The 109,626-nt window shown below is 54.8% G+C and overlaps 9 protein-coding genes, 1 long non-coding RNA gene, 2 other non-coding genes and 1 pseudogene across 19 annotated transcripts; 7 read left to right on the top strand and 6 right to left on the bottom strand.

The window, feature by feature from the left end:
- Window positions 1–31,177: 31,177 nt before the first annotated feature.
- TGFA (transforming growth factor alpha) lies at window positions 31,178–39,427 on the top strand. Its single transcript, XM_088537780.1, has 6 exons — window positions 31,178–31,231; window positions 35,965–36,018; window positions 37,931–38,048; window positions 38,396–38,545; window positions 39,152–39,261; window positions 39,343–39,427. The coding sequence occupies exons 1-6, from the start codon at window positions 31,198–31,200 to the stop codon at window positions 39,348–39,350; spliced, it is 474 nt and encodes a 157-aa protein (XP_088393906.1). The 5' UTR covers window positions 31,178–31,197; the 3' UTR covers window positions 39,351–39,427.
- Window positions 39,428–43,455: 4,028 nt separating this feature from the next.
- Window positions 43,456–44,625, top strand: TIMCC (TIM double twin CX3C motif chaperone). The gene is made up of 3 exons (XM_088537781.1): window positions 43,456–43,564; window positions 44,168–44,308; window positions 44,383–44,625. The coding sequence occupies exons 1-3, from the start codon at window positions 43,478–43,480 to the stop codon at window positions 44,569–44,571; spliced, it is 417 nt and encodes a 138-aa protein (XP_088393907.1). The 5' UTR covers window positions 43,456–43,477; the 3' UTR covers window positions 44,572–44,625.
- A 1,124-nt stretch (window positions 44,626–45,749) lies between these two features.
- On the top strand, window positions 45,750–47,074 carry SNRPG (small nuclear ribonucleoprotein polypeptide G). The gene is made up of 4 exons (XM_088537773.1): window positions 45,750–45,866; window positions 46,048–46,070; window positions 46,363–46,487; window positions 46,842–47,074. Exons 1-4 carry the CDS (start codon window positions 45,835–45,837, stop codon window positions 46,890–46,892), a joined length of 231 nt encoding a protein of 76 aa, XP_088393899.1. The 5' UTR covers window positions 45,750–45,834; the 3' UTR covers window positions 46,893–47,074.
- Window positions 47,075–48,959: 1,885 nt separating this feature from the next.
- Window positions 48,960–52,101, bottom strand: LOC104571457 (prenylcysteine oxidase 1 pseudogene; annotated as a pseudogene). Its single transcript, XR_015914092.1, has 3 exons — window positions 52,005–52,101; window positions 51,718–51,924; window positions 48,960–49,176 (listed from the first exon to the last, which is right to left on the bottom strand). The product of XR_015914092.1 is annotated as a prenylcysteine oxidase 1 pseudogene (transcript).
- Window positions 52,102–52,204: 103 nt separating this feature from the next.
- TRNAG-CCC (transfer RNA glycine (anticodon CCC)) lies at window positions 52,205–52,275 on the top strand. Its single transcript has one exon. It is a non-coding gene; the product is annotated as a tRNA-Gly (tRNA).
- Window positions 52,276–53,678: 1,403 nt separating this feature from the next.
- On the bottom strand, window positions 53,679–57,731 carry PCYOX1 (prenylcysteine oxidase 1). The gene is made up of 6 exons (XM_088537779.1): window positions 57,629–57,731; window positions 57,342–57,548; window positions 56,706–56,880; window positions 55,321–55,532; window positions 54,813–54,965; window positions 53,679–54,452 (listed from the first exon to the last, which is right to left on the bottom strand). The coding sequence occupies exons 1-6, from the start codon at window positions 57,729–57,731 to the stop codon at window positions 53,794–53,796; spliced, it is 1,509 nt and encodes a 502-aa protein (XP_088393905.1). The 3' UTR covers window positions 53,679–53,793.
- A 120-nt stretch (window positions 57,732–57,851) lies between these two features.
- On the top strand, window positions 57,852–57,922 carry TRNAG-CCC (transfer RNA glycine (anticodon CCC)). Its single transcript has one exon. It is a non-coding gene; the product is annotated as a tRNA-Gly (tRNA).
- A 362-nt stretch (window positions 57,923–58,284) lies between these two features.
- On the top strand, window positions 58,285–71,783 carry TIA1 (TIA1 cytotoxic granule associated RNA binding protein). Of its 7 annotated transcripts, XM_088537786.1 has the most exons (13): window positions 58,285–58,433; window positions 61,327–61,423; window positions 61,945–62,043; window positions 62,589–62,643; window positions 62,815–62,847; window positions 64,125–64,212; window positions 67,781–67,856; window positions 68,021–68,129; window positions 69,004–69,099; window positions 69,191–69,275; window positions 69,398–69,521; window positions 69,874–70,013; window positions 70,704–71,783. In XM_088537786.1, the coding sequence occupies exons 1-13, from the start codon at window positions 58,408–58,410 to the stop codon at window positions 70,825–70,827; spliced, it is 1,152 nt and encodes a 383-aa protein (XP_088393912.1). In that variant the 5' UTR covers window positions 58,285–58,407; the 3' UTR covers window positions 70,828–71,783. The 7 variants fall into 7 exon arrangements, with proteins under 7 accessions (XP_088393912.1, XP_088393913.1, XP_088393918.1 ...); XM_088537787.1 differs by lacking the exon at window positions 62,815–62,847; XM_088537788.1 differs by lacking the exons at window positions 58,285–58,433; window positions 61,327–61,423; window positions 61,945–62,043; window positions 62,589–62,643; window positions 62,815–62,847 and adding an exon at window positions 63,203–63,604.
- On the bottom strand, window positions 66,483–66,867 carry LOC148591296 (uncharacterized). The gene is made up of 2 exons (XR_015914091.1): window positions 66,744–66,867; window positions 66,483–66,708 (listed from the first exon to the last, which is right to left on the bottom strand). It is a non-coding gene; the product is annotated as an uncharacterized LOC148591296 (long non-coding RNA).
- Window positions 71,784–72,480: 697 nt separating the features above from the next.
- CUNH2orf42 (chromosome unknown C2orf42 homolog) lies at window positions 72,481–80,917 on the top strand. Its single transcript, XM_088537785.1, has 9 exons — window positions 72,481–72,572; window positions 73,111–73,954; window positions 75,113–75,223; window positions 75,715–75,819; window positions 77,309–77,413; window positions 78,783–78,890; window positions 79,726–79,826; window positions 79,980–80,142; window positions 80,703–80,917. Exons 2-9 carry the CDS (start codon window positions 73,123–73,125, stop codon window positions 80,915–80,917), a joined length of 1,740 nt encoding a protein of 579 aa, XP_088393911.1. The 5' UTR covers window positions 72,481–72,572; window positions 73,111–73,122.
- A 5,188-nt stretch (window positions 80,918–86,105) lies between these two features.
- On the bottom strand, window positions 86,106–94,712 carry MXD1 (MAX dimerization protein 1). The gene is made up of 6 exons (XM_088537814.1): window positions 94,636–94,712; window positions 94,452–94,551; window positions 90,575–90,604; window positions 87,466–87,580; window positions 86,457–86,616; window positions 86,106–86,379 (listed from the first exon to the last, which is right to left on the bottom strand). The coding sequence occupies exons 1-6, from the start codon at window positions 94,709–94,711 to the stop codon at window positions 86,192–86,194; spliced, it is 669 nt and encodes a 222-aa protein (XP_088393940.1). The 5' UTR covers window position 94,712; the 3' UTR covers window positions 86,106–86,191.
- Window positions 94,713–97,432: 2,720 nt separating this feature from the next.
- Window positions 97,433–99,528, bottom strand: SNRNP27 (small nuclear ribonucleoprotein U4/U6.U5 subunit 27). The gene is made up of 6 exons (XM_088537772.1): window positions 99,446–99,528; window positions 98,471–98,585; window positions 98,284–98,396; window positions 98,099–98,178; window positions 97,921–97,985; window positions 97,433–97,491 (listed from the first exon to the last, which is right to left on the bottom strand). The coding sequence occupies exons 1-6, from the start codon at window positions 99,483–99,485 to the stop codon at window positions 97,437–97,439; spliced, it is 468 nt and encodes a 155-aa protein (XP_088393898.1). The 5' UTR covers window positions 99,486–99,528; the 3' UTR covers window positions 97,433–97,436.
- Window positions 99,529–99,834: 306 nt separating this feature from the next.
- On the bottom strand, window positions 99,835–108,226 carry ADD2 (adducin 2). The gene is made up of 17 exons (XM_088537816.1): window positions 108,032–108,226; window positions 107,811–107,949; window positions 107,568–107,722; window positions 106,088–106,168; window positions 105,868–106,017; window positions 105,654–105,797; window positions 105,274–105,372; window positions 104,156–104,332; window positions 103,815–104,063; window positions 103,612–103,734; window positions 103,436–103,525; window positions 101,648–101,789; window positions 101,474–101,578; window positions 101,008–101,335; window positions 100,332–100,483; window positions 100,083–100,180; window positions 99,835–100,028 (listed from the first exon to the last, which is right to left on the bottom strand). The coding sequence occupies exons 1-17, from the start codon at window positions 108,206–108,208 to the stop codon at window positions 99,861–99,863; spliced, it is 2,577 nt and encodes an 858-aa protein (XP_088393942.1). The 5' UTR covers window positions 108,209–108,226; the 3' UTR covers window positions 99,835–99,860.
- Window positions 108,227–109,626: the final 1,400 nt, after the last annotated feature.

Here is a 109,626-nt window from a genome sequence, read left to right on the forward strand (position 1 = left end):
AAAGCTGGACACCGCCAGCCTTGCAGACAGCCTTCCTAGAAGCCTTTTCAGGCTGCCTCCATGCTCCATGCATCCCTTTCTAGAGCATCCTGCTGCTCCCTGGGGACTTCCCCTCCCACTCTTGCACAGGCCCAGGTTTGGAAAAGTGCCATCAACTCTTATGGCACCTTCTCTGCCAGCCTTCTTCACAGAGCCGCCTTCTCTTTCCTTCTTCACCTGGGAAGACTCCTTGGATTTACAGGCAGCCCCTTACATGGCTCTAGCCACGTCTTCCTCATCTGCGAACCTGCAAATAACAAGGGCACACCAACAAAACCTCAGGTGGAGGCTCACTGAAACCTGCCACACACACTTCCCTCCCACTAGGAAGACTTAAGCCCAGCCAGGACACGACAGGAACTTCCCACCATTACTAGAAATGAGTCCAACAGCAACAGCTCCATCCTGTAACTTCCCCAGAACCAACAAGCCAACAGCCAACAAGCTCTTTCCTAAAAAGAGCTCAGGGCAAGGCAGCACAGCACGAGGCTTTGTGTTTGATGGCCTTTCTGCTGGCATGGCTTACTGGAAGATGGGACAGGTGGAGGGGAAAGGATCAGCAAAACTTCTTTCCCCGGAGGAAGGACTTTGACAGCTGCAGTTCCAGCCATTGAACCTGTCATTTTAAGGGCTAGAGTTGTAGGGACAGAGAAAGTAAGGGGGAAAGTCACAAGGACTGTGGAGAATGCAGCCAGAGCAATGCAGCAGCAGGCAGAGGTGCTCTTTATTTGCCATTGATAGGAGGCCTTTCACATTTGGAAGGACCCCCATGCCCTTTATAACAGCTCCACGGTGACAAAGCGGGTGGCACCGACAGCACCAGTAGCATCTCAGCATCTGCTTTTTGTTTCCCTCATGTTGGTGTCTTGTCTTTTGCACAGCCCAGGTTCTTTGTAGAGTCCCCCGTGGTGCTGTTGTAGCATCTTCTGCGAGGGCTACGGAGTTGAACAGAAAGACGGAAAATTGCAAGAAGAGGGGGAAGGTAGAGAAGTGGTGCAGGCCTAACACGAGGCAAATATTATGGCATGTGCTTCCATTAAGTTGCAAAGATTTTGGTGTTGAGAAAGAGGCTCCTTGTGCCCAAGCATCCAGGGATCCTTTTGTCCTCAGGCCACACTTTGATGACCCATCTTGAACAGCTCTGGGGGTGCCCAACAGCCCCTTGCATTTCAGGGACATCCTGCTCAAGGTCAGAGTCAAGAACCTGCTCCTGCATCCAAAGGGCTGCCAGAGGAAGGGCCCCTTTGCCCGGCTGCTGCAGGAGGAAGCTCCCTTCCTCTTTGCACGTATTTACCAGGGCTGCTGCTTCTGCTCCTCTTGCTGCTGCCTGTTCCTCTCCACAATATATTTGAGTATTTCTCGCTGGGCTCTAAAGGGCTCCAGGCTTCTCAATATCTGGGCAGCTCGAGAGGAAAGGAGGCTGCGAAAAGAGGGCAAGAATCTCTCAGGGGTGGCCTGGGCCCTGCTTACCCCTGCACCCACCCTGTCCCCGTGCACCCACAGCCCTTTTCAGCCCAGGAGAGTTTGGGGCTGAGCTGTGGGCTGCAGAAAGTGCCCAGGAGGAGGGAGCCGTAGCCCAGGTCCTTGCTGTGTCCCCGGGGTGCCCAGCGTGGGGCACACTTACTGGGGCTGGATGCTCTCCAGCTTGACTCCAGCTTTCTTCTGTGCTGGAGCCTTCACAGGTCTTTGACCCCTCTCCTTGTGCTCCTTTCCCTTGGGCTGCGCTGGAGGATGGGGCACCCGGGTCTGTTCACATCCAGGCTCCTGGCAAGGAGGAGGAAACCAAAAACTCCTCAATTTTGCATACAGGCAGGAGGACAGAGACTCCTATAGACATCTCTCACAGCCCAGGAGCCTGCAGCGCTCCATCCCTCAGGCTGTCAGGCCCAGACAGCTTTTCCACTTGCCATTCCGCCAAGTGAGGAACAAGCCACAGAAGGGAAATGCCCCTTGAGCCTGGAGACATTTACCAAGAGAACTGCTGCAGGTCTCTTCTCCCTGGTCTGCTGGTCTCCAGACTCCCCCATTCCTCAAAGCAGGTTTCTGAGGACTGCGGCCCTTGCAGATCCCGGTTTGCTTGTCTTGGCAGGACTCTGTTGGAGCAGGCACAAATTCCCCCTCACAGCCGGGCTCTGTCCTGGCCTGCCCCTGCCCTCCCCAGCCTCTGCACACAGGCTCCCCTGGCAGCTCCTGCTCCCTTCAACACCACAGCAACCTCAGGCACTCGCGGAGGGCTGCCTAGAGACACCAGCATCAGGGGCTGTCCCAGGGCCTCCTCGAGGTACCGAGAAAGCAGAAGGTGCCACGTCCTCCTCAGGGCTAAGCCAGTGGGATCCTTGACCCTGCACAGCCATCCCTGCTGCTTGTCTCCCCTAAACCCTTGGGACGGCTCCCACACACTTACATTTGCCGAGACGTTTCCCGCCTCGGGATCGCTTTCTTCTCCTCCACGATTTTGGGAAGGCAGAGAGACACCACGCTGAGCCATAGTGGGTGGCCTCGAGGCTTCTTTCTCTCTGCTTCAAGCCTTTCCTCGTGAGAGCCACCATAGATTTGGGGCTTCAGGGCTTCTGCTTTAGGTCGTGTCTAGGCAAAAAGAGAGGAGGCGTAAGGGTGTGAGAACAGAGACAACAGAACGGGACAGTCGCCTTTTTGACAGTACCTAAATTCCTGTCACCTACTCCCTCTCTCATCTGCCTGTCCACAACAGGGAGTCTGGCCTCAGCAGCCTTCCTGTCCATGCTGCCTCCTTTCTGCACACTGCTCCTCCTTACTGGTGGCAGCGCGCTGCAGATAGAGCACACGCGTAGCTCACATGAGCGCGTTCTCCAGCCTGTGCTCACACACCAAGAGCATGGCAGCCCCCAGAACCTTTCTCCAAGAGCCTCACCTCACTGAAGGCAGTGATCCTTTCGTACTCTGCGCATCACTGGTGCGCATGGGGGAAAGACGTGGCCAGGAGAGCAGGCGCTTGCTAGCGAGGTCTCCTGGAAGCACACAACAGGGAAGCTCTCCACAACTGCATCTCTGGCACAGGGGCCACCAGAACAACAACTCAGCAATGCATGAAGTGCATTGGAGAGGGCCCAGACTCCTTCTGGCCCTTTCAAACTCCCTTTATTGCCCAACCCTCTCTTTCCAGAACATTCCCTTCCTCCCTTGCACTCTTCTGCTTTCTTTGGTCCACGTTCTGAGATGCAGCCTTCACCGTTGCATTACCTCTTACAGGCCGCTGCTCTCCACAGCTGCCCTTTCTTGCCTGCTTTTGCAGGGGAAGCTCTCCAAATGCCGGCACAGCTTGGCCCAGGCACTGCTTATCTGCACCCCTGGGAACCAGGAGCACACACAAATGAAACCTCACACAGGACACCCAACACAAACTGCTACCCATTTCCCACCCAGACAGAAGTCCTAGAAGCCATGGGGCACGGGATTATAACCTCCAAGCACTACTACGGGCAAAAGGGAAAAGCTCCTTCATGCGTATCCAGGAGCACAGCATTAACAAAAGGTAGTTCTACCATGGTCTCACCTCACTCCATGAGCTCTAGCCTGGGCCTTGCTCTTCTCCTTTTCCAGCCCCTTCACAGCACACGTGTGCTTTGAAGTCACACGTCCTCGCAAGGGGACGCGCTCAGCAGCAAGAACCCCTACAATTACAAAGCACCTCTTCGCAGCTGCCTCTCTGGCACACTTGCCACAAGAATGCCCTTGCATGGGCTACTGTGCTGCAAAGCTGGACACCGCCAGCCTTGCAGACAGCCCTCCACGCATCCCTTTCTAGAGCATCCTGCTGCTCCCTGGGGGCTTCCCCTCCCACTCTTGCACAGGCCCAGGTTTGGAAAAGTGCCATCAACTCTTATGGCACCTTCTCTGCCAGCCTTCTTCACAGAGCCGCCTTCTCTTTCCTTCTTCACCTGGGAAGACTCCTTGGATTTACAGGCAGCCCCTTGCATGGCTCTAGCCACGTCTTTCTCATCTGCGAACCTGCAAATCATAAGGGCACACCAACAAAACCTCAGGTGGAGGCTCACTGAAACCTGCCACACACACTTCCCTCCCACTAGGAAGACTTAAGCCCACCCAGGACACGACAGGAACTTCCCACCATTACTAGAAATGAGTCCAACAGTGACAGCTCCGTCCTGTAACTTCCCCAGAACCAACAAGCCAACAGCCAACAAGCTCTTTCCTAAAAAGAGCTCAGGGCAAGGCAGCACAGCACGAGGCTTTGCGTTTGATGGCCTTTCTGCCGGCATGGCTTACTGGAAGATGAGACAGGTGGAGGGGAAAGGATCAGCAAAACTCTGCCCTGTGCTTCATCTTCTTCCCCAAACCCTTCCCAACAGGCATGGGTTACTGTTCTGCATCCTTCCTCTGACCCAAGACAGCTGCTCTGAAAGACTTCTGTGTTGGCAAGTCTGTTTGGAAGGTGAGACAAGCTCTCTGCAGCGAGCTCCTGGGATGGCACATCAAGTCTACCCAAGGCACTCTACAGCCAGAGAGAACTAGGGGGCCTCATTTCTAAAGCAGCAGTGCAAGCACTCAACACTTCCCAGACTCACCCGGAGGAAAGACTTTGACAGCTTCCCTGTCTCATCAACTTCATTGATAAACTCTTCAAAAAACCTCATTATAACTCTCCTTTCTTGGCACACAAGAATGCCGATTCTTGAAAACAAAGTCAAAATCCTCCCCTTTGGACAAGGCCCACACCAGCAATGTCTGAGTTGCCCTTAGACAAACGGACACCTTCTGCAGGGAAAGGTGGGTCCTCATAACGATGGTGGTGGCCTTCACTTGAGCAACTTCCAAATGCCCTGCAAGAAAAGGCAGCAGACAACAGGTCACTCAGGAGCCCTTGAGCACACTCAACTCACCCGGCAGCTCAACACCCTCCCTCCCCATCCACTCCCCTTTCAGCAGCAAACCTCTTGCTTGGGGGGTACAGACCCGTCCCCAAACCCCTTGTGCTCTTCCTACCAAACTGGAGATGGTCTCACGGGAAGGCAGGAATCACTCCAAACACAGCCCCACTCCTTCCTGCCCTACAAGAACCATGCAGGGCCTCCTCGAACTGGTATGAGGCCCTGCGGAAAACTCCTCCCACCTCTGCTTCACTGCTCCCTGCAGCTCTCTTAGACCACGACTAACTCCAAGGTGCCGGGCAGAGCCCTGCCACAACACGACGGAAAGACCAGCTTTGTGTCATGGTTCTAACCAGGCCACAGGGTGTTCCCATCCTGAGATGATTGTTCTCCTGCAGGAACACATTGTCCAGCTGTAAGACAGGTCTCTGAACACGGAAACTCTTGTTCCTAACAGAACACAAGTAGTTGTCCATGATGTACATGTTCCCCACGCCTGCTACCTGGACAGTCTGAAAAGAAGAGAGCAGGAAAGGAACAGGAGGAGGGTTTTCACATGCCCAGAAAGTAAGGGATACCTTCTCAGGGCACTCAGATGGTGCGTGAGGGCCCCAGAGGAGAAAGCCCACATTCTGCTTCTCCAGCTGCACTTTGCTTTGGCTCTCCATGGCCAGAGAGCTGGCTCTGGGGCAGAACTGCCACTCGCAGGCTCCTGGGGGCACATTGCTTCTGCTTTCAGAGGGGCAGCAATAGGGCTGCTCAAAGGCAGCATGGAAATGGGGACATCGGCGCTCATCGGGGTCTGAGGGAGAAGGAGCAGAGAAGCCCACCTGGTTGTGCAGCAGCGCCTGGCGGTAGCACTCGCACGCGCTGTCCCAGACTTTAGCGATATCTGGGCAGGAAGAGAAAGGTGGGCTGTGCTTGAGGTCCACAAGCTCACCTCCATGCCAACTGTGCCAAACCAAGCAGACGCAGCATCACCCACCACCACCATCACAATCCGACAAAGGAGCCTTGCAGAGGAGGGCAGCAGAGCTGACATTCCAACAGCCTTCCAACTACAAGCCCTCCCCTGCCAAGGAAAGCATGGAGCTCTTAAGAGAAACAGTTCCCAGTGCCTCTCCAGAGCCCTGCGGGAGCACCAGGTCACCTCAGCCTTCTGCAAACAGCACTGCTGCCCTTTCACATGCTCCTTGCAAAGCTTGACCCTCTCCCTGGCAAAACCCGCCAATCCATTCCCACCCTACCTAGAGGACGCTCCTCTGCCCACCACCAGCTTGGAGACCCAGGGACCTCTAGGACTTACTTTCCTTATGGAAACGCACGAGCCGCTGCGAGAGTAACTGGAGGAAGTCTGAGCAAAATGACTCCATGGCTCGAGCCGTTGGCCACCAGCTCCTCCACGCCAGCACACCAGAGACCCAGAGCTATTGCAGTGCCTCTCTTGCCCTCTCCTCCTCACTGCAGAGCAGCTGCCACGAGCAGCGGGGAGCCGAGAGCAGCCGAGTGCCAGGGCTCAGGGTGGCCTCGCACGGCAGTGTGTCACATAAGGCTGTAGGGCCCGGCCACCCCCACCGGCGGGCACTTCCCTATATTGCACCCCACAAGGACAAGGGGGCAGCACTTGGCTTTTTGGGGGATGTCCCCCACCTCCTCTGCCCACTGCCCCATGATCTGCGTGCCGTAGCAACAACCATCCCCACCTCAGCGCTGGGGAGGACATTCAGGTCAAAAGGAAGGATAAGCAGAGAAATGAGGAAAGGCTGGTTCATCTAAGGAGCCGCAGCCTGGCACAAAACAGAGAACTCTTCTTATTCCTACCCAAAATAGAGGAAGCCCCCCAGGTGCATAAGACTGCTAACCAGCAGCTGCTCTGTCAGGAAGGATTCTCCTAGGAACACCTTCCCTTGGGGAGCTTCTTACCTTGCTAAGGGGAGATTTCAAAGCCCTTTGGCAGCTAGAGATCACCCAGGAAGACAAACCTCCCAAAGATGGCACTGAGCAGCTTTGTGTTGGGAACAGTGCACGTCACCCCAAAGGGACACAAGGGCCCTGCGCAACCACAGACATCCTCAGAGCACAACTACACACTGCTGCACCCCATGGCAGAGCACAGAAGACCCTCATGGCTTCTTGTTTTACAACAAATCGGAATTCACCTCACCAGCCCCAAGGCTGTGAGTGTAATAAGAGAAATGTGCAGAAGCCGAAAAGGGAGCTTTGCCCGACCAGTCCTGAAGAGGAATTCTAAAAGCCATTTCAGCATTCCCAGAGCTGCAATGTTTAAATACATTTGTAAAGTAAAAGCAAAGGAAAAAAAAAGCTTTTCTGTTGTGTTTTTTTTTTTAATTAGTTGCACACATACAAATTGCTGTGAAGCACGTACACTGCTGACCAGAGTGCATGATATGATGTGTTTTTCCCAAGGGAACAGTCCCAGGAGCCACCAGATGAGCTTGGCAAGGTGTGTGGGGTGGTGGGAGGGTGCCAGCAGCCCCTCTGAGACACGTTGTGGGTCACTGAGGGACATGGTGCCTCACACGTGCCCCAGGATGTCCCCACACTGCCCAGAGCTCCCTGTCTGCGCAGGAGGAGCAGGAGAGCGCACAGTGAGCACGAGCTTTTGGAGCTGGAACTCCTGGCATGACGGTGCCTTTCCCATTTGTGAAGCTGCCAGTGCTCACCGTGCTCAGCCGCAATGGCCTTGAGGGACTGTTCCACGAGGGCAAGGCTTTAGGTCACAAACTCCCCCAAAGGGAACAGCGGGGAGGCCGGGTGGCTGGGAAGTGCACGGTGACCTTTCCGCAGGCCAAGGGTGCACCTTGGAGACCTGCATCGGAAGGGATCGGGCCGGGCGCTCCTGTCTGTCCAAGGCCGAGGTGTTGTGCCCCGCTGTCAGGGCTCCAGAGACTTCCTGAAATGCCTGTGTTGGAAATAGATGACCTCTAGATGTCCCTAGATCTTTAGATGACCTCTAGAAGTCCCTTCCAACCTTAAGCATTCTATGATTCTATGAAATGTAGGGCTCCCCTTTCCATGAGCCCAGCTGGGCATCTCTTTTGGGAGTTTAGCCTCTTCCTGTGGCTTTTCCCCACTGGCTCCTCTGGTCTTTCCCACAGGCCGTTGAGGAACCTGCTCTCCAGGACGTGCGGGGCCATCTCTGCCCTCTCTGCTGGGCTCTGCCGTCTCCCCGGTGCTGATGTCGGAGCCCCCAGGTGACACGAGCGGAGCTCACAGTGGAGCTGCCACCTCACAGGGGTCTCCTGTGCGGGGCGGCCGCCCTGCCCTCACTTCCCTGCGAGGCCTGGGCGCTGCTGGGCACTGCTCACGTGCTCCCGCCGCTGTCCTTGGGGCTGTCCAAAGGAAGAAGCGGCCAAGGGAGGCAGCAGGGCCGTGCTAGGGCCCCTGGCCGACGGGCTGAGGAGCAGGGCTGCTTTGGAGAGCGGCTTTCCTCAGCAAGCAGAGAAGAACGAGCGAGGCGAAGAGCAGCAGCGCCATGGAGGGCTGCTGGACGGAGCGCCTGAGCCCGCAGCGCGCTCTGCTCTTCCCCATGCTGCTGCGGCTCCTCGCCAAGGGTGAGGCCTTTAGCAGCCGCCCGGCCCGGTGTCCCAGAGCCCCCAAAGGGCCCAGAGGACGGTGGCTCGCGGGCGGTGGGGGTGACGGGGCAGGGCCCTGTCTGAGGGAACCGCCGGCCTCGGGGCACAACGTGGCAGCCAGGACTGCTGGGGGCTGGCGCTGCCCTGAGCCCCTGGGCCACGTCTTTGGCGTGAAGGCGTCAGGCGAGAAGGTGCCACGTCTTCCTCAGGGTCAGGTCCTTCCCAGGACCTTCGCTCCACTTGGGACTTGTCCTGTCCTAAGAGCAAGGCCAACCGTGGCACCTGGGGCACAGCCCCGCTCGGCAGCCTCCATGGTGGCTTCCTGCAGGCTTCATGTGCACCTTCTTGGGTCCCTCCGTGCTGTAGGGGCTTGCTGAGAGGTTGGGAGCCATTTGGCCTGGGGTGTGACACCCCCTTCCCTTTCTTTGCAGAGATCGTTGCCATTTGGGACGCCACCTCGGCGTATATCGTGGAGCAGCTACTACGGGACAAGGTGGGCTGGCAGCCAGTGCCCCACATGCCCCCCAGGGACCCGCTCTTGTCCTGTTGTGGCTCCCGTGTGGCTCAGGCACAGAGCAGAGGCCCCACGTTCCACCAAGACTCACTTCTTCCATCACCAGGGGCTGATTCAGGGGCCTTTTTCCCTTTGCTTTGTGCAGGCCGTCGTGGTAGAAGGACTCGGGACCTTCTTCACCCGCCAGGAGCAGTTCCGCCTGCGCAATGGCAAGGTGCTGGCGGTCCAAAGACCCGTCTTCCAGCTGAGCACGGCTGTGGACTGGCTGCTTGGCATTAAGCAGCGCAGAGTGACTGTCCCTGGTGAGAAGGTTCCTCCTAAGGCCTGCGGGACCCCTTCAGTTTCCCAAAAATCATCTTCAGCCAAAAGATCCCTTTTCCAATACAACCTTTTGAGGAATATGGTTTAAGAAATAGCGCATGAAGTGGAGATCTCTCAGAGCCACCCAAACAACTGGCTCTGCTTTCTGCCCACCTTTCCACTGTCCCAGCAACAGCACAGTGCCCTGCTGTGGTGGTGACGTTATTGCCTTGCCTTGCAGACAACGTGAAGATCAAACGGCCGAATTATCGGCGCATCGCGTGGGACACCGGCTTCCCTGTGCACGTGGTGGAGAGCTGCCTGCAGGAAACGGTCCTGCTCTTCTGCTCCCATCTGCTGAACAAGGAGCACCTGACGTTTGTCTTTAAGGATCTTGGTGTTCTGGCTGGCAGAGGGGATCACCTTGCCATGCAGTTTTCCCCCTACCTCGTTCACAGAATGGAGAGCCAGGGAGGCTTTCTTGCTGCACTGCACAGCGTAAGTTCCCAGGCTTTGCTGGGCTGCTTGGCTGCCTTTGGCAGTACACTGAGACACGCAGCAATCTCATCTCTGGGAAGGTGATGGGTTAATCCAGTGCTTTTCCCAGGACGTGTCTCCATTGCCTCTTGCACAAGGAAGGACAGCCCCTCTGGGGTTTGCTTGTTCCTTGCCCCTAAAGAAAAGCCTGGTGACATTACTACAGCTGCCTTGTAAACCCGCCATGGGGTGCGTGTTGCATTGCAGAAACCATTACGAATGGATCCAGGGCGGGATGCTAATGGAGAGGAAACCGTCTCCGCCGGGATCCAGTCTCAGCCTCACCGCGTGTTCCCCAGGTCAGCAATGTTCCTCTGCAGCCCGAGGCTCACACAGCAGCAGGTCTCCCAGCTCCTGCACACTGCAGGGGCTCGAGGCAGAGCATGGAAAGGGGGAAAAACCCCCTTTCACAGTGACGGAAACCTTCCCGAGTGACTGGGAATGGGGATTCAATCCCCCTAGCCAGCCTGCTGTTGCTGCCTTCAGAGACCCAGCACCCCCAGAGAGGAACGGCAGGAGGGTTTTGTGTTTTTGGGGTAGAACGCCCCAAACCCCTGTGCCTGCTCACCCAGGGGAAGGCGTGCGAGGTCCCCATGACAGGAGGGTTGGTGCAAGGGGCGCTGGGGGCCTTTCCTGACAGCGCTGTGCTCATCTGGTTGGCAGGTTTCAGCTCAGCGTGGAGGGCCAAGGAAAGGGCAGGGCCAGATGGTGCCCCTGGGAGGTCCCGGACCGACTTGAGCTGCAGAGAACCAGGAGGAGCAAAGGTAGAGAAACAGCTCCCTGCTGAGCAGGCTGTGCCCAGGCACTGCCCGTCCTTGGGGCTGGTGCCTTCGGGCAGCTCCAAAGGCAGTTCCCGAGGGGCTGCTCTGCAGGGCACCCTCCTTTCCTCCTTGCAGACGGGCACCCCGCACAGCCCCTGCGGAGCCGGCAGCAGCTCCCTGTGCCCGTGCTGCAAGGCTGGCAGGCAGCAGGCGGGCAGCAGGACCCGCCGGAGGAGCCTGCAGCCAGGTGAGAGGGGTGGGCACAGCTCCAAGGGGAACCCTTGCAAGGCTGCACGAGGGAGGCCCCTTTGGCCTCGCCAGCGAGAGGCAGCAAAGGCTGCGCTGTGCTCACAAGCCCCTGGAGGGGCATTTGCTGATGTGCCCAGAGGGCAGCAGGGAGGGCACGACAGGCAGGAGGCATCAGCACAACCTTCAGGGCTGTTGTGCAGTCCTCACTCTTGCTTCTGCCGCCTGTTTAGCGCACAGTGCACAGCAGAAGCTCTTCAAAGCTCCAGGGCCTGCAGAGAGGCCACCACCACAGGGAGCAGCCCCATCTTCCCTGCTTCCGTAACCCCTGGAAGGTGGCACCAGAGAAGAGAGGCCCTCAGCCTCCCGCTGAGGCTCCTGGTGTCTCTCTGCAGTCCTCTCCCGCCGTGTCCAGGCAGCTCTTCCAGGGACGAGGAGGTCAGCAGGCAGCAGTCGTCCACTTCAGCCTGCTCCACAGCCACCGTGGCCACCATCCCTGAACAATGCCGAAGACTGTTGCAGGTACCTGCCATGGCTTGCTGTAAACGCTTTGTGGTTGGAAATGGTGTGAATGCCCCCTTTTACACGGAGAATTCCTGCCAAGATCCCTGGAGAGTCTTCGTTTGACCAATTCCCTTCATCCTCCCTTCAGATCCTCTTCGAGGTGTCACTCCTTCCTGCCCTTGCACGAACCACACGTGGACACGTCCCTGGGCATTGGTGGCTCTAGCAGCAGGGCCTGGGGCATTCCGAGCAGGGGCCAAAGACACAGGGCTTTTCCAGCCCCGGGATAGTTGGGATCATTGGTGCAGGAATGAGGGTAGGAGCTGCAGAAAGCTCCCTGCTTGCGGCAGCCGAGCCTCATGGTGTGTGCCGTGGCACTTCTGTGGTCTTCCAGGAAAGCAGTGAGCTGCGTGCGCAGTGGGAACGCAGGCAGGACCTGGGCTCCGTCTACAGAGAGCGGCACGAACAAGTAGAGGCCCAAGGGGCTGCGTGGGAAGCCTGGTCTGCGGGACAGGGCCCGGAGCCGCTCCAGGTACTGGGACCATTGCTCACACTTTAGGACAACAGCTGTCCTCCCTGCCACGGAGCCAGGGGTGACAGGGACCCAGGCTACGGGGACAGCACTGATGCACAGCAGATAGGACACTGGGCAGGTGCAACACAAGTAATCCCCATTTGTGGTCTTATGACTGCCATCCTGGTAGAACTGAAGCACATCTGCCTTGCCTGCCCAACACTTAGGAGTCAGGGTGAAAGTCCTTCAAGTCCCACAGTGCCTGCAAGGCTTTCAAGCAGGGCCTGGTGGACCAGCTCAGCTCGTAGGAGCATTAGGGGAATGAAAGCAGGAGTTTGCACCCTGCTCCTGCCGTTGTGACTCCTGCCTGGGGTTCCTTCATGAGCGCTGTAGCAGACAAAGCACAAGCAGCAGAGGGGGGTCCTCCTGAGGAAAGGTACCTGTGCTGGAGAGTGTCTCCGTGCCCAGCCCCTGCTGCAGGCTCCTTGCCACAGGGCCTCTGGGACCGGCTCCTCTCTTTGCCCTCTGTGTTGCCAACAGTCTCTCCTCCTTGCCAGGAGCCTGGACGTGAACGGACCCGGGTGCCCCATCCTCCAGCGCAGCCCAAGGGAAAGGAGCACAAGGAGAGGGGGCAAAGACCTGTGAAGGCTCCAGCACAGAAGAAAGCTGGAGTCAAGCTGGAGAGCATCCAGCCCCAGTAAGTGTGCACCATGCTGAGCACCCCGGGGACACAGCAAGGACCTGGGCTACGGCTCCCTCCTCCTGGGCACTTTCTGCAGCCCACAGCTCAGCCCCAAACTCTCCTGGGCTGAAAAGGGCTGTGGGTGCACGGGGACAGGGTGGGTGCAGGGGTAAGCAGGGCCCAGGCCACCCCTGAGAGATTCTTGCCCTCTTTTCGCAGCCTCCTTTCCCCTCGAGCTGCCCAGATATTGAGAAGCCTGGAGCCCTTTAGAGCCCAGCGAGAAATACTCAAATATATTGTGGAGAGGAACAGGCAGCAGCAAGAGGAGCAGAAGCAGCAGCCCTGGTAAATACGTGCAAAGAGGAAGGGAGCTTCCTCCTGCAGCAGCCGGGCAAAGGGGCCCTTCCTTTGGCAGCCCTTTGGATGCAGGAGCAGGTTCTTGACTCTGACCTTGAGCAGGATGTCCCTGAAATGCAAGGGGCTGTTGGGCACCCCCAGAGCTGTTCAAGATGGGTCATCAAAGTGTGGCCTGAGGACAAAAGGATCCCTGGATGCTTGGGCACAAGGGGCCTCTTTCTCAACACCAAAATCTTTGCAACTTAATGGAAGCACATGCCATAATATTTGCCTCGTGTTAGGCCTGCACCACTTCTCTACCTTCCCCCTCTTCTTGCAATTTGCCGTCTTTCTGTTCAACTCCGTAGCCCTCGCAGAAGATGCTACAACAGCACCACAGGGGACTCCACAAAGAACCTGGGCTGTGCGAAAGACAAGACACCAACATGAGGGAAACAAAAAGCAGATGCTCGGACGCTGCTGGTGCTGTCGGTGCCACCCGCTTTGTCACCGTGGAGCTGTTATAAAGGGCATGGGGGTCCTTCCAAATGTGAAAGGCCTCCTATCAATGGCAAATAAAGAGCACCTCTGCCTGCTGCTGCATTGCTCTGGCTGCATTCTCCACAGTCCTTGTGACTTTCCCCCTTACTTTCTCTGTCCCTACAACTCTAGCCCTTAAAATGACAGATTCAATGGCTGGAACTGCAGCCGTCAAAGTCTTTTCTCCGGGGAAAGAAGTTTTGCTGATCCTTTCCCCTCCACCCGTTCCATCTTCCAGTAAGCCATGCCAGCAGAAAGGCCATCAAACGCAAAGCCTCGTGCTGTGCTGCCTTGCCCTGAGCTCTTTTTAGGAAAGAGCTTGTTGGCTGTTGGCTTGTTGGTTCTGGGGAAGTTACAGGATGGAGTAGGTGACAGGAATTTAGGTACTGTCAAAAAGGCGACTGTCCCGTTCTGTTGTCCCTGTTCTCACACTTTGCCTAGACACGACCTAAAGCAGAAGCCCTGAAGCCCCAAATCTATGGTGGCTCTCACGAGGGAAGGCTTGAAGCAGAGAGAAAGAAGCCTCGAGGCCACTATGGCTCAGCGTGGTATCTCTCTGCCTTCCCAAAATCGTGGAGGAGAAGAAAGCAGTCCCGAGGCGGGAAACGTCTCGGCAAATGTAAGTGTGTGGGAGCTGTCCCAAGGGTTTAGGGGAGACGAGCAGCAAGGATGGCTGTGCAGGGTCAAGGATCCCACTGGCTTAGCCCTGAGGAGGATGTGGCACCTTCTGCTTTCTCGGTACCTCGACGAGGCCCTGGGACAGCGCCTGATGCTGGTGTCTCTAGGCAGCTCCCCGCGAGTGCCTGAGGTTGCTGCGGTGTTGAAGGGAGCAGGAGCTGCCAGGGGAGCCTGTGTGCAGAGGCTGGGGAGGGCAGGGGCAGGCCAGGACGGAGCCCAGCTGTGAGGGGGACTTTGTGCCTGCTCCAACAGAGTCCTGCCAAGACAAGCAAGCCGGGATCTGCAAGGCCGCAGTCCTCAGAAACCTGCCTTGAGGAATGGGGGAGTCTGGAGACCAGCAGACCAGGGAGAAGCAGTTCTCTTGGTAAATGTCTCCAGGTTCAAGGGGCATTTCCCTTCTGTGGCTTGTTCCTCACTTGGCGGAATGGCAAGTGGAAAAGCTGTCTTGGCCTGACAGCCTGAGGGATGGAGCGCTGCAGGCTCCTGGGCTGTGAGAGATGTCTATAGGAGTCTCTGTCCTCCTGCCTGTATGCAAAATTGAGGAGTTTTTGGTTTCCCCTTCAGTGTTGGGAGGAAGATGGAACTGCAAGACCACCGTGAAAAGCATGAGTCGTTTGTGGCGGCCCAGCAGACATGGGAGCAGTACGGCCGTGTAGAACCACGCAGACCTGCGAAACGGTCCTGAAGGTCCTGAAGCCTGAGGGGACCAAGAGAAACAACAGGACTGGCAGTGGTGGCTTCTGCAGCAGAAGAGCCCTTGGTAGAGCAGGGCCTTTGCAAGTGCTCTTGAGGCCGGGGAAGTGCCCAATAAAGACAGTGTGGTTTTCCCAGCTGTTGTAGCCCAGCTGTGCCTGGCAGTGCGTCCCTGTGGAGGCATTTGGAAGGGGAGAAGGCTTCAAGCTCCTGTGTGCTGCCTGATCCTATGGCAGAAGCAAAGCAGTGCAGGAGAGCTGAGGCCTTGGCAGTGGAAATGGGGTTGTGAGCGTGGCAAGAGAGGAGATCTGATAGTGGGCGATGGAAGGGATCTGAACGTGTCTGGTGGCAACTAGGGCATTCCCTAGCACCTATTGGGGAGGTGTGGAAGAGATACCAAATGAGAAAGGGGGAAGAAGGGATGTTGAGTGTGCAAGGAGAGGAAGTGAGGAGACGAAAACACTGCTGGATGGTGGCTGAAGAGCATGTGAGCACGAAGCAAGGAGAAAGGAGAGTCAGAGCAGATGTGGGGGGTAGTGGGAAGAGATGTGACTGGAGGGCATTTAAATGCTCATGAAGGGACTGGAGGGCACAGGAGTGCTCTGGGAGGGGAGAAAACACAACATGCCTTTGCAAAAAGGGCAAGGCAAAGGCTGCAGGTGCTTGTCAAAGGGGGCAGACACTCAAGGAGGGTGAAGGGAGGGGATTCAGGCACTCCTGGAAGGGAAGCAAGAGTTTGGAGCATCTCCTGAGGGGGCTGGATGGAGCCTGAGAGAAGGTGGGACCACGCTGTCTGTTGGTGTCTGCCATGAGCCACCCGCAGCAGCTGTGGGCGAGGGGGAAGGCGGCGCAGGGCACCAAGAGGAAGGTGGGGGCTGCCATGTTGGCACCATGACGCTGCCCCGGAGCCCATGGAGCTGCAGCCCGTGGAGGGAGAGCCTGCCCTGTGCACCATGGACCTGCCCCAGGGGCCCCAAAGGAGGAGGATGTGCTAACCTGGCAGGAGATCCATTCCTGCCAGCCAGGGCATGGCCCCCAGTAGGATCAGGCTGGTGCCAGACCCCAGCCAGGGCCCATGGAGACCAAAGAGACCAAGACAGAACTGCATGACCACTTAATCTCCCTAGCTGGCCTGAACACCAGGCTTCTTCAAGAGGAATGACACGTCAGAGGCCAGCGGTGGCAGGGGCACCGGGGACAGGCTGATGAGAGAGGGTAGGTGACAGCAATTTATGTAGTGTCTAAAAGCCCAGCTGCATGGCCATGAGGGGGATATGGCTTTTGAGTTTGCAAAGGCCTCCATGTTTCTCACTTGGTTCTTCCTAATTGTGTGGCCATGAGTATGAGGGATTGTGAGAGGGAACATGGTGTGCTGGGCTTTCTGTTCTTTCTGTTCAACTCCGTAGCCCTCGCAGAAGATGCTACAACAGCACCACAGGGGACTCCACAAAGAACCTGGGCTGTGCAAAAGACAAGACACCAACATGAGGAAAACAAAAAGCAGATGCTCGGACGCTGCTGGTGCTGTCGGTGCCACCCGCTTTGTCACCATGGGGCTGTTACAAAGGGCATGGGGGTCCTTCCAAACGTGAAAGGCCTCCTATCAATGGCAAATAAAGAGCACCTCTGCCTGCTGCTGCATTGCTCTGGCTGCATTCTCCACAGTCCTTGTGACTTTCCCCCTTGCTTTCTCTGTCCCTACAACTCTAGCCCTTAAAGTGACAGATTCAATGGCTGGAACTGCAAAAGCAGCTCTCTGCAGCACTCTAGTGGTTATTAACTAGGTTCAGAAATGAGCTTGCAACAGCTAGGGGAGGGAATGGGATAGCTCAGGCTCACTGTGCTTTAATCATGCTAGCTTGGAACTGATTCAGCTTACTAGTACCTTTTCCTAAATAACTATTTGCAATAAGGTCACACTACATTATCTCCGTGACAAAAATGCATGTGGAGCAGAGATAGGAAATTCTTTACTGAATCCATTTTGCATCAAAACCAGTATTTCTCAAGTTGTCATTAATAAAAAAAACCCAACTTCCTGTCAAACAGATACAAAAAAGTAAATGAAATACAATTGCTTTCCAGGCTCTTCCTGATAAAATCCTGAAAAACTTCTTCACAACTGAATTTCATTCAATCTCCCTTTCGACAGCTCCAGAGAAAACAGATGTACTGATATCAGCTGCATTATGCCTTATAGCTACAGGATGAAGTTCTTCTATGTCTTTATATTGGGGTCCAAATGCTCCTTGGAAATGAGTTACATATTGAGATGATCTGAAAAGCCAAGTTTTATTCCTAGTAAGCTTGAAAAGCTCAGCCATGTAGGACCTTCATCCATCAGTGATGGGTCAGGAGCCAGGATGCTGCTCCAGTCACGACCTGTATGTCAGTGGACCTAGCAAAAAAGGTCCATGAAACACCAGCATCATCCCTCACTTTCCCTCCTTTAGGGAACAGTGTTATATGGCTTTGCAAGGGCCAAGTCTTTGCAACTCAGAACTTAAAGACAGAAGAAAAATCTGAGGTAAGAAGCAACTAGTGAGTGTATGCCCAGGAAAACATGGAATTTGGTATGTGAAGTGCTTTGATTTGAACAGATGTTGTATAAACCCACCTTGTTATAAGAGGGGTCTTACTTGTGCTCCTTACTTTCCACCTATCCAGATTAACACTATCTTTAAAGAAAGAACCTGAACAACCTTCTCATTTCAATTTTGTTTCCTTGCATGCTACCCCATGCATCCAAGGCAATTATCTCTCCCCAGTAGGTCCAGGTCCTACAAGTGTTCCATAAACAGCATCCTCTCCAAGTAATCCTTGCATCCCAGCCAGCCCACCAATACTTGAGCTTATTTCACAAGGTCTTAAGTTTTCACAACAGGCAACATGTTGCTTGTCTCTAGATCACCTCCTAATAACCATTAAGTCATAGCAGCCACCAGCCTTCATCCACCTGCAGCACAAGCCCATACAGAATTTGCAACTCTCAATCAAATATAAGTCAAGAAGAGGTCTCTAGGAAGAGGCTGAGTCCTGAAAAGAGCCTCACATTCATAAATGAGCATCTCAAAGTCAATTTAAGATTCAGACATTCATAAACAAGGTTTGACAGAAACGAAGAGGTTCAAGCCACCTAATGGAAGAGCACTGGCTGCCTAGGCACAATTTACACTGTTTTATCCTAGCCAACCCTTTCCCAAACCTCCTGCAGTCATCAGTGGCATTTCTCTTTGGTTGAAAACAGGAGGGGGCCTTGCTTTGAACACTTCACTTACATAAAAATGAACTTCTTGATTCCTGCTGACATTTGCAGGTTTTGTATTGGTTTTGCTCTCGCTTTGGCTGCAGACTATTGCTCACCAGCGCTTGCAGTGCTGGTGTTTACCATTCCTTACCCCATTCATGGCCTAGGGTCATATGTAGAGATCTAATACAGGGGAAAAAGCTTTCATTGTGCAGATATGAATAGAACTAAAGCTCCGTACCCTTTGAAAGGGTGAAGACTCTGAGTTAACCCTGACCAGGCACAATAAAACAATCTCCCCTAACACACAGAAGGGTTGTGCTTGTTCACATCTCACTCCCTGGAAGTGCAGGGATCTTTAGGACTGCATCTCATGCCCACATGCAAACACACGTGTGATTCAACACAGTGCAGAAGTCCCTAGGCTGGATCCCATCCCATTTCTGTCCTGCAGTGCTAGGACAGGTTGCATTGGTCTCAACAGAGCGTCGCTGGCAATGGACTTGGCCCTTTGGCTGGAGGAATGCATGCAGCTAAGCTCTATTTTAGCGAGTAAATATTGTTTCTTGGGGATCCTATGAGCCATTTTGTAAAAGTGTTGTCCTGGAAGGAGGGAGAGCTTGAGTGGCTATGCATTGCTGTGCTTGCAAGGGCACTTTGCTTGGTTGGGAGCAGAAGAGCTCGGTTTGCTGCTAGTCCCATGCTATCGTTAGCCTGACTTTTCATGTGCTCTCACATAGTTTTTGCCCTTTATCTCTTTAGCAGAAATGCCAAAGCCACTAGTATGTGAGTGTCAGAGGGACATGGAAACTGCTATGGTCAAGCAGTCATGGATCAATGAAACAGAAGAATTAACTAAGAAGCAGGAAAACTGCATGCATGAATGGTATGAAGTATGAAAAAGTCTTTCTTGATGATATAGGCATGTTACAAATATGTCAGTGTGTATTAGAACTGATTAACAAAAATGCTTGTTATATCTGAATCTTCTGGGCTTTTTAAACCCTGCATGTGGAGGATAATTCATTAGAATGGCAAAAAGCAATTAATGAAGAGAAGCTGAGATGGCTCTCAGGAAACTTGCTCACAGGTGAGAACTAATCTCTTCAAACCTGTTAACAGAAACACTTCAGGGAGCATTTGAGCTAGATAAAGGGGAAGAGACAGAGCTCCATAATTTGCTGTGGATATTTTCTACCTCTACCAGCATTGCACCTGCAACTGAATGAAGTAGCTTTCCCTTTTTGCCCTGCATGTCTGATGAAGACAATTTCACCCATTCTCCCTAAAAAGACTACATACTCCATAAGGTAAGCTAACGTATCAGTAATTTGCAGCAGAGATCAAAAGCTGCATTTAAAAATACAGAAAAAAGGCTTCTTGTGGTGAGAAGTCTCATTTATGGTTGTCCTGCTGCAGACAACAAAGTCGAGGTGGGATCCTGATTCCAGCTGCTGAGCTAGTTGGGATCCCTGGAGTGAATGAGAACCTTTGATGCAATCAGTGATGCCTGTGAGCACTCCAGAAATTAATCTAGGGAAAGAAATTGCTTAATGCTAGCCATGCTACATAGGCAATTTTCTAAATCTAATCTACATAGGAAATACTGGAGCCTTATGCATTCTTAAGAGCTCTTCAGAACTTGAAAACAAGTTTTATGAGGAAAGCAAAAAAAAATATCATTTTTCGTTCATGAAAACAATTCCTTACAAGAGCTCTCTAGGGGACTAGCCTACCTCCAAGGTCTTTTGTATATTTGGCAATTTATAGGCTTTGTGAAAGTATGAAGGGGACCGATCCTTATGATGTTTTAAATGAATGTGGAGATTTGGCTCAGTACGGTTCAGAATAATCAGAAGTAATTATTTTGTTTCCACCAAATGTATGCTCTTTGGAAAAAGCACCAAAATTGTTAGCAAAGCTGGATTTAATTGAACAAATAGTCTTGGCCAAAGCGGGGAAATGCTTGTAAATGTCAAAGCATTCCAGATTGACAATTAAAAATATGCACTTTGGAAATATTCCCATTTTGGGGGCCGACACAGAGGAGCGGAGCATTTTTATTGTTTCAAAACAGTTTTTCACTTGGAAACAGCCCTGAAGCAAAACTGGGGAAAAGAAACCGTGGAGGGAAGCTGGACGTGACCTTCAGTTGCAGTATAATCTCTTCAGGCTGACCTGCAGCTCTGTGTGCTTGCGGGGGTTTTCCATTTCCCTGAAAACAGAGGTCTGTTTTGTTTCAGATGGAACTAAAAAGCTTGAAATCTGTGATTTTTTTTTTCCCTTAGCTTTTCTGCGATTTTGGTATTGAACCGTAAATCCCACCGTTTCACCGTGTGCCTCTGTGAAGTTGTGCTTAACGAAGACTAGATTTCTAGCAAATTTGGGGAGGGAATGCGTATCTAAATGTGTGAAGACAGGCTCGTTCCCACTGCTTTGTGGCCTTCTTCAAGCATCAGTGGGTCCAAAAGAGGGTCACCTCCCCTTGGCTTTCACCAAGGGCGCAGACCCCGTTAGCCCTCCCCGGCCGTGCTGCCTCACTGCAATTCCCTCTCTTTGTTTCTGCCACAATATCCCTGTTTCAACCCACTCGACCTCGATGTTCAGCTGGCCCGAACTGACTCACAAAAGGGCGTTGGAGGAGGCGGGATGGCTTCGGAGAGGTGGGAGAGACGAAATGCCGGCGCCGCGTGTTTGTCACCAGGCTCTGCAGAGGCAGACGCGGTGACAGGTCCCTTGGGAGGGGACACCCCAAATTCCTTGGCCAGGCAGGCACGCACAGACCCTCCGGGTCACTGCTCTGGTCCTTTGCAGCCGCTCTGTGATGCCGGGAGATGGCACCATTCTCCCAGGATCGCTCTCCACGCCGGCTCCTGGAGTCCAGCGTTTTGGGTTATTCCCTTCCCTTGCATCGTGGGAGCCCACAGGGGCTTGCACAGGTCTTGGCTGCTCACACTATATTGCTGGAGTCATTGGTGTCTGGGATTCCTGCAGAAAACCCTCCCAATTCCAAGGACTGCAAATCTCCAAGCCTTGAGAGGAAGAAGGGGCTCTGGTTTGAAACTCCTGGTCCCTTGTGCTTGGTCCTTGCCTGCTCCTGTGCCATCGCTGTTGGCCATGGGCTGCACCCACGTGTGTCCCATCACAAGGCAGCAAGTCCTGGTTCGGGGAGGCTGCACAGGCAGTTTTCAGGGCAAAAGTGGGAGAACTGAAGCCAGTGGGGGAATCGGTGGCCATGCAAGGTTTGGCCAGGCCCACATGCCCTCCCGAACAACCACTTCATCCCCGATTGTCCTCTCAGGCCCTGGGTTCCCTTCCCAGGAGCAAAGAGTTGGGCTAAGTGAGGTTGGTGAATTCATCCCAGCACTGAGCCTTGGGGAGAGCAGGTTACCATTAGCCACATCAAGGCCCCTCTCTGGCCACGCTCAGTTCCCCTTTCAGTAAAACCAGAATTTTAAGGCTCTGAGAAGCATTGCTTTACTTTCTTCCATCTGCTGCAGATGAGTAAAAGATTTTTATTTCTGCTTTCTGATGATCATTGCTCATCAAGCTAACTTGAGCTAACTAAATTTGAGTTAGCTAGGCAGCATGCCAGCTCTTCTTTTACCCATTAATTTCTATCCTTTTAATTCCATATGGTATTTAGGGGAGCAAATATGCGGGGGGAAAAAGAGAGAATTGTAAAAACTGAGTTTTATGGCAAGTAATCTTTGCTCAAACAGCCAAAAGGCCGGGTGTCTCTGAGAAGGAGTTGGATGTTCTTTGCCCTTCCCTGTCCAGCTACGTCTGGCTTTTTGCTGTCATCTGAATGTTGGCAACATGAAATCATGCAGACTCTGTACCTGGGGACCCCAGCAGGCAGAAGCCCCTTTTTTGAGAGTTTTTGTGCTTTACAGAGTTGAGATTGAATGCATATTATACCATCCTTCCCTTTTAAATGCGCCTTTGGTATCTTGCTTGGAATGAGCTGCGTTTTTACTAGAATGCTGTTTACACACACAAGTGGTTAGATGGGTGCCAGTAGTGCTGAGATGTGGTGTTCAGTGCAGGACAAGCCTGTAGAAGACCCTGGTCGGAGGAGTGTATGATCTAAGCATTTTCCCTGTCCCATTTTCATCTTCTCCAGGGTTTTCTTGTTGAAAACCCTGCTCACCTCGTGTGGGCTCAGGCACACCAGGCTGCAGTCCCATTTGCGGCGTGCTCGGTGCCAGATTGCATTTACATGTGTTGACCTTACAGCCTTCCCGATCGGAGGCAGAAATCAACCTGGGCATGGGCATCTCACCACTAGCACCTGGGAACGGGGTGTGAAGTCAACAGGGAGCCCTTAAATGAAAAGCAGGAGAGTTTTGCCAGCCCTTTTGGGACTCGGACTTTTCCTTTCCTCTGGAAAGGGAAATGGGACCTTGGAGCTGCCCCCCAAGGTTGACGGCGGCATTAGGATGTTTTCTGAACTTCCCGATTGAGCGTGCAGATAGATTTTTCCGCTGGGCTTCTGCAAACTCTCCCTGGCAGCCTGCCGAATAGTTTACATAACTATTCAAAGGCTTTTCTTGTTCTGTGCCCTGGCTCCTGGAGAGCCCCGAAGAAGGGCTCCTTTCACAACCGTGCATTTCCTAGACAGAAATTGTCATTTTTCAAACACAGCTTCCCTTCTGTTGGCCTGGAGCCTTTTGCCTCCCAGCATCCTGACGTCAGGCCTCCTTTGTGATGCTCTGGGCAGCGTTTTGTGCTTCGCTTTCTTTTCAGCGGTTTTAAATGACTGCCTCTGATGAAGGCCGAGGGGTGGCCGGCGGTGTTAGGCCTGTAACCACCCAACGTTTGCAAAAGAGCGCGTTGGATTTGTGCCTTCAGCCTAGCAGGGCTCTCGGCCTCAGATGACTATCAAAGAGCCCTGAGAGAGGCAGCAAATGGCTTGCTGTTGAGCCAGATACCAGGGGAGAAGAAAGTATTTTCTTTCTCCTCTTTTGCTCATGATACTGTCTGCTTTTGAGACCCCCTCGATGAATTTTGTAGCAGGTTCATGTGAACTATAGGGCATAGTCAGAGGAACTGCGGCTCTGTGTTCCAGAAAGGATTCCAGTCGTGATTGGAGAACTGGAATCACTCAGGTCTGCTCCTAGGCTTGCCTGTCAGTCAACCACCCTCAAGAAGATGAATGGCCTCCATTACCATTTCTATGGTAGGAAAACCCAAACAAAACCCTAATCATGGCATTTCACACAGGCTGCTGTAAGGGGAAGCTGGAGCAAAGAGCAAAAAAGGGTGGTTACGCGGAGCAGATCCGGTTGTGCAACAGCCACCCTGGTAGAAATGTCGTCATCCAGCAGAGGTGCAAGGCCACCACACGCGAATGCTTGACATATTCACCCCGAAATAGAAGCTATGCCGAAAACTGATTCCCTTCTCCTTGCCTGAATTCCCCTTCTTGCATCAGCGGAAGGCTCTGCGGTTCCCCAAGAAGGACCCTCAGTTGCTGAGCTGGGATTCTGTGTAATGTGAAGACGTCGGAGTTCAGCCCGGAGTGACTGGCCCTGACTCATGTCCATGGGAGCATGTGCTGTCCTTCGCGCCGTGGCTATGGGGCCAGTTGCACCATTTGTGCAGATTTCGACGCACCTTTGGGCACACATACGCAGACAGATGCTCACACACACACCAACCATATCAGTTACTCTCAACTTTGTCAAATCCGTTCCTTGTGGTTGAAATTTTCCAGGCTTGGAGCAAGCCCAGCAGTGAGTTTTGTTTTGCAACTGAGCAAAATCAGCTCAGTGTTGTCAAGCTCTATGTACATGCGAGCAAAGTACAGGTCTCCCTGGCTTTTCCAAACGAAATGTTTGCGTTTCAGCGTACTTCTTGCTGCTCCCTTGGCTCTAAGCCATCAGGTCTGTGCCACAGAGAGGATCTGCCCAAGAAGCAAGTATTTTACAGGGTCTGTATCACTTGGCAGAATCTCTTCATTTATCCAGGGCTGGATGGCTCCATCCCCTTGCAAACAACGTGGGCTTGGTCCCGTTTGCTGGGCAGTGATTAATGAAGCTCAGTACCAGGTTCCACAAACAAAACGTCCAGGCTGCGAGTCACTGCCGCTGAAGCAGCCCACCCTGCTCAGTCTCCTACCCTGGTTGTCAGCGGATCTCTGGTCCTAGAGATCTTTGCTGAGGCATGATGTGCCCTGCAGGGGTGATGGTTATTCCTTAAAATGTGCCTTGGTTTCCTCTGTAAGGGCGCATCACCGTTTGTGTTCTGCTGGTGGCCCGGTCCTCCCGCTGTCCCCAGCAGCCCCCAGCCCAGACAGCTGCTGTCTGTGGACCAGGAGGGATAGAAATTAGGGCCAATGTGGCCAGCAAAGCTGCCCCGTCCAGGTGGTGTTGGATGAGGAGACGCTGACACAGAGGACTGCTGTCCTTTCCATTCCTCCTCATCCTCATCTTTAGATCTCCAGTCTCATTGCCACTTCTTTAGGAGCCGGATCCAGAGCCCTCGAGCCTGCTACAGGCAGGCACAAAGCTGCAGGGCCTAAAGGCGGGGTAGAAATCTGCACTTTGCCTGCCTGTGGTTTAGTGCATATCTCAGTCTTCCCCCTCCCGGGGCTTGTCTCCCTTGAGAAAGAGATCTCCAAGGATCTCCAAAGGCTTGGGAGCATCTGATCCCCTCCAGGGTCTCTCATTCTGCTCCTTCATCCCAAAGGAGTTACGGCAGCAGAGAACAATTGGACCTGTTATACCTGTGTGTGATTTCCCAGAGCAGGTACAGCTGGCAGAACGAATTCCTGCCATTCCTGCCGGGCTTAGTCACGCGTGTCTCCTCCTGGCTCCCGGACCATCGCAAAAGCTCCCAGGCTCCGCAATCATTCTCCTTCATTTTCTCTTCCAAAGGTGGCGGGTGAGTCATCCCTGTGGGAGGTGGGGTCACGTATCGCGTTAGGGAGTCTAACCCCGGGGAAACTTGTTGGAGGGAGACGGATTTGCTTTCCCACGTTCCTGGGCGCAGGGTGGCTCATTTCCTCCCCAGATGGCCCCGTGTTTTCTTTGCACGCTCCGGTGCCGCGGGGCGGCCGCGGGGGCTCTGGAGGAGCGGAGGGTCCCTCTGATGGTGCTGATGACATCCGAATGCTCCGGGGCTCTGGCTCTGCCCCAGACGCGGCTCTTGCTGGATGCCCAGGAGGTCGCTGCGTGGGGCCGGGACTGCGCGAGCTGACTCAGCTCCTCGGGGAGCGTGTCCGCGGTGCCGGCCGGGAGCGGGGCAGCGCGCCTGCCAGGCAGGCACAATGCAAATGATAGATAAACAAGCAGAACAAGGGCAAATACATCAAGCTCAGGCATGTGCCATGCATTGTGACCTGCTGCAGGGCCTTTTGTGACCGCCCCATCAGCGGCCCGGGGACTGAAGGCCTCTGTTCAGGCACAGGCTGCTCTAGGGCCTGGCTCCAGTGGTTCATTTTATTTCATTTTATTTCATTTTATTTCATTTTATTTCATTTTATTTCATTTTATTTCATTTTATTTCATTTTATTTCATTTCATTTCATTTCATTTCATTTCATTTTATTTTTATGTTTTTTCTGAGGAACACTGAAGTCCCTTTCGCCTGGTGGCCTGGGGAGAAAGAAAGGACATGGGAAGGCGTTCCTAGCCTGTATTTCATAGCTGAAAGTCTTGGATACCTGGTCTGTTTTCTGTTTGGTCCCACTTGCATCATGAGGATATTCCAGACCTCCTAGCACCATCCCAGGGCGCTCTGAATCCACCTGGGGTGTTGCTGCAGCGGCAGAGCTGGTTTAAATCTCCACTGCTCTTCCCATTCCTCTTGTTCTTATCCTATGCCCCTCTGCTGTGGGTTCCCCCTGCGAATCCCCCCTAAGAAATAACCCCCAGACTAGCCCAGACGCCCCATTGGGGACAGCAAGAGTTGGGGCAGTTGGGGACAGCAACGTCGCGGCCTCAGGAGCTTTGAGGGCACGGCCAGACGTGCGGCCGGCAGCGCTGCTCAAGTGCTGGGCACGTCCCTTGTCGGCAGGGCTGAATGGCCCCTGTGTCGCGCGACCATCTGCGGCGTAAGGGAACGTGGCTCCTCGCGACCGCAGCGGGTTACGGAGCGCCTGGAAATTCGGCGGCAGCCAAAACACCTGGCAGAGGGACCTGACGGACGGAACCTCCTGGCTCCAGAGCAGGGAGACTCTGTGTGCAGAGGGGCAGAACGAGCCCTCCTGCTCTGCCCGCCTGCTCGGGAGGAGAATCTTTGCTAGCTCTGAATGAGAATTTTTGCTAGCTCTGAATCACGCTGGGCAGCTCTTATTCCACCCACACTATTGCTGGATAAAGATAAATATATACAACATAATCTTCTGCTAACCAGTTCATTCCACTATTGACATTAGCCCAGGAGGTGCCAGCCTGAAGCCAGCTTCATTAATCCAGCCAACAAAGCTCTTTTTAGTGGGGATGACATGGGCCAAGCTTGAGCTGGAGAGCCTATAGGTGAAGAAATCCTCTATTTATGTAGGCCTTCTGCAAGGAAGGGCCATAAAAATAATTTGGGGAGCAAAGGAAAATGTCTGGCAGGACACAAGACCCCAGTAAGTTGATTTAAAGAAAAAATAATAATAAATAAAAAATAAAAACCCTTGAATAAAATGTACCTTCACAGTGAAAAATACTGGGAATGAAAGAGCCTTTTAAGCTGACAGAAAAAGTAAAACTGGTGGCTGAAAGATAAAGCCAGGAAAAAGTCAAATAAGGCCCCCATTTTTACCAGGCGAACAGAGTCAGAGGAGAGGTGGGAGCAACGTGATTCCACCCAGCAGTGGGTTTGTCCAGCCCTGTATATATAAATACATATATATACATATACATACACGCATATATATATATATATGGGCAACCTGGATGATGTAGTGGGCAAAGGCAATGGGCTCTGTGCGGTGCCGGAGCAGTACGGATGTTCCGCAGACCTGCGGAGATCCCGCGCTCCGGTGAAGGTTTGCAGGACGCAAATGCCAGCTGGACAGCAACAGTTAGGGGCTGATCTTTGGCAAAATATTTAGCTTATCCCAAAGCCATACATTAAGAAAATAAACAGGGCGATGGCTTACGGCTCCACTGGCTGCTGCAGCCTGATTGATTTTTGTTCAAAGCAGAGGCCAAAAACATCTCGTCGGCTACAATTTGTTTTTGTGGGAGAAATTGGGGAGGGGGGGGAAAGGGCAGATCTTCGTGTTTTTGCTTTTCCTGATTTTCACATTCCTCATCCAAAATAAACACGCGGCCGGAGTCTTTTATGCCGGACACAAACACACAAATCCCTTGTTAAATGCTGCTGCAGGATGGTATAGAGATGAGCTTTCTTTGCCTTTTGGCCACCAGATCACAATATTTTAACTAGACATTAAAGGAATCTCTTGTCACAGAAATCAAGGTGCCATTCGTCCCTGTTGAGGGATCACTCCAAACGGTGAAATTTGCATTTGAGTAACGAACCAGGTCCATATTCCACTTGCATTGTAGGGCTTTGAGTGAGTCTTAGGTACTGCTTGCTTCAGGCAAGGCAGAATCGGCCTCCCAGTTTAAATTACCTTTTGGGGTTAAAATTAAAATTAATTAAAAATACTCTGAAAAAAACTGAAAAAAAAACTCTGAACAAGCACAAAGAGCTATTTGATTAAAAAAAAAAAAAGGTCTTACCTTCTAGCACTAGTTGTACACTCCCAATAACAGGAAGAAACTATTAAATAATTGTTTTAGTAGTTTTATAACAGTGGGAATGCTATGAAAGTTTTGACTCCATATTCAAGCTTGGAGCAGACAATGGGCAACGTGGTAAGATGCCACCAACATGTCATCATCTCCTGGGTGCAGCAAATGTTAAAAACCCTTTTGAAAGGTATTTGAGGGAACTGTTTGAAAACAGGCCAGGGGATTAACCTTTTTTTCCCCTCCTTTTTAACCAAAACAGACTGCAATCATCCAGTTCTGTCACAAGACCAAGAAGCTGGAGCGGGGGTAGCCCTGCTACGATGCTGTTTTTCTCTTGCAGAGCATCTCAAGGGGTGTGGATGAAAGGTCCTGCCTTTTGCATGACTTACATGGACGGCTTTCTAGGACTCCAGACCGGCTCCAAATTCCACCCAAATTACTGGCCCTGCTTTACCTGGCTGCTCTTCCTTCATCGAGTCTTCCTCCTTGGCCCCCACCCTTGGCCAACTTGGTTCAGCTGCCCTGATTCACTCCGAATTGCTACAATTCCCGTTTTCGTGGAGGCAGCGGCTGCTTCCACGAGTGATTCACGGCAGGAGTGGGAGGATTATTACAAATGAGGAAGCATCTATTTACAAATAAATATCCCAGCTCTCAGCAGGTGGGAGGGGAGAGCAGCGATGCAGAAGGGGAATGACAACACAGTTTGTGCTGGGCTCCATGCTGAAGCCAGGGTCACCTTGCTGGTTTTCCTCTGGTTCCTTCCCTACATGAGCAAGCGAATCCGTTACTGCTGGAAAAGGGCTTCCCTTGTGGGAATGCACTAGCTCCCATGGGAATATTTGCCGTTGGATTAATGGGTGCTCTTGGGAGCAGGCGGGACCGTGGCGTACCCGGTGCTGATGGCTTTTCCCACCTGGAAGTGCCCAGCCTTGCTGCCTTGGGGAAGCGCATTCACAGGAGGGCCATGCAGACCAGGGGGTCCTGCAGATTTGGGGGCTGGTTGTGTCACTTCTCGCAGGGGCTTCCAATCCCCCATAAATCCATGAACTGGGAGTCTCCTGCAGCAGCCAACGCTGGCTCAGCCCAAGGGATCAAGCATGAAGCAGGCGGTGAAGGTGGCTCCCGGCCGGCCACGGTGCCGGGGGCAGCACTGCGGGTCCTCCGCGTGCCGCCCTGCTCGCTTTGACCCTGCTCACCCCAGCACAGAGCTGGGACGGGGAGGCAAATGCCAAGGAGTGGGAGGGCAGCATCTCGCAGCCAGAAATGAGGAACTGGCAGCGTCCGGAGGCTGAGGCTGGACCTACAATGGGGTCTGCAAATGTTGCAGGAGATGCTCTTAGCAGTGATTCACCGCTCGCTTTTTCCACAGAGTTATTCTGAATCAACGGGGGAATAACACAGAAATGTCCTGCCTTGCACAGGCTTCCCAAGCAGGTCGCTGTTATGTTCGTAGAAGATTCCCCCACACTAAAGGAAATCTGCTCTCAGCCCTACCCCGAGCTTCCAGGTGGCCTCCGCGGCAGCTCGGTCCTATTGATTTCGCGATGACAAAGGCTTGGATCACCCAGGTGAGATCTGCATCGGCGAGGAAGGGGCGTAGGCGCCTGGCCAGCAGCAGATGAAAGAATGCACTTGTGGTTAGTGAAGCAATCCGGGAGTTGGAGCTCTGTGATGCATGCAGATACACGGAGGGAAGGGCTGCTCCCTGCCTTCCTCCCGGCCCTTCACCTCCTACAAACAAACCACAGCCCGGATGGAAAAGCAAGAACTTGCAAGGCACGCTATTGTGTGGGGCTTTGCCGAGGAATCCGAGCTGGAAGCCCCGCGAGCGGAGAGCAACGATAGCATTAAGTTAAGGCTGGTTTCCTAGACCCAGGCTGGCACCGTGCTCAGTGTGGGTACGCGGTGGGTCGCTGTGCGGAGCGGTGATTCATGGAGCAGGTATTGCCCTTCCTTGCAGCACAAGTGATGTCTTATTCTGCTATATCACAACTCGAAGGCAGCATTTCAGGAACAGCCTGTTCGGGGGTCCCAGGAGCCAGCCCTGGCGCTACCTGTTGCCCTGATGCCTGTCACCCTGATGGTATCTATCACCCTGATGCCCTGACGGTATCTGTCACCTATTGCCCTGACCTCAGCCACTGCGACTGTCCCCATTCCCACAGTGACACGGGGTGACCGAGCACGCGGCTCGCCCCGGTGAACTGTTAGCAGGAGGCCACGCGGCTCTGCTGCCCATGCTGCTTGTCTAGGTGCACATACCCCACGCTAAAACCCTCTGCAAAGTCCCCACGGCCACGGGGCATTAAGGCCAGGCGTGAAGGAAGCTCCATTGGAAGAGGGCAGACCCCAAACACAAGTGGGTGCAGAGGTGGGAAATGGTGTGGGGCAGAAGGGGGTAAAACTGGGAATAAAACGGGGGCCACGACTGGGAGCAGAAGGCACAAGCAGAGGGATGCAAGAGGATTCATGGGGGTTCAATGGAGGAAACAATTGGGGGCTGTGGGAATGCAGTGGGGACACAAGTGGGGCCTTGCAGGGATGCAACAGGGACACGAGGGGGACTCCTGGGGATGCAGTGGGGACACAAGTGGGGGCTCACAGGGATGCAATGGGGACATGAGTGAGGCTTCACACGGATGCACTGGGGACACGACAGGGGACTCCCAGGGATGCAACGAGAACATGAAAGGGAATCCTGGGGATGTAGCGGGGACACGAGTGGGAACTGCCGGGGATGCAGTGGGGACACGAGTGGGGCTTATGGGGATGTATTGGAGCGTATGAGTGGGGACTCGTGGGGATGCAAAGGGGACACAAGAGCGGACTTGCGGGGATGCAGTGGGGACACGAGTGGGGACTCCCGGGGATGCAGCGGGGACACAAGTGGGGCTTATGGGGATGTGTTGGAGGATACGAGCGGGGACTCGTACGGATGCAAAGGGGACACAAGAGCGGACTTGAAGGGATGCAGTGGGGACACGAGTGGGGCTTGTGGGGATGTATTGGAGGATGTGAGTGGGGACTCGTGGGGACTCAAAGGGGACACAAGAGCGGACTTGTGGGGATACAGTGGGGACAGGAGTGAGGACTCCCGGGGATGCCACGAGGGACACGAGCGGGGACTCCCGGGGACGCCACGGGGGACAGGAGTGGGGACTCCCGGGGATGCAATGGGGGACCGAGCGGGGACTCTTGGGGATGCAATGGAGGACACGAGCGGGGACTCCCGGGGACGCCACGGGGGACACGAGCGGGCGCTCGCGCACGGGCGCGCAGCGGCGCCGCGGGCTCCGCGCTCCGCGCTCGGGGCTCCGCGCCGCGGGCTCCGCCCCGGGGCCGCAGTGGCTGGCGGAGAGTCCGCGCCCATTTCCGCCGCGGCGGAGCCCGGCCCCTCGCGCCGCTGCTGGGCGCTGGGGCTCCGCCAGCCGCAGCTCCACCATGCCGGGCGAGGCGGCGGCCGTGCTGGCCCTGGGTACGTACCGGGAGCGGGGCCGGGCGGGCGGAGCCGCGCCGGGCTCTGCGGGCGCTCGCTGCGGCTCCCCGGGGGCTCCCGGTTCTCCGGGTCCCGCTGTCGCGGCGGGGACACGTCGGGACCCCCCCCCCCTAGAGCCGCTGCAGCCCCCGGAGCCCGAGCCGAGCACGGGCGCGACCAGCGACCTTGTGGCTGCCGCGTTGCTCAACAGCGCCCGGTGGATCCCGCTCTGCAACGCTGAAACGCTCGTAAATATTTTCGTTTGGGAGCCTAGTGCTTTCCGCGGGAGACCCTTAATGCCCGGGCGAGCAGCCGCAGCTTCTGCTCTGCTAGTTTTATGAATCAGTCGAGTCTCTCGCTTCTGAAACCCTGCAGACGTTTGGCTTTGGTCCCTGCCGTAGCTCTTTGCTTCACCACCTCTTGCTCGTGGGAATGCTCTTTGGCCGTGACTTGCGAAGCAGGGCTGGTGGTGGGATGAGCCCTTCAGTGTCTTAATTTCTTCTGGGATAGACTTAATTAGCGGGAGGATATTGCCTGATTTGCAATTAAAAGGCTCTTCAGTTCATAGGCTCACAAGCAGTTCATAGGCTGCTCTAGGCGGGAGATGGGGGAGACGCAGAGGAACTGGGAACAAAAAGACCTAAAAACAGTGCCTTAAGGCTGGACCCAGCTCAGATGATGTGGAAGGTGGGATTGGATCTCTGTATGTCTTTAGGGTCTTGAGGGCTCGGAGAAGCTGAGTAGACTTTGAAGAGAAGAAGAGGCTTTGATAGCTGCTGCTGCTCAGGTGTGTGGTGCAGGTGCTTGGTGCTGGAGCACAAGGAATGTTTCTGGCTGGGGCAGTGCGGGTGCAGGTCGGGCAGGGGAGGAGAGGTCCAGCCTGGGCTCGTCACCAGCACAAGGACTTTGGTGACCGCCTCTGCCCGGCCGTGTGTGCGAGGCTGGTGTTATTTGACACAGGACTAGCGTAAAGAGCTCTGAACTGCACCTTGTTTTGCGTTTGGGGCTGTTTCCAAGAAGAAGGAGCATGAGTTTTTCTGTCTGTTTTACCCAGAGGCCCAACCTAGGGAGGGGAAGGTTGTGTGTGTGCATGGACGTGCGCGCCTGGCCCTGAGGACCCAGCATTTGTTACCGCTTTCCTCTTAAACCTCATCGACTCTGTGGTCGACTTGGGGTCAGGGAAATGCAGTGCAAACCAAGCGGTGGCTCAAATAAGTGAGGCCCTTCAGAGCACTTGGTTCAGGAAAGCAACTGCTCTTGGCCCCGTTCCACCCTGCTGTGCCGGGAGCCTTCGCAGGCCGGGACGCTTGCTGGGCTTGCAGTCCCCGTCTCTGGGTGCTGAGCCATGGGCTTGCACCTCTGAAAACCACTGGTTGGACCCAGCAGAGGGACCAGTCAGGACTTTTGCATCTGAAGCTCTTGGTCACCTTGGCCTCCCTTCCTGGTGCAGCACCCAGCTCTGCCTTGGTTATACATGAGGGACTGTCTGGTTTCTGTCGGCCTCGAGCCCGGGTTTTGTTTAGGTCTCTGCAACATCTCAGATGCTGCATCTTGAGATGAGCACTTTTGCAAACTGTCTCCAAACAATAGTTTGGAGTGTTGGCCTAAAATAACAAGGGAAGCTGGAGCCTCCTCCCACTCGCCCTTCTCCCGTGCTATATATATGCACCTGGTGGCTGCGAAGGGCTAATCTCCAGAGCCGAGGGGAAAATATGAGCCGAGCTGATTAGGAGGGAAAACTTCAGGCAGGAAACAAACCCCAGTGATAGCCAGGAGCTCCTCAAGAAGAGCCTTATTAGTCATCGGAGAAGCTACGTTGTCCCTTGGTCCGGGTGCGGATGCAGGATGTGCAGGGAGATGGCACCAAGTGATATGGCAGCAGCGTGAGTGATGGGACTACGGGCTGGGAAGCCCATCCGGGAAGCTGGGCAGGCTGTGGAAGGGAGAAACCCGGGGCTGGCAACACAGAGGGAAACGGGAGGTTGAGATGTGCTGGGAGCAAGAGAGGTTCCCACAGCGTTGGAGCCTGTTCTGGTACGGGCATCACCACGGGCAGTGGAGGAGAAGTGGGGTCTGCAGTGGATGCGTCCCCAGTGTGTTTGAGACAAAGCAGTGATGCCAAGGGCACTTTTACCCTCTTGCCATTCAGGGGAGCTCAAGCCAGGGTGGTATTAGTAACTGCATAAAGCGCTTGACTCTCCTGGATGTGTCAGGGATGCCCCCAGTGAACAACACGCGGGGAGTCCGTGCTGGCCGTGCAGGGGAAATCCCTAGGGGTGAGAGGGGTGTTTCTTGCACGGGTGCAGCCCTAAACCCACGTCATCGATGCAAAATCGTTGCCAACTGGAAAGCCAGAGGTGACGCAGAGGTAGGTGGAGTAGTCGCGAAGGCCAAGGTGATCTCATGGGGTGAGCTCGACTGCTTTCTTAGCTGGCCGCGCTCAAACAAGTGTCTTGAAGGCGACCGAGCGGCACGGTTGGCAGAAGGGCTGTCACTGCAGCGGCATCTGGGAAGCAGCAGCATCCAAGCCCTCTCTGTGCCCGTTATAACAGCCGGGAGCTGAGCAGGAGCCGTGGCACGAGCGGCATGGGGTTGAGCTGGGGCAGCCCGGCTTGGCAACACAAAAAGGCAGCCAAGAAGGAGTGGGTTTGCCTCCGAGTAACTTTCCCTAAGGAGAAGCTACAGGGAGCAGGCAGGATATGTGGTGTAGAGGGTTGTAGCCTATAGCTGCGAGAATTCCCATGCTTTTTGCCTGGTGCGATTAAGTGAGCAAACAAGCCCGCCGGCCGCTCTGCGTCCCCGCTGCTGTTGTCTTCAGCTCAAGGCTGTTCGCGCGGCCGCATCAAAGCGCTGCCAGTAACTGGGTCAAACACGTGCCTGTGGCCACGGCCAGGGGAGATCTGCTGGCCCCATCTGCCTTCCCGCGCTGGGATCGATGTGTCCGGCGCAATCCTGCGGGATGCGTGGGTTTCCCTGCCGCGTGCGTGGGTTTCCCCCCCGTAGGATTTATCGGTCGCTGTTGCGCTGGGGCTCGTTCTCAGGGGGAAGGCGACCGCTCGATGCTGCCGGGTGGTTCTTCCCGCGGGATGTATCCAGCACAGCTGGGCACGTTGCTGCTCCTCTCTGAAGTCACTCTCGGAGATCAAGCGGCGCGGAGCCAGACGTAAGCCAGAAGCCATGACTTCAGCTCCTGGCCGGCAGCCCAAGCGCGCTCCCTGTTCCTGCAGTGAAACTCGCCTGCATCCGGGGGGACCCGGGTGTTTCCATGTGCGCTTTGGAGTCCGCCTTTGCTGCCAGCTAGGACTTTCCATGCTCACTCCTTTGATTCATGCTTGCCTGTTGCATGCGTGACTTCCTCTGGCCCAGGTGATTCTGTTAGGGGTCTGATAGCCCCCTCAAAAACATGTTTTAACATATTCCCTGTTCTTGAAATCCAGCCCCTTCGTGTGACTAGAGGATCGATGTGGAACTCTCCACATTGGAAGCTGTGGGACATGGGGACTGCAGGGGTGGTGGGTCTGGAGCCTGATGAGGAGGAAGGAGCTATTATAAGACAGTGGCAGGTTTTCAATTCTGATAGCTCATTGCATCCAAGTGGGGTTTAGATGCCTCAGTTTGCCCCCAAAAAAGAAAAAAAAAGAAACACCTGCTGGGTTAAACTAGTCAATGCAGAAATCTCCAGCATCAGAGCCTGGGTCAGCCCTACTGAATCGGTGGTCAGGCGGAGCCCGTTGTGGACTGTGGATTTTCCTCTGCCTGCTGCATGAGGTATTACTTCTTTATTTATTACAAATAATCTTGGTGCTGTCAATTTGTCAGAGGCCACATATGGATAGGGCAGAGCTCCGGCCGGGAAACATCTGCGCTGGTGTAATGGAAAGGGCATCGCCTCCCCCGCCGGCTCCGTGCTGCCCTGGGCGCAGCGTTGGAAGGTGGCTCCGCGTTGGAGGCTGCCAAATGCGTGTGCAATTCCCACAAAACCGTGTGGGAAAAGCCACGTGCTCCGGTAAGGTGAGGTGACTCTGGGTTTAACGTGGCTGGACTCTGGGACAGCCAACTGCTTGGTGCTCCTCACGTTTACTGGTGAGGTTTGGGATGGGAAGCGTGGAGAGGAGCAGCATCCTTGGACTAAGGAGGACACAGTCGTGCCAAAGGATGGTGGCTTTGGGATAAGCAAACTCGTGGCACGTACTGTCCTGCACAGGCATGGGAGCCAACAGAAAACCAGAGTTGGGATGGCCTGGGATTTGTGGGAATTGTGTGCAATTATGTGGCTGGGCTATTAACTGCAAAGAGCATGAAGGTGATGTCCCAAACATTGCCGTGTGACAGCGTGGCCCGCGAGACGTCCATTTGCTGCTTAACTCAGGGTGTTGCCTTGTGAGAGCTTTTTAGGGTCTTGAGTACTTTCTTTGGATGAATGTTGCTGGGGACCTTGAAAACCATGTTTACGGTCTTATTTATTGTGCACAGTGATTAGAGGAAATCCTTTTTTGCCTGTTTATGTGGACATGCACTACAGTCTGCTGTTGCGAAGCACACCGACTTGCATATTTTACATGCAAACTGGAGATTGTTTTTCGTCTCCATCCCAGTTATAAACGCTAGGACATTCAATGGGACTCTTACCCTTTTATAAACCTTTTATAAGCTCTCATTTCTCCCAGTTTTGAGCGTTCAGCGTGGGTCCTTCTGTGCTCTTCCTCTGATTCGTGTCTCAAATCTCTCCGCAGGCGTCTTCGTAGCCGTGTGCCATGCCCTGGAGAACACAACGGCAGCCCTGAGCGGTGAGTTGCCCGTTGCAACCTGCAGCCATCCCGGCCTGCAAACCTGTCCCCTTCGCTTGTTGATCTAAAAACCACCCGGTATCGACCGGCCCCGCGCTGGCGGAGCGTGAAATGCCAGCGGCGGGCGGGAAGCTGCTTGATTCCTTGTTGTTCCCGGTGTGGAAAATGAGAAAACCGCCCGGGGCAGGCGGTGTGAGAGCCGCAGCCCGGTGCTTCCATCGGCGTTTGCCGCCCGTGCACCGGGACGCCGCAGGGAGCGGGCACCCGTGAGCACGTGGTGCATCGGCCGCTGGGGCTCTTAGTTTTCCCTTTAATGCATTGCTGGGCTTCAAATCAAAGCGGGTTTGTGAGTGGCCGATTCATCCGTCCCCGCTTGCTTCCCCAGCGCCGGCTTGGAGGCTCGGGAGGCTGCGGGAGGTGCCGGCGGGGCAGCCTGGCCGCGGGCTTCCCCTCTCAAACGGCCCGTTTGTTCACCGGCTCCTTGGCCGCGGCGGGAGCTTGGCAGCAGGATAGGAGAGTTTTCATGGGCAGAGCGGGACGCGGCGGCTCGGGGGTGGCAGGATGCCCGGGAGGAAGCCAGGAACGTGAGGAAAGGTCGGAAAGACGAGCTGGAGCGGGGAGCCGGGGCGGCTGATGGCCCTGCTGGCACAGAGCTGGGGCCAGCGTGGCTCCTCGCACACGGGGAGGTCCCTTTTGCATGCAGGAAAGGTCCCTTTTGCATGAGGAGGGGATCGGGGAGGTCTCCCCTTGGTGCATCGCTGCAGCGGGAGCTGCACAAAGCGCAGTGCAAGCGGAGCAGCCGCTGTCTTGCGGCGTGCAGGATTTTGCTCGGGAGCCGGGAAAGGAGCCGGCGTTTTGCTGGGAGCTCCCGGCGCATCGGCGGCCACTGGGAGCGGAAGGAGCTGCGGCCGCAGGGCCGGCCCAGCATGCGGGGCGGCCGGCGAGTGCCGCAATGTGGCCCGCAGCTGCGCGCCGAGCCCCCGGCACCGCTTAACGCGAGCCAGGAGAGCGCCGGCTCGCGTGCCGGGGCCGGCTCCCGGAGCTGGCGTTGCTCCAGGGGCATCTTGTGTTTCTCTGGACCACGGCACCCAATGCTCTCCCCGGGCCGCCGTCGAGCACGTGTCGGGGAGGATTTTTTTGGCTCCGGAAGCCGGTTGAGAAAGCGGCTGCGGACGGTGACCCCAGCGCTGGTGCAACACGTGCCGATGCCGGGCCAGGAGATGGGGAGTCCGTGGGAGGATGCGGAAAGCCCACCCAGGCTGCAACTGGAATAGGGGGTTGTGTCCTGCCCGGAGCAAGGTTCAACCAAAAACACCCCTTGTGCCCCCAGCTTATCCCACTGGGCTTTTCCTCTTCCGGCATCGGCACCGCTGGAAACAAACCCCGTCTCCCTGCGATGCCACGCGGGCATTTGCACGAGCTGCTCTTGCATCGCCCAGCTGAGACCCGGAAGCATTAACAAAACGTGGCTTTAATTACCCCAGGCTGCCATAAATTCCGGGAGGCAGGAACTTGAGGTGGCTTTGAAACGACAGGGATCGGATGCGCTTTATGCGAGGGCTTAATCCGAAAGCAGGATATTTGTTTTCCATGTCTGCCGGGGGAGGATAATTCGAAACAGCGCGGGCTGTAATGCAAACCAGCGGCGAGCGGAGCCGGGTGCTCGCCGCGCTGGGAGCCGCTCGGCCGGCGAGCTCGCCCGGACGGGCTCTGCGTGCACCAGATGCTGGTTAACTCTCTCCTCCCCCAGGAAGGATTTCCAGCTTTAAGCTCTTTAGCAAATTCCTCCGGGGCTGGCCCAGCTTTGCTCGCGAGCGGGTTCCCATATGCCCCGCGCCCGCTCTGCTAAGTGCTCCCAGCTGCTCGGATCGGGTGGGAGATGCATCCGTCTGTGTTTCTGTCCCTGCTGCAGGTCCCCCGGTGGCAGCAGCCGTGCGATCCCATTTTAATGACTGCCCGGACTCTCACAGCCAGTTCTGCTTCCACGGCACCTGCAGGTTTTTGATTCAGGAGGACAAGCCAGCATGCATGTGAGTGGGGATTAGAGCCTTGGCCGAAGGGTTAGGATCCAGAGGGGCTTTTTAAGGGTGGTTGGTGTTTCCTGCATCCTGCGGGCATCCCGCAGGAGTTTCCATCAAAAGAGGAATCGCAGAGAAGGAGACTCCAGGCTGCCCAGAGAGGTTGTGGAGTCTCCTTCTCTGGAGATCTTCCAAACCCGCTTGGACGCAGCCCTGTGCCACGTGCTCTGGGTGACCCTGCGTGTGCAGAGTGGGACTAGGTGACCTCTAGAGGTCCCCTCCAACCTTAAGCATTCCATGATTCTATGATCCCGCTCCCTTTGCGGCTCTGGATCACTCCCTTCTCGCTCCGCTTGCAGATGCCACTCCGGCTACGTGGGGACGCGCTGCGAGCACGCCGACCTCCTCGCCGTGGTGGCCGCCAACCAGAAGAAGCAGACCATAACGGCCTTGGTGGTGGTGTCGGTGGTGGCCTCGGCCGTGCTCATTGCGGTGTGTGTGCTCATACAGTAAGTACGGGCGGCAGCTCGCCGAGCAGGTCCCCCCACGCAGCCCTCGCGCCCGCCCACGCGGTGCCGGGATTTCCTCCGGGAGATGCCTCCGGCCCCCGCGGAGCCCTTATTTGGGGCTGCAAAGGGCTGGGCGGGGTGCGCGTCTCGCCCAGGCATCGCATCCCGCGCGTTATCTCGGCAGATGAGCGGATACGCTTCCCCGGGAAGCTTTCTTCTCGAGGAAAAGCCTGCTCGCCTTGACGGCTATCTCGGTTGGGCACAAGCCAAAGGCGACTCGAGGGGCCGGTTCCCAGCTCCTTCCCCAAGCGTGGGCTGAGCCCCGAGATGTCCCGTTCCCAGGAAAGGCAGCCCCCCATCTGGCAAAGGCGGAGAAGGGAGGTGACGGCCCCAGGTCGCATCTTGCTTGTGGGATGACTAGCACATGCAATGCCTCCTGCATCCCGGTTACTTTTTGGGAACCTCATTGCAATGGGATCAAATGACCCTCCGCGGGCCAGTCCAGCCGCTGCCACGGCTCTTCCCGTAGCCATCACTTTTCCAAGGGCATCAGTGTGGCATCGGAGCAGGACGCATCCCCTGATGCCCCTTCTCCTTGCCCTGCAGCTGCTGTCGGGTCCGAAAGCCGTGTGAGTGGTGCCGCGCGGCCGTGTGCCGGCACGAGAAGCCCGGCGGCCTCCTGAAAGGCGGCGCGTCCTGCTGTCACGCCGAGACAGGTAGGAGGAGCGGGGCCACCACGCGCGTCCCCAGCGCCGGATCCCGATGGAATAACCCTTCTCCCTTGTGCTTCTCCACAGTGGTCTGATGGGAGTCAGCTCTGCCAATGGCCACAACAGTTTTGCTCTCACGTTGAGCCGAGACCAGCACAACTACTATTTTTTTTTCTTCTTTTGGCCTTTTTTTCTTTTTTTGCCTTTCTTTCCCTTGCGTCGCTGCGGGATGCTCCAGTTCCCGTCTCCTCCAGCGCTCCGCTCCCTTTCCTGAGCGCCGGCTGGGGGGAAGCGCCGCCGTCTTGGAATGGGGATGCCAGCTTGGAGCCTTCCCAGTTAATGCTCAGGTGCTAGGGATGAGGGAGCAGGTACCAGGCACTGCAGCAGCTCGCGAGCATCGTCCAGCTCCCACCTTTGCCACCCGCTCATCCCCGGGCATCGAAATTCCGGCTTTTATTTCATATCCCACCACCTCGAGCAAGGCGCTGGAATCACCCAGGATTGCTGCCGTTCGCTCTTGCATCCCTCCCCATGGCACCTACCTGGATCTGCAGAACAACAGCATCGCTCTGCTGTGGGGTTTCCCTCCAATGCTTGGATTTCTTCCTTGTTAACCAAAAAAAAAAGCACGAGGAGAAGCCAGGCCCAGCAGGACACGCATTTACGTGGCAGAGACTCGGCCATCCCAGTGTCCCACATGGCAGAGCGAAGCCCGGGGCACCGCAGGGACCACGCAAGCGCTGGGGACAAACACGATCTATTATTAATGACAAAATGAACCTTTAATCCTAGGAAGCCTCCTCGAGCTGGTGCTCTAACCTTCCGTTGACTTGTTAATCCTTTCATAGTCTTCATCATAACCAACCTGAAACTTTTTTTCTTATTTTGTTCTTTTTCTTTTTTTTCTTTTTTTTTTAAGTCATGGTTATTCTAATGTCTTCTGTATATGTTGCACTGAAAGTTAATATTTAATGTTTTAATTTATTTTGTGTGGTTAAATTAATTTTGATTTCTATGTTATTGTGATTGGCTGTTCTTTTTTTTTTTCTTTTTTTTTTTTCCCTAATACCTGGATTATAGTTATTTAAGTGATATAAAGGACACTTTTACAGAAGGGTGGTTTTGTCGGCGTTTTGCTTGGGGAGAAGGGAAGGTGTGGAGGGGCAGATGGGGCCATTGGCTGGACTGCAGCCCCCATGGGCAAAACTTCAAGGGGAGAACAGGGCCAAGGGGTCCCTGCACTGCTGCATGCCTGTGTGCACAGCTGGATCCTCGCTGGGCACAGCTGGATTATCCCTGGACACAAGTGCATGGCCTGGACACAGCTGGATCATCCCTATGCACAGCTGCATGGTCTGCACAGCTGGATCCTTGGTGGGGACAGCAGGATACCTGCGTTTTGCATCCCGGTGAGCACTCATGGAGTGTCACCTTTGCATTACTTGGGCCAAATTTTGCAGAAATAACTCATGCAAAGTGTCGCGTGTGCACAGTGTCACCAGGCTGGGCCGTGCCCCTGCGTGAGGGCAACCAGGGCCACAAACTGCTCCCGTCTCTGCCCTGCACCGCGTCCCGTGCCGCCCGTGTGATAAAGCCCAGGTGTACCCAGCTCGTCACAGCAATAAAGATAACACGCAAGGAATGCAGCCTTGCTTAAAAATAGGCAGTGGGGAGAGCAAACAGGCTGCTGGTGGCATTGCCAGGGCAGGGAGCCCTGCTGGAGGCAGAAAGGGAATAGGGGGCTGCTCTGCTTGGCGCTGCAGAGCCAAAGGCTGCAACGTGTCCCCGTGTCTGGGTGCACGAGCCTTCCCTCTGCAACCCCTCCCCACTGCTGCGGCGGTGCAAGGCGGGGGGAGGTTGGGTTTTATTTTTCTCTTAAAAAAGCAAACCGTCCTCAAGGGAGGAGTAAAAATAGACAAAAAAATTCCCTGGGGTGAGCGCGTTGTCTGAGGCGGCCCTGGAAATAGCGGCTCGCGCGGCCGTCCCCACGGCGGGCGGCGTTTCGCGCCGGGACGCATTCCCCGCGCGTCTGCCCGGTGCCGTCACCGCGGGGCGGCCGGGCCTCGCGCCGCCTGGTGTCGGCTGCGCGAACCGGAGCCCCCGGCTGCTTCCCGAGGGATGCGGACACGGGGGTCGCAGTGTGGGGTGGGCACCGTGGTGCCCGTGGGCAGCGCAGTGCAGGCATTGCGTTGTGCGTGGGCACTGCAGCCTGGCGTGAGCAATGCAGTGTGGTATGGGCAGTGCATGGCAGCACGGGCATTGCAGCGGGTATTGCAGCGTGGCCTGGGCACTGCATGGCAGCACGGGCATTGCAGCAGGGTGTGGGTATTGCAACATGGCCTGGGCACTGCATGGCAGCACCAGGCAGCCTGCACCACCGCAGCACGGGTGTTGCATCCTGGCACAGCCACTTCCTTGCAGAGTGGGCATCACATCATCCACAGGCATGGCATCTTGGTGTGGGCATCATGCCATGGATATCACATTGCACGTGGACATTGCATCGTGGCAGAGCATCACACTGCACATGGGCATTGCGTCGTGGCATGGGCATTGCATCACAGTATGAGTGTTGCATTGTGGCATGGGCGCTGCATTGCAGCATGGGCATTGCAGCATGGGCATCACATCGTTCACAGTCATGGCATCTTGGTGTGGGCATTGCATTGCACATGAGTGTTTCATCACAGCATGGGCATTGCGTCGTGGCACGGGCATCCCATGGCACGGGACAGCACACTGCACACGGGCATCAATTGTGCATAGGCACTGCAGTGCAGCAGCAGCATTGCATCGTGGTGTGGACATTGCATTGTGGCACAGCTATCACACTGCACACGGGCATTGCCTCGTGGCATGGGCATCACATTCTGCATGGGCATTGCAGCGTGGGCATTACATGGTTCACGGGCATGGCATCTTGGTGTGCGCATTGCATTGTGCCACAGATATAGCATTGCATGTGGGCATTTCATGGGGGTGTGGGCACCCTACTGTGGCATGGCCATTGCATTGTGCGTGGGTATTGCATCACGGTGTGGACAACGCACCGTGGCACGGACACTGCATTGAGCACGGGCACTGCATTGTACGTGGGCATTGCATCATGGCATGGGCATCACACAGCGCATGGGCACCGCAGCACAGCCGCGCTTGGGCAGCCCTGCAAGCCCCACAGTGCAAGGGGGTGAATTTGCGGGGTGCAATTGCAGGGCACAGCACGTGCCCGGCTGCAGACCTTCCTCCCCGCCGGCACTGGGGACGCGCTGCAGGGCACGGAGCAAAGGGCGGCAGTGCCAGGGCTGGCGGGGACCCAGCACCGCTCATTCCCCACGGCCCCGCCGTGTTTTCGAGCGGCAGCAATGCAAACAAGGGCGCGGGCGAGCGGCACGTCGCAGCGACCGCGGCCGCAGGGCCGTTGCTATTTGTAGGTGTTTGGGGTGGTTTCATAGATCCCGTGGGAGCGGTGGTGGCGGCGGCTGGCACGTGTCACTGTGGGTCCCGCTCCTGCTGCTGCGGCTCTGCCCAGGGACAGGGCTGAGTTTCTCCCCCCAGGAGCTCAATCCATGTGGGAAACAGCGGCTAAATCTGCTCGTGCCTTGCAGGGTGCCAGAGATGGGGCTGGGAAGGGGCTCGGGAAGGTGCCGCTTGTGAATATCCTGCCTGAACCAGGAGCAATGCAAAAGGTCCCACTGGATCCCAGCTGCAAGATCCCAGTGGATTGGGATGCCATATCCCAGCCACCAGGGCAGCGAGAACCCAGTGGGTCCAGGATGCAAGATCCCCCAGAGCTGGGGCACAAGATCACAGCCAAAGAGTGTGCAGGACCCCAGCCAACTTGGGAAGCAGCATCTGGGCTGCCAGGCTGCGAGATCCCAACAGATCCAGGGTGTGAGATCCATGCGGATCCCGGGTATGAGATCTCGCCAGCTCCAGGATGGGAGATGCCAGCAGATCCGGGGAGCTGCATCCCAGTGGATCTGGAGCGCGTGATCCGAGCCAGGCTGGGAGAGGCTGCCAGGCTGCAAGCTCCCGATGGATCAGACGTGCAAAATCCCGGCGGGAGATCCCGGCGGGACCGGGGAGGGCTGTGAATCTCCCTCCATGCCCCATCCCCGGTCGCCGCGGGCGGCGCTGGGCGGCCCGGGCGGGCGGCGCTGCGGGCGGGCCGGGCCGGGCCGGGGGCGGTGCTGACCCGGGAAGCGGATGGGCCGGGCCGGGCATGGCGGAGGCGGCGCAGAGCCGGGTGCAGGAGGCCGTGGAGAGCATGGTGCAGGGGCTGGAGCGGGAGCGCATCCGCGGCATGCAGGTACGGGCGGCCCCCTGAGCCCTGCGGCCCCCGTGCGCGCTCCGGGAGCCCTGTGCACGCTCGGCACGAGCTGCATGCACCCTTGTGCAAGCCCTGTGCGCCCTTGTGCGAGCGCCGGCACTCCTGTGCAAGCACCGTGCAAGCTCCGTGCAAACTTGTGCAAGCACCGTGCAAGCTGCATGCACGCTCTGTGCAAGCTGCGTGCACCCTTGTACATGCTTTGTGCACACACTCTGCAAGCTCCATGCACGCCTGTGCATACTCCGTGCACCGCTGTGTCAGCTCCTCTGGGCACTCTTGTGCACGCCCTATACATTCATGTCCAAACTCCAGGCAGTCCTGTGCAAACGCTGTGCCAGCGCCATGCACCCTTGTGCCAGCCCTATGCATCCTGGTGCAAGCTGCACGCACGCCTGTGCAAACCCTGTGTCAGCACCGCTTGCACACCCAACACGTGTGTGCAAGCAACCTCTGCAAGCAGCCTGCATGCTCCATACATCCCTGTGCCCCCCCGTGCCAGCTCCTTGTGCCCCCACACACCTCTGCAAAGGGGGGCACGCTCGCCATGGGGGCATCCTGGCACTGACGGCCCCGTGTCCGCAGGGCGCCATGTTCCGGTGCAGCGCGCAGTGCTGCGAGAACAGCTCGGCCTCCATGCAGCAGGTGCAGCAGTGCATCGAGCGCTGCCACGCGCCCCTGGCACAAGCACAGGCCATCGTCACCGGCGAGCTGGAGCACCTCCAGGTGAGGCTGGGCCGGGCAGCGGCGTGCGGGGGCACCACGGGCTCCTCACCACCCTGTCCCCTGTCCCCACGCAGGACCGGCTGAGCCGCTGCACGCTCCACTGCAATGACAAGGCCCGCGACGCGCTGGAGGCCGGCAGCGGCAAGGAGCGGGTGCGGGCGCAGCTCGACGCCTGCGTGGCCGCCTGCGGCGACGAGCACCTGCGCCTGCTGCCCGCGCTGGCCCGCAAGATGAAGGAGAGCCTGGCCGCCCTGCAGCAGTAGCGGCTGGGCGCCGCGTTATTAAAGGCAAGGTGCAGAGCTGAGCCCTGGCGGTGCTGTGACACGGGCAGCATGGGGCTTGGGTGCTGCTGGGGGGTCCTGGGGTGCCAGCAGGCGCGGGGGTGCACAGGGTGACACGTGTGCGAGGGGCACGGGGTGACGCTTGCGCATGGGTGACGTGCAAGGGGGGATCCCCGGGTGTGTGTGAGGTGCAGGTGACCCCAGCACGGGCAGGGTGCTCCCTGCACCATCCCTGCGTGTGCACAGGGTGCAGCAGGGGGGTCCCTGGGAGAGTGCGAGGTCAGGGGGAGTCTATAGGGGTGCAGGGTGTGGGGGGAGCCCTGCGCGTGTGCACAGCATGGTGTGACCCGGGCATGTGGGCAGGGTGGCATGTGCAGGGTACGGGATGGCCCCGGTACTGGTGCAGGATGTCCCCAGTGCTGTTTGACCCCAGTACTGGTGTGGGCTGGCCCCGGCGCAGGGTGAGCTGGCGCGGGGTGGCCCTGGTACTGGCACGAGGTGGCCTCGGTACCGGTGCGGGGTGGCCCCGGCGCGGGGTGGCCCCGGCGCGGGGTGGCCCCGGTACCGGTGCGGGGTGGCCGCGGCGCGGGGTGGCCCCGGCGCGGGGTGGCACCGGTACCGGCGCGGCGTGGCCCCGGTACCGGTGCAGGGTGGCCCCGATGCTGGCTGGCCCCGGTACCGGTGCGGGGTGGCCCCGGTGCGGGGTGGCCCCGGTACCGATGCGGGATGGCCCCGGTGCGGGGTGACCTCGGTACCGATGCGGGGTGACCCCGGTGCGGGGTGACCTCGGTACCGGTGCGGGGTGGCCCCGGCACGGGTCGCTCCCTGCACGTGCGCGGGGCGCTCGTGCCGCCGCGGGCAGCAGCGCGCGCGGCCGCACGTGGCGCGCCCTCGCCGGGCCGTATTGTCCCGCGTATCCGCGCACGCCTCATCCCCAAACCGGTGCCGCCGCCTCCGGGCCCCGGCGGCCATCGGGGTGCTCCGGGCGGCCGCCCCTTCCCCTGCCCTTCCGCCCCTTCCCCTGCCCTTCCGCGGGCCGCCGCGGGTCCTCCCGCGGCGTTTCGCTGCACGGCATGCGCCTCCTTTCGGAGGAATGCGGTAAGGGAGGCGCGGCCGCCATTGGTTGGCGCCGCGGCCGGGGGCGGGAAGGAGGCAGCGCGGTGACGTCAGACGCCGGCGCGGTGACGTACGACGGAGGCGGCGGGAGCGGCGGAGGGGACGGCGGCGCCGCGCTGAGGAGACGCCATGAGCAAAGCGCACCCGCCCGAGCTCAAGAAGTGGGTGGCGGCCGCGGGGCGCTGCGGGGTGCGGAGGGGTCCGGAGGGGTTGGGGGGACCAGCCTGTCCGGGCGACCGTTATTCCCCAACGGGTTCTTTCCCGGCGTGCCGTGCGGGCGGGGGGTGTCATGGCGGCGGGCTGAGGCCGCCGCGCTGACCCGCTCCCCCGGTGTCGTTGCAGGTTCATGGACAAGAAGCTGTCACGTGAGTCCGGGGAGCGAGGGGGGGATACACTAACGAGACCGAGCTGTGCCTGTGTGTTACTTCGGTGTCACTTTTTATACCAAAATCGCCACTTTTAAAGAATTTTAAATGTTTTCTGCACTATTTTCATTGTCGTGTTCCTCATTATACAGACTGTTAAGGCGCTATGCTCTCTATGCTTGTGACTATTGTGGCAGTATGCGCTTTCGAAGCTATTCCCATTAAAAAAAAAAATCACATCAAATGCCACGGTCAGTGGTCCCGTTCTTCACATTTACTGAATTTCTCGCAGTGAAGCTAAATGGTGGCCGGCACGTCCAGGGGATACTGCGAGGATTCGATCCCTTCATGAACCTCGTCATAGATGAGTGCGTGGAGATGGCGTCGGGAGGCCAGCAGAACAACATAGGGATGGTGGTAGGTGCTCGTTTGGACCAGCTGGGCTGAAGCAAATGGCTTAAGGGCACCGTGGCTTTCACCACTAATATGTGCGTTGAAAGGAGCTGAGTTTTAAGAGGTTGATGTGTTGCTGTAATGTAAGCAAAATGTAAACTTATTGTAATGTGATCTGATGTATTTGCTCACCTCAGTCCGTTATGGTTCCGGTTATTGCAGTTCATGTTCCCTGTTGTAGAATTAATTTCATGTTGTGGGGAGCATCGTGTACTGGGCAGACTTCTAGGAAGACAAATTTGAGTAAGGGCAGGGGGAACCTGTGGTGCTGCAGAGCTCATGTTCTTTGTCATGACTGCTGTGAACTTTTCTTTTTAGGTAATACGAGGAAACAGCATCATTATGTTAGAAGCCTTGGAACGAGTATAGAAAGTGGTGAAACCCACTCGGGGACAGTGTGTGTGATGTGACCCCTGTGCGTGTGCAGCATGTCGGGCTGCAAACGGATCTAAATATGCTCCTGGGTGCTCGCTTGGATCTTCTACCAAGCATACATCATGGTCATGTAAACTTATTTTTTGTTAAATAAATTTTTGTAGTGGTTTAAATAATTCAACTGAGTTGTGTCTACCTTTTTGTATAACAGCACAGCTGGAACGTTATAGATGCTAGCACAGTGGATGTGGTATTATTTATGAGCCTTAAAACACTTCCTTTTTTTAAAAAAAGGGTCTGCTTCCTTCCAGAAGGTGGAAGATGGAAGCAGAGGTGTACAGTATCTATGAGATGGTGATGAATCAAAAAGATTGAGCTTGCTTTTCAGAGTTCGCTGACTGCAAATGAGGAGTGCCCTGGAAGCCTGAAGCCTTGGAGCATTCCGAAAGGAGGTGAGCTGCTTATAAAAGTCCTAAACTGAGTTCACTTACCTCATACACCGGCCCAGAAAATTGCAAGAACTTTGTGCAGCAGCGATGCCTGTGACTGAACTGCAGGAGCGTAAGCCAGCCTCCAGCTACCCAAAGACAAGACTCAGCCCATGTTTTTGTTCTGCAGTTTAGCATGAACAAGCAGCGTTAATATTTCCCAGTGGAAGGAGCACTCAAAGCTCCCAGGGACTTGTTCCCAATTCTGCCACCAAGGCAGCTGGGTGGAGAGGGAAGGTGGTCGCTCTGAGCAGGCGTAACCTTGCCCTGCAGCCAGCGAAGAAAGGGACCACGACCCTGGCACAAAGGGCATTTTAGAGCATTTTGTCTGCTGAAGTTGGCATAGAAGCATTAACAGCACTTGTACTTACATCCCATTAAGTCTTCTTTAGTTTTGTTAGTGTAGTATTAGTCAGAGGATGTTAAGAACGCTGCTGGACAAGGCTGGAGTGGGCACAGGAGTCGGACAACTGAGTTGGATGGTTGAGCACCCACCAACAGCTCTGTGGGACCAGGCACCACGAGGAACAGACTTCAGGTAGTTCAAGGCAACAGACTTTCAGGAATTCCATTTATTTGTAAAAAAAACTACAGTGCTTGCTGCATCTCCAGATAAGGTACTCCAAGCTAGTACAGCAATATTAGACAGTCAGTGCATGTGCAATATTCCCAAGGAAGTTTATCTAAAACCTCTTGTGCCCTCCAAGAGTTTCAGATCTAACCATAGGTTTTGATGCTTGAGCAAGTGAAGAGCATCTCACAGTTTTGCTTACTTACCACCCGTTTGGGCAATTCTCACACTTCTTGGACAGAGGGAAGGCAGCCACCACCCCACAGTTACAGTATTTGCTCTGGAAGGAAGCTAAGGATGCATCCATGACTGGCGCTGCCCAAGTTCCACACCAAGAACAAGTTGTTTGATACATTCTGAAGAATGGTACTTAAATTTTATTTTAAAAAAAATCTTACATAGGGATAGATGAAAGAATCTATCATGAGGCAGTTGGGTACCAGCTGACTAGATTAATAAGGGAAAGCTTCCTCTCCAGGGTATCTTGAGGTGATTAGGTGTTTCTTCATCAGTGGAAGAGTTGCTCTTGATCAGATTTAGCTGTGGTTGCTACAGCAGGTGATCTGTATTTCTGGATGGAGCAGCCTGGATGCCCTGGCAAGCCAGAGGAATGTTCCAAGGAGCTCAGAGCTCTGTCTTCAGTTTCTCATGCAAGTCTTCCTGGTCGATCTTGTCCGTGTTCCCATACCACTGGTGGTAAGCAAGCAGCGCTGCGTTTTTGGCTGCTATGGCACTCATCTCCATGGCACTGGCAGCGCACTCGATGCCGTTGAGGTAGTATATCACACCCCCAAATCTAGTTTAAAGCCTCCTCAGTGAGCCCTGCTAGCTCATGACCAGGGACCCTCTTTTCCGCTTGGGGAAAGACGAATCCCACCTGATGCCATTATTTCCTCTAACTTTTTCTAGCAAAAGAAATACTTTGTATCCAGTCACAATTTTAATCCTACTTAAGGAACAAAGTGCCCAGTTGATGGACCATCCCATATCAAACATTCTCCAGAGACCTTGTTGGCCTCCAGTCAAGAAACCTGCCTCTCTTACCGCATAAACTTGTCCAAGATGTCCTCAACCCACATGTTCATGCGCAGGGGGTTGAGGCCGTAGTGCCAAAGAAGTTTGAGGATGTTGATTATATACCAGCTGCTCTCCTCAAACACAAACTCCTCTCCATTATAAATACCCAACAGGCTGTTGTAGCCTGGAGCAACGTCGAGGCCTAGAGGCAGGAAAAAAATTAGAAGGTAGATCTTTGCCGTAGAAGGTAAATCTTTTTCAGCAAATCTATTGTCCTTTGATTTAATCTAGGCTGTGCCAGGGGGGTTTGATAAGGGCAGTAATTCTGAATGAAGGGATGAGAGCTTGTCCCTGAGATAAGGGGGAAGGGGGTTTTGAAGCAGAGACAAGGAATGATTTGGAGTGACTTCTGATCCTTCTGAACAGGGTTACCTGGATGCCAGTCTATAACTTGCCAATAGCAACAGGAGCTTGTGGGAATATATAGGATAAAAGGTTAAAAAGGTCACCTGTTGAAGATTACAAAACTAGGAATGAGGAACTGCTGGTGAAGCAGAGGGGATTCACTTAATCCAGGATTGGTCACTGGGTTGCTGGCGCTCCAGGATTGGTGGGTTAAGACATGCGAATGTTGTATAAATGCCCTCCCAACCCCGGGCTTAATAAATGCCTTTGGCTGAAGACCCCTGGCCTATGCTCTGTCAATTACCCTACAAATGGTGCCTGAACGGGGACCTGAAGGATGACTGTGAGGAAGTTGCAACCGTGGGGTAAGATGGATGGGATGCAACATCTAAGTGTGATTGCATGAGGGTGTAGAAGCTCTGGGGAGAGCCATGTCGTCAGTAACCACAGGAGGAACCATGTCTGTGGAGCTGGTTAGGCATAATATGTGACCTGGGGGTTTGGGATGGAGTTGGAGTTGTGATATGGGACCGGGGACTCAATGGCAGGATTGCTGCTAAAGCAGATGTATGAAGCACTAAGATGATGCACCAGAACTGGGTTCTCTGACCCCTCACCAGCTTGCCCATCGCCACCTAAGGACATGACACCAACTCCCCTACAACCAGATGACTGTTTCCCACAGGTATCGGGGAATTCTTCACCCCCTCCATCAGCCCTGCCTGATTATGAATTGCAAGAGGTGGTAGTCAGCAAACCCCCAACCAGGCAAGATCCCCCACGGGAAGGGGCTAAGGAGGGAGATGAAGGCTGGCGAGCCATGAGACGTGAAGCCCTTCAACAGGGAGACCGGGAGATGGGGTCGACCTTGGGCGCTACGGGATGCGCGGCTTTTCCGGTCGAGTTTGACGGGAAAGGGGGTGCAAAACACAGACCCCCGGATTGTAATGTGGTAAAAGAGCTGCGTAAAGCGGTCTCGGATTACGGGCCCAAAGCTCCCTACACATTGGCCTTATGATGAGGCTGTTGCAAAGAACGTCGGTGAGTACCCCCAGGACTACAAGCGGCTGATGAGATTGTTGTACGCACCAGTGCAACAGGCGGTCACGGCCCAGGAAGTGCGGGATGTGGCTAATCTCCAGACTCTGGATAATGCACGTGACCCACAAATGCAAGGAGTGGGTGTAGAAATGTTGCTAGGGGAAGGGCAATACGGGACAGTGAATGTCCAGGCCAGATGCCCATCAGCAGTGCAGATACAGGAGCAGGAGATATTTCTTGAAGCTGCAGGATGTGCCTGCAGGGGAACAGGAGGCTACACAACCTTTTTCTAAGGTACAGCAGGAGAAAGGGGAACCATATATTAAATTCTCGGACCATTGAAGGGCAGCCCCCAATAGTGAGGCACTTGGGAGGACCGGCAGAGACAGCACAAGTGCCCGTGGATATTAGTGATTCCGGAATGGGGAAATGGGTAGGCCCAGCACCATGGCTAACGTGGGGGCGAGGGTATGCTTGTGTTCAGATCCAGATCAACTGATGTGGGAACTGGCAAGATGGGTCTGACCGGTGCTCTCATCATCCCTGGCCATCTGCATCGGAAGAAGAGTCGCAGGGGCCGGCCCCACAAGAGGAGGAGGATCCCTCAGACAGCCCCATCGCAACGTTTGGTGCTAAAGAAGGACAGAATTGGCTGGGATGCTGGAGGTGATGCTGAAGAATCCTCCCTGCCTACCAAGCACAGGATGAAGACCAGAATTACCAGCCACTATTGATGGAGATTGATCACGGAGAATACAGTAAGATAATCCTTGAGTGAACTTGGCAACGTTTGCTATCATCCTGGAATGGGCAGAAAACAAAAAAAAGGGGGGGATGTGGGAATACATAGGATAAAAGGTTACTAAAGGTCATGTGTTCAAGATTGCGAAACTAGGAATGAGGAAGTGCTGGTGAAGCAGAGATCACTTAAATCCAGGATTGGTCACTGGGTGGGTGGCACTCCACGATTGGTGGGGTAAGATGTGCGAAGATTGTATAAATGCCCAAACCCTGGACTTAATAAATGCCTTTGGCTGAAGACCACCGGCCCCTGCTCTGCCAGTTACCCTACAGGAGCTCCCCCTTGTCCTGCAGCAGTCAGGAGGGTGCAGGGTTTGTGCTGCGGGAGCCAGCATCAGCAAGGGGCAACACTCAGCAAGAATTTCTGCTTTTTAACATGCACCAGAGAGAAAAGGAGATCGCCTGAACCAGCAAAAGTGTGCACAGGATGGGGGCAGATTGCACCATTTTAGGGGTGGAAAAAGGAGAAATTGGCCAAGCATTGCAGGGCACGCACCGAGCTCCTTGACGAAGTGCTTCATGTGCAGGTTGAGCGGGTGGATGACGGAGCCGCCGGCCTCGTAGTGTTGTCCCTCCACGCTGACCGTGGCCAGGCGGCCGCCCACGTCCCCGCGCTCGAAGACGTCGATGGGGACGGAGCGTCCGAAGCGCTGCCGCAGGAAATAGGCCGCGGCCGTGCCGCCGATGCCGCCGCCGAGCACGGCTGCGGGCAGAGCGGAGCGCTGAGCGGCGGGCGCGCGGGGGGAGCCCACGCGCGGCTCCCGCGGGCCACGCACAACCTACCGATCCTGCTCGGGGCCGGGCGCTGCTCCTGGCGGCGGCCCGCGGCCCACGGGCACAGCGCGGCCAGGAGGAGGAGGAGGAGAGGCTCGGGCCGCATGGCTGCGCTCCGGGTCGCACTGGGCCGGGCCGAGCCGAGCCGGGCCGGGGGCGGAGCCCGCGTTACCGCCGCTCATGGGCTTGCGGCGGGCGGGGTTTGCCGCGCGCCGCTGGTGTAGTGGTATCATGCAAGATTCCCATTCTTGCGACCCGGGTTCGATTCCCGGGCGGCGCACCTCGCTTTTTGTTTCTCCTTTTGCTCTCTCAAGCCGCTCTTTTCATTCATTCCTGTACATATCTATATGTTTTACACTCTTTTTTTTTTTTTCAGGACCCGCACGTTTATGCCCAAGGGGGGCGGGTGGCAAGCGACACTCTTGGTACTGCACAGCACAAGCCTAAGAGGGGCGACTTAATGGCACCGCTCAAGCTGGGGAAGGGGCCTCATTCGCATGCACATTATTACCAAAACCCGGCTGCCTTCGTGATCCACAGGGCTGCCCACGAGCAATGCACCCAACCTGGGGTGTTTCTTCCCAGAAGCCCTAAAATGACGTTTTTGTGCCACATAGAGCCTTGTCACAAGCTGAACTTCAGCAATCTCATTTCTCGTGAGGGGCTTGGGTGGATGGAATCGCACCTAAACGTAACTTGTTTCCAACCTAGGTCTGAAATGTGGGTTAAAGGCCTGAAAGGTGCAGGGTTCTGCAGAAATCCCCTCTGCGCAGGGGACACGTTCCTCTGCTTGGTGGCGTTGTGTTGCGAACGCTGCTGGACAAGGCTGGAGTGGGCACAGGAGTCGGACAGCCGAGTTGGATGGTTGAGCACCCACCAACAGCTCTGTGGGACCAGGCACCACGAGTAACAGACTTCAGGTAGTTCAAGACAACAGACTTTCAGGAAGTGCATTTATTTGTAAAAAACTACAGTGCTTGCTGCATCTCCAGACAAGGTATTTCAAGGTACTACAGCAATATTAGACAGTCAGTGCATGTGCAATATTCTCAAGGAAGTTTATCTAAAACCTCTTGTGCCCTCCAAGAGTTTCAGATCTAAACGTAGGTTTTGATGCTTGAGAAAGTGAAGAGCATCTCACAGTTTTACTTACTTACCACCAGTTTTGGCAATTCTTGCACTTCTTGGACAGAAGGAAGGCAGCCACCACCCCACAGTTACAGTATTTGCTCTGGAAGGAAGCTAAGGATGCATCCATGACTGGCGCTGCCCAAGTTCCATACCAAGGACAAGTTGTTTGATACATTCTGAAGAAAATACTGGAGGGAAAGACATTTACCCCTTTCCCTGACTGAAACATAAAGACAATCCTTTTCCTGACTGAAACAAAATCAGAGAGGAAAAGCTGCAGGCAGGTTCTAGAAGGGTAGGGCTCAGTTCATCACAGTGACACAGATCCTGACTTTGGCAGTCATTTTATTATGAAGGGCACTTGGGATCAATGATGGTGCTTAAAATTCATTTTTAAAAAAATCTTACATAGGGATAGATGAAAGAATTTTCATGAGGCAGGACCAGCTCAGTTGGGTACCAGCTGACTAGATTAATAAGGGAAAGCTTCCTCTCCAGTGTATCTTGAGGTGATTAGGTGTTTCTTCATCAGTGGAAGAGTTGCTCTTGATCAGATTTAGCTGAGGTTAGACTGCTACAGCAGGTGATCTGTATTTCTGGATGGAGTTGTGGTGCACAGCAGAGCAGCCCAGATGCCCTGGCAAGCCAGGGGAATGTTCCAAGGAGCTCAGAGCTCTGTCTTCAGCTTCTCATGCAAGTCTTCCTGGTCGATCTTGTCCGTGTTCCCATACCACTGGTGGTAAGCAAGCAGCGCTGCGTTTTTGGCTGCTATGGCACTCATCTCCATCTCACTGGCAGCGCACTCGATGCCGTTGAGGTAGTATATCCTGTCGTGGAGGATCACGGGTGGGCATTTCTCAGGGGGGCTGTAGTGGGGGTAGGCCAGCCACTTCTTCTCTTTAACAGAGTCATAGGAAGAGAAAAGCAAGTTAAGCTGCTCCTTGGTGAGTGGTTCCTTTGAAAACACCCTCCAGACAGCTGATTGCAAGGGCAGCTTTTCTTCGCTGGGTCTGCCTTCAACAGGAGATACCACCCCCATGCCGTTGAAGAACAGTTTGGGGTTCTCTGTAGTGAAGATGGCACTCAAATGAAAGGCAGAGGGGTCGTGGTAGCCAAAGAAGGAAGCATTTAAGCGCCCATGCACGAATGTCACTATACTCTTGAGGTAAGGGTTTGAGAACTCTGGGATAGGAGGGTTGAAGTTCCTAAAGGTGATGTTGGACATTTTGTGGTTTAGTGGGGTTGCAATGACAACAATATCATACATTTCTGCTGACTGTCCCGATGTAGAGTTGTAAGTGACGTAGTACAGATTCCGTGTGCCCCCTAGGGAGAAAAAACAAGAGGGGAGAGAGCTCAGACCAGTCTTCTGCTGCACGAATTCCTGTTCATCCTAACACTGTTTTTTTTCTTGTTGTTTGTTTCTTTGTTTCTAATTCCATTCCATTCAGGCTACTTGAAAATGCTTGAGCTCACAAGAACGTACAAATAATACAAGTTTAGCTGACTAAGCATCTAAGACCTTGAACGGAGCCCAGCTTTCAATTTAAGAGACTAAATAAAACAACCCTGGGCTAGGGATGGACTCAGGGAGCTGTCACTGCTTTGCTCTAGCTCCCAACTGACTAAAGTATCCCAAGAGCTGACCACTCTTCCCCACCCCATCAGAAAGTGAAGACAACTCACCTGCAGGATCAGGTCTTTGTTTTGGCTCTATGGACAGAACTGTGCCAGAAATAAGCTGTGCTTTGGCAGCATAGATAAGGCCATTGCAGACAAGTTTATTTCCTCCCTTGACGCCCCAAACGCCAGGTGCCACCCCTGTCAGCGAAATAAAACCTACGAGGAAAGCAAGACCATTAAACGTGCTTGTGCAGTGCCATTCTGTAGGGGAGCACTTGGAACAGGAATGGGAAGTTAGGGGGAAATACTCCACTGGGATATGCAGCTTGCTTGAGCACAGGGCTCACCAGGCCACAGCGGCCACCAGTTGTTGGTCAGAGTAACCCAGCAAGGGAGGGCCCTGCTGAGCAGCAGCAGGAGAGACTTTGGCCAAAGGGAGCAACCAGGCTGCTGCCAAGGTCTGCCCAAGCTCTGGGAGCAAGAACCCCAGCAAACACATGTGCCACAGGGTCCCTAGGACAGATGCCTACATGTTTCACCATGCAAGGGGGAGACACTCTTCAACACTCACCTACAAAAGCATTCGTGTTGACTCCTTGCCCATAATTGACTCTCATGACTGGACAAATCACTTCATTTATGAACTTATGGGAGAAGCCGGCTTTCTGCATGGATTCATCAAGGGTTTGGTTCACCATCTGGGCAAAGTCATTCCCTCCAAGGGCATGAAGTAAGCGCTCGTTACTGCTGAAGGTATAGTCGTGCGTCTGGTAGCGATAGATTCTTGGGCCAGAAACAAGGAAACACATTCAGGGCAGTTGCAGAACAACACATGCACTAGGCAAGCCCCTCAACTTGATAAGATTATAAGTTTCAAATGCTAGTTGATTATCTTTGTTCCTGTCACTGGCTGCCAGCAAGAAGAGTTTGGCCCCATCCTCTTTACATTCGCTCCTCGGGCACTTGTATATATTGATAGGATCCCCTCTATCTTATTTTCTCCAGGCTAAACAGGCCCTGCTCACTTAGCCTTTCCTCATAACATAGATGCTCCAGTCCCTTGATCATCTTTGTTGCTCTATGCTGGATGGACCGTCTCGAGAAGCTCCACGTCCCTCTTGTCCTGGGGAGCCCAGAACTGCACCCAAAACTCCAGGTGCGGCCTCACCAGAGTTGAGTAGAGGGGAAGGATCCCCTCCGTCAAACTGTTGGCAACATTCCTCCTGGTACAGGCCAGGATCCCATTGGCCTTCTTGGCCACGAGGGCACAGGGCTGCCTCATGGTTGACCAGGACTCCCAAAGCCCTCTCTGCGGAGCTGCTTTCTAGGAGGTTGTCCCCTAATCTGTGCAGGTGCCTGGGGTCATTCCTCCCCAGGTGCAGGAGCCTGCACTTGTCCTTGTTGAACCTCATGAGGTTCCTCTCTGCCCAACTCTCCGTCCTGTCTAGGTCCCTCTGAATGGCAGCGCATCCCTCAGGAGTGTCGCCCACTCCACTCAGTTTGGTAGCATCCACAAACTTGCTCAGGGTGCACTCTGTGCCCTCGTGCAAGTCTTGTCCCCCTTGCTCAACTTCTTTCTTGTAGGAACGCACCGATCCTGAGCTTGGAGAAAATAGTGCTTGAATATTAGCCAACTCTCCTGGAGCCCCTTTCCTTCTAGGACCCTGGCCCAGGGGATTCCTCCAAGGAGCTCCCTGAAGAGGCCTCACATTCCAGCTGCCCTCTCATGTAAAGAGCAACTCCGCCACCTCGCCTTCCTTGCCTGTCCTTCCTGAAAAGCCTAAAGCCACCCATGGCCACGTTCCAGTCATGACAGCTGTCCCACCATGTCTCAGTAACTGCAATGAGATTATGGCCCTGCAATCGCACACGCATCTCCAATTCCTCTCGTTTATCCCCATGCTCCATGGGTTTCAATCAAACGTGGCTCTCTTACAACAAACCTGCCTCTCTTACCGCATAAACTTGTCCAAGATGTCCTCAACCCACATGTTCAGGCGCAGGGGGTTGAGGCCGTAGTGCCAGAGACGTTTGAGGATGTTAATTATATACCAGCTGCTCTCCTCAAACACAAACTCCTCTCCGTTATAAACACCCAACAGGCTGTTGTAGCTTGGGGCAACTTCGAGGCCTGGAGGCAGGAAAAAAAGTAATACACCGTAGAAGGTAAATATTTTTCAGCAAATCTGTTGTACTTTGAGTTAATCTAGGCTGTGCCAGGGGGGTTTGATAAGGGCAGTAATTCTGAATGAAGGGATGAGAGTTTGCCCCTGAGATAAGGGGGAAATGGGATTTTGGAACAGAGGCAAACAATGATTTGCAGCGACTTCTGATCCTTCTGAACAGGGTTACCTGGATGCCAGTCTATAACTTGCCGATAGCAACAGGAGCTCACCCTTGTCCCGGGCATCCGCGCTGGTGCGGGGACAGGAGGGTGCAGGGTTTGTGCTGCAGGAGCCACCATCAGCAAGGGGCAACACTCAGCAAGAATTTCTGCTTTTTAACATGCACCAGAGAGAAAGGGAGATCGCCTGAACCAGAAAAAGTGTGCACAGCATGGGGGCAGATTGCACCATTTTTGGGGGCACTCACCGAGCTCCTTGACGAAGTGCTTCATGTGCAGGTTGAGCGGGTGGATGACGGAGCCGCCGGCCTCGTAGTGTTGTCCCTCCACGCTGACCGTGGCCAGGCGGCCGCCCACGTCCCCGCGCTCGAAGACGTCGATGAGGACGGAGCGTCCGAAGCGCTGCCGCAGGAAATAGGCCGCGGCCGTGCCGCCGATGCCGCCGCCGAGCACGGCTGCGGGCAGAGCGGAGCGCTGAGCGGCGGGCGCGCGGGGGGAGCCCACGCGCGGCTCCCGCGGGCCACGCACAACCTACCGATCCTGCTCGGGGCCGGGCGCTGCTCCTGGCGGCGGCCCGCGGCCCGCGGGCACAGCACGGCCAGGAGGAGGAGGAGGAGGAGGAGAGGCTCGGGCCGCATGGCTGCGCTCCGGGTCGCACTGGGCCGGGCCGGGCCGGGCCGAGCCGAGCCGAGCCGGGCCGGGGGCGGAGCCCGCCCTGGCGGGCGCTCATGGGCTTGCGGCGGGCGGGGCTTTGCCGCGCGCCGCTGGTGTAGTGGTATCATGCAAGATTCCCATTCTTGCGACCCGGGTTCGATTCCCGGGCGGCGCACCTAGTATTTTCTTTTGCTCTCTCAAGCCGCCCTTTTCATTAATTCCTACACATATCTATATGTTGTATACATCTTTTGCACGACCTCGATCTTTTGGCGTTGATGCCCAATAGGTGCGGGTGGCAAGCGACACTTTTTGTACCGGACAGCACCAGCAACCTCTGAGGGGCGACTTAATGGCACCGCTCAAGCTGGGAAAGGGGCATGATGCGCATGCGCGAACAGGAGGCGCGGTGGAGGGGGCGTGCGCCGCCTGCCGGAGGGGCGGGGGAAGGACGAAGCTGATTGGCTGCGCCTCGCGGGCGCGCATGCGCCTGGCCGCCCCCTCTCGGCCGGCCGGGTCCCTTCGCCCGCCAGCCGCCATCTTGCGAGCAGCGGCGGCGCTTTGTCCGCCGCGGCGGGGCCGGAGGGGCCGCGGCGCCGGGAAGGGCCGCGGCGGCGGGGGGGCAGCAGCGGCGGCGGCGCCACCGTTCGCAGCGCCAGCATGGAGGACGAAATGCCCAAGACCCTGTGAGTGGGGAGGGGGCGGCAGCGCCTTTTGTTCCCGGCCGGGCCCGGGGCGGCGGCGCGGGGCCTCCCCGGGGCTGCGTGAGGCCGCGGTCCCCACGCGCAGACACCCGTGTTGGGCCGCGGCCCTTTGCGCCTGGGGCTGGTCGGCCCGGGGCCTGCGGGGGGACACGGGCCTTCGCGCAGCCCTCCGTGAAGCGAGGAGGTAACGGCGGCCCCGCGCCCGCCCCTGTGCTGCTAAAACCCAAAAGTAAAAATCCCTCATAAAAGGGGGGATCCCTTCTCGGGCTTCAAAAACCCGCCCGTCTTCCCCAGCCGCAGGGCTGCCTACGAGCAACGCACCCAACATGGGGTGTTTCTTCCCAGAAGCCCTAAAACGACGTTTTTGTGCCACGCGGAGCCTTGTCACGAGCAGAACTTCAGCAATCTCTTTTCTCGCGAGGGGCTTGGATGGATGGAATTTCACCTAAACGTAACTTGTTTCCAACCTAGGTCTGAAACGTGTGTTAAATGCCTGAAAGGTGCAGGGTTCTGCAGAAATCCCCTCTGCGCAGGGGACACGTTCCTCAGCGTTGTGTCGTGAAGGCCCCTATAAAGAGTTTGGGCGTCAGCCAAGGCGGGTGCTTCCATTTCCTAAATTTCCTCAGCATATTTAAGTAGTTTTTTTTTTTTTTTTCTGGATTTTTTTTTAAGTTCCCATGTAACCTCTCTCTTTGGAGGGGAATGTTAGTCTTAGCATTTTTAATCACGTCATGAGTTATGTTACTTAATACTGCAGCTCATTTTCACATGGCCAGCTATTTTTTCTCTTTTTTTGAAAGCCACTTCTCCATTGCAGCACATATTTGAGGAATAGTTACAAAACAGATAGTATTTTTTTTTCCAAAGGCAACTTTTTATTTTCTTCCCTTGTGGAGTATTAGCTGAGCCTCCCTGGAAGGGTCAGGCATGAGTTGGCATCTGTATTGCTTACGCACATGGTTATTCCTTGTACAACTCCTGCAGGACAAAGTCCAGGTATGTTTTATCAGCCCGCATCTCTGTTATGTGGGAGCAGAACTGCAAAGAAATTCTGGCAAAACACCCTGGAAATGCAGCTGAAATGTAGCACAGGGCATGTAGCCCGAGCTTGTTGCTGAATACATCAAATAAAATAGCATGGAAATTTGTGCTGTGGGAGTTGCATCTCCTTGGTTTTCCCATAAAGGTTGGTGTGCTTGATGGTGCTTCATGATTGTGTTGTAAGTTGTCAATTAGGGGCTTGGAAAGCCACCAGCAGGTAGCAAATGTGTGCAGTTACAGGTAATACGATTGCAGTGAGAAGTAATAAAAGAAAAATGCTTTTTCTTTTGTATTGCATTAATACTTGTTTTGTGTTTCGGTGCTGTCTGCACTCCCATTAAGGGATGTCCTTAACATTTTTAAAGATGTTCAGGAAGTCTGCGACTGGGAGACTTAGTATTTGGGCGGAAACAAATGCAGGACAACATGTAGTATGCAACTACGTGTGTGTATATATATTTATATACACATGGACGTGCATGTGCTGCAAGCGATCCTTTGAGGATGCATTTTGTAAATCTTGGTCGTGCAAAGATTCATGGAGCAGTTCAGAGTCTGCTAACCTAAATCTTTAAGTCTGCTTGCCTTAAACTTGAGCACATTCCTGTCTCATACCTAAGGCAATTGTTAAAGTTATTTAGACATAGCCTAGAGTGTCATTTGTGACAGAGAAGCAGAGGCGAGCGGCCTGTTCTCCACCACATCAAACAGTTGAGTGCCTCTGCTCAGCAAGGGTGCTGGGAATTTCATACAAACCAAAGAAATCGCCACTTTCTGCTTTCTTTGCTGCCTTCTGGTTTTCTTTCTTACAACATCCCTGCAACTGTTGCAGCGAATGCAGGAGGGCGGCTCTTCGTGGCCAAGGTTTCAGCAGGATGGTTTGGCTCCGGCTCACGTTGCAGATGCCACAGTTTGCCATGCAGCCTCCCTCTGCAGCAGGGAGCCACTCCACCTTGAAGTTTCTGTTTGGATGCTTTTTAAAATCTTATAATTTGGGAACTTTAAAAAAAAAAAAAAAAAAAAAAAAAAAAGAACTCCTGTGGACTGATGCTTTTGGTGCTACTGAGATTGTAAAAGTAGCATAGAAGTGCTAAATTAGAGCAGAAGGTCAGTTCTGCCAGAGCTGAGAGTTGGTGTTGGATTAGACTGAGCCTTACAAGTAAGGGGGCAGGTAGGAGATGCCTACACCAGGTCACATTTGCTTCAGACAAGTGGGGTTTCAAACCTTAGGCCTTTACCAAGGGGGGCTGACTTGGAAGTATTGTGTAATATGCTTGCAAAACACTAGCTTAAGCTACGAGCACAGCTTGCAAAGCTGTAGTTGTTGAATGACTGCGTACAGTAATCCTAACCGGTATTCCTATACAAGAAACCTATTAATTATTAACCTATTATTATCTGAGCCTATTAATACGCTCAGTTATCCATATCTCACTTGTTGTTGCACTCTAAACTGGGGCAAGGTTTTAGACCTTTGGTGGTACCTTGCCGCCATCAGTGAAAAACTTCCATGTGTTCATTATAAGACCCAGGGTACAGCCCTGTCCACAGCTTGATTTTGCAGGCTCACCTGGCAGGGCTGGGTGTTGCATGAGCACCTTTGGGTGGCATTTGTTCAGCTACGAAAGGGCAAGGTGTTGCAGGTGTTCCCAGAGATCAGTTTTAACCTGGAAAGGAGGAAGGTCTGAGGGTATCAGCAATGTCCTGTGCCAAATCACCCTCCCAGGTATCCTGCGATGAGATCCTCATGGGAGGCTTCTTTGGCCACCTGTCAATAAGGAATGAATGAAACGGAGGGAAAATTGCCCTTCTAACCTGTTATTTAATCCTGCAGCTACGTGGGGAACCTGTCCAGAGATGTCACTGAAGCTCTAATCCTCCAGCTGTTCAGCCAGATCGGACCCTGCAAAAACTGCAAAATGATAATGGATGTAAGGGCCTTTACCTTTATTTCCCAGATTCTGAAACCTAACAGCTTCATACCATAGCTGCATATTTCAGAATTCTACCATACTATGTTTTATAGCATATTCATATACATACATATTTGATATTATGATATTGTATTGCACAATGAGTCTTCTATATTATGCAGTTATTTAATGGATAGGTATATTATATAAAAGTGGATATTAAAGTGCTTTGAGCATAATTTCTGCATCATATCTGATATTACTTTAAAAATTTGGATATTTTAAAGGAGATTGAGCAGATTAATATCTTTGGATATTCTAAATTATACTTGAAAAGCTCTTTTTTTACCATGTGTTTGTTTATTTAAGCAACTTTTGAACCTCCTAGATCACAGGTGTGTATTTACTGTAAATTAGAGAACAGTCAAAAATATATATATCCATTTTGAAGCATTTAGATGAATATGGCACTAAATATAATAATGAGGCTGAAGTTTGAAGAGGTTTTCATTGTGTATTTTTTTCTTTTTTTTAATCAGACGGCTGGAAATGATCCATATTGTTTTGTGGAGTTCTTTGAGCATCGTCATGCAGCTGCAGCACTAGCTGCTATGAATGGCCGGAAGATAATGGGTAAGGTAAGCTGTCATGTCTACAGGGTGAGTTGCAGTGGAAAAACACATGTTATACCAGGTGGTGTGGATGAAATATCACTCAAGAAGAGATGAGAAACGTTGCAAATGTTAGACCTTTTGTTCAGTGGAGCTCTTACTGTGACAGGACTAAGGAGAAAAGCAATTTTTACTGTTGTAGGAAGAGTGCAGGGGAGGGTTGGGATGCAGAACTGGGGAGGGAGCAGAGCTAAAGGCAAAAAGGAATAATTTTAACTTTCCTGGCCCTATCAGAATAACACTCTTTTCCCTATCCCTACAAGTACCAAACAAACAAAAAGCCCAGCAAACTAGCCAAAATATCCAGATGATGTATGTTTACTGTCTTTGATTTTAACAAAGAGTTGCAGAGTGTAATGTGGAGGAGTGAATCCTCTGCTGAGAAACTTCCACTCTAGCTTTCAGCCCAAACTTTCACAGCGGGTTCCCCTGTAGCATCAGAATTAGGTGCTGGTAGTGTCTGAGCTTAGTTCCCATTTGCTTGATCTAACATCAGCAACTAATATTTGCAGGAGGTCAAAGTGAACTGGGCAACAACCCCCAGCAGCCAGAAGAAAGATACCAGCAGTAAGTGTCACTTATGCTTTGAGAAACTGTTTTATTTGTACAACTAGTTTTTAAAGATAAACAATAAGCATCATGCAATTATATGCAGTAATGTTTTGATCATAATCCTAAGATATTATATAATGTGTTTGTGTTAATAAACTTAAGAACAAATCTAATCTTTGTCATCAGGTAGTACCGTTGTCAACACACTGCGTTCACAAGGTAATTGTATCTTCTTAAACATAAAATGAAATCTCTCGAGGGTATTCACTAACCACCTGAAGCTATATATGGGGTTTTTGTTCTTTTGGTTTGTTTTTATGGAGAGACTTCCCTTTCGTATCCCTGTTGCATCAGAATATGATCCGTTGTCCACTGTTTAATTCTGGTGCTGATCTCCAGCTATTTGTTTTGAGTGCAAATGTAATTTCTGCCCCCCTGCTATAAGGACATAATTATTAACGTCTTTCAAGGCCGATGTATGCACTACTTCATACAGGCTCCTTGGGAGAACCTGAATTTTCTCCACAGCTGGGTACCTTGTTCCCTTTTCATGGCAACCCTGTGTATTGCTGCTTCTGTCGGCAAACTTTGAAGTCCTTTAGAGAGGTGGGGTTAAACTACATTAGCATCAAAGTGGACTTTAATGTTTCTTACCTGCTGTAGTACAAATAAGCCTGTATATTGATAAGATGGTATGTGAAATGTTGTTTGATCATAGTGGAAAAGTCCTCAGGGTTTTATTTCTCTTCAGTGCGTGTTTTTTTTGTTTTCTTTTTTCTTTTTTTTTTTTTAAATTGATCTGATATAAATTGAAGGGATTACTGTTTCCGTTCTGTTGCCTTCAGTCTTAGTTCACTTGCACACGGATTCACACACATTGAATTCACATGGATTCACATGGTGTAATGGCTGGGCAACCAAAACTGTTGGCTTTTGAGAACTCAAATTCTTTAACAGCAAACTGTTGCAATGCAAGGTATTTTTTTGATTTGTTCTTCACAAAATATGGTTTTTAACACGACATTGTAGCTAGGCTGAAAATACGTCCTGCTCTAGAGTGAGTTTTATTCTGCGTTTCTTGAAACTGCTAGACGTTTCAGTTGGTAAAAGTTTGCCTAGCTAGTGAACTGTACTGTATGCAAGTCTAACGCTAGCATACCGAGAGTGAGATTTTTCATGTAGTCTTGGCATATTAAGTAAATGTTTCACAACTTTATGGTAAATGTTGACTGGTCTTAAAGGCAGTTTATAAAATACAAAATGTAAATATCATATGTCACAGTACTACCCTTTAAATTACTGACTTTGTAGTGCTGCCAAGGAGTGGATCTGTTATGAACAGCAGTAAATTCTGTAGTCTGTAGTGAACTATAGTCTTCATGTAGTTGTAATAAATGGAAAACAATGCTGTGTGACATTGTTGTGCTGTTTATGTTTTCAAGGGTGGTCTTCAAACTTTTAAAATCTCTTTTTTTTTCTCTCTTTTTCCCAATAAGACCATTTCCATGTCTTTGTTGGAGACCTCAGTCCTGAAATTACAACTGAAGATATAAAAGCAGCTTTTGCGCCATTTGGAAGAATATCGTAAGTAATTTGCATAGGGCAAATGAACTAAAAGTTCTCTCTTAAGTGGAGACAGCCTTATATTTCAGTAAGTAAAAAATTAAAGTTGTCACAGAGCAGGAATATATGTTCATCTATTCATGCAACGACTTGAGTCTGAATGGCTGGGTAATAAGCCAGGGACACATGAACAGATTTCTTCTTTACTAAAAAAGTTGCCTTCAACTTACTTTGGTTTTATTCTCTTTGCATTGTTTGGAAAAGTAACACTGGAAAAAAATGACTTGTATACTTATCCTTGAGTTTTGTATTTTACTTGCCCTCTCAGTGATCAGACAAACATCACCCGTTTTAGTTTGTGACTGAGTCTGCTTGCATGTCCACGTCTCGTCAGAGTTTGGATTTTTGTTAGCTGTGGTGTGCAGGCCACCGGTAGCTTTTTTTTTTTTTTTTTTTTTTTTTTTTTTTGCAATTAAATGACATTCCCCCCAAGTAAACCCTTTTAGCACTGGACTTGTTGCAGCACCTGAAGGCTGCAGCCAGAGTGGCCTCCAAGCACTGGCACTGCCTAAGCCCTTGACCTCAGGGGCTCAGCCTAAAATATGGGGCACCTTGGGCAAGAGGGTCGCACCCAGCAGTAGCGTAGAGCAAGGGTGCAACAAGTGAACGTGTTACAAGTGGGAAACGGTGACTACAGGCGTCTGCCAGCGCGGTGTAGTCAGGGTGTAGCAGAGTAAGGAGCGCTTCGTTCATTCCATCCTCCAAATGTAAACCATTAATTTTCCTTGTAGTGTTGTCTGTACTGGACATTGGAGTTTCTTGATGGTGATGTAAGAGAACATAGAGTGCTTTGGAGTGTTGTGTAGTGAAGCGTTTAATTGAAGTAAGTTTGTTTTTTGTTTTTTACCCTCAGAGTCCAGTATATTATTCTTTTAATGACAGCTTGATTTCCTCTTATGATAAAGTTAAATATATATATATATAATATGATCTGAATGTGACTTGCTTCAGAGAACTATAATGCTCAACTACATCTTTTGTAATGAATACCTTGGAAATGTAGACTCATGAGGAGACTCATGGCCAAATGTGGTTTGGAAGGAAGGGACAAGGGACTCTAAAGGAGCTCCTGACTGGCACATGGCTGTGGGCTTGAGCGTGGAAGGGAACTAGTAATAGCTTAACATCTCGGTGTGAATGTGATACAGCTTTGAAAGAGAATTTCCCCTGAACTAGCCAGTTTTTGGTTTCTGATGTGGCTTTAAATAAACTGTCTCTTAGATAAACAATCCCATACAACAAATCTCTGCCGAACCTGAAGCAAAAAGTAACCTCTGAATTTTAGCTGGGCAAGTATAAAATAATACTAACACTGGAGCACAGTCTGAATTTCCTGGGCCTCTGCCCATTGCCCCACTTGTTCTAGAAGAGCTTTTTGGATGTAAAGCTGTTGCTGTGCAGTAACGGGTCCGATCACCCAGCTCTGCAAAACGTGATGTGTCTCTTCCCTCGTGGTGGTGGGGAGCATGAGTAATGCTCCTGCTCAGCACACAGCTGTAGGCTTAACTGATTGAAAACTTCAGCATTTTGCCTTAAATTTAGCATCCAAAATGAAATGCTGTTGTCTTCATCCTATGAAAATAATAGATTCAAGAATTCTCCTGCTACACGTCTACAAGGTCTTGTTCCAAATCTGAGGGGTTAATGCAGCCAGGGACCTTGATTTTTTTTTCTAGTTCAATTTAAACAGGTATGCATACTGCTACTGTTAAGAGGTAGAATGAAATTCTTGAGTTTAACTGTTCTTCATCCATTGATTGATTGGTTTCTGGAAATGGAATGTTAATGGAATATTTCCTTATTACTATTTTTTTAATATAGCCTTCTTTGGTATTAAACTGAGTTTTTTGTGTTTTGTGTGTGCTTTTTTAATGAACTCAAGGTTGAACTACTGCATGATTAGCACATAAGAAATTTTGGTAATTCTTTGCATCTGATTTTTTTGATCCCTGTGAAAGCACCCTCTCACTGTGATTTCCTTTTATGCTTGCTGTACGCATGTTTTCACTTGTTCTCGAGTCTTATTTTCAAAGTTTTCAGTTGAGGGTAAGTATAGATGAGTTTCTCCCCCTTCCTTCTTTAGGCTGTTCAGAACAAAGTGATCTTCTAAGAGTACCAAAGTGGCGCTTCTCAGGCAATTTGTAACACCTTACTCAGGCAGGAGGAAAAAGTGTAGCATTTCTTTACACCCAGTAACAAAATGATGACTACTTTATTTTTTTTTCTTTAACTTGGGCATTTGAGTGGTGGTGCAAGTGCTATGGGCCTATGTGTACAGGAATTAGGCTTATAATATAGTACTAGTGGTTACTGTAAGGCTTTAAAAATCAGTGTATAAAAACCTGCTCTTCATTGTGACCTTTTCTTGCCAGTCTTGGAATGCTAAATGTTGTGCACATGTTATGCTAGTTTCTCTGAACGGTGTTATTTTATACGGACGTAAGTTATGTTGCATGACTTGATACGGACGTAAGCTATGTTGCAGTATGAACTGACTGGTTTTATTTTCTTTTATTTTATTGAAATGCTTGTATGTGTGGGGCAAAGCAGGGGAGGAGAGGGTGGCCTGTATGGGAGAGCATCTCGATCCTTGGCTAACTTGTGTGCAAATTGCCTGAGAAACTCTGTTGATTGACTTTCCGCAAGTGGGGTTTAGCTATTGTAGCTGGATTCTCTTTTTAACTCAATCTCAAATAATAGGGCTCTGGTTATTTTGCAGAGTGTCTCTGAAGAATGGACAGAATTGCCATGGCTAACTACAAGCTACAGTTCACAGTGGACAAACGTTGTAGTTTTCTTATTTACTTTTTTTTTTTTTTTCCTTTTTTTTATATCTCGTAGTTTCCAATCAGTCCTGTTTGATTGCTGTTTTACAATTGCAGTTTAAATTTTGTAATATATAGTTTAAAACATAAATGTTTCGGTGTTTTATTTTCTTCAATAATTTCTGAAAATGTCAATTTCTCAAAATTTACAGCTGCCCACAGTCCAAAAAGGGGGTAACGAATTGACCTGAGAAAATTAAAGAATTCAGTTAACAGGCGACGTATGCCTTTTAATTCCTATCTTTTTTCATTTTTTCTATTTAATATTTTTAATGAGTAGGTAGAATGTGTTGGCAAATAGTTTAAAAATTGCATGGTTAAAGAAAGCCATTCAGCTAATGTTAGTCAGCTACGCGGCCTAAGTGATGCTTTTGAATAGCTGCTTTGACCATGCTTAGTGTCTTAATAATATGTAAAAGCATTTTGAACTGGGAGCCAACTGTTGTAAAGTGCATAAGTTTTAGAGAAGTGCTATTGATTTGCATGTTTACAAAATTAAGTTTAATTTTGCTATTACCTGACAAAACACTAGTAAAGTTCTGTTTAGAAAAGAAGATATTTGCTTTGATGTTGCTGCTACAATAAACAGTTTGCTTTAGTAAAGGTGAAACATGAAAAATAAGCTGTACGTGTCACTCAAATTTTCATTTTATTTATTGAAGTCTTTTTAAGTTGCTAAATTGGCTACTGTTTCTCCTTTTTAGAGATGCACGAGTGGTTAAGGATATGGCAACGGGCAAATCTAAGGGATACGGCTTTGTTTCCTTCTTCAATAAATGGGTAAGCTGCAGCACTGCCTGGGTTTGCCATGAAAAGTGGCTGCAGATTTTGAATAGCTGCCACGTGGCGTGAGCGTTTTCGGTCTCTAACTGTACCAGCTTCAGGAAGAGTTGCTGACAGTGGCACTTTTGGTTTTTTTCCCCCTTTCCCTCTCTTGTGGACAGGATGCAGAAAACGCTATTCAGCAGATGGGTGGTCAGTGGCTTGGTGGAAGACAAATCAGAACAAATTGGGCGACAAGAAAGCCTCCAGCTCCAAAGAGTACTTATGAAAGTAAGTTTTTTCAGTTCTGTGTCTTTCCAAACCTCCTGTTAAAGGCATAGGGAGCAGGAGAAATTTTCTAGCTCGAATCTTCAGAGATCTGGAGGAAGGGAAGGTGGGTACTTGGCAGTGAAGAGTCTTGGGTAGTTTCAGAACTCTTGAAAATTGTTAGGTGTAAGGGGTGTGTTACTACCACCAACATTTGTTTTTGTTTGTTCTTTTTCCAAACACTTAGTTTGGTGACCTGTTTTTTTTCTTCCCTACCCCCAAAGTAAGCCCTTTTTTTTTTTTTTTTTTTTTTTTTTCTTTCCTAATCATAGAAAAATATTAGCACATTCTTACCACTTGGGATAGAAAACAAGCAGAATGGTGTGTAAAGAAAGCATTTCCATTAGAGCAATTTTAATTCAGGTATATCCCAATATAACTGAGCTGCTTGATAAGTCTAAAACATGACCTTAAATAACAGTAGTGCCCCTGCACAAGCCACCTGTCCTATAATGGGAGTTTGTGGCCACCCCTGGAGACCGTGTGTCACGGGCCTATCCTCCTTTTTGCTGTGCTGTTTGTTTTTGTGGTGATTGCAGTTTGTGCTCATGTGTTATGTGTATGAAGAGCAAAAGGTAGTGTTTAACAGGAGCTGGCAGCTCTGCTTCTAACATGGTGGCAGTCTCGAGACAGTGTCTGTTTCTGATGTTAATTCACCACTGCCTGTGGACATGGAGGTGACCACGTCCAGCATAGACAGGACAAAATATTTTCCACAGTTAATGTTTGTCACAGACTCTGGCAGCCTGACTCGTTATTGTAGGCCTGTTGGATGGGATTTCGATTTCTGTGTAAAGTGTTTCTGCTCACCTTAAAAGCTTCTAAAATTTCCTTTCAGCAAATACCAAACAACTGTCTTATGATGATGTGGTCAATCAGTCCAGTCCAAGCAACTGCACCGTGTACTGTGGAGGTGTTACCTCGGGACTGACAGGTATGGTGTCTTCAAAACATTGACATTTTGAATGTCTCGGGGAAAATACTGCAATCAACTAATTTTGGCAACTTACCCCTTCTTGCTTCAGAACAGCTAATGCGCCAGACCTTTTCTCCGTTTGGGCAGATAATGGAAATCCGAGTCTTCCCAGATAAAGGATACTCCTTTGTACGGTAGGTAGTTGTGTGATGAGATACAGAGGATAGCATGTAAATGTGCTCTCTTGGGGTTGCTTATAGCCTTGCTGCTTGAATTATTGTTATTTTTAATATTGGCATGACTTGTATTTCAACAGGTTTAATTCCCATGAGAGTGCTGCACATGCAATTGTTTCCGTCAATGGCACAACTATAGAAGGCCACGTAGTGAAGTGCTACTGGGGCAAGGAAACACCAGACATGATCAGTCCAGTCCAGCAGGTCAAAATTTATTCCTATGCTTACCTCCAAGACAATGGGTTAAAGTTACTGTCTTTCTGTAAAACCTGTTCATTGGCTGGAAAGGTGGTGCTAGACAGAAGCTTGATGTGGCAAACACAACATCTAGGTCAACTCTTCCTTCAGCAATGAGTATTTCTCTAAAGAATAATCCAAAACTTGCTAAATTAACATCAGTGTCCGATTAAATGAGTTTCCATTTTGGTGTTATTTTGGCAAACCATCCTGTGGGTTGTTCATTGGAGATGGACTCTGCGGGCTGGGTGCATGCTGAATTGATGCAAATATCTGCTCTCTTAGGCACTGCCTGACACCTGCCTGTTTGTCCTTGCAGAACCAAATCGGATATCCCCAAGCTTACGGGCAGTGGGGTCAGTGGTATGGAAACGCGCAGATCGGGCAGTACATGCCCAATGGCTGGCAAGTCCCTGCATATGGAATGTATGGGCAAGCGTGGAATCAGCAAGGATTTAAGTGAGTATTTGCTTTCGTGCCATGAATGAAATTTCAGGGGATGAGGCTTTCAAAGTCCACAGCCTCATAAAAGTTATCATAAAGTTCTGTTCCTTTGTCGTTCATGGAGGTGGAGTAATGATGCCTGCAGTTAATGTGTTCAGGGACATAGAGAAGGATATTGCCGTCTTCAAAGACCTGTCCTCAGAGAGCAGTGTTTAGTCTTTCGTTTTCCAGTCATGTTACTGCATCTTTAGAAGTTTTCTTGAACTTTTAAGAGCTGCATTTTGTTATGGTCAAATTCAGAATTTGGTAAAATTGTGCATATAACATATGCACATATGTGCATATGTGTGATATAACAGTATCAGTCAGATGTTGTTAAAATGTCAGTAGATCCAACAGTTGCCCCATTCCTGAGCAGTGGATATTAAATGCATCCAAGTGCAAGCAGAGAATATAGATTTCTGCAGTAATGTGTTGGTTTCTAAGCTAGAGTGAAACAGCTTTGCTGGGAGGCCTGCTGGCAGCAAAGCCCATTGATCTGCCTTTTCTGGTGCACCGTGGCCAACACAGAGATTATTTCCTCCAACCAACATCATTGTTTGTCTCATTGCTTAGAAAAACATCCTGCCCTTAAAAATTGGTTGTGGTCTGCAGTCTTGATTTCTGATCTTAAATATTTCCCTCCACCCCACTTCCCCGAAACAGTCAGACACAGTCTTCAGCAGCATGGATGGGAGCAAACTACAGCGTTCCGCCGCCTCAAGGGCAGAACGGGAGCATGATAACTAATCAAACTGGATATCGCATGGCGGGCTTCGAAACGCAGTGAGAAAAGGACTCTGAAACCAAACACTGGTGGGCTCGAGGCTGCGAGGAGAGTTGTGAAGCCTCTGTTTACTGAACAGATTTACCCGATCAAGTCAGTACGAGTGTCAGATACAATGTATTTATTTAAGAAAAAAAACGGGAAAAAAAAGCATTTTTAATCATGAAACTGTCATCCACATTGTTTAAAAAAAGAAAACACACACACACAAAACCTAGATGCTGGATGTCTGCCAACTTTTGCCTTCTTTTCCTCCTTTTGATATGTGTTTCTTAAGATCCACATTTGAAACACAGCAAATGCAGGGACTACTGCCACTTAAGATTGGGGCAGAAAATTGCACAATGTCAAACCTTTTTTTCCTCTGAAGTAGTGGGCAGTTTTAGTTTGCATTCCCAATGATTTAAAATGTATTATAAGCAGCTGTACAAAAAAAAAAAAAAAGAAAGAAAAAAAGCCAAAAGCGTGTGAATTCTGAAGATGCTTTGTCTTCGGCCTTTGCACAAGCCTATTGTATAAAGTGTCCATCCCTCTGCTTTTGTTATACTGGGTTTTCAACTATAAATTATTAGTTTACATCATTTTGTATCGGAACATTTTTTCAGAGTGGTCTTTGCCTTATGCCAGTTACCTAAACTGTCGTGAACCGAGGAAGCGCAGTCCGCAGCGCTGAATTGTCTGCAAAAACGCTCAGATGGATCTAATTTTATTCACATTGTGTTTTATGTGAGAAGGTGCCTAGAGAAATCCCTGTTGGACTCTTTCTAAAGGATTTTTATCTTTGGTGAAAAACTTTGTGATGTGTACTGAGAAATACAGAAAAAAAATCCTGTTATGACTCTTACTAAAATGTGACAAATACCTACAAACCAGCTTGTTTTTTATCTTATCAATTTCTACATTTACGTGTACCGATTATGTAAAATATTTTAGCAAATTACTATTTTGCACAAACGTTAGCCAACTTTGTATGTTTCCTTATTTAAAGGTAGGATGCAGCGTCCTTGGACATGAATTATGCATAAGAGTTGAAGAAAACATTTTTTTTGCTTTTTTTTGTTTTGTTTTTATTTTTTTTGTTTTTGTTTTTTTTTGCATGTGGGTATCAAATATACACTTTGTTAGTTTTGGAATACCACCTTGGCCTCTCTTGTTTTTAACATAAGTGTAACAGAACCCCCCACGCGGCAGCGGTGGCTGCGGGAAGCCTCGTCTTGCTGTGACGGGCGGCAGAGGGCAGGCGCGGAGCAGGAGCTGCAGCCACCGGAGCGCTGTGTGGGTAGGGCTGGGCCGGGCCAAGTCTTTTGCCGTGTTCGGAGGCCAAAAAAAGAACAAAAAGCAGAAATCACCTTTATCTCCTACCTCTTGTCCAGCCTTCAAAAAGTGAGAAAAAAAAAAACATATATCCTCCAAACCCCCTGAACCGCTGTGTGTGCTCTCTTGTGTTATCCCCCTCTTTTTCCCGGGCCTGTTTTGAGGCAACGGCCGCAATCCGCCCCGTTTTGGTGGATTAAAAAAAAAGGGAGATGGGAAATGCCGCAGTGCGCCTGCGCGCCGCCTCCACACCCCCCCTCCGGACTACATCCCCCAGTGGGCCCCGCGCCGCGGCACGTGACGCACAGCGACCCAATAGGCGCCGCCGTTACAGCCGGGGCCGGCGGTGTTTTGTAAGGCGCCATGGCGGAGGCCGCGCGCTGAGCGCCCTCGCGGGTGGCCCGGGCCGGAGCGGGGGACGCGCGCGGCCGCAGGTGACGGCGTGGGGGGGGGCGTGACGTCACGGAGCGGGAAGGCGGCGTGGGGGGGGGGGGAGGAAGCCGCCTCCTTCCCGCGCCGCCGGGGCGTGACGTCACGCGGCCGTGACGTCACGGCGGGCGAGGCCCGCGCGGCGAGGCCCGCGAGGAGGAGGAGGAGGAAGGGGTCGGGGGGAGAGCGGAGCGGGCCGGGTCATGGAGGCCTTGGAGCAGCGACGCCTCCTCACGCACCGCGGCCGACCCGGTGCTCGCCCGTGGGCAGTCTCCATCACGGGACATCCCTGACAGCGACGGTCGCTCGTAGTGCTGGCTGTTAGCGTGCCCGTCACCGTGCCCCAGGGCGATGCCCAACGTGCCACAGCCGCCTTCCCCTCCGTCCGCTTCCCCGTCCACCACAGGGGCGCTGCCACCGGCCGAGGCGCCACACGGTGTCACCAGACCCTGCCAGGCCTGGGGTTGCTGTCCCCATGTCCCCTCCACGTCCCCGTCTCCTTCACGTCGCCGTCTCCTTCACGTCGCCATCTCTCCCATCCAGGCTGCCTGGAGGATGGAGCCCGGCGCAGTGCGGACCAAAGTCCCGGCCTTCCTGTCGGACCTGGGCAAAGCCACGCTGCGGGGCATCCGGAAATGCCCCCGCTGCGGCACCTACAACGGCACCCGCGGCCTGAGCTGCAAGAACAAGACGTGCGGCACCGTGTTCCGCTACGGCGCCCGCAAGCAGCCCAGCGTCGACGCCGTCAAGATCATCACCGGCTCCGACCTGCAAGTCTACTCGGTGCGGCAGCGGGACCGGGGCCCGGATTACCGCTGCTTCGTGGAGCTGGGCGTTTCGGAGACGGCCATCCAGACGGTGGAGGGCACCATCATCACGCAGCTCAGCTCCGGCCGCTGCTACGTGCCCTCGTGCCTGAAGGCGGCCGCGCAAGGCGTGGTGGAAAACCAGTGCCAGCACGTCAAGCTGGCCCTCAGCTGCCAGACCGAGGCCACGCCGCTGACCCTGAAGAACTCGGTGCTCAGCTCTATGCAGGCCTCCCCGGAGACCAAGCAGACCCTGTGGCAGCTGGCGGCGGAGCCCACGGGGCCGCTGGTGCAGCGCATCACCAAGAGCGTGCTGGTGGTGAAGTGCAAGGCCAGCCAGAAGCACAGCCTGGGCTACCTGCACGCCTCCTTCGCGCAGAAGGTGAGCGCCAAGAGCCTGGTGGAGCAGCGCTTCTTCTGCTCGTGCCAGGCGCTGCGGGCGGGCAAGGCCGGCGCGGCCAAGGAGGAGGCGCCGGCGCCGGCGCCGCGCTGCATCCACTTCTTCGCCTGCATCTGCGCCTTCGCCAGCGACGAGGCCCTGGCGCAGGAGTTCGCCGACTTCCTCGGCGGCGACGCGGGCGGTAGGTGGCCGCCGGGGACGCGACGGGGACGGGAAGGGGAGGCCGTGGGCGCCGAGGGGATCCAGGGCTCCCCCTGCCCTGCTGGACCACGTTGGCTCGTTGCAAACGGCGAGCGGGGCAGCACGGCTGGGGTGAACCTTCCCGGGCGCCGCGCACCCACTTTGGTTCCTCCTGGCAATCCCCCTGTCTCCTTAGGCACCCAGATATACTTGGGAGTCTGCCCTGAGGAACTGAGTTAGTTAAAATCGTAGATAAACTCAATTCTCTTTTGGAGCTGCTGTTTCTAAAGTGACTGAGTAGCGATTTTGGGCCCCGTCTGGGGTCGTAGTCTGTAAAAGCAGCATGAGATGAAAAGCAGCCCCATTCCCAGTTCCAGCTCTCCCTAAGAAGCACTTCCCTGTGTCCTGGGTTTCCCACTTGCAAAACATGTGGGGCCAAGGTGTCTTTTGGGGTTTCTCTTAGCTTGCTCTGAGCTTTTGGGGTGGGAAATCCCCAAGAAGGGACACGGTGCTCCCGGCTCGCTGTCCCGTGCCTGTCCCTCGTGGCGTCGCTGCTGTGGGGTGAATCCAGGCACACGGCAGCTCCGACCCTGCTGCGGTCGGGAGCCGGGTGAGTGTCCTGGGAGCTGCTCCGAGGGCTGCCGGTGCCGCAGGGTTTGGTGTGAGGTTGGGAAGTGAGAGAAGAGCCAGCTGGAGGCCTGGAAGGGCGGGAGACGGGATCACACACGGAGACACCAACCCCGGAGCGCTTGTGTTTGCTGCTTATCAGCCCATGCGAGCACACGGGGACACAACCTGAATCCCTCCTGCTCCAGCGCCTCCTCCTGCCCCAGTCCCCTTTTCTCTCCGGTCCAACCAGGGCTGGTTCCTGCAGGTCTGGGGTTTTCCCCCTTGGTTTTTGTTTAGTTTTCCTGTGTTTTCAGGAGCGGTGACTCAGAGCACGGGCATTCCCAGCGGCTGGCACGTTTGCTGCCGTCTGTGGCTCCGCAGCGCCACCAAAAATCAAAGCCCTGGCCGTTCCATGATGCCTCTGCTTTCCCTTTGCCCGGGTGCCCATCCATGAGGAGCCAGGCCTGGCGCTCGCCCGAGCACTCCCAGGAGGGACGGTTGGTTACCATCGGGGATGGAGCTTTGCAGGCCTGAGCGCTGCTTTTCCCAGGTGTGAAGGGCATCGCGGTGCCCCAGCTCGTCTGCGGCCCCCCAGCGCCCGCGCCGCCCGCGGAGGCTGCTGCTTCCAAGCCCAAGAAGAGGAAAAAGGAGGCAGCGTCTGGTGAGTGCCCGGGGGGCAGCGCTGCCGCTCACCTCTGTGCCCAGCTGGGTGTTTCCAGAAGGAAAATGGTTGCACAGATGGGTCTTTCCCCTCCCTGTTAATCGAAACCCACCTGGACATGGTCCTGCACAACATGCTTGGCGTGACCTTGCTCGAGCAGGGGGGTTGGACTGGATGATCTCCAGAGGTCCCTGCCAACCTCAACCACTCTGTGATTCCGTGATTCTGTGTGAAAAGCCGCCGTCGGGCCGGCTCGCGGCCCTGTAGCCTTGTGCCCTGCCTGCTGCCGGGCTGCAAGCCTTGTGACAGGCCCTACGCAGGGCCAGGCTTCTGCAGCGGGGCCTTTTCATGGTCCTTTTGGGTGGTGGCAAGCTGGAAAGTCTCTCCCTCCCACCCGGGCACAGAGGGGAGGGTGAAGCTGGCGCGTGAGGGGGTTTGCGGGAGGCACACGGGCTACGAGGGCGCTGAAACCCTCCCGGCTCGAACCCCAGGTACGCAGGGGAACAGCCCTCTCCTGGCTCCGGAGGCAGCCAACAGCAGCCTGAGGAAAAGCAGCCTGAAAAAGCCAGCCGTGGTGGCGTCGCTGAAGAGGGCAGGTAGGCTCGTCCCTGCGGGCGCCTCACACGGGGATGTCACTGCCAGGGACAAGCAGGCAGGTGTCAAAATTATATCCACCTCTTCAGTATTGTGTCCAGTTCTGGAGCATTGTGTCCAGTTCTGGGCTCCACAGGACAAGAGGGATGTGGAGCTGCTGGAGAGAGGCCAGCGCAGGGCTACGAGGATGATCAGGGGCCTGGAACATCTGCCCTATGAGGAGAGGCTGAGGGAGCTGGGCCTGTTCAGCTGGAGAAGAGAAGGCTGAGAGGGGATCTAATCAGTGTATATAAGTACTTCAAGGGAAGGAGTGCAGAGGATGGTGCTGGTCTTTCTTCAGTGGTGGCCACTGATAGGACTAGAGGAAATGGCCACAAACGGAAGCACCAAAAGTTCTATAGGAACTTAAGGAAAAATTTCTTCCCAGTGAGGGTGCCAGAGCCCTGGAACAGGCTGCCCAGAGAGGTTGTGGAGTCTCCTTCTCTGGAGATCTCCAAACCCGCTTGGCCGCAGCCCTGTGCCACGTGCTCTGGGTGACCCTGTGTGTGCAGGGGTTGGACTGGATGATCCCTAGAGGTCCCTTCCAACCCTAAGCATTCTATGATTCTATGATTCTAATGCAGTTATATGTTTTCCTAGGCAGAACTGAGCAGGTGGCTTAGATCGGGCATGGTAGCAAATCCGACTGTTGCTCTTTTGCCACTCTCTTGTAGTATCCTTAACACACAAGCTATTGGGGGAGACACATCCTGGCTGGAATTATCAGAGGAGTATTTTATGGTAGCAAATATGTATTCAGGAACCCTGGGGAGCGTGCCAGAGGTAAATGAGATGTCAACGTGGGTAACTGGCTGCCCTAGGAGCTTTTGAAGTGCACGTATATAATAACTGTTATCTCAGAGGAGAAGGATGTGTGCAGGTGTGTGTTCCTATGCTGCTCGGAGGGGATCTTGTCGTGCAGAGCGTGAGCACATGCTTTGCTCCTGGGAATGCCCGCGTGCTCTTCAGGGAGTGGTTTGGGCTTCCTTAGCACCCGCAAAGGCCACAGCAGGTTTCTATGGCAACTGCTCCATAATAAACAGAGTAATTATTGTATTGTGGCGCCAGGACTGTAGCTGTTACTGAAATCATGGTGGAGTTTGGTGTGTGCCAATGGATCCCTGCAGACTTCTACTTTTAAAATAGCTCTATATTTCCGAGTCCAGGGAGTGAGATGCCAAATAAAGTCATTTCTGATCCATCAAGAGGACAGAAATGTTCTTTTGTAACGCTGCAGTTTTACAGGGGTCACCATGTCTCCACACTGGGAAACTAGTGAATGTAAAATGGGAAATACTTGACTCCATACAGACATTTACCCAGACCCACTGCCTCTGCCAATGCAGCAGCATGTCTGGATTGGGATTGTCTGAGTTATTTTTTTTCCTTTGTGTCTTTGCTCCTCGCTTGGGTGAGTTGCAGGTTCTGGTTTCAGCTTCCTTTTCCTTTTAGGCTGTAATCAGCTGCTGGATGAGTCGCAGGTGACCCTGTCCTTCCAAGAATGGCTGGCGAGCGTCACCGAACGTATCCATCAAACCATGCATTACCAGTTTGAGGGTAAGTTTTCGTGGGGACCACCTTCCAAGAGCCCCAGGCACAATTTCATTCCCAGTGCAACCTCAGTATTTAACAGACAAGCTCTTGGCAGCATTAAATAACTGTTAGCCCAAAGGGGAGCACGCGCTTACCTTGGTTAAAGCAACTATTAATTTGCCCTGGGAAGTTTCTGTCAGCTTTGATTCATTCCTTAAGCTTAGGCTTAACTCTTATCATAAACCTAGTGCCAATGCTTATGCTTGGGGAAGGGAGAAACTGCCTTGGAGCATATTTATGCTCGAAGAAACTGGCTGGAGCAGCCCAGGAGAGGTGAGGTGAGGTGAGACACCTCACATGGTGTTGCCTTCTGCATCTAAAACCTGGGGGAGTTCAAATCCCCTGTGCTGAGTGGCAGCACATGACTTCTGCAGGTGCCAGCCTACCCCAGTGACTTCAGAGATGGGTGCTTAGTCATTGGATGGCTTAATTATTAGTGAATTACTGTATTTGGGTATTGTTAGTTAGCCCAAGGTTTGAAATTGGATGGGAACCCTTAACGAACAAGTGCTGTAGCAGTGCCAAGGCACACGTGGAGTGCAAGGATGGTAATAAAAAAATAACGAGTGTGGTGCACCGAGGGCACAAGTGCACTGGAAGAAGATAAAGTAGATAAAGAAAACGTATCATGTTTAGATAAGAAACCAGGAGTTTGGACACCTGTCGAGTTGTGTTTCTTTTATTGTACTTATAATAAGTAGCTACAAGTTAATTATGGTGTAAGTTGTTTTGATCCTAACATAAAAAGATCATCCCGTAGCACCTCTGGGTCCCGACACCTGGCTATAGCTGAGGAAACTAGCTTTAACAAGAGCTGTGAGTAATTCATTTTTATAACACCCTGAACATCTAGAGGCAGATTTTGTCATTTCCTTTACTGGGATGTAACTGCTCAGCACTCCCAGCAGCAGCTCAGTGCCATAGTTCAGCTGATCTCCCCTTAATACAAGGACAGAAATGCTAGAAAACAAGGGAGGGACTATCTCATTTCAGGCTTTCTAAGACTCTCCCAGCCTCACATCAGCTTTCTTTGTGCAATGATGCTCTTAAACCTAAGCTAAACCTGCCCTCCACCTGCTGCTGGTAGCCACGCAGCAGCGTTAGTCCTCTGCTCGCTTAAAGACATGTAGAGTGGCCCCTTGCCAAGCAGCAGCTCCCTGTGCTTCCAGCCTGCAGAATTCCCGGTCCCACCTTAGGGATAAGCTCGGCCTGGCTGCGCTGGGACCACCTGGAAGGGGGTGGGCGAGGATAAAAGCAGTAGGAGATGTCTGTGTAGATGTCTGCTGAACACAGGCTCTCGCCTCAGCCCCGTCCCTTGTCTGCGCCCTCCTAGGCAAGCCGGAGCCGCTGGTTTTCCACATCCCTCAAGCGTTCTTCGACGCGCTGCAGCAGCGCATCTCCATGGGGAGCACGAAGAAGAGGCTGCCCAACTCCACCACGGGTAGGATGGGACCCAGCTGGTACAGAGCAACCAGGATGCTCCTGGAGAATGAGCAGCAAGAGAGACAAAAAAAGGAACAAGCTCCCCAGCTGGCTCCTTTTCCACACACTGTCTTCATGAAAAAATAGCTAGAAGAGGGCAGTGGCTGTAGGAATGGCCCCCCGCTGGGGTGGGTGCTGCTGAATTAAGGACATGCAGCCTTTGCTGTGTGTGGGTAGGAGCGAATTGCTTCAGCCTAAATGCTACTGCAAGTCGGAGCTTGGTGCTGTAGCCAATCTGGGTTTTCTGGGCGCTGAGGGCAGTGTCGGTGTCCTGCGGGAGGCTGTGGAGCTTGGGGTTTTGCTGTCGTCTGCCCAGAGCTGCCTGGGGCTCTGACACAGCCCTTGACCCTAGCAAGGTGCCTCGGTGCTTCAAACTGAAGCCCCCAAGTCTGAGTGATGTTTAAAGCAACTCCTTAGAGTAAAGCACAGCCTCTCAGAGAGGTTCAGGGCAGCACAGGAGTGTGCCAGGAGCATGGGCTGCAGCAGCAGTTGGGCTTCAGGAGCCCTGACACTGATCCAGTTAGTGCCCTACTCTCCAGGTAACTCAAAATTCATGAGACAGCAGAGGCCAAGGAGAAGTTTCCAAGAGGGCAAGGAAGGATTTACTTTATCCAAGAGCCAAGCAAGTAGGGGCTCAAGCCTGCAGCTGAGGAAGAGAAAAAGGGAAGGGGAAGGTGGGAGGGAAAAAAAAAAATAGCAAAGCCCTGGACAAACATGATCCACCTTCACAGGAGCTCTGGGCAGATGGAATCCGCCCCACGCCGTGACCCTGAGTCGCTTTTTTTTTCCCTCAGCTTTTGTCCGCAAAGACGCCCTTCCCTTGGGGACGTTCTCCAAGTACACCTGGCACATCACCAACATCCTGCAGGTCAAACAGATCTTCGATACGCCCGAGGTGAGGCCACCCTGCACCTCGCTGCACCCGTGGGGCTCCCGCTAACCCTTTCCAGCCTTACAACCCCTTTGGGGGAGGCTCTGCCTCGGCACGGGGATCCAGCTCCCAGCAGGCCGGGCCCCGAGCTCCTCAGCACCTTCCTCCCGTTTCCAGATGCCTCTGGAAATCACGCGCAGCTTCATCCAGAACCGGGACGGGACGTACGAGCTGTTCAAGTGCCCCAAGGTGGAAGTGGAGAACATCGCCGAGACGTACGGGCGCCTGGAGAAGCAGCCGGCGATCCGGCCCTTGGAGCTCAAGACCTTCCTCAAAGTGGGTGAGTGGGGAAAGGGCTGCCGAGAGGCTCCCAGCCAGCCCGATGGGAGCAGCTTCTTCCAGGAGAGCAGCCTGGACACCGGGAAAGACGAGGAAGAGGCTGAACTGAGCTAAGGGGCTCGGGCTATGGCCTGGCCCTGGCCCCACCTCAGATTCCCCATGGAGAGGGTCCCCAGCAGGGAGGGAAGCCCCAAAAATGCACCCTAAAGGGGAGCCCCAAAAACAGAGGCTCCTCTTGGAGGGGAACCCCCAAACCCTCACAGGGGAGCCCCTAGCACGGGACTGCCCCGCAGAGGACAAGGTGCTGTCACAGTCCTCCCTACCCCAAAATAATCTCACCCCGCTGAGATTCCCGTTTCCACCCAGCCAAACCCTCCCTTAAGGCAGGAAGAAACAACAGAGGGGGCAGCAAAGCCCCCAGTTGTAACAAACCTGAAAGTCATTTAGTAAAAAATTAATACACCCAGCACTGGGGGGGCCTCACACAGAGGGACCCCCCTCCCCAAGGCGGGAGGAAGGCTGTGCCTCCTCCTCCTCCAACCACCCCCTCTCCCGCCGCAGGCAACATGTCCCCCACGCAGAAGGAGCCCACGCCGTTCGTCATCGAGTGGATCCCGGATATCCTACCTCAGGCGCGCATCGGGGAGCTGCGCATCAGGTTCGAGTACGGCCACCACGGCAGCCGCCAGCCGGCCGCCTTCCCGGAGCCGCCGCCGCCGCCGCCGCTGGAGCAGGCGCTGGAGCTGCCGCCGCTGGCCACCATCACCTTCCCCTGAGGCCGCCCGGAGCCCAGCGCGGCCGGAGCGGCGCCGCTCGGCTCCCCGGGGTCACCCTGCGGGTCCCGGTGCCGGCCCGGCGCTCGGGGACACCCGCGGCCCGGCCCGGCTCCGCATCCTGGCAGGGACAGGAGGCGCCGGACGCGGCCGGGACGGGGCTGCGGCCCCCGCCGTGCGTGGTCCCCCCGGCGGGGCGCTCGGCCCGTGCAGAGCAATAAAGCCGTTACCTCAAGTGCTGCTCCGGCCTCATCCCCCTGCTCCGGGGCTGGTCCCGCTTGGAGCATCGCGCCCGCCTGGAAGGGAAGGGCTCGTGCCCAGCGGGGCAGGGACGGGGCTGGGGAACAGCCCCCGCAGCCAGGGCATGGGGGGTAGTGAAACGCCTCCGTTCTCATCCTCAGGCCGCTTTTCCCGGGATTGTTCCGCTCCCCTGTCCCCAGCCCTTCGCTGTGGGGCGCAGCTGCTGGCTCCCGTGCCCCCGATCCAGGCAGAAACTGCTCCCACAGAAGGCGGCCAGGGCAGGATGGAGGGTGCCGCAGGCGGCAGGGGTTGGAGGACAGAGGAGGAAGAGGCTGGAAGAGGAAGGCACCGTGGAATAACAGGTGCAGGAGGGTGGTGGCGGCTCTGGGACACGGTGGATGGAGCCTCCCTGTGGCAGCCGCGAGGCTGTTGGTTTGCAGGGAGTCAGTTCAGCTCCAGCCTGGGAAGAGGCTGCAGAGCCCCTGGCCAGGGCCACCCCAGCCGGTACCGAGCCATGGGCAGGGCCGGGCTCCAAACCCCCCAGGGAAATGAATTCCCCACAAAATAACCCTTGTCAGGACACAGAGCTCCTGCAAGCAGAGGCAGGTTGCAACGGAGCACAAGAGGCCCTGGTCAAGGTCATTGCTGAGAGCTTCAGGTCTTAGGGGCAGGATGGGGCTGGGCCAGCAAGAAGGGGAGGCTGAACCTCCATCCCAGCTGGAGCCGGCAGGACATGAGGCTCTTGGCAATCCCATGGGATCTGCTCCATGGGGCATCTTCCTCACCTGCTCTTTGTCCAAGGGCTCCATAGGGGGAGCCCTGAGGTTTCTCAGGACCTTTGGCCAGCAGCTCTTTGCCTCAACAAGTGCCACTGCTCCCTCTCCAAGGCTGGTTTGATGGGCGCTCGCTGGAGAGGTGCCCCAACCACAAGGCAGACAACCACCCCTGGCCTCGGCCACTCGCTCGGGAGGCAACACACACTTTAATAATGAAATAATTTATTTTCTAACAGTTGAACAATACAGAAGTATACATATACACAGCAAGGTCGTCTAAAACACGGAGTTTCTAAAAATGCATGTGCTAACAGTAATAAAAAGCACCATTAGATGGTCTTGACACAGGATTTCAAATCACGTGGTATTTACACGAGGAACTGGAAACAGAATTCATGGTGTCCCCTCGGCCGCTGCCCCGTTCAGCCCGTGTTCGGTTTCTGGAAGACTGGCGCAAAGCGAGGTGAGCGAGGTCGGTTCTCGTGTCGAACAGGAAGCAAAGAAGCAAAGCGTAAGTAAAACCCGATAGAAACCCCAGGCCGACTGGAGCTTTGGACATTTCAGAAGGTTTTTCAAGTCATGCAACGACTTCCCAGCAAAGAGCAAGCGGGAGAGCGAAGCCTCTGCCGCGTTTTCCCGTCGGCCCTGGGGAACGCGGCCCCGTGGAGCTGCCCCGGAGGAGCGAGGAGGGTTTCTGGTGTCCCGGCCGCGCTCACTGTGGTGCTGGAAGCACCCGGGACATGGCCCTTTTCCTTCCCCTCCTCGACGTCCGGGCCGGCCGCTCGCCACGGAGCCGTCGCACAAGGTTTGTGGTTCAGCAAAGCTGGGGAATCTGGGACCTGTTGCTACCAGCGGGCAAATAAAGACTAAAGAAACGCGACTTTCGCGCAGAGCAGCAACAAAAGCGACAAAATAACACTTCCAGGGGAGCAAACACGCGGCTTGGCAAAAGCAGGATTCCTCCCGATACAGTACAGTGTCAAAACCTGAAGTCTGTTCCAAAGCCAGGGCAGAGGCGGCAGCGGCGCCCTGGCCTATTGCTGCGGCAGAGCCCGCTCCAAAAGTGCTCGGTGACTTTACCCAAGAACCCGGCGCTGGCCGCGGCGCTGGCGATGCCCCTCGATGGGGTGAGAGCTCAGCCGTGCACAGGACCCGCGCCGGGAGCATCGGGCATCGCAACAGCCGCCGCTACCGCTCTGATTGAGCCACGAGAGCGTCCGGCCTCGAGCGAGCGCCCGGCGTCGCGTTGGGATCTGCCCTCCGCGAGGGGACGACGAAAAGACGGAAGAAAAGAGGAGGGAGAGGGGAAAAAAGGCGTGTTTTACACTCACACACAGCTGTGCAACTATCAGTCGTAAACGCGGGGCGCGCGAGGGCCTCCCCCTTTATAACAATCTACAAAAGTTTTATTTCTGCAGCTTATTTCTTAGTAATGCTGGTGGATCAGTGAATTCGAGAGAAAGGCTGGCAAAACAGAACAGCGCTACCATTTCCGCAGCCTCCAAAGCGGATTCGGCCGCCGGGGCTGGGCTCCGCGTCCGAGACGGGAGGACCCGGAGCCGCCAACGGAAAAATGCACTTCCCTTGCTGAGAGTTTTGGAAAAAAACACCCTATTTACCCTTGTGTCAGTTTGACAATAGTGCATCATTTCCCAAAGTTCAATTCTTTTTCTAGGACGTCACAAGCGAGAGGACCACATCCGAACAGTGCAAAGGTCAAATAAGTACCGGTTTATATCGGGACAAAAACCACACAGTATTTCACCAAAAAATAGAAGAAAAAAAAAAGAACGCATTTAACTCAAAAAGGCACAACAATTAAGAACCAAAAAACATGGAGTCAAAACCTTAAGACTGAGTAGGGCTAAATAAAAGAACACAACAAAAAAACTTAAGTGCTCAATTTTGCAACTCGAATTTCCCCCTCTGACACTTTGCAAAAGTCTAAAGTTACTTTTGCCCTGAAGACGGTGGCGATATCTGCAGCGTTTATGCAACACGTTATGCAGAAAACAGCTTTTTCTGTTCTCTGCAGAACAGAAAAACCTGCATACGTCTCTCCAGCAAGAACTGATGGGATAAAAGGACCTCCAAGTGCAGATATTCACCTAATTTTTATCCTTTTCATTTATATTTTTGAAGTTTCCTGGGTTTGAGCTAGCTCTCTGAAGAGGATTCTCTGCTTGGACTTAGGAAGCAGGCGTACGAATGCAAAAGGCATCGGAGTTCAGTGCAAATACGCTGGACGTGCAAAAATCCCAGCTGTTGAAAAACAACAACAACAAAAAATCCTTTGTTTTCTCCTTTTAAAACACAGCACACGCGAAAAGAGAACATATTTTGGAGATTCAGCAATCCACTAGCCCCGTCTCCCATCCACTTGCTTTTCAAAGAGGTCAAATGATCCAAAAATAGCTTAAGGATACTTAAAAAAACCAAAACCCAAAACAAACCAAGTCTTGTATAGGTCATTCACTTGCACTTTACAGAGTGTCTTAGTGGCTTTTGGCAGCTCCACTAGCAAAGTCTTGGAAATTGCCTATTTTAAATTAGTTTTTCAAGAGCACGAAAGGCCGTCGGTGCGGCCGGTCGCTCAATAAGCTACGTAGCCCTTGGATGGGAAAGTTGCTCATTCCGGTCGCCTTGTGCGAGTTGGTCGTGTCACCGTCACCGCGACGGGTTTGCCGAGTGGGCCACATATAAAGACCTTAAAACATTTCAAGCAAAAAAAAAAGGACCAAAGAAATCTATATATCTCAGTTAGCCGATGCTACGTACAAAGTTCCTGGAACATCTATAAAAGCACAAAGTCATAAGAAGGTATCTCCATTACATTAGTTTCATATAAAATGAATAAATACTATTTATAGATCATGTGTTTTTATGTACATTTACATGTGCTCTCATTGGCTTAAAGGAAAGCGCTGCAAGGTTGGAAACCACGGCTTGGTGGGGAGGGGAAGGGGGGCTTGTACTTCTGCCATTTATTTTCCCTCTCTCAAAGGTGGCAGCCAAAATCCTTAGCAAACCAGTTTGAGAGTGCCTAAGAGTAACTCAACCAGCCAAAGAAGTGCTAAAATGCCAGCAACGCTCCAAAGAAATGCAGGAATTCACTGCCAAGCGACGTTGGGGAAAACGGGCCCCTCGGGAGCGCCGCCGGCCGCCCCCCTCGCTCGGTTATTGCTAACAGATCCGGCCGGGCCCAAGCGTCGCTGCTATCAAACGAATGAGGCATCATTATTTTTGTGCTAAAGGGATCGAGATAATCTTTGTTCATCTCTCCGAGGTAGAAAAAATTGTCCCAGAGACAAGACGCGTGAAGAAGCTTCTAGGAAAACTCGCCTAGAACAGTAATATGCAGCTGTAATGCACGAGGTCATAAATTGCACAGGAGAAGTATAGTACCATTTGGTTTTAGGTATTAAAGAAACTTTTGAGATGTGTAACAGCTGAGGACGTCCTCTCCAAGGCTCTGCAGGAGCAGGAGCTCCCTTGCCAAGGTCCCACAGCCCGGTTTGGCAGGGAGAAGCGCCTTACTTTTGGCAGAGGGGGTTCCAAACCTCCTGAGATGGGTCCCGATGCGGTGAAACCTCCCTTTTCTCCGCGGGCGCTGACGCAGGAGCGGCCTTCGCGGGATTTCTCCCGCTTTTCGGCCTTCAAAAAATCAGTAGGAGCTGCAGTAAGACGGCAAGAGCAGGCCAAAGGTGACCCGGTGACGCTGCTACCCTGAATACGTAGAGATAAGTCCTCGAGTTAACGTGCCAGCGTTTCACAGTGCAATCACCGCGCACGCGAGACGCGACGCGTCCCAAACGCTCCGTGCGCCGTTCCCGGGCTTCCCTCCACCCGCTGCCAGGTCTGAACGCAGCGTGAGGCCAACCCTCCCTTCGGAGCGTCGCCCAAACGGGTGACTTTTGGGCTCTGCTTCCACTTACAAGATACGTGACATTGCTAGGCGAATAGGAAGCGGTTCTAGAATACCAGGCACTAACAGCAAGCCAAAAACAAAAAGAGCGGAGGTTTTTTTAGGTCGCTGTTACTGCTAAAATATTCCCCAGGCGCGTGAAAATTTGGTTGGAATGTAGGGTCTCAGAGCTGAGCTTCCCGCCGGGAAGAGGAGCTAGCGGATGCGATCGGATGGGTGGAACCCACACCCCTACGCCCTGTTTCGGGACATCGGATTGACGTGCAAGAGAATCGTGGGACGGTCCAAGACACAACCTAGCGAGATCCAGAAGGGAAACGGCCGCAGGAGTCACTTTTAGAGACCCAGACGAGGCTTGTGGTCGCTCTGCGTCTTCAACCTCCTGACGCCGGCGCTGGAATAGCCCTCGTCGCTGCACACGCTCTGCAGGCTGCCCCGCTCGTCCGAGTCGCTCAGGCTGCTGCTGCTCCAGTCCAGGTCGGCGGGAAGGTCGTCCGTGCTCTCCACGTCCACGTCGATGTCTTCTGCAAGCAGAGAGAGCGGCGTCGCGGCGCGGCCGGCGAGCGCGGCGCGACCCGGCAGCGGGCGCGCGGGGCCTCACCTCGGTCGGAGTCGGAGCGCTCCGAGGAAACGGTGGATCCGATGCTGTCCGTTCGGACTCGTTCCATGCCCAGCTTCTCCAGCTGCCTCTTCAGGTGCCGCTGCTCCCGTTGCAGCTGGTCTATTTGGTGCACTGCTTTCCTGTCGTATTCTTCAAGCTTCTGCGGGTGGAGAAACACGGCACCGTTAGCTCCCCTGGGCTCTGCAGGACAAGCCCACGCTCTTCCAGCCCAGTCTCACACACAGCAGGACTAAAAACCACTTTCTTAGCATTATCCAAACACCATCTCTGTCACCTAATGAAGGGTGTCCAGGCCTAGACTCACTACATTAAGCAGGTGAATCAGGGTAGCTACAACAGTGCAAGGGCAGGAGGGAAATCACAGAAATGACTGAAGAGCACCAGGTGATTGGACAGATCGGCACAGAGAGCTTTTCAAATTGAATAAAGAACTCTTTTTGGTAGGGAGAAACTCAAACCTTTTAGGTTTCCTAAAAATCCAGAGCTGAATCAGGCTTTAAAACAGCAGCAGGCAGCTCTAATGATGTCTCTGAGGAGAAGCCTTGGTTGTTGGACTAACTTGCCACATTACCACTAACATCAACTGTGAGAAAGACAACCCTGACCTCTGACAACAGGAGTCTAAGTCAGTATTTTCCTAACAACATCCTTCCCCAGCTGCTCCTTTTTTCCTTTCTAATGCTCAGGATGCCTGGAAATCCACACTGCAAAGCTGCTCTTGAAATGGAAATCAGCACTCATGGGAGCAAAGCCGAGCGCCCAACGGCTACAGCAGGCACCAAACCAAAGGTTTGGGGATGTTTTGGTCTAAAGGAAGAACTTCACTTTTTGGAGCCCTTTGGGTTCTACCACACTCTCCAGAGGGGCAGCTCAGCAGCTTTCCTTGACAAAAGGGAACTTTATTTGCACAACTTGTTGTGCATCTCAAAGGTTCTCAAAACACATCTCCTCGGGGACATTTCCCCCAACGAAATGAGCTCAAACTCACCTTTATGTGCAATTTAGCTTTTTTTAGTAAACTCAGGGTAGTATGCCTGCTGGATTCGGGGCCGAGCGGTACCAGCCCTTTCAGCTTCTCCAAACACAGTCGCAGATGGGCACGCCTGAAAAGGAAGAAGAGTTTGCACAACACATCACAGAGTGTTTGTGAAGTACTCAGCGTCTGCAAGCAGCTATGGCAAAGATAACCAGGGTATTTAGAATCTAAGGCATGCAATAAATAACCCAGCCACCTGGGTTAGGGTTTTATTCCTCTGGCACAAGAGCTGGTGCCTTCCTACCCCCTGCTCCCAGCTCAGGTCTTTAAAGCCACTCAGGAATGGAGGAATTTCTTCCAAACCACCTACAGCCTCAAAGGATGAAGGATTCTGGCAAATATACAACAGCTAATTCCAACTAGCCAGCTCTACACATAGCAAAACCCAATCTTACAGGGAAAGCTTCACCCCACGTGTAACGTTTTGCCTTTGCTCAGTCCTGTTGGCAGCGGTCCGTGTCCACGCTGCATGGATGTAAGGGAACAGCATCCTTTCAGGGCCTCCTTTTACCCATTTTTAGCAGAAATTGGCCAGTCGCAGCTCTGTTCAAACCAAAATCCTCACTCAGGCCCTTATGGGCTCTACAGCAATCAGGGAAGCAAAACCCCAAATCTGCTGGTGCCCCTCAACCGCTGGCTCGCTCCCCAAGACACACGTAGCCAGCACACCTTAAAATACAAGTTAATGCTCTTAAAACACAGGCTAATGCTTTGTTGCTTTCACACCACTGTTTCATGTAGGAGGGAAATGACGGCTCCACATGGAAATCCCTTTAGCCCCGGCCGATGCCGACGCTCCCGAGTTTCCCTCGCGCCCGGCGCTCCGGCCCCGATATTTGGGTCACGTCGTTTGGCAGGGGTTGCAACACCCGCCTCGGAAAGGGCTAATTGAGACAGGCAGCTGCCAGCGGAGGTTTTGCAACTACCTGCCTATCTCGTCGGGCGCGCGCCGCGAGTAAACAGGGATTTGCCTACGGGAAGCGCCTCCTGGCTTACGGCTAATGAAAACACATGGGCTTTGCTGCCCGGGTAAAGCCCAAGCGCCGACAGGTTCAGAGAGGAACCTCCACAAAGAGGATGTTCAAAAACAGGGGGAGGATTTTGCTGGAGTCGCACAAACCTGTCCGATCGAACCCCAAGTCGGGAGGTGGGAAGGAGCTCGCACGACTGCGCGCTAAAAAGTTTAAAAAAACACTAAAAATACGGCCCTTTTCCCCCAAATCCACTAGCAGAAGTGACGTTTTGCTGCTAGAACTGAGATAGGGGAGAGGAACACACGTGAGGGTGGGAAAAGCAGAAGTGAGCCGCCCGCCCAGCGCCGCTTGGCCAACACGGAGCAACTTTCGGCCTTACGCAAGGCCAACTCCAAAGCGAAAATTTCGGTTTCCACTTCAGAGTTTTCACAGCATAGGCTGTAAAAAAGCCAAGCAAACGTCTGCCATGTTTTGGCTAATAAAAACTGCTGCCACAGTCAAGCCCCAGAAGTCTCGTGGGCCAGTTAAAAAGAATAATGATAAACAAATCTTTTAAGCTTTTTTAAGTGATGAACAATCTTTCGAGTCCATCACGTGCCAGGCAGCCAGAGCATTTCATTATGCCAGTGTTCAGGCAAGATACCATCTCCCCATGATTTGCTCTCCAAATATTAAGCTAAGCTGCTCCTTGAACTAGTGGGAAAGAAAGCAAGTTTTGCCACCAGCGTCAGCCACATCTTAAGATCGAGGCTGGGATTCAGCAGCTCAACAGCAGCAGAACTGGATATTAAACTATTTGCAGCTAGCAGAGAAATAAGAAGGGGTCTGTGGTCTCTGCATAGAGAAAAATAAGCTGTTTTTTTTCCAGCTACCCTTTTTCAAAGGGCTTAAAAAACAGAATTTTTACTGTACTTACTTGTGCAACACTGTAAACAGGATTTCAACACAGCTTTGGTTTAAACAATGTGGTGGTGAGGGATGCAATGAATCCTCTGCTAGAGCTTTAAATACGCACCAGGTTTTCAGTAAGAAAATGCTGATTTTCTGTGTTATTCAAAACGAGGAATAAATTGCCCCGTCCTTTTCTAACCCCTGTCATTTGGGACTTGGGCATTCCTGCCTCTTAAGAGGAAGAGCAAACCAAGGAGGAGTACTCAACCAGCAACAGGCAACACTACACTGCAATATTTGAGTCAGATCCAAGCCATACGGAGAAAAAGAGAGGCTTGTAAAGGACACAGAGCTGTATTTCAGCTAGATGACAAAGGCTGCAGCAGCCTGTCTTAAAGAGTAACAGTTATTTGCGTTCACGGCTCCGAATTTGTACCTACGCAAAATATTCCACAGAGGAACAGCTCAGCTGGACTCCAAGAGCTCACTAAGGAGATGTGTGCAATTTAAACCTTGTAATGGCACATTAAAAAGCCACAGAACAATTAACACACACTGGGCTTTTCTAATAAAGGAAGTTTCCAGCTCGCCGTTGCATCCCCCAGCACACCGAGTTATTTATGCAGCTCCTACCTATAGTTTAGGACAGGTCTTTGCACCCCAAAAGGCACAAGTGCCATCACCCTCAGCCCTGCAAAACAGGGGATCCATCTGGGATCAATCTGATGGGAAAAGCTCCGATCTCGTGGGTTTCTGCTGGCACCAGGGGTGATTCCTGGCAGGCTGGCACTGTGCGGTGGCCACCCCGGGGCTACGGACCCGCTCCTGGGGCTACGGACCCCGCGGTGACGAGCTCCTCTCGGTGGGATGGCCCACGCTGGGCAGGGAGGCAGGATCCTGCTCCGCACACCGGCGGCCGGGCGGCATTCCCAGCTGCTTATGACACTGTCGTAGCGGTGGGGACAGGAAACGCTTCCAGGCGGAGCGCTGGCGCGGGTGACGCCGCAGCCCGCGCGCTCTCGTGACACCCCATCCCGCCGCCCCGTCCTTCCCTCCTGCTTCCTCTCCCCGATTCCAGCACGGCCTTGGATCCCCCCCACTCACATTCCCATGTCTCCAACAGCTCTGGGAAGGAGCCCCAGATGACACGGGCTGGAAAAGAGCAGATTCCTTCAAGCGCGGATCCTCACACTCACCTGTTTTTCTCCATCTCGTTGTGTGTTGACCTGAAATAAGAAAAAAAAGAAAAATCGAGTGATTAACTCCGCTGCTATCGGCAAGCCCGGCGTGACTGCACAGGCTGCAGCTAAGATCAACACAGTCCTAGCAACCGCTCGCTGGAAAAGTTGTAAATCTTGGGGGATTTCAGGCTGGGTACCCTGGGGACACCAAAACACTGGGAGCGACGCAGACCGTGCACCCACTGGGACCAAGAGAGGGAGAAATTGCCAAATAGCAGTAAAAGGGCCAGTAAAACCAAAGGATGTGATTTGAAAGCGGAGGGACGCGATGTTAGAATTAGGGGCTAGGTATTTTCTGCTTGATGCTGACAAGGAAAGTGACTTATGTCAATGTGGTGACTCCAGGCATCTCTCAAGACAACCAACATCCCCCAAGAGCTCCCCAGACTCGTGGCCACGGGTTTAGATTAAGCAACAGACCCTTGAGATCCACCCCGCGCTCAGCGCAGAAGTTCTCTCTAAGCTGAAAGAGGAAAATTGCTCCATCTTTACCCAAACCCAAAATTTAGCCTATTAGAAGCCAAGTGTGCTTTCGCACACCGCAGGTGCCCTCGAGTGCGAGGCTAATTGCACATTTTAAAAGCCTTTCTAAAGACTTCTGTCTTAGAAATGCATGGGAGATGAGAGAAGCCAAACAAGCACCACAGAGCAAAGAGAGGGACTAACAATTCCCCGAAATCTAGACGGAAGCCTGAGCGTCACGTGCTGCCTTTGGGGGAAAAAACACCGCTTTTCTGAAAGTTGCTTTTAAGTGGAAATTCCCCCAAAATAAAGGACGTGCTGCCGCACACAACGGCAATAGGATTTGCCAAGCCGGAGCCGCGTTTGAAATTTGTTTCACGTTTTCTGAGCCAGGCTCAGAGCTCCGAGCAGCTGCTCCCCGTGTTGGAAGAGGCCGTTTGCACCGCGCTCATCGTCCGCTGACAAATTCCCGGGCAGATGACACGTGGACAAAGATTCCCGGGATCAAACGACCCGTTGGCACTTCCAGGGGTGAGCGAGAGATGCCAAAAGTAACACATTTTCAAAGTCCATTTGCAAATTATCCTTAAATTCACACTCTGGGCAACTTCATCAGCAGGTTTCACAAGACATTGGCCATTCCTTGGAAGCCAAAACCCTCCTCCTTCCTGGCTTCCTAATGGGATTCATCTTAACGTGGCTCCTTGTGTCTGCTTGCTGGTGGCATTGTGGCAAGCAGGCTGTCCCCAAAAGCATCCAGACAACTTCCAGGAGTCCAAGGCTTGATTCCAACCAAGACTGGACGGTTTGTGGTTCTTCACGGATGCCCCTTATCCTGACGTGTCGTGGAACAGCAAGTTCTCCCTACCAGAGCATCTGCAAACAGCTAAAATGACAGACGGGGCTCTCAGCTCCCCAAGACTTCACCACTGAACTTCTCTACATCAAGAGATTCCATTTTTTGACTCCACAGCCCAGTCATAAGCACTTACAATCCTCAGAAATACGTAGGGGCCATTTGAACATCATCGAAGGGAGGGAAAAACCAGCAAGCAACTTACAGCAACAAACCTGTGCTTTACTGCTGGGCCAGGCAAAGATAAAGCCAAGTGGTTTTTATTAATAAATTAATCCTCTCTTTAGTACTTTTGTTCTGCAGCCTCGATTCTTTTTTGTTGTCATTTTTGCACAGCTATTTCTATTTCAAAAATACTTAAATACTTGTAACTCAGTAACAGCTCTGTGAGCCCTGGTTTACAGCTGCCAACTTAACTTCTGGTTGCACAGAAGACCCCCTGCTTCCCCCCTTGGGAAGGGTCTGCTCTGCTGGGCACTATCAGACCCATTTCTGGGCACCTTAACGGCACCAAGGAGCCGGCATCGCTTCCCCCTGGCTGAAGCCTTGAGCAGGAGTCCCACGTGCGACTTTCCAAACTCCCATCTTTCCTCCTCCAGACCGTAACAATAGAAGAAAGTAACAGCAAAAGCAGTAATTACCGATTCTATTTTTAATACAACCCAGAAATTAGTTCTGCCGCTATGATTCACCGCCGGAAACGTCCTAAAGCAGCTTAAAAAGCTCATCTTTTCCGCATGGAAACTCGGAGCATCCCCAGGTGCTGCGGCGAACACCCACGAGTTCCCCCAGAGCGGCATTCGGCATCTCCATGGGAAAGCGCTCGGCTCATCCAGGACCAAGGGAGCTAACGAGCTCCCCCTGCACTGCAGGAACCCAGGAGCCCTCAGAGGCTGCGCAGGAGAAACCGGGAACTCCCCGGCTTTAGGAGACACCGAAACAGGGTGTAAAGAGTGACCTGTCACATATGAGGTGTTCTGGGCAGCGTCTGTTGATACAGGCACTATCAAAGGGCAGGTGCCACTGCGTAACACGCACAAATTTGCTCAGAACGAGGAAAATGCGGCATATCTAGTGACAGAGCAAAGCGGCTCCTCCCTAGGCAAACAGCTAAACAGGGAGACACGGCCACCTGCCCACGGGTGACGTCTCGTGATGAACCTGCTCCGACTTCATCCTGCCCTGGAGTTTCTCCCCGAGCTGTTTTCATCCACGAGCTGCTGCATCGGCAAAGGTGGCTCCGGCCCCGGTCACCGTGGGACACTGTGCCTGGAAAACCGGGCTGTGACTGGATCTTGGCAACGTAGGGGCCATTTGAACATCACTGAAGGGAGGGAGAAACTAGCAAATGATGAAAAAAAGCCTGTGTTGTTATGGGGGCACAAGTGATCAAAGCTACACTTGATTTTTTCACTAATAATTTCCATCTGCTGAGAAAAACCTTTTGGGGGAAGTTAACACATAGGAGCCAAAACTTTACCCTTGCTCAAGATAAGAGAATATCCTTAGTGCGTCCTGTGTCCTCTGAACAGTTTCGCAGCTCCGACTCCCGCTTGTAGTTAAAACTCCTAAGAAACACCGGGCTAAACTTGCGCTGAAATAACAGCCCACAAGAGTCAGACCTTAGGATCACACAAGGCCAAGGCGCAATCGGCGCCGGGACGGACCGATAACGCGGGCCCACCCCGGCCGCGTGCGCCGTGTCACGTCCCCGCCAGCCGCAGCGCCGGGCAGGACGGGGACAACCAGCCGTTTCGCTGCAAACTTCCTGGTCCCCGCGAGCTCCTCTCGCAGCGCGAGCGCTCCCCGAGAGGCAGCGGTTTCTGTTTTAGCAAGCAGGAGAGGGAGCAAATAAAGCGCGACGTGGGAGCGTCTAATTCACGGGCCTCCGAGGCGTAATTAAATACTCCCTGGAAAAAACAGTCCAGCAGAACTCGCTTGTGCAAAACAACCTCGTCGGATCCGACGGGAACTCGGACAACATGGGGCTCTGACGTGGACGACGCAACGAGTTGTCACCCAAGTCCTCAACTCTTTAGTGTTTTTAGTATCCCAAGGACTGCATGAGTGTTTACAGCAGAGATTAACGACCCCGCCAAGGCTCTTGATGCTCCAAGGGGATAACACGGCCACGCCGTGGAACACAAGTGGCGCAGGGAGATGTTTGGCCTCAGCATCAAGCAGAAAACGGGGCGTTTTTGTGCGCGGGGCCAAAAAACGCTTCGAAAACGCTGCTGTCGCTAGGGTCTGAGCGCGGGGACGTGGCTGCTCCCGCGAGGAGCTGCCCCGAGCGACGGGGCCGCGGGGAGCCCACGGGGAGGCCGGGGACACCGTTTCTAACGTCTCACGGAGGCCTCCCCTCCTCCGTTTCTAACGGCTCCCCCGGGGCAGCAGGGCCCGGACAGGCGCCCCGTGAGGCCGCTTGTAACGGAGCCCCCTGACAAGCGGCTGTCGCCGCCCGCGGACGGGGCCCCCGCCGCTACCCGCCCCCCGGGGCCCGTTCGCGGCCGTTACCTGCTGCCGCCGCCGCTCTTGCGGGCCTTGGCGCGGCGCCGCAGGGCCTCGCCGTCCTTGCCGCCGTAGGGGAGCAGCGAGGCGTAGCCGTGCTCCGCTTCTGCGAGACACAGAGCGCCCCGTTAGCGCTCGCCGGGGAACGGGGAGGGGGAAAGGAAGGGACGGTCGTTACCGGTGCCGGTACCTCGTTCCCGCCGCTCCAGGTACTCGGCGGCCTCCAGCAGCATCTGGATGTTCCCGCCGCCGCCGCACGCCGCCATCTTGCCGGGGAGGGGGGCGGGCGGGGGGGGCCGCGCGCGCGCGGACCGGGGGGCGGGGGGAGCGCGGGGAGCGGAGCGCGAGCGGCGCCGCCGCCGCTGTTTATCCGCCCGCTCCGCCGGCCCCGCCCCGCCGCGCCCTCATTGGTCGCCGCCGCCCGGCCCTCGGCGTTCATTGGAACGCCCGACGCCCGGTGGCGCTTGGCATTGGTGGAGACTGCGGAGAGGGCGGGGCGGCGCCCCGCGGCCGCCGCTATTGGGCGCGGTTGGCTCAGCCCCGCGCGACGCCCCGCCCCTCCGCCTCCCATTGGCCCGGCCTCCCCCTGCGCCTCGCCTTATTTGGTATGCGGCACTCCCCCGCAGCCTCCACCTCTGACTCACTTCCTGCCCACGCAGCCAATCAGGAAGCGGCGGAGCGCCGGGGGGGCGGGGCGTCCTCCCCGGGTGTCAACGTGGGCCTCGCGGGGGGGCCGCAGGGGATTCCCCCCCCCCCCGGGGCAGGGTCCGGCCTGGGGCGCGGGGCCCCCCCGGGGAAGGGACCCCCCGAGGTCCCCATGGGGGGGGGTCAAGCCCCGCCCATTCAGGGACCCCCCCCAGGCAAGGAGCCCCCGGGGTTTCCCCCCTGCAGAGACCCCCATTTGGGGCGGGGGGGGGGGGTGCAAGGCCCCCCCATACAGAAACCGCCCCCCCCTCTGTGCAGGGACCCCCCGAGACCCCCTTGCCAGGGGTTCCCCTATGCAGGGACCCCCCCACCAGGGAAGGGACCCCCCCTTTTTGGGCATGCGGCCTCCAGCCCCCCCCCATACAGGGACCCCCCCGGCACCCTCTGTCTGGGCAGGGAGCACCCAAGGGCCCCCCCCCGCCAGGGTCCCCCCATGGGGGTCCCTTATATAGAGACCCCAATAGGCTCAGGGTGCAGCCAACCCCCCCCCCTTCCCCAAAACCTGCCCCCCCCGCCAGGCCCCACCTCATCCTGGGGTGACTCCCTGGCCTCGCCCGGTGCCCTGGCCGCTCCGGGCGCTTTCCGGTTCAAAACGCAGGAAACCGGGAGCTGGAGCGACCTACCACAAACCAGGGGTTTAGGGGGCACCTGAGCACGCGGCAAAGTGTGTTGGAATCGATTTGGGATGGGTTTGTGTCAAAACTCGTGCTTTTTTCCCCCTGAAAACTGCTTTTTTTTTCACGTAGGGCTGCTGACGCGCGCTGGCGTGACGAGAAGTGACTCGTCCGTCCTGCCGATTTGGAAATCGCGGGCTGCCAGCGGGGCCTTATCTGCGGGCGGCAGCCGGGGACGAGTCACCCGCCCCGGGTGGCCCCGGCTGATTAAGCCGTGTCCCGACTCACCCTGCCCCGAAATCCGCAGGAAAATGGAGAGAGCAGGAGCTGGTGCCACCCTCGGCGCTCGCTCCCCGGAAAAGCAGCGCGGCCGGAGCGGAGCCAAAGTGAGGGAGGTGCTGGGGAATCGGCCTGGGACACGAAATGCTGAGCTGGACCTTGGGGAAACAAAAACGCCTGAACTCCCTGGGTTAAATACACACATATACTCTTAAAACGGTTCGGGGAACCAGAGACCTGAAACACTGTTGATCCAAAGATCCCTCTCTGGGACCTGTCGGGCTCAGCAGGTACCAGGAACTAGTGGGCAAGACAGGCCCTAAGGCAAAACCCCCTTTGGTTTGTTTTTTTCTCTGAAAAATGCTCAAATCTTTTACGCTGCATTAAAAGGCAGATAGAAATCCAGGCCATGCCCTTGCAGTGTTACTTTGTCCTGCGAGCAGTAGCTTTATTGGCCCAAAATACTTAAAAAAGGGAGGGGAGCCTCAAATCGCAAGTGGCAGGAGCCGCCTTTTGTCTCAGCCGCCTGGACTCGAAGGGCTCCGGCTGCTCCAGGTCGGTGCTGCCACCTCCTGGGCTGGGAAAGGCTCAGGAATTCCCTGCAGCTCCCTCGAGTTCTGCAGTTCTCACCTCGTCACTAATAACGTTCCCTGCTTTGCCCAAAAACGACTCGGCCTCAAAAAAGCACAAAAAACTGCTAAACCTCCAAGCTCGTTTTGCTGTTTCCGTGCCAGCCCACGCTGCGGTGAGGAGGGATTTGATGCCTTAAGTAGTAAAAGGAGGATTAAAGCAGCAGGAGCCGCAGGTGGAAAATCCTGCAGGATACGCGGCAGCGAAGCACGTGGTGCAGCCGAATACATTAGGAAAATCCAGTCGACCTTTTTCTGCCCAAAACCCTAAAGCGCTTCCCAAACTCCTGCTCGAGGAGCAGGATTGGCAGCTCCGGAGGCGGCGTTCGGCTGCGGGGGCCGCGTTCCCGGGATTCCTTCCAGGATCGCGACGCCCACCCTGACCCACCGCTACGTGCGGGTAAATAACGGCCATCTCCGGCTTCCTCCTCTCCGGGGTTTTATTCCTCAGCGATGCTAGCACCGTTTAGAAAACAAAACGGGAAATATATACAGATTTTTATTGTAACGGACAATACCCAGTTATTTAAAAAAAAAAAAAAAAAAGAAAAATACAACCATCGGGTAACCATGGAACAAACCGAAGATGCTAAGAAACAACATTTTTTACCCTCTCTTCCTATGGGGCAGGGCAAGTACATCTGGGTTTGTTATAAATAACCCGGTTCACTTTATGGAGCGAAGCATCTCCTGCCTCTGAGCTACCAGCACATGCAAAAGCAAGTGCCTCTTCCCTGGTGGAGCAGAAGTCCTTCCCATGGGCATCACGCAATGAAATCCAAGGGTCTGTTGAATCCCCCTTTTCTGTTCATGTACTGCCTGGGAGGGGAAAGAAAACTCGGTAAATGCAGTTAAACCAAGCAAATCAACCCTGAGGGGCTCCAAACTCGAGAAAATGGACAAGCTTCCAGCTCGCCTGGCTGCAAAGGGGAGTCTCATGGAGCTTTGCAAGGAGGAGAAGCCGTGGGGAAGCAAATCCCCCGAGAGAGAGGGAACAAAGCTGCTTATACGGAGCAACTTTCTTGTTTTGACTTGACACTTCGTGCAGGGGTGAACGTTTGGAGCTCGCCAGCGTGATGCTGCTCTGCACCAGTTTGATTAAAACGGCAGCACCAGACCCAAAACATCCAATCCAGTCTCTGAGTGAGGCTACTGCATAAAAAGAATTATTTCTCTTTGCATAAAAATTGCATAAAGCTCTGTAGTCACCATAGCAGCGTGAGTTTTGCAAAAAGCAGAAGGACAAACCTGTACTTTCTCTTCTGCGACACGTTGATGGCGTAAGCGTTCGCGGCGCCGTCCACCTTCTTCCCCTGAAAGACAGGAGCCAAACGGGCCAAAACTCAGCGCGTTGCGTGGAACATGCCGGAAAAAGGGCACAACCCCCTGCGGCCTCCCTGCTGCAGCGTCCCCCGCCCGCCCTCACCTTCGTCGTGTCGAAGGAGGCAAAGCCCATCATCTTCATCATCTCGATCTCCTCCTCCGTCTTGCCCTGCAAATCCTCCTCTGGAACGGCGACGGAGGAAGAGCAAGGGCAAAGAGGGGGTTTAACACGCAGCGAAGGCACCTGCTGTTTGGGCTGGAAGGCTGGGGTCGCCCCGGCCCCGTTACCGGTGATCTGCCGCTCCTTGCCCTTGGCGTCCTTGACGTCCTTCTTGTCCTCGTCCCGTCTCTCCTTGAGGCGCGGCGGGGAGGACGAGCCGGAGCGGTGCCGCCGGGGCGACCTGCGGGGCCGGGCGCAGCGGTGGGCCGGGGACCCGGGGCGCGCGGGGCCGCGGGGGGCGCGGGGGGGCCTCACCTGGAGCGGCGCCGGTGCGGCGAGCGCGAGCGGCTCCTCCGGCGCTCCCGGGAGCGCGAGCGCTCCCGCCGCCGGCGCTCCCGTTCCCGCGACACGGAGCGCGAGCGGCGCCGGTCTGTGCGCGGGCACCGTCAGCAGGGGCCGGTCCAGACCCGGTTCCGAAGCCTTCCCGGGGGCTTCCCCGTCCCGCCGCGCTGGGGCCCTCTGCACCCCTGAGCTGGCTCCGTCCTTCCCTCCCCACTGAGCCCAGGACTCCGGGGCCACCCTCAGAACCGTCCCCAGGCCCCCGGTACCGCCCCCACAGCCTCAGTACCGTAACCAGGCCCCGGTACCGCCCCCACAGCCTCAGTACCGTAACCAGGCCCCGGTACGACCCCCCCAGGCTCCTAGTACCACTCCCAGGTCCCCGGTACCGTAACCAGGTCCCTGGTACCGTACCCAAGCCCCCAGTGCTGCCCTCAGGTCTCCGATACCCTCCCCTGGCTCCGACGCTGCTCCCGGGTCTCCGGCATCACTTCCAGGCCCCGGTACCGTCCCCCCAGACCCCCAGTGCTGCCCTCGGGTCCCCGATACCGTCCCCTGGCCCCGACGTCGCTCCCAGGTCCCGGTACCGCTCCCAGGTCCCCGGTACCGTCTCCCCAGGCCCCCAGTGCCGTCCTCGGGTCCCCGATACCGTCCCCCAGCCTCGGTGCCGCCGTCAGACCCCCGGTTCCCCTCCTAGGTCCTCCGGTGCTGCCCTCAGGTCCTGGCACCGTCCCCAGGCTCCCGGAGCCGCGTTCGCATCCCCGACACCGCTCCCAGGTCCCCGGCACCGCTGCCAAGCCCCGGTGCCACCCTCAGCCCCTCTTTACCGCCCCCAGGTCCCGGTACTGCCCCGGTACCGCCGGTACCTCCCCCGGGTCCCAGTCCCGCCCCCGGTGTCCCCGGTATCGCCCCCCGGCCCCGGTACCTCCCCGTTCCCCCCCCCCCCCTCACCGCGTCGCGGCGGCGGCGACCGGGAGCGGCTCCGGCCCATCCCGCCCCCGCCGCCCCCGCGCTTCCGGCCTCGCTCCGCCGCCGCGGCGCCGCGCTTCCGCTCCGTCCCCTTTCCCCTTCCCTCCGGAGCAGGCGCCGCCGCGCTTTGGTTCCGCAGCGCGGGAGGCCCCGCTGGGGGGTGTCCCCGTGTCCCCATGGCGGAGGGGGGGGGGGGGGGGGCACCGGGTCCCTCTCCCCCCTCCCGCGGCTTCCCGGTGGAAGAGCCCCCGCCACCCCCCCGTGCCCTCCCCCGCGCTGCTTGAGGGGCCACCACGGACGGGGCGGCCCCGGCGACATTTCCTCGCAGTCACTTTATTATCGGTCACTCCGCGGCGGGGGGGAGCGGGCGGGACGCGGCGGGGCCCGGGGAGCCGCCTCAGGCCTCCACCTTCTCCTTCTTCCTGCCCTTCTTGAGGAAGGAGGGCGCGCGGAACTTCTTCTTCTTCTTGGAGGGCGACTTGGAGGGGGAGCCGTCGGGCGACGCGGGGCTCGTGCCCCGCTCCTTGGGCGCCGGCGGCTCCCGCGCGCCCCCGTCCTCCCCGCCCGGCGCCGGCGCCTCTTCCTCCTCCTCTTCCTCCTCCTCCTCGCGCGGCGGCGCCTCGGGCTTGTTGTCCTCCGCCGGCGGCGGCTCCACGGCCCCGGGGGCGGCCGGGGGGGCCTCGGCGGGCGCCGGCTCCGTGTCCGCTTCCCGCTCGCCTGTGGCGGCCGGCGGGACGGGGAGGAGCGGGGGGGAAAGTGAGGGAGGGGGGTGGATGGGAGCTGAGGGTGATGGGGTGGTGGGGGGATGGCCAGCCCAGGGCCTTCCTCATCACCACCGTCATCGTCCTCACCATCACCCTCATGTCACCATTGCCATCCTCGCCCTCATCACCACCACCATCCTCGTCACCACCACCACCATGATCCTCACCACCAGCATCTTCGTCACCACCACCACCATCCTCATCGCCACCACCACCATCAGTCCTCATCACCATCACCCTCATCACTGCCATCATCCTCCTCACCATCAGCGTTCTCACCATCACCACCAGCACCATCCCCCTCATCCTCACCATCACCATCCATCATTGCCACCTCCCTCATCATCACCACCACCCCCCTCATCATCATCATCATCACCACCACCACCATCCTCATCACCACCACCACCAGTCCTCATCACGATCACCCTCATCACTGCCATCATCCTCCTCACCATCACCGTTCTCACCATCACCACCAGCACCATCCCCCTCATCCTCACCATCACCATCCATCATCGCCACCTCCCTCATCATCACCACCACCCCCCTCATCATCATCATCATCATCATCACCACCACCACCATCCTCATCACCACCACCACCATCAGTCCTCATCACCATCACCCTCATCACTGCCATCATCCTCCTCACCATCACCATTCTCACCAGCACAACCAGCACCATCCCCCTCATCCTCACTATCACCATCCATCATCACCACCCCCCTCATCATCATCATCATCATCACCACCACCAGTCCTCATCACCACCACCACCAGTCCTCATCACCACCACCGTTGTCCTCATCATGATCACCCTCATCACTGCCATCATCCTCCTCACCATCACCGTTCTCACCATCACCACCAGCACCATCCCCCTCATCCTCACCATCACCATCCATCATCGCCACACCCCTCATCATCACCACCACCCCCCTCATCATCATCATCATCATCATCACCACCACCACCACCACGTCCTCATCACTACCACCGTTGTCCTCATCACGATCACCCTCATCACTGCCATCATCCTCCTCACCATCACCATTCTCACCAGCACCACCAGCACCATCCCCCTCATCCTCACCATCACCATCGTCTTTCTCATCACCACCCCCCCCCCACCATCATCGTCACCACCACCACCCTCCTCATCACCACCACTCTCCTCCTTCTGCATCATCACCATCCTCCTCATCACAACCCTCCTCCTCCTCCTCTTCCCGTGGCCGCTCACCCTGGGGCTCCGTGACGGGCACAGGGCTCCCGTCGGTGCCGGTGCCATCGGGATTCTCCACGCCAGGCGCAGCCGGAGACTCCCCGGCGGTGCCATCCTGCTGTCCTGGGGGGGACGAAGAGGTTGGCAGCGGGATGGGGGCCGTGGGCCCGCGGTCCCGCGGGATGACCCTACCGTGGGGCGGCCGCTCCTTGCGCTCCACCTCGCGCCGATATTCCTCCAGCTCCTGGTCCGTGAGCTGCCGGAACGGGTTGGGAGGCTCCGGCTCCGGTGGCGGCTGCTCGGATCCCGCTGCTGCCAGCTGGCTCTCTGTGGACTGCAGTGTCCCCCCGCCGGCACGCGGGAGTGTGAGGACGTGGGGATCCGCGGGGATGCGGCGAGGGGAAAGGATGGGGGCTCCCGTGGGGATGGGGCACGAGGAAAGGATGGGGGATCTCCTGGGGATGGGGCACGAGGAAAGGATGGGGGCTCCCGTGGGGATGGGACACGAGGAAAGGATGGGGGATCTCCTGGGGATGGGGCACGAGGAAAGGATGGGGGATCTCCTGGGGATGGGACATGAGGAAAGGATGGGGGATCTCCTGGGGATGGGACATGAGGAAAGGATGGGGGATCCCGTGGGGATGGGACACGAGGAAAGGATGGGGGCTCCCATGGGGATGGGACACGAGGAAAGGATGGGGGATTCCGTGGGGATGGGACACAAGGAAAGGATGGGGGATCCCGTGGGGATGGGACACGAGGAAAGGATGGGGGATCTCCTGGGGATGGGACATGAGGAAAGGATGGGGGATCTCCTGGGGATGGGGCACGAGGAAAGGATGGGGGCTCCTGTGGGGATGGGACACGAGGAAAGGATGGGGGATCTCCTGGGGATGGGGCACGAGGAAAGGATGGGGGATCTCCTGGGGATGGGACATGAGGAAAGGATGGGGGATCCCGTGGGGATGGGACATGAGGAAAGGATGGGGGCTCCTATGGGGATGGGACACGAGGAAAGGATGGGGGCTCCCGTGGGGATGGGACACGAGGAAAGGATGGGGGCTCCCGTGGGGATGGGACACGAGGAAAGGATGGGGGCTCCCGTGGGGATGGGACACGGGGAAAGGGTGGGGGCTCCCGTGGGGATGGGACACGGGGAAAGGGTGGGGGATCTCCTGGGGATGGGACATGGGGAAAGGATGGGGGATCTCCTGGGGATGGGACACGAGGAAAGGATGGGGGCTCCCGTGGGGATGGGACATGAGGAAAGGATGGGGGATCTCCTGGGGATGGGACATGGGGAAAGGATGGGGGCTCCCGTGGGGATGGGACATGAGGAAAGGATGGGGGTTGTGTGCTGGGATAGGAATGAGGATGCTGGGATAGGGATGAGGAAGGGGCAACAGGAGGGGGGAAAGAATGGGGGGGTCCCATGGGAATAGGATACAGGTAAAGGCCAGAGGGTCCCATGGGGACAGGGATGAGCCAGGGGCTGTGTGCTGGGATAGGGATGAGGACGCTGTGCCACGGGAAAGGGTGCAGGGCTCCCATGGAGACCCGGATGGGGATAGGGTGACATAGGAAAAGGCCAGGGGCTCCTGTGGGGATGGGGACAGGGATACAGCGCCATGGGAAAGGGTGAGGGGCTCCTGTGGGGAGCAGGAATGGGATGTATCATGATGGGAAAAGGCGTGGGCTACCCATGGTGACAGGGACACGGTGCCATGGGAAAGGGTAAGGGGCTGCGCACGGGGACCCAGATGGGGACACGGAGACACAGGAATAGGCAAGGACCCATGGGGACAGGGACACAGCGCCATGGGAAAGGGTAAGGGGACCTGGAAGGGGATACGGTGCCATGGGAAAAGGCTGGGGCTCCCATGGGACCAGGATGGGATGTAGCGCTGTGGGAAAAGGTGAGGGGCTCCTGTGGGGATGGGGACACGGAGGGGGACCTGCCACCGCGCGCAGGTGACATACGGGGCTGCGGCTGCTGTCCCCAATGACGCCAGCCAGGAGCTGCGACTGGGGCCCAGCCGACTTGACGTCCTGCCGGTTCTGCTCGCGGATCTGCGTGGGAAAGAGCGGAAGCCGGTGACGGGGACAGCGCTGCCACCATCCCCATGTCCCCCCCGACCCCGGGGAGCCGCCGTTACCTTATTCCGCATCTCCAGCACCTCCTGCGGGTCCGTGTAGAGCGGCACGAACTGGTTGGGATTCTCGATGCGGATCGCCGTGCCGCCCGCGCGGCCCTTCTCCGCCTCATCCGCCTTCAGCCACTGCGGCCGGGAAAAGCCGGCGTCTCCATCCCCGTCCCCACGGCGTCCCCGCCGCCCGCCCGCAGCGATCCCGGCCCTACCGTGGTCTTGGTGCGGGGGCCGCCGGGCTGCTCGCCGGCCACGTCCACGCGCAGATACGTGTTGGGGGTGTTGAGCCAACGCGTCTTCTCCTGCTGCTGCCGCTGCGCGTGCTGGCGCGGCGCCGCCGCCACCGCCGCCTCCTCGGCCAGCACGAAGGCCGTCACCGTGGCGGGGATGAGCACGTCGCTCTTGGGCTTGCTCTTCTCCTGCACGAAGGGGTAGCGGTACGTGTAGCCCGTCCGGTAGCCCTGCGGAGGCGGCACGGAAGCGCATGCGTTGGCACACTAAGAGAATTATGAGGATTTTGCCCGTTTTTTGGATTTTTCCACCCGGCACTCACCAGGTTGTCGAGCATGCGCATGAGGGCCTCGAACTCGTGCTCGCCCAGGCGGCTCTTCTGCATGGGCCCGAAGGTGCTGCCAGCCCAGCGCACGGAGCCGGCCTCGTGCGGCCGGTGCTTGTCGCGCTGCAGCACGATGAGGTTCTCGGCGCCGCCGGCGCTCGACAGCGCCGACACCTGGGGCGAAGGGGACGCTCGGTGCGCGCGCCGGGGGCAGCGCCGCAGAGACCCGGCCCAGCTCGGTGCATGCTCCCGTGGCCCTGTGTTAGTGCATGAGACCTGGCCCAGCTCGGTGCGCCTCCCAGGGCAGGGTGCTGACAGCAGAGACCCGGCCCAGCTCGGTGCATGCTCCCGTGGCCCTGTGTTAGTGCATGAGACCTGGCCCAGCTCGGTGCGCCTCCCAGGGCAGGGTGCTGACAGCAGAGACCTGGCCCAGCTCGGTGCATGCTCCCAGGACACAATAGCAGAGACCTAGCCCAGCTCAGTGCATGCTCCCGGGGCAGGGTGCTGACAGCAGAGACCTGGCCCAGCTCGGTGCACGGCCCCGGGGCACAATAGCAGAGACCTGGCCCAGTTCAGTTCATGCTCCCGTGGCCCTGTGTTAGTGCCTGAGACCTGGCCCAGCTCGGTGCATGGCCCTGGGGCACAATAGCAGAGACCTGGGCCAGCTCGGTGCATGCTCCCAGGGCACAATAGCAGAGACCTGGCCCGGTTCAGTGCATGCTCCCGTGGCCTTGTTTTAGGGCCTGAGACCTGGCCCACCTCGGTGCATGGCCCCGGGGCACCATAGCAGAGCCCTGGCCTAGCTCAGTGCATGCTCCTGTGGCCCTGTGCTGGTAACAGAGACCTGGCCCAGCTCAGTGCATCTCCCAAGGCACCATAGCAGAGCCCTGGCCCAGCTCGGTGCATGCTCCCATGGCCCTGTGTTAGTGTCTGAGACCTGGCCCAGCTCGGTGCATGGCCTCGTGGCCCTGTGCTAGTAACAGAGCACTGGCCCAGCTCAGTGCATCTCCCAAGGCACCATAGCAGAGCCCTGGCCCAGCTCGGTGCGTGCTCCCGGAGCCCCCGTGCTCGCAGCAGAGACCCGACGCAGCTCAGTGCACAGCCCCGCTGCCCACCTGGATCTCGCAGGCCGCCTGCAGGTGGAAGATCTTGTAAAACGCCTCCTCCACCGTGTCGCCCAGCGCCAGCACGCCGTGGTTGCGCAGCACCAGGATCTGCGCGGCAAAGCGGCGCCCGTCACCTCCGCCCGCGCGGACAGGCGGCCGCATGGACGGACAGGCAACCGCACAGACGGACAGGCAACCGCAGAGACGGACAGGCAACTGCACAGTCGGACAGGCAACCACACAGACGAACAGGCGGCTGCGTGTGGACAGGCAGGCAACCACACAGACAGACAGGCAACCGCACAGACGGACAGGCAACCGCACAGACGGACAGGCAACCGCACGGATGGACAGGCAACCGCACAGCCGGACAGGCGGCCGGCGCTCACCTTGCAGGTGGGTCCCAGGCACTTCTGCAGCTGCACGCGGTCGGCCTCGTCCTGCAGCGCGCCGCCGAAGTCGAAGTAGGCGGCGTCGCCGGCCAGCAGCGCCTCGTGCGACACCGGCAGCACCCCGCAGCGCATGGCCGACACCTGGGGACGCGCCACCGTCTACGCCGCTGCCGCCGCCGCGGCGTCCCCGCGCCCGCGCCGCCCTCCTTACCGCGGCCGTGGCCGGCGTGTGCAGGTGCACCACGCAGCGCGTGGCCGGCCGCGCGGCGTACACGGCGGCGTGCAGGCTGAAGGCGCCGGCGTCCACGGCGAAGCCGGTGCTGCCCTGCTCCACCACCTCGCCCAGGATGTTCACCTTGACCTGCGGCACGGCACAGCGCTCAGAGCGCTGCTGCTGCTGTCACCGCCGGGTCCCCAGCGCCGGGACTCACCAGGCTGGACGCCGTCACCTCGCTGCACGAGAGGCCCTTGGGGCTGATGAGGAAATGGTCCTGCTCCTTGCTCACCCGCAGCTGAGGGCGTGCGAGACGTGGGGAACACGGCACGGACCCGCTGCCACCGCCACCGCGCGGAGAGCGCGCCGGGACCCCGGAGACCATGGGGAACACGGCACGGACCCGCTGCCACTGCCACCACGCGGAGAGCATGCCGGGACCCCGGAGACCACGGGGAACATGCTGGGCTGGGACCATGGGAACCCCGGGAGCTGCAGCAGCCGGAGGAGTGGGAACCCCAGGAACCACGGGGATCATCCCAGTCCAGGACCATAGGAACCACAGGGATCATCCTGGTCCAGGACCATGGGAACCCCAGGAACCACGGGGATCATCCCGGTCCAGGACCATAGGAACCACGGGGATCATCCTGGTCCAGGACCATGGGAACCCCAGGAACCACAGGGATCATCCCAGTCCAGGACCATAGGAACCACGGGGATCATCCTGGTCCAGGACCATGGGAACCCCAGGAACCACAGGGATCATCCCGGTCCAGGACCATAGGAACCACAGGGATCATCCCGGTCCAACACCATGGGAACCCCAGGAACCACGGGGATCATCCCAGTCCAGGACCATAGGAACCACAGGGATCATCCCGGTCCAGGACCATGGGAACCCCAGGAACCACGGGGATCATCCTGGTCCAGGACCATAGGAACCACAGGGATCATCCCGGTCCAACACCATGGGAACCCCAGGGACCACGGGGATCATCCCAGTCCAGGACCATGGGAACCCCAGGAACAACCAGGGACAGTGCCACTCTGGGACCTTGGGAAGCTCAGGAACCGTGCCAGCCAGAGCTGCGGGAACAGCAGGAACCATGCTGGTCTAGGACCACAAGGGCCATGGGAACCACACGAGTCAGGGACTGTGGGAACCCCGGGAATCACAGGGAACATGTCAGTCTGGAGCAGTGGAAACCCTAGGAACCATGGGGACCATCCTGGTCCGGGAGCATGGGATCTCTGGGAACCTCACTGGAGGTGCAGGAACCCCAGGAACCATGCTGGTCAAGGACCACAAGAGCCACAGGAACTCTGTCTGGGACCATGGGAACCCCAGGAATCCTGGGAACCATGGGGATCATGCTGGTTCAGGACAAAAAGAACCACGGGGAACGTGCTGTTCCAGGACTGTGGGAACACCAGGAACTGCACCAGATGGAGGTGCGGGAACCCCAGGGATCGTGATGCTCCAGGAGCACGAGAACCACGGGAATCCTGCCAGCCTGGGACCACGGGAACCCGGGAAATCCCACTGTCCAGAGCAGTGGGAACCCCTGGGACCTCAGGAACCGCATCAGCCAAGACCACGGGAACCGCTCCGACCGGGTCCACAGGAACCACGGGCAGCGATCCAAGTCGGCCAGCGCGGGGAGGAGGTCGGGGAAGGGGGACAGGGTCCTCACCGTGACGTAGGTGTCGCTGAGCTGGGCCCAGCCGTAGAGGTCGAGCAGGCGGTAGACGCTGCCCACCTTGCAGCGCATGAGCCGCTCGCCCTTGGCCAGCGGCAGCGCCTCGCCGGCCCCGTGCAGGTCATTGATGGGCGTCACCGTGGAGGGACCTGGAGGGTCCATGGGGACCCGTCAGCACCAGCCAGTCCCCGTCCCGCGCCTCCATCTACGTTTTGGGAACCGAGACCCGCCGCGTACCCATGGGCGACGTGGGGAAGGCGGCGGGCGAGGTGCTGGCCATGAAGTCGGCGATCTGCCGCAGGGCCCAGATGTTGGACGAGTTGTTGCCTTTCTTCATCTGCTCCTGGATGAGGCTCTCCAGCTCCTCCCTGAAAGACTGCGGAGCCGCGGCCGGTCACGAGGTCCCGACGCGGCACCCGCGGGCGCCGCGCGGGCCGGGCGCCGCGTCGAGCCCTCACCGGGCTCTGCAGGATCATGGTGACCCGCTTCTTCTGCTCCATCATGTTGAAGTCCTGGCGCAGGTCGGCTGCCATGTTGCGGGCGCGCAGGTACTCGGGGTCGTCGGCCGAGAAGCGCTCGAAGTAGCGGGCGGTGGGCGGCGAGGGCGCCCGCTCGGGGCTGGCGGCGGCGCTCATCGTGGCGCCCCGGCTCGGCTCCGGGCACGGTGCGAAACCTGCCTGTGCAAAACCCACTCGTGCAAAGCCCACGCACACAAAACCCTCCTGTGCAAAACCCACGTGCATGAAACCCTCCTGTGCAAAACCCTCCCGTGCAAAACCCACGTGCATGAAACCCTCCTGTGTGAAACCCTCCTGTGCAAAACCCTCCTGTGCAAAACCTATGCGCATGAAACCCTCCTGTGCAAAACCCTCCTGTGCAAAACCCACTCTCACGAAACCCTCCTGTGCAAAACCCACGCACACGAAACCCTCCTGTGTAAAACCCTCCTGTGTAAAACCCTCCTGTGCAAAACCTACTCGCACAAAACCCTCCTGTGCAAAACCCACTCGTGCAAAACCCTCTGGGATGAGAATTCTCCTGTGCAAAACCCTCCTGTGCAAAACCTGCCTGTGCAAAACCCACTCGTGCAAAACCTGCTTGTGCAAAACCCTCCCGTGCAAAACCCACGTGCATGAAACACTCCTGTGCAAAGCCCTCCTGTGCACGCACACAAAACCCTCCCGTGCAAAACCCTCCCGTGCAAAACCCATGCGCATGAAACCCTCCTGTGCAAAACCCTCCTGTGCAAGACCCATGTGCACGAAACCATCCTGTGCAAAACCCACTCGTGCAAAACCCTCTGGCATGAGAATTCTCCCATGCAAAACCCTCCTGTGCAAAACCCGCCTGTGCAAAAGCCACCCGTGCAAAACCCTCTTGTGTAAAATCCTCCTGCATAAAACATGCCTGTGCAAATACCTTCTGGGGCAAAAATCACTTGTGCAAAGACCTTCTGTACAAAACCTGTCCACGCAAAATCTTCCTAGACAAAAGTTGCCCATGCAAATACGCTCTTGCATGAAAATCCTCTTGTGCAAAAACCCTCTCGCATAAAGCCCTCCTCCGTGCCCACGTGCTGCCCACGGGAGTCCCTGGGGCCCAGGAAAGCTGTTCCTGCTGATGCCACCCGCCTCCTGCCCCAAAGCTGCTCTGCACTTCCAAGCGGCTTGGGAGCCGTTTCCATGGAGAGCTTCTCCCACACCGGCTCAGCCTGGAGCATCCCAAAGGGCCTGATGCCACGGGGCCGCGGCACGGCGCTGCCTGGAAACCTGGCTCTGCTCCCACGATCAAATTAGCCGGGAGCTGCCAGGGATGAAGCTCCCGGGGCCGCGTGCGGATGCCCCGGCTCCGTGCTGAGCACGGCCAGCTCAGCGCACTGGTGGTGCCCGCGCGCCGCAGCGCAGGGCTCGGCACGTGGCACCGCGTTGCGCCCATCGGGGACGCATCATCTCCGCAGGGCGCTGGCTGCCGCCGCCGCTCCAGGCCCACGGCACCGGGAAGATTTTGCAGCCGCCTGAGGACTCCCCGATGGGCAGTTTCCACTGCCTGGGTT

Source organism: Tinamus guttatus, unplaced genomic scaffold (assembly GCF_059628265.1).
Source record: "Tinamus guttatus ecotype Peru unplaced genomic scaffold, ASM5962826v1 Tinamus_guttatus_pri_ptg000866l, whole genome shotgun sequence".
NCBI classification, from domain to species: Eukaryota; Metazoa; Chordata; class Aves; order Tinamiformes; family Tinamidae; genus Tinamus; species Tinamus guttatus.

Excerpts from the sequence above, each read along its gene's own strand:
- TGFA (XM_088537780.1), top strand. The coding sequence starts at position 31,198 with ATGCCGGGCGAGGCGGCGGCCGTGCTGGCCCTGG. Across the intron at positions 31,232-35,964 it reads GGCGGCCGTGCTGGCCCTGG|GCGTCTTCGTAGCCGTGTGC; the intron begins GTACGTACCGGG and ends ATCTCTCCGCAG. Across the intron at positions 38,546-39,151 it reads GCGGTGTGTGTGCTCATACA|CTGCTGTCGGGTCCGAAAGC; the intron begins GTAAGTACGGGC and ends CTTGCCCTGCAG.
- TIMCC (XM_088537781.1), top strand. The coding sequence starts at position 43,478 with ATGGCGGAGGCGGCGCAGAGCCGGGTGCAGGAGGCCGTGGAGAGCATG. Across the intron at positions 43,565-44,167 it reads AGCGCATCCGCGGCATGCAG|GGCGCCATGTTCCGGTGCAG; the intron begins GTACGGGCGGCC and ends CCGTGTCCGCAG. Across the intron at positions 44,309-44,382 it reads GCGAGCTGGAGCACCTCCAG|GACCGGCTGAGCCGCTGCAC; the intron begins GTGAGGCTGGGC and ends GTCCCCACGCAG.
- SNRPG (XM_088537773.1), top strand. The coding sequence starts at position 45,835 with ATGAGCAAAGCGCACCCGCCCGAGCTCAAGAA. Across the intron at positions 45,867-46,047 it reads CACCCGCCCGAGCTCAAGAA|GTTCATGGACAAGAAGCTGT; the intron begins GTGGGTGGCGGC and ends GTGTCGTTGCAG. Across the intron at positions 46,488-46,841 it reads AGAACAACATAGGGATGGTG|GTAATACGAGGAAACAGCAT; the intron begins GTAGGTGCTCGT and ends TTTTCTTTTTAG.
- PCYOX1 (XM_088537779.1), bottom strand. The coding sequence starts at position 57,731 with ATGCGGCCCGAGCCTCTCCTCCTCCTCCTCCTCCTCCTGGCCGTGCTG. Across the intron at positions 56,881-57,341 it reads GCACTTCGTCAAGGAGCTCG|GCCTCGAAGTTGCCCCAAGC; the intron begins GTGAGTGCCCCC and ends TCCTGCCTCCAG. Across the intron at positions 55,533-56,705 it reads ATCTTGGACAAGTTTATGCG|AATCTATCGCTACCAGACGC; the intron begins GTAAGAGAGGCA and ends TTCTGGCCCAAG.
- TIA1 (XM_088537786.1), top strand. The coding sequence starts at position 58,408 with ATGGAGGACGAAATGCCCAAGACCCT. Across the intron at positions 62,044-62,588 it reads GCCGGAAGATAATGGGTAAG|GAGGTCAAAGTGAACTGGGC; the intron begins GTAAGCTGTCAT and ends TAATATTTGCAG. Across the intron at positions 62,848-64,124 it reads CAACACACTGCGTTCACAAG|ACCATTTCCATGTCTTTGTT; the intron begins GTAATTGTATCT and ends TTTCCCAATAAG.
- CUNH2orf42 (XM_088537785.1), top strand. The coding sequence starts at position 73,123 with ATGGAGCCCGGCGCAGTGCGGACCAAAGTCCCGGCCTTCCTGTCGGAC. Across the intron at positions 75,820-77,308 it reads GGCGTCGCTGAAGAGGGCAG|GCTGTAATCAGCTGCTGGAT; the intron begins GTAGGCTCGTCC and ends TTTTCCTTTTAG. Across the intron at positions 78,891-79,725 it reads GCTGCCCAACTCCACCACGG|CTTTTGTCCGCAAAGACGCC; the intron begins GTAGGATGGGAC and ends TTTTTCCCTCAG.
- MXD1 (XM_088537814.1), bottom strand. The coding sequence starts at position 94,711 with ATGGCGGCGTGCGGCGGCGGCGGGAACATCCAGATGCTGCTGGAGGCC. Across the intron at positions 94,552-94,635 it reads CCTGGAGCGGCGGGAACGAG|AAGCGGAGCACGGCTACGCC; the intron begins GTACCGGCACCG and ends TGTGTCTCGCAG. Across the intron at positions 86,380-86,456 it reads GCGCTCCGACTCCGACCGAG|AAGACATCGACGTGGACGTG; the intron begins GTGAGGCCCCGC and ends CTCTGCTTGCAG.
- SNRNP27 (XM_088537772.1), bottom strand. The coding sequence starts at position 99,485 with ATGGGCCGGAGCCGCTCCCGGTCGCCGCCGCCGCGACGCG. Across the intron at positions 98,586-99,445 it reads GTCGCCGCCGCCGCGACGCG|ACCGGCGCCGCTCGCGCTCC; the intron begins GTGAGGGGGGGG and ends GCCCGCGCACAG. Across the intron at positions 97,986-98,098 it reads CCTCCTTCGACACGACGAAG|GGGAAGAAGGTGGACGGCGC; the intron begins GTGAGGGCGGGC and ends CCTGTCTTTCAG.
- ADD2 (XM_088537816.1), bottom strand. The coding sequence starts at position 108,208 with ATGAGCGCCGCCGCCAGCCCCGAGCGGGCGCCCTCGCCGCCCACCGCC. Across the intron at positions 103,735-103,814 it reads GCCCCCGCACCAAGACCACG|TGGCTGAAGGCGGATGAGGC; the intron begins GTAGGGCCGGGA and ends TCCCGGCCGCAG. Across the intron at positions 101,579-101,647 it reads CAAGGAGCGGCCGCCCCACG|GACAGCAGGATGGCACCGCC; the intron begins GTAGGGTCATCC and ends CGTCCCCCCCAG.